The sequence below is a fragment of the Rhinatrema bivittatum genome, chromosome 5, assembly GCF_901001135.1.
Source record: "Rhinatrema bivittatum chromosome 5, aRhiBiv1.1, whole genome shotgun sequence".
Taxonomy (NCBI): Eukaryota; Metazoa; Chordata; class Amphibia; order Gymnophiona; family Rhinatrematidae; genus Rhinatrema; species Rhinatrema bivittatum.
Genome location: NC_042619.1, coordinates 212,655,320 through 212,799,498, shown reverse-complemented (window position 1 = coordinate 212,799,498; position 144,179 = coordinate 212,655,320). Strand labels below are relative to the sequence as shown.

At 44.9% G+C, this 144,179-nt stretch overlaps 1 protein-coding gene across 1 annotated transcript; it reads left to right on the top strand.

Annotated features, from left to right (window-relative positions):
- The first annotated feature begins 41,211 nt into the window (after positions 1 to 41,211).
- LOC115092336 (amine oxidase [flavin-containing] A-like) lies at positions 41,212 to 138,015 on the top strand. Its single transcript, XM_029603126.1, is given in 16 exon segments — positions 41,212 to 41,362; positions 82,152 to 82,246; positions 88,211 to 88,348; positions 102,813 to 102,917; positions 109,406 to 109,420; positions 109,422 to 109,498; positions 113,395 to 113,536; positions 125,634 to 125,783; positions 126,738 to 126,897; positions 128,113 to 128,209; positions 128,598 to 128,651; positions 129,214 to 129,271; positions 130,051 to 130,148; positions 134,385 to 134,496; positions 134,888 to 134,950; positions 137,461 to 138,015. Coding segments are annotated over 16 exon segments (1,566 nt in total). The 5' UTR covers positions 41,212 to 41,316; the 3' UTR covers positions 137,617 to 138,015.
- Positions 138,016 to 144,179: the final 6,164 nt, after the last annotated feature.

The window sequence follows — 144,179 nt, the reverse complement described above, 5'->3', positions numbered from 1 at the left end:
GCGGGTTAAATAGGCGCTAATCCCAGTATTGCATTAGCGGGTGGATTAGCGCCTATTTAACCCGCGTCTGAGTGTGGGTTATACAGTGCACTCGGCTGAGCGCACTGTATTGCATCGGCCCCATAGTGCTCTGCTCTCAGTTTCTGAGGAGGAGGCTCTCTCCAACTCTTTTTCACTTGATGAGATGTTCTGTTTTAGAAAATAATTTAACCAGGGGTTCCCAAGAGCCCCCTCTGGCACATCACTGGAAATAAATGACCTAAATACTGCAGGAATGTTTTCGTTTTGTTACCTCCCTCTGGATTATGAAATAACTACAAGGAATGAACAGCTATCGTCTTGCAATCAGACCGCAGCGCAGGCTGCTGAAACGTGGATAAACTTCCTTTTCTTTTGGTTGCTGGAACATTCTGGGCAGCTCCATGTAAAGCAAAGATTTTCTCTGTCCAGATACCGGCTGTAGAAATAGGGGTGTGTGTGCATGGAATGAACTGGATTTGTATAAGGGTTTCCCTACCTCCCCTTGTCCTGTGCAGAAGTTCCTGGATTAATCAGGTCCTACAATACATGTCTGCTGAGCTGACACCTCCAGCCCCTCCCAAAAAGGTTTTAATTGATGGGGTACTGGATTTCCAAGTTGCTAGAATTGAGTGGCATGTTGCTTTTCAAGCATCTGGTTCTACCTGTCTGTACTACTGCTATATGATGCAGTTGGACTTGCTCAGTTTGATTCACTTTGGTTTTGATGGTGCTCATCTGGGACTTCCGTCTCTCACCACATGTTCGGAAGCTGATCGTTCAACTTTTTGCAGTGGTTCATTTATCTTCTAGTAGCTCATCTTTGTTATCATGGGGACAGAGAAGGTCAAAACAGGGCATTTGATAAGGCAGAGTTGTATAAGTGGATGGAGAAACAGAGCAAGGAGCTAACAAAAAAAAGTGACATTTATGAAAAAATATTAAAATGTTGAAGATCTAAATGAAAGATGATATGTTGGGCCAGATTGTGGTGTTGCAAGGCAAAAGACAAAGATTTTTTTCCCTTATGTACCAAAATAAGTGTTATTAAATTTATTGCTTCTATTTTTTTTAAATTTGCAAATGAAAAAAAACATACAAAAAAAAAAGTGAAAAAATGTGAATTAATGAGACCCATGCTTATGCTATGAGCTTGGTTTGTACTAGGTCTTTGTAGTGAACAACCACTGTTAAGTGAATTCTCATAAGCTCAAACTTTTTTATGATGGTCTCTTACCCAAATAAGAGATAACTGTACATTTTGATATTCCTGTTGATTCTTTATTGTATGTTCATTCTGATATACCACAGCAATGTTTGGGTTTGCTTTGCTTTATTTTTTTTTCTAGTTAATGGCATTTGCTAAATGTAGTAAGAACTTTAATACTAGATTTTCTGAAGTTGGAGTAGCAAATAGGAAGTAATATTTCAAAATAATTTAGATGCAATTCCTCTATTCTTTTAGAACAGTTGCCAAATGCAATTCTCCATTTTTAGTGATTATCACAGTACACAATATAAATGTTATGCTAATCGTATTCAGATTATACTTATGGTAAGTCAAGGTGTCTTGACCTGGCCTTGATCAATACAATTTGCATTTACTTTTCATAATTGATGTGATCTGTATAGTACTAGAAGATTCAGTAAACTGATCAAAACATGAGACCTTAGGAAGAAAGAAAAAAGGAAACTCGGGGTACAAGAGAGGTCATGCCCTCCAGAGAAGTCTCCATCTTGTAGACATGAAGACCACTTTCAACCGAAGAGTATGAAAAATAGATCTGCTCAGTCTATCATTTACATATTGATACAAAATTATTTAATCTCTTCTGCTGTTATTCGCGTTGCCACCCTAAATCCATGGTATCATACAATGTTAGTCCAGTCTGGATATTTTCTAAACATGGGTCTTATGATCTTATTTACAGCAACCAAAATGTATTTTGAATAGTTTTCCTGTTCGATAACGTGTTGATGCTCATTATAGAAAAGCTGAATTATAAGTAGGTAACGCAGTGCGTTATTTCGGTGCTGTTATCCTTGAATGAGATAGACAGAACACTGATGGGATCTGTCAACTGATGATTCATGGCCCATGACTGGCTGCTCCCTACTTTCACGGCCATTTATTTGCCTGGATTTCATGACAAACAGAAGAGGAATTCATCAACGCCAAGTAACAAGATATAAATACACTGTTTAATGATACAAATAATTTAATATTGACCAAGTGTTGACCACATTGTGGGCCTTTGTTATAGATGCTTGGAACTGAGCAGTCCTTCCTAGTATGCTTTTTGGGGTAGGATCTTAATGTGTCTCCTTTCCCTAGATACAAGATATGATACAGTAGGCATAGTCTGCGCTCCTTCTTCTCACAAGGGGTCATGTAATACGCAGGGTTGACCCTACTGCGGGTTTCAACTCCTGTTTTAGCATGGGGTTTCCAGTTCTATCCTAACCCCAATATGTAATGGAGATTTTAGCACGGCAAGGTTAATGCGTCTCATGCTAATTGCAGGGTAATAAGCCTTACTAGCTATTACCCTTCAATGCAAAGAAGTGCACCAGAGGGAGGCTGCCTAGTGCATCTCCTTTTACCATGGGAATTTAACAGCTGGTCAGAGGCTGGAGTTAAGCTTCCCACAGTAGAGAGGAGGGGGGTGAGTGGGTCGGCCCAGCATGTCTTCCCTCACTCCCCAGCATGATGAACCCCCTCCCTCTCACCTTTAAAAAGAAGTCAGGTGGATCTGGCAGGGCAGGCTCAGGTAGGGTAGGATAGAGCGTCTTCTTCTTCCTTCCAGCCCCCCCCCCCCCCCTTTCATCTTAAAAAATTAAATTGGGCCCAGCAGAACTCCCATGTGTAAAACCCCCTCCTACTCATTAAAACAGAGGGAGCCCTCCAAATCCACCCCCCCCCCCCACACACACACACAGAAAACCAAGGTAGAAAAGACCTTACCTTCTCCAGAAGGATTGTTCCCTCACTGGGAACTGAATGGCCCCTCCACTGTCATGTGTCAGTGAAAGGATCAATCCCGTTTCAGAATTCTGAAAGGAAACCTTTTGAAAAGGGACTGGTCCTTTCATTGACACTGACAGTGGGGGGACCAATCAGCCGACTGTGAAGAAGTGAATAAATTAATATTAAGTGCCACTATTAATAACAGAGAAAGAATATATATCTTCTTCTTCTTAGGACAATTTTCATTAAGATAAATGCTGCAAGCTCTTATTATTTGGAATATTTTAGATGCATGGAAAAACTTGCTTGAAAAATTTACTATATTATTGCATCCAAGTTGATATGAGACCAGTGATTAAAATGTTTGAGCGAGGTACAACGCTTGGTGTTCCAGTTTTAAAAAGTTTTGGAACTATATTAAGCAAATGATACTTCTCTGTTATGTGAGGGTCTCATCATAATTTCTCCTATCACTTATACCAGTCCTGTGGTTTGTTATATTTCTTCCTGATTCCTCAAGCATCCCTATCCCTGGTGGCTTCCTTAGCCCTCCAGGAGAAGTGTCTGGAAACTCTCTGGGATCCAAGAGCAGCCCTGCTGGACCCGCAGCGGTGGACAGAAATTGTACCATTTCCCTGGGTTAAGGCAAAGTGGCCTTAACCATGTACAAATAAAAATAAAATATATTGAAAGGAATAAAGTCGTAAAGTCTAGGAAAAAGATCCAAACAAGACATGATAAAGTTCATATTTTTGAAGACTAGCTACTGCCCCTTTAAGGTCTGAAAAGAACAAACAAAAATACAAGACTTCATTTGTAAATTTTAATTTCTGAGATAAGCTGTTATAATTGTTAAACAACTAAAACTTGCATTCATGGAAGCTGTTGACTTGATCTCAGCCAAGGTACAGGAACCTTTGCTGTATTGAGGTGTCCCATTTGTGTGTGTGTGTGTGTGTGGAGGGGTAGGGGTGGGCAGGGGTGGCTCCACTGTAAAATTCAATCCATATTTTAGTTTAAAAAAAGCACCTTTGTTCTTTCTGGCGCAGGAAGGTTAGTGATTCTGTCACCAGGGATCAGGACCTAGGATAAGCTTCCATTCACCCCCTCTCCCTGCAGTGCTGTGCTGTAATCACCACACTGAATGCTGGCATTTTAAGAGCGCTGATGGTGCATGTGGCGTGTACCTGGTGCTATACACATGCAACATGGATTCTGTGTCCTGCCAGATTGGGTATGTGCTGATCTGTGATGTGCTCGTCCCTGGGACTGTAAGCAAGAGCAAACGATCCATGTAGGTTAATAAAAAAAACAATTATTCTGTATCTCTAAGCTTCAGACCCCTAGAATCATTTCTCTTTTATTGCATGTCTCAGAACAGGGAAAGATAAAATGACTTTTCCAGCACCGAGAGGTTTTTTTTTGTAAGCCCATGCTGCCCTCTCTTGGCACTGAAGCAGCAATGCGCCCTGCTGCCTGAGGATTGAAGAGAGAAGCTGCTTGCCTGTGTACGGTCTGCCTTAGTCTCGGCTGGAGTCCTGGCAGGCAGGGTCAGTACAAGCGTATTTGGTGCCCTAGGCACCATTTACCTGCCTCCACCAACTTCACTACTAATGGCGTAGCTCCAGCACAGCGTTCCTTTCTTTGACACCATAGGCTCTGGTGCAGCAACCCTCTAGACCTCACACTGGCAGGATTTAGCAGCCCCAAAAATCTTGGCGCTCTAGGTGACTGTCTAGTTTGCCTAATGGAAGCACCGGCCCTGTTGGTAGGCTGTGATGGCAGAGGAAGCGGGGACTTGGGGGGGGGGGGCCTCAAAAGTTTATGAGCAGATTCACCTTTTGAGAATTCTTTGGTCAATCAAAAGTATCTCAGTCTACAGAGAATCCACTGTCTCTCTGGGAAAGCAGAAAAGAGAAAAAAAAAACATGTTTTTATTTTATTTTTACTGGTAACACAATTATCCCCTGATTGTTTTAAATTTATTTTAGATCTTGACTGAGAAAACTTCAGCTAGGGACACATATCCAGTTTCCAGGTAGGGTTTGCAGTCATGAGTTTTCTGTGCATCTCTGCTGGTTGTAATGGGTGCTCCCATCTACTTTACCAGGAAGAAATGGATCTGTCATTGCTGGCCCAGTGTGCTGAGACTATTCCTCCTGCAGAATGATTGAAATAGATCCTGCCGGTGGAACAGCAGCATTAAACAGTCATCAAGGGTGACAAAGATATGACCCAAGGATAAAAGGAAGATTTGCTTTCCTGCCCACAGGAACTCTGTTCAGTGACAGGGAGGGGAGTAACATGGTACATAATGGCAGATAAAGGCCAAAATTGCTCATCCAGGCTGCACCATTGTGATTCCTCCACTTTTGAAAGGGGCACATAGAAATTCCCAAAAGCAACCCATCACCAGAACCCCCTCACCCATGTCTTCCACTCAACTTCTCATCTCTGTCCTAAGTAAGCCCAGAATCCTTTTAATGATATCCTACTTTTAATGATATCCTAATGATGCTTGCTTGCAGACCTAATGCCATTGTATCGCTGCTGCTCCAGAAAGGTTACCCCAGTGCTTCTTTGGAGGCCCGATGCAAACATGCTACAGCTGTTTTAGGGTCAGGGTTGTAACCGCTGCTCCGCTGCTTCATTACCATCCTCTTGCCACTAGGGATCCTCTATGTTTACCTTATGCTTTTTTGAAAATCCATTACGGGTTTTTGTCTCCACCGCCTCCTCTAAAAGAGCATTCCAGGTATCTACCTTCCTGTCTGTGAAAAAAACAAACAACCAAAAAAAAAAAGCGGTACTTGTTCAGATTGTCACGTATAACATTCATTTTTTTTATTTAAAATATGTACGAATGGCTTGACTTGACAAATCGTACTAAGTAATTTACATATTAAACATAAACATAACATTCTGTCACGTACAACGCAGTACAACATGAAATAAATCTTTATAAGAATGCCTCTTGATAACATATAGATGGTGCGTGGGTGCACATCTGTGCATGTTCGGCAGCCCACACCCAGGGACATGTCACTTTACAACATACGTGCGTATATGCCCACCTGTTATAAAATAGCCTGAACACACATGCATATGCGCTCGATTTTAAATGTGCACGCAAATTCCATATCTTCTGCGTACATGGGGAAATTGTACAAGAGATGAATGCCGATGCCATTCGCCATTTTCCCAGTTTGTTCCCAGTTCTGGATAGGACCTCCAAACCAGCCTATTTTAAGTCTCCCTTCCCCCTCTCTATGTGCTCATCCTTGGCCAGGCCCCGACACGCCCATGCCCAAACCACACCCACTCCCCCCCGCCCCTTTTCTAAACTTTTTATTTGTGCGGGCAATGGGAGATACGCATGTACACGTGTGGCTTATAAAATCTGCTCGCAGGTAGATTTTAGAAAGGTGCACGCGGGAAAAAGGGAGTTATACATGCGGCCGGGCTTATCGCATGCCACACACATTTTAGAAGGGGCCCGGCCAGGCGCATAACCCTCGTTACGAGCACAAGAGTCGGGCCTCAGCAAAGGGGCGGTCCGGGGGGGCAGAGCAGGGCGGGGCTGGAGGTGGCCGGTACAGCTAGTCACTGCAACTTGCTGCAGCTCTGGAAGAGGAGCAAATGGTAAATTAAAAATTTTGGGGGTTAGCTAGGATAGGGATAGGGAATGGGGAGGATAGGGGAAGAGGGAAGGAGATTATGTAGGGGGTAGGGAAGTTCCCTCCCAGTCCTCTCCTTAATTGGGAATAAGGCCGATCGCGTCACCGCATGTATATGGAAAATTTACCCCCCGCGCACGCAAGTCGTAGACTGTGCGCACATGCACGTGCACCCCTTGTATTTTATAACACGCGCGTGCGCGTTATAAAATAGCCACATCCATGTGGGCGCGCCAGGTAGTGCGCACACATGGACGTGTGAGCGTATGTTAGAAAATCTACCCCTCAGCGCGCACTGGCCCGACTTGTGCGCATATTCCGGTTTTGACATGTGACGGGCTTTTAAAATTCACCTAATAAAATATAAATAAGAGACAAGGAAGGAACTAGAAATTTCACATCCATACCATTACATTTTAACACAAAGGCAGCACTGTATATTAATATGATACAAACATTCATATATGGTCCTGCAAGTAATAAAGGTTTTTCAGCAATCCGGTAAATAACATCTGGCCAGCCAATGCAGCTGACACCAGACTTAACCCCAAGAGTCACTTTTTTTGTGGTATGGTATAAACATCACGTACACCCACACCACTCACACACACACACACACACACACACACTGCCCCACCAAGGAACACGTACAGCATAGGCAGCAGTAGTGCAAGCTCTTCCTCTCTCTCCACCCCATAAAGCATACTTCTCAACCCTTTTCCCATCGTGAAACACCTGAAGGACAACGCTCACATGCGTGACACGCTGCTCATTACAATCCATGGTGGAAATTTTTTTAAAAAGGCCCAGTATTACTTTTATTGTTAAAAATGATACAAGGGAAAGATAAGAGTGCTCTCTACTAACAGAAATTACATAAGTAGTAAACCTCCCATACTAGAACAGCACAAACTTCAAGCACTCAAACAGTAACCACTTTACCGAAAAGGCAACACTGAAAATATTGCATCAGGCCTTAAGACACCAATACTCCTCCTGTTAGGAAAATGGACCAAGCCAGGCTGCTATAGAGCCCTACACAGAAACTACTGCCAGCAGAATACCTCCATTCAGTCACATGAGGAGACCCTCCTTTCATAGAATAAAGAGACCATAAAGCATAAATAGAAACAGGCAGATAACCACTTTTACATACACTTTACATATGGAAACCACAACAAGCCAGAGAATATGTATGAAAAAGAGAAACATCATCAGACTTCATAAAACAAATTAAGAAATGTAAAATCAATATCAGTAAAACCATACTAACAAAAAGAACAGATTATTTCAAAACAGCTGATGAATGGAATATCCAATAATTAAAAACTCATATAATGACTTCCAGTTATGGGAGCACTGTGAGCAGACATGTGGAGAGCAAACTTGTGGGTTCCCCCATTTCTATCCTATCTTTGGTAGAAAATTATCATCTTATCTTGGCAAATCAGCTCTTATTATCGATGGAGAACAGCTTAGACGACTCTTTTCTTGTCTAAAAGGGGATGATGAGTGTCAAATCAGTTCGAAACACAAGAGACAATGGCCAACAGCTAGAATCTAAAATGGCGCCAGAATCACCTAAAGAGGGGACAGACTGAGTCATGGTGGTGATGTCTGAAGACATGATTCAAACTTTGTTCAAAAGTGTCTCTGCAGGTTTGGAGGATAGACTGTCAAGAATACAGGCAACAATCGATGAAATAAAGCAGGGTCTGGAGTCGCACAACATCCGTCTGACTGAGGTAGAGTAGAGAGTATCTGACCAAGAAGATTGGATAAATCAGGTCAATTCACAAATTTTAGAGCTGCAAAAGGAGAATGCGGCTTTAATTGAAAAAGTGGATAACTAGGGAACAGAAACAGAATTAACAACCTTAGAGTGATAGGCCTTGTTGCCAGAAGCACTAGGTTTGAATGTTGCAGAGTGGCCCATAATTTGTGAATGTGCGCACCAGGTGGGTCAAGTCCGAGAGTCCACTAACAACTGTCTGAGGCCAGTTGTCGCCTGCATGTTAAATTGGGCAGACAAAACCAAACTCTTTACAAGTTACAGAGCTAAAAGACTGGTCGAATATGAAGGAGCCCGGATTCTGCTTTTCAACGATTTTTCAGCATGAATGGCGGCACAAAGGAAAGGACTTTCATCAGCCTGTACCGAGCTGCAGAAATGCAGAATAAAGTTTTTGGTTCTTTACCCAGCAAAGCTTCAGATCCAGCATGAGGGCCATCCGGGAAGGAGCAAATTCAAGCATATTTACCAATCTTACCCTGCTGTGAGCTTGCCATGCGATTTATACTTTTTATGGATGCTATGGTGGTAATATACTTTACACAATTGGACAACCGTTGACGGGAGGCTTTCCTGAGTTTCCTGGGAACATGAAAATTCTGTTCATATTTTTTTTGCAAATAGTTGACGGATCTACAGCCATGAAGGCTGTTGTGTAATACTGGTAACAGGCGGGATCAATAGCTAGAACTTTAGTTTCTTTAATGAAGCACAAAGTTTTTCACATAACACCTGCTACTTTTTTTTTAGACGAATGCTAAAATGTTTTGATGAAGCAAGGTTTTTTGGTTTTTTTTTGCAGGGTTTAGGGGGAAGTGTGCACTGCGTTATTAGCATATTTATGATAGTCACTGTGGTTCTGTGAAACTCACAAAATGGCGCTGATTAGGGCACTAGAGATGAGTGTTGTGCACTTCCAAATCCAGCCCCAAAATACCTTTGCTTTGATCTGTGGACAACGTGGACTGTTTTCCAGAGGGTGCCAGAAGGAATGACAACTGCAATGGGTCTTAAAATCGACATGTCGTGTTCTGCTTATTTTTGTTTGTTTGTTTTTTTGTATTTGACATGACTTCGTGTTTAAAATATTTATTCTCTGTTGATGATTGTTCCACATTTATTCTGCCATTTTGCTGTGGATTATGCATTTGGGCACAGCATGTAATTGTCGATGGGGGGGGTGGGGTGTAATGGAGTGACCCACACAAGTCCATCTCTTAGCTTGGGTAAGAGGATGTGATGGTTGCTGTGAGATGGCAGTCCTTGGAGTGACGAGGAAGATTTTGTTATCTGGTAAAATGTGGATGGTGTGTGTCTGGGAGTGTGAATGTGGTGGAGTAAGCGAGGGAGGAGGAGCAGAGCATTCAGTAAAACCATTTTCTCTTTTGGGGTAGAACTGTTTCTGTTGGGGGTAGATTGTACCTTCCTTTCTAGAGTGTCATATAGAAAGCAGGGTAAACTGTCTTGTATTATACAGAGATACTTTTGTATTTTGCACTTTCTGAGTCTATGCTGGGGGCACAGAGAATAAATACTGGGGTGGATTGATTCCATATAGGGACGATATGTTGGTCTTATTCTCCTTTGGGAAATGGGGGATAATTTAAAACTGATTATGTTGAAAGTAGATGGAATTCATTCAACTGATAAGAGAACTAAATTGCTCACAATGTTAAAAAGGGACAAAGTTCAAAAAGCTTAATGCAGGAAACCCATCTGTCATTTGTTGAACATTTAAATTAAAAAAGGATTAAACAGGCTCTTGTAACTATGCTTCTTATTCTCGCAGGCAAAAAATATATATTTTTGTTGGGGAGTATCTATGGAGTAAAATACAACTTTGGGAAAATCTTTGCCCTCAATGTCTAGTCTTCTGAATTTTTCTTCTCCTTAATTACATTGTTATTCAATATTCAGACCATAATTTATTGCTGGGGGGGAGGAGGGATTTTAATTTAGTGATAAATGGGGAGGAAGACTGTAGGCCAGCTAGGCATATTTCATCTCAGGATGGTAAGAAAGGGATCAATTAGGTAACTAAAGAGCTGGGAATTCTTGATGTTTGGAGGACAATGCATCCGGAACAGAGGGATTACACATTTTTCTTCATCCTGCATAGATGTTATTCTAGGCTTGATTATATTTTAATATCTGAAAAATTGTTTCCTAAAGTAGGGGGTCTTCCATTGGTATTGCTACCATATCAGATCATGCTCCAGTAAGCCTTAGCCTTTTATTAAAAGTCAGAGATCAAAAATAAGACAGCTCCATGTGGAGAATGAATCTGGGCTTGATCAGAGATGCTATGTTTTGTGACTTACTCCGGAACAAATGGAAGGAGTATTATCAGTTCAATGATCTAACAGACATTACTCCAACACTGTTATGGGAGGCGGATAAAGCCATGATGAGGGATACAATTTTGGCCTATGTGATCATAAGGAAGAGACAGCATGACACAGAAATATTTAGGCTTACTAATTTATTAAAGAATCAAAAAAGACTCCATACCTCTTCCATGTCGGAGAGTCAAGAGAGGGAAACGATGGACACTAAAAGATCCCTAAACCATTTATTATATCTGAAGGTCAGCTGCTCTCTTAATTATTTTAAATTTAAATTTTATAAGTATGGCAATAAAGCCAGTAAGATGATGTCACATCTAATTAAAACTGAATGAAAAAACTGTGGTACTCCTGCTAGTGGGTGTTTTTTCTATAGTATTTAACATCTAATTAAAAGGCATCACCAAAAAATGATTATATCTGATCTATGGGATGATAAAGGTACTCCCTTTACTAATTCTGAGATGATTCTGGAAATATTTAGGCTCTATTACCAACAATTATACAAAGCGAAAGAGCATAACAAGTTACAAAGGGATAATTTCTTTCAAGGAATCCAATTGTCTGCTGTCTCACTAGAGCAATTGGAGAAATTAAATATGCCCATATCTGAACCTGAGATGTTTCGGGTGATCATGCGTCTCAAAGGTGGTAAAGTACCTGGAGCTGATGGCTTTAGACTGGAATTTTACAAGATACTCAAGTTTCCTTTATTAACACCCTTACAATGTATGTATAACTATGCCCTTCATCATGGCTTTGCCTCTTCCTCCATGAATCAGGCCATAATAATAGTTCTACCAAAGAAGAGGAGAGATTTGGGAAAACAGGCAACATATAGACCAATCTCACTCTTAAATGTTGACACCAAATTGTTGGCTGTTATCCTGGCATCACGACTGGGTTTCTGCATTAGTTGCTTCCGATCAAACAAGATTCATGCCTGGCAATTATGGAGTTAATAATGTGCGTAAGGTGCTAGCCATTCTGGGGAAACAGAAAACATCACAGGAGGAAGGAAGGATTTTAAGTCTAGTTGCGGGAAAAGTGATAAAGTTAATTGGCAATTTCTGTTTTGGATACTGAACAAATATGGTATTAAGGGGGCTTTTTCTGACTGGGTTAAATTACTATATACCACCCCTATGGCCCACATTTTGGCTAATGGGATTCTCTCTAAGGATTTCTCTATGGAGGGGGGAACTAGACAGGGATGTCCTCTGTCCTCCTTACTTTTTATGCAATCTATCAAATCTTTGGCTATTCAGAGTCAGCAAAAAGAGGATATTGTTGGGATCAAAGTGGGTGGTAAGGAATTAAAAATGTGTCTTTTTGCTGATGATATCTTATTGTTTTTGAATGATATACTGAGGGCATTAGGATCTATAATGGCTATTTTTTCTCCTTTAAGTTGTTTGCAAGGCTCATTATAAATTTTGACAAGTCTGAGGTAGATAATTGGTTCTTTTCCCTTTAAATTGAATATTCATAAGATTAAGTATCTGGGGGTATATGAAGCCAGTTTTATGGAACTACTGGATGGATTTGCGCAACAGCTAAAAACATGAAAAGATTTACCAGTTTCTCTTTTTGGAAGGAATGCTCTTTTCAAGATGACAATACTCCCGAAATTGCTAAATCGTTTACAGATGCTACCATGTTGGCTATTTATGGCAGTTTTGGTATATCTGAAATCTATGTGTATACATTTTAGCTGGCGGGACAGACTACCAAAACTCAGTTATGACAAATTGACAAAGAGTATAGATAAAGGTGGGACTGATGCTCCAAATTTTTATTATTATAATTTAGCCTGTCAAATTAAATATATTGGAGAATATATTGTGGGTTAACATAAATTGCATGAACTAAAATTGTTGGAGAGGGTGGTATATCCGTATTCTATTTTGGGACTTCTTCATCTACCAGACTCTCATCTGCCTGCAGAACTTAAGGGGAATTTACTATTAAAATTGCTTTTGGCTGCATGGCGATATATGCATAAAAATCGGGGTTGCAGACACAAAAATCAACCTTGTTGCCTATCTGGGGAAATGTTCAGTTTTTGCAAGGGATAGTTAACCAGGTATTTCGGAAGTGGAGGGAATGGGGTTTGCAGAATATCAAGCAGTTGGTGGATAAGGATAATTGTTGTTTTATTAATTTTTTTGCAAATCCAGAATCTACGCCATATCCCCTCTAAGCATCTTTATGGTTTCCTCCAGGTTAGACATTACTTTGATTTGTTGAAATTATCAGAATCTTGCGTATAATCTGATATGCAGTGGATAGATAGGGTTGAATTGATAGCAATGGGAAAGAATTCCTTATCCCTTTAGTATAGATTTTGTAAAACTACATTTGATTCTAATATCCCAGAGAAATTGGTAGATTATTGGAATAAAGAATTTGGGGAACACCACACTATAAAAACTTTTAATGTCTTGTTCAAAGATATGCAAAAGGCCCTGTTAGCAGTAAATTACAAGGAAATGCAATTTAAAATTCTATACCACTGTCAGGCTGATAGAACATGACTATATAAAATGGGAATAATAAATACTGCTCAGTATAAATGTATATCTTTATTTTATTTTCATTTAATACAATAAAATAATGAAATAGAAATTTGCAGAAACAGAAGTGCTTATACAAATAATCATCAATAATAATTGAAAAATGCAAATCATCAAACATATATTATAGGGGGAGCAAGTCAGGAAAATAAACAATTACAATGAAAAATAAACAAAGATGAGATATACCTGACTGCGATTAATTTAGCCTGTTTAACCTCCCCAAATATTTTAAACTTCCAACCCACGCTCAGCATTTTTATTCAAAATAAAAAGTTTCCAAATGCAAAGGATCTGTAAACATAAACTTTTTGGACTGAAAAGTAATAAAACATCTACATGGAATCTTTAAAAAGAGAGATGCTCCAGGGGCATTCACTTTACTTTTCAATGAAAAGAAATGTCTCCTATAAGCTTGAGTAGGTCGGGAGACATCAGGAAATACAGAAATCTTTTGCCCGCAAAAAGAAACATCCTTATTTTTGAAATATTTAAGAAAGACCAACTCTTTATTCTGTTCAGCACAAAATGAAACAATCAAAGTAGCCCTGTTTGAAATTATATTTAAAGATTCTTCCAGAAATGGGCTTACTGGAAGGGAAAACTGTCTACCTTGAACACCATTATCTAAACTTTTCTGTTTGGGTAAATAAAATATTTTAGAAATAGATGGTAAATTATCCTCTTCAAATGCTAAATTCTTCTTCAATTATTTTTTTTAAATTTCAATAGCAGACAATAAATTTGTGTATGGAAAATTAATAAAATGCAAATTTTTAATTCTAGCTAAATTTTCCAAAACCTCAATTTCATTATGGATAGCTAAGCTATCTTTTAATATGAGCTGATTCTGCATTTGATAATAACGAAACCTGCGAGTTCAAAGCAGTAGTGATTTTTCCCAATTCTTGTAATGGCTTCTTTTCTGATTCAGAGGAGAATCTGGACACAACAACAAAAGTATTAAACTGAGAAATGGATTGAGACACATTGTTATCAAGTTTAGCAATTAATTTCCACAAGTCTGACAATGTTACATTGGATGGCACCGGGATATCTTCACCATTATCCAATGTAGCAAATCCTGGTTTTATGTAAACCCTTTCAGGTTCAGATAAGATGGGAATGGACAATGTAGTAGCCAAAATAGGGTTATCTGCCTGATGGCCAGAGCTCCCTAAGTCTTCCACTACTGTCTCACCACCTCGTGGAGAAATGAGGAGGCTACTGATTGGTGAGGAAATTGGCTGGAGCCGGGACTCAAAGACGCACTCAAAGGGTAGCCCCTCTGCAGTCACAAAGAGGCTACTCACCCATCCATTGTAGATTGTCCATAGGGCCTCGAATAACAGCTGGAATGGGTAATTTTCTTTTCCTCCTCGTCGAGACAAAGCCGCACACTCCTTTGGAGCGAGCGAATGGCTGCGCGCCATAGGCTTCAAGATTTTATAGACAGTCAGGCCCTTTCAGAAGACGTCAGCATTCCCGGGTGGGGAGGAGCATTGCTGCGATTCACACTCTCAGTTGATAGATGGACAGAAATTCACCCGATGGACCTTACAGGTACTTCTCACCAGAGAAAGACTCCCCCAGTGTCACAAATGTAAAACGGATGTGGGTTCCTTTTTGCATCTCTTTTTGAAGTGCTCTAAAATTTCTCCCTTCTGGCAAGAAGTTGTTGGGGGTATACAAACCTGTGTTCCGGTGTCCTTACTCTTGGAAGGAGAGATCCTGATCTTGGGAAATGTCAACAGGTTGAAATCTCTGTTCTCCCAGCTGACATGAGCTGGTTGCAGATTTATTGTCATAGAGCGCCTATTAGTCTCAAGTCAGTGCATTTTGAAAGAATGGATTTCTGAAGCTTCTCCCTCTTCTTACTTGGCGTGAGCAAATGTCTTTTATTATGCAAATGGAAGGTATGATGTTGGCTACTTAACAAGGCTCCTTTCTGCTGAATATATAGAGGCCTGGAATTCCTTTTATCTCTCACTCTCACAGAAAAAGAGATTGCAGTGAAAAGAGCTGGGATATTCATCTGAATGTAAGAAACACTCACAACTCTATAAATGAAGGTTCAGACGAGAGGAAGGTGGGTGGCAGGGAAGTATGAATGGTTAGGGACTCAGTGGGATGATTGGAAGGGAGACGACATGTTCTCTGGGAAATTGCTTCTCTTTCTTTTTCTATTGTTAGACTATTAGTTTTCCTCTAACGTTCACAATGCTATGAGCTTTTATTGTTTCCCTCCTCATGTTCTGGGTATGGGGGAGGTGAGGGATTGTTCTATCTAAACTGTAGGACAGGAATGCATACTTCCTATAAAACAGGATTGTAATTGCTGTTGTCTGTTTAAATATGTTTGTTTTATTTGTCGATATTATTATTGTGTTCTCTGTACTGTATCTCCTGACTTGCACAAATAAAAATGATTTTGAAAAAAACTCATATAAAAAACTTTCCAATCGCCTATAAAATATTTCAAAACAGCAGACATAAAGATGCAATCATTAAAAATAATGATTAAAAAATGCTCTGCTCTCCACACCTGGAAACGTTTGATTTCCAGATGTCCTGGCATTGTTGTAAATTTGCGGGGGGGGGGGGGAGAGAGTTTGCTCGCAACTTTCTCTTCTCAGTCACACATATATACACATGCTCTCATCTCTCACTTACATAAGGGCTGATGCATATTTAAATTAGGGGTCGCATTATCAAGGAGGCACTAGGGTCGCTTGCATGCTCCTAGCACCTCCTTGACAACGGGAGCTCGCGAGCAGTCGGCTGTCCACCGGTTAGGAAAACAGACGCCAAATTTATTGGCATTGGTTTTCCTAATTGGCGGACAGGCAGGGGTTCAGGAAACGGACACTTGTTAACTGGACATCCATTTCCTGAACCCAGCTGACGGTGCTTTTTTTTACCTTTTTTTTTTTTTTTTAGTTTTTTAAAGATTTGTTCCTTCTTCTTAATATCGCAGCGATATTACGTAGAAGGATTAACAGAAAAGCTGTTAATTTCTGAGCGCAAAAATGTGCGTCTTAGATGCACATTTTTTTTTTGCATTCGGAGTGAATAGCTAATAGCCTCATTCACATGCATTTGCATGTGATGAGCGCTATTACTTTCGCGCTGTGTTGGACAGTTGTAGAAGCGCTAATCCCCTTATTGCATAAGGGGGATTAGGTAGTGCCTCTACAACCCGTGTCCAACTGCTGATTAAACAGTGCGCACTGTATTGCATTGGCTCCTTAGGCTCTCAATCACACATTTACACACAAGCTTTCTGGTTTTCTCATACTTACACACACAGGCTTTTAATCACACATTTACATACATGCTGTCTCTCTTTATCTCACTTACACACTTAGGCTCTCAATCACACACAGACACACTTGCTTTGTCACACTTATACACACGGGGCAGATTTTCAAAGACCTACGCGCGTAAATCCAGGAGGAATTACGTGCATAGGGGGGTTACACGCGCAGGGCCTATTTTCAAAAGGCCCAGCGGCGCGCATAAATCCCCGGGACGTGCGTATGTCCCGGGGCTTTTCTGAATGGGCGGGCGTGGCGGGGTGTGACCGGGCGGTCTGGGAGGCGTGCCGAGGACTCCGGCACAGGGGGATCGCGCGCCTGCATTCAGCTGGCGTGCACAAGTTATGCCAGCACACGCCAGCCAGGTTTTTTTTTTCTGGCTGGGGGGCGGGACAGATAGGGGAAGGGAGGGGAAGGTGGGGGGCGGGGAAGGAAAGCTCCCTCCGAGGCTGCTCCATTTTCAGAGCGGCCTCGGAGGGAATGGGGAAAGCCAGCTGGTCTCCCCGAGGGCTCGGCGCGTGCAAGGTGCACTAGTGCGCACCCCCTTGTGTGCGCTGACCCCTGATTTTATAACATGCGGGTGGCTGCGCGTGCATGTTATAAAATTGGGTGTACATTTTAAAATCTGCCCCACAGGTTCTTAATCATACATATACATGCTCTTTCTCACTTACACATACAGGCTCTCAATCTCACACTTACATACCTGCTGTGTCTTTCTCTCACACACACAGGCTCTCAGTCATACACACACGTATTCTCTTTCGCACAAACAAGTTTTCAATCACCCACTTACACACATGTGCTCTGTCAGTCTGTCTCACACACACAGGCTCTCAATCACACAGTTACACACATGCTCTCTCTCACACACCATACATGCTCTCAATCACACAGTTACACATACAGACTCTCAATCACACAGTTACATACATGCTGTCTCTCTCACACGCACACAGGGTCTTAAACACACATGCTCGCTCACTCACTCTCTCTCTTCCTCCCACCAAAGAACAACTGGCAGCAGCAGCAGCCTCCTCCTCTTCCAACTCTCGTGGCCTCGAGAAAGAAGTCCCATCGGCCACGGGGACTAACATTGCTCCTCTTTTCACTCTGGGCTGTTGCTGCATGCACGTGTAACTTAGCATGGGCTCTTCATCCCACTTACAAGGCCACTGCACACCACGTCTTCTTCCGGGCCACGGGAGAGGAAAGAAGAGACCACGCTGTGAGTGCCACTGACTGAGTGCTTCTTTCAGCTCTCCTGATGTGTTCCGCCTGGGCTATCAGCATTTCAAGCCTGGGCGGAGGACGTTTGCATCATACTGGGGCAGGGGGAGCAGCTGGGCCAGCGGGGGACACTTTATCAGGCTCATCTAGAGGTACTGCCCTCCCCCAGGAACAATACTCTTCACCAACACTAGGAAAAAGGACCATCCCATAATCTCCCCGACCCTGCGGAGACTCACACAGCGGACTCTCCCCAGACCTCCCATCCTTTAGAAAACTGTAAAGAGCTGGCTCTTCGAAGCAGCTGTCGGCTCCACATGATAATGTGAGCCTGTGGAAAGCTCTGTACATACCCCCTACATCCTTCTGCACTTTAAATAGCCATTAGATACCCTCTTCCTATTAAATCGTATCTCTATTGTATAAATTGTTTTTCTAGAAACTGAATCTAATTACTCTATGTTATTGTAACACGCTTTGAACTCTCCTGGTGGAAAGGTGAGCGATAAATAAACATTGACTAGACTTGACTAAGGAGGCTACATGCAGAACAGAGATCTTTCCTTTCCAGTGACATCCAATGAAGTGGCCTCACGCTTTGGGGTGGGAGAGTATCTGTCCTCTCTAGTTCAGATCTCATCGATAGAACGAAGTCCCTGATGTAATAAGACTTGGTTAAAAAATGGGTGCTGAACGTCAGTGCATATTTTCTTTAATCATGTGCTGAAGAAAAAAAAAAGTTAACCCTGATGCAGTAGTATGCAAATACACTGGGAATTTTTTTTTTTTAAGTGCTAACCCAAAAATGTGTGCAGGAAGACATGTCCAGCATACATAAAACATGATTTATGTGAATAGTACTGATTTATAGGACCCCCACACCACAAATTCCAGGTTCAGCCTCGTAGACTAACACTGGCCCCAGAAATTTTCCTTCAACACTGACCAGGAGTTAAATTTCAGGCCTTAAGAAAAATGAGTTAATCCAGTGCACACACTGCATTGGGGGATGGGGAATAGCTAATGCCTGAACATGAGATTTGCATGGAGGCACGCTAATCAGTGCACACAGTATTACTTATATTTGTGTGCACATTTTTGGGGCACTAAAATCCATGTACAATCATGAGTAAAGCTGTAATCCACAATAGGACGGGCGCAGCCGCATGATAATATACACGCACAGCTAAGTGCACCTTATTGCATTGAGGCCAAAGTGTGATATATAGACAAATCCATGGAGAAACCCAGTGGATTTCTGAGCTGCGACTGATGACTTCTTCCTGTGGTTTATTCATAGAATTTTTTTACCGAGGTGAAATCTTCAGTCATTGGGTCTTAGGTTGCTTTGTGTTCTTGTTTCTCCGTCTGTGCTATTCTCATTAACTTCAGTTTCCTCATTTGCTCTCCTTTCTGATCCAAGCCAGTTACAAACGGCTCATGAACTGCTGCCCATTTCCCCTTTTTTCTTATTTAGAAAAAGGCCAGCCATTGATGTCCTTTTTTTCCCAGCAGCTGTGAATGGTCTCTTAGTGCCTCTGAGCTGCTGATGTGCTGAGCTGCAGCAACACGTCTTACTCTCTAGGACTGGGATCTGGCCAAAACATAGCTCTGTGGTAACACTGTCACCCAGAGGGATAGTGACGGTCTCCAATGCATGTGTGTTGTCTCCCCTGTGCCCTCTCCCTCTCCCCCACCATCCCCCATCAGCGCATCACAACACGGCACCATCTCTTTTCATTGGGGAGGGTGGGAATCCCGCCAGCACATCACCACAGGGCAGCCCTGTGCAAACAACTACTGTGCTGGCCCCTCCTCATTCTGGTTTTTGGGGTTTTTTTTATGTTTAACAAGCCGTTAAGCCCTTTAAAACGGACTACATTACATTTTGTTTTCAGTCCATTTTCTAACACAGCACCCTTCTACACTTTTTCTCCCTCTCTCCCCCTTCCCCTCGTTCACTCCTCCCCTTTCCTCCACTCAGTCTTACTCACCCTCTGTCTCCCACTGCCTTCTTCCCCTCACTCTCACCTCCCTCACCTTCCCTCAGTCACTCCCACCTCTCTCCCCTTCCCTCAGTCACTCCCCACCCTCTCTCAATCCCATCCCCTCCCCCTCAGCCCTCCTCCACTCCCTTTTTCTCTGCTCCACAACTCTTACCCTTCCACTTACTCACATCCCTGTCTCTCACCTCTCCCTCATTCTCCCTCTCCCCCTTCCACTTACTCACATCCCTGTCTCTCACCTCTCCCTCATTCTCCCTCTCCCCCTTCCACTTACTCACATCCCTGTCTCTCACCTTTCCCTCATTCTCCCTCTCCCCTCACTCTTCCCCACTCCCTACCTCCCTCCCACACACTCACCCACTCCTCCCTCACTCTCACTCAGTCCCTCCCTCCCCCTCCCTCCCTCTCAGTCCCTCCCTCCCCTCCCTCCCTCTCACTCAGTCCCTCCCAGTCCCTCCCCCTCACTCAGTCCCTTCCTCCCAGTCCCTCCCCCTCACTCAATCCCTCCCTCCCTCCCACTCAGTCCCTCCCTCGCTCCCTCCCACTCAGTCCCTCCCTCTCACTCAGTCACTCCCTCCCACTCCCTCCCTCCCTCTCTCTCTCTCCTCCCTCCCTCGCTACTGGCCGCCGCCCGCTGCCGCCGCCGCCGCTACCGCTACCGCAGCCCGCCGCCGCTACCGCCACCGCCCGCTGCCGCCCACTACCGCCGCCGCCGCCCGCTGCCGCCGCCACCACCGCCACCCGCTGCTGCCGCCGCTACCGCTGCCGCCCGCTGCTGCCGCCATGTTTTTTTTTCCTGACGCTGCCTAAGACCGACGTGCTCGCCCGCACATGTGCAGTAGAGCTGCTCTCTACTGCGCATTTGCGGCACGTCGGTCAAACTTCATTTATTAGGTTGATTTGTATTCTTTTTCCAATCAGGGTCAGTGCAAGGGTATTGGGCACCCTGAGTGAATCTTACAGCTTTGTGCCCAGCCTTCCCTCACCACGGCCCTCTCCACTCACATGAAAAAGGACACTCAAAATACAGTCTTTTGTGGGAAAAATATCCCAAAGCAGGTATATTACTTGCACTGCTGTGGTGTCAACCAGAAAACCCTGCATAAAAACCAAAAAGACACTTTGAACCCATAAGGTCCATCCAGTCTGCCCAATAAGCTTATGGAAATATCTGCTGCACCTTGTTTGTTTATTTATTTATTTATTTATTTATTTATTTAAAAACTTTTCTATACCGTCGCTACGTTATATACCATCGCAACGGTTTACAAATAGGCACATAGACTAAGGTATGTAATGTAGGTTATCGTACATTCTAACAGGTGCCAATAAAGTTCGGTTACAATTTCATAAATAAAATCAATATTTGAGCAAGGTTGGTCTAGTCCAGGTATATTATTGAGTTACTATCTCTTTGAGATATTACTTCTTAAATGTAGGATTGAATAAAATCATTCTCATCTGCGTTTCCGTGTACGTTCATTCTCTACCCTCCAGACTCTTTAGTGAAGGCTTTTTTAAAGAGCCATGTTTTTAAATTTTTCTTAAAAGTTTTGAGATTATTCTGTAATCTGAGTTCAGGGGGCATCGTGCTCCATAGTATGGGCCCAGCCAATGATAAAGCCCTTTCTCTCACTTGGGTTAGTTTTGCTGACTTTACTGAAGGGATTGTTAGTAGTGCTTTGTTTGCTGAGCGGAGGTTTCTTTGTGGAACGTGTACTCGTAAGGCTGTGTTTAGCCAGTCTGCTTCTTTATCATATATTAGTTTGTGTATGGTACATAAAGCCTTGTGTATGGTACATTAAGCCTTGTATTTTATCCTGTATTCGATGGGCAACCAATATAAGTCTGCTAGAGTTTCAGTTATATGGTCTCTCCTCTTTTTTTCCCGTCAGTATTCTGGCTGCAGTATTTTGAAGTATCTGGAGTGGTCTTATCGATGTGCTTGGGAGTCCTAGTAAGAGTGCATTGCAGTAGTCAGTGCTGGAAAAGATAAGTGTTTGCAATACTGTTCTGAAGTGGGCGGGTGTGAGTAATGGTTTCAGTCTTCTGAGGACCATAAGTTTTGCGTAGCCTTCTCTTACTTTTATAGAGATGTGTTGCTTCAGGTTGATTTCTGGGTCCATTATTACTCCCAGATTCCTTACTTTTTCGGCTAGCTCAATTGTCTGGTTATTTCTTAGAGTTATCGGTGTAGGTTACCACATGCTTATCTGTTTCCCATACTGTAAGTCAGGGCCCTTGTTGGTTGCTGTTTGAATCCAATTCCCCGTTATGTCTTGCCATTGAAGCAGAAGGCAATGTTTGAGTTGCATCAAAGTATGAGTCTTATTGGTTAAGGGTAGTAACCCTCTGCTGTTGAAGCAGGTAATAGGACTATTTTCACTTCATTTAAAAAACCCACTTTTCTTTTCGTTACACAATTTGGACATCCATAGCAAGGGGTGCCTAATATCTGGGAGGTTGCTGAAGTGAATTATAGCAAAAAAAGCAGCAGGATCAAATCGGACTCTCGTATTGCGCTCCCAGTCGGGTGCCCGATGCAGTAAACTATTGAGTGCTATGGATGCTCAATTCTCCGTTAGCGTGCCCTTTTTAACACTGCCTCTCATTTAAATATTGCATTGGGCACCCAGAGGATGCGGCTGCATGTTCATTAGAAAAATAGGCACTCAAAATGAGCACCCGTTTCAGTGCGTGTCTTATTGCATCGGCCCCTATGTAAATAAAGTCTAAGGGGTTACACTACCAACAAGATAGCTGCAGATCAGAGGCCATCGAATATCTAAGTGTGTAGTAGACTCAAATGTTGGGAACCTTCTTTTCAAATTAGTGCTAAATAATTGCATTAAAAAGTGCAACTGGCGGTATCTATTTTATTTGCGGGAAACGTTCTTTTACTGCAGATGTAAACCTATGTAATAGATGTGAGGTTATTTGGATTATAACATTGTGGTAGTAAAAGTTAACAGAATGTAAATATTATGCTAAGTTTGTAAAGGGCTATTCTCAGTCCAGCACAGACCCTGCACACAACAGCAGATCTGTGCTGTGGGCAGTGGAAATCCGATTAGTTTTAAATGTGCCACATGCTAACTTCATGGAGTGCCCCACTAGCTTGCATAGCTCTCTGAGTTCAGAAAAGATGAGCATGTGGGGGGGGGGGACGACTTTCCTCACAGCCATTAGGTCCCTAGTTCTCGTCTGTGCTAGCATCTGGATATGATTTTAAGCTTTTACCTTTTTTTCTCCTTTTTTTGCTTTTTAGACCATCTTAGCACTATTTTTTTTCTCTTTTCTGAATTCCCATCTGTCTCCATCCTCCCTCTTCAAAACAATTATTTTTGTTGTTTCTTCCTTAAAATTAGGGTTTTACTTTACTTCTTTTCATGCCAACTGGCTTTAAATGATGCCCTTATGGGCATAAAATAGCCTCGGACACTCACTGAAGGTGTTACTGCTGCGTGAGACGGAACCATGATGTTCCCACTTGCTTATAATGTGGTAAGATGAAGGGCCTGCAGTATTCCTTTTTAACTCCTCTGAAGAAAAGACAAGGGAGGCTAGCTGAAGCAGGCACCCTTCAAGGAATGATAGCTTCTCCAAAAGAACATAACAGCTAAGCTGGGTCAGACCAATGGTCCATTTAGTGTTTGTATTAGTCCAGCATCCTGTGTACAACCCAACAGACCCAAACTAGCTTTCATCTAAGAATTCCCTTAATTTATTTTTGATTTTACATTCTGCTTTATTTGTTTAAAAATGCCATTTTGGAAGCCCAGACCAGATGTATTCCACTCATTAAAAAAAAGGTGGTAGGAAGGCCAAACAATTGCTGGTATGTTAATGGGGGAGGTGAAAAGAGGCTATTATAACTAACTAAAAACATCTTTCAAAAAATGTCATACTCATAAGACTCCAAATGAAGAAAATAGGAAAAAGCATGAGCACTGACAAGTCGGATGCAAAACATTGATAAAGCAGGCAAAAAGAAAATTTGAAAGGAAGCTTGCCATAGAGGCAAAAAATAAAAACTTTTAAAAATACATCCGAAGCAGGAAGCCTGTGAGGAAGTCAGTTGAACTATTAGTTGTTCAAGGGGTAAAAGAGGGAAAGCAACGCCATAACAGAAAAACTAAATTAAATTTTTTCTTCGATACTTATTTGAGGAGATACACATATCAGAATTGGTATTTAATTGTGATGGTTTAGAGGAAATGAAACAAATAATGGTAAACCTGGAAGATGTAATAGGGAAAATTTACAAATTAAAGAATAGAAAATCACCTGGACTAGGTGGTATACACTCCAGAGTTCTGAGAGAACTCCAAAATAAAATTGCAGACTTATTAATGATTAAAATAATTTATTGTACTTGAACATTGGAGGGTGCCAGTGTAATGCCAATCTTTTTAAAAGGGTTCTAAAGGAAATTATAGACCGGTAAGCCTGACATCTCTACTGGGAAAAATAGTAGAAACTATTCTAAACAACAAGATTACAGAACATTATAGATAGACATAGTTTAATGAGACAGAGCCAGCATTGATATACCCAAGGGAAGTCTTGCCTCATCAATGTGCAATATTTATTTGATTTATTTATTTGAGGTTTTTATATACCGACATTCGTTTGCACATCATATCAGTTTACATTGAATGTATATTAGAGATGTGAATCGTGTCCTCGATCGTCTTAACGATCGATTTCGGCTGGGAGGGGGAGGGAATCGTATTGTTGCCGTTTGGGTGTTTAAAGTATCGTGAAAATCGTTAAAATCATGAGCCGGCACACTAAAACACCGTAAAACCCACCCCGACCCTTTAAATTAAATCCCCCACCCTCCCGAACCCCCCCAAAATGCCTTAAATTACCTGGGGGTCCAGCGGGGGTCCGGAACGGCCTCCTGAAATCGAATCGTGTTGTCTTCAGCCGGCGCCATTTTGCGCCGCCATTTTGCAAAATGCGGCGCAAAATGGCGCCGGCCATAGACCAACACGATTCGACTGCAGGAGGTCGTTCCGGACCCCCGCTGGACTTTTGGCAAGTCTTGTGGGGGTCAGGAGGCCCCCGCAAGCTGGCCAAAAGTGCCTGGGGGTCCAGCGGGGGTCCGGGAGCGATCTCCTGCCGCGAATCGTTTTTCCGTACGGAAAATGGTGCCGGCAGGAGATCGACTGCAGGAGGTCGTTCCGGACCCCCGCTGGACTTTTGGCAAGTCTTGTGGGGGTCAGGAGCCCCCTCCCCAAGCTGGCCAAAAGTCCCTGGGGGTCCGCCCTCCCCCTTCCCCTCCCCCTTCCCCCGATTTACGATTTTTTGACGATAAATCGGGGGAATTCTTATTGTATCGTGGCTCTAACGATTTTTAACGATTTAAAATATATCGGACGATATTTTAAATCGTCAAAAAACGATTCACATCCCTAATGTATATTGTTAGAAGGGTTAATAAACATGTAGATAAAAATATAAATTAAAAAGCACCAGACCTAGTAGAGATTCTTGGGGCACTTCACCATTTGCCTTCCTTTGTTGTGAAAACTGATCATTCAGACCTACTCTGGTTTCCTATCTTTTAAATCACAATCCACAATAGGATATTGCCTCTTATCCCATGACTTTTGCATTTCCTCAAGAGTTTCCTGCGAAGGACTTTGTCAAATTTCTTCTGAAAATTTGATTGCACAGTCTGCAGTGAAACTTAAAGTCTGCAAATAAAGGTTTGCTTTCAATACCCTCAATTACCTCTGCACGACTCACCCTTGTTAGAGAGAGAGCAATTTCACTGGCAGGACCAAAACTATGGAATGCTTTACCAGCAGACTTAAGATTACAAGCAGAACTCAAAACATTTAAAAAGGTGCTTAAAGCCAGGCTATTTGAGCAGGCTTACACGATAGGTAATGGATAATTTTTAGCTTCCAGTTATATTTTTTTAGTACCACAGCTTAATTTTATATGCCTATACTTTTATTTTTTTTATTGGTTATTAACTGTTTTTATGATTAAGAAGCCTTGTATTATTTTCTTTTATTTTTATGTTCTTATTAACTGTTTTATGATTAAAATGACATCTTATGTTTATTTATATTTTTATTGGATGTTTTTTTTTTGTATGAAATGTTGTAAACCGTTGTGATGGCTAGTCTAAACGATGGTATATAAAAACGTAATAAATAAATAAAAATAAATAAATACATTTCCATAAACCACGTTTTTAACTTTTTCCTAAACTCTTTTAGATCAATTTCATCTTTCAAGTCTAGAGGGAGCTCATTCCACAGACCTGGAATATTTCCCATGATTGATCTATTCTGCAATTGTGAACTGCAAAACAATTTTAGAGATGTTAATTGTTATGAACATGCCCGTGAGGAGCACGGGCAGGTCACTTACCTCCCACGGCCAGTTGGGCCACTGGTGCTGTTTCCTTCGCGGCGGGTGTGCCGCCGTCGCTGGGCTCCTCCCTGGCCTACTCCGGCCCTGCGTGGCGGGGTCGGGCTGCCGGGGGCTCTCCCTCGCGGCCAGGACAGCCGCTGCCGCTCCTGTTCCTCCCGACACAGCTAGGACCATCCCTGGGGTCCTCGGATGGCTGGGAGCCATCCTCACCAATTCCGGGGTCTTCAGCCGGCAGGGAGGCTGTCCCTGCGGTGCCTGCTGCTGCCCAGGTCCTTGCCCGGCAGGGAAGCCATCCCTGCCAGTGCCTGCAGCCTGCTTGCCTTCCTTTCTTCTTCAGCCAGCAGGGAAGCTGTCCCTGCCGGTGCCTGCAACCAGTCTGAAGTCCTCTCTTCTTTCTTCGCGGCTGGAGCCGCTCTTGCTTGCTTCAGTGGGCCATCCACGTGGCAGGGGCACCACCAATGTCCCTGCTCTCTTCTCCTCCAGCTTCCTAAGGTGTGGGCGCGCGCCTCTCTCCTGCTCTTCAAGGGCCAGCCAGGTGTGGTCCCCTGCTAGCTCCTCCCTGGGCGTTGTCCTCTTCAGCCCTACAAAAGGGCCCAGCGTTCATTCCAGCTTGCCTTCACAAGGAGTTAGACGCTCCTGGGATCTTCCTGTCCTTCGCTCCAGGAGTTGTCCCTGTTCCAGCTCTTCTTCAAGGCCCTGTGTTTCCTGTTCTTTGTTGGAGCTCTTCGTCTTGTCCAGTTGTCCATGTTCCAGTCCAGATGTCCGCCTGCTGTTCCTGATACCCATGGTCAATCTTGTTGTCTGTCTTCCAGTTCCTGCAATCCATGATCCAGTCCAGATGTTCGTCTCCTGTTCCTGAAGTCCATGTTCCAGTCCAGATGTCCTGAACCCCTGGTGCCTCGTTGCCACCCTTCTTGGCGTGCCACATCGTTGTCCGCGACCAGTCCCACGGGCGGGCTGTGTAGGGCGCCTCGTGGTACAATGGCCTTCTTCACTTCTGCAGCACAAGCCTCTGGGAGACTTCCGCTTATATCCTTGTCCCTGGTCTACGGAGTCCCTTGTGCTCGCTCCGGCCATGCCAAAGACTCTGCTGGTACCTGTGCTGTTCCAGCATGGTCCGTGACCAGTCACTGGCGGCTGTGTAGGGCGCGCCCCGTGGCAGGCCTCTACAGCTTCTGAGACATGCTCCGTTCAGTACTCCACTTCTCATCTAGAGGCTACTTCGAGTCCAGCGTGGTCTGCGACCAGTCCTGCGGGTGGGCTGTGTAGGGTGCACTACGTTGCAGCCTCAACCCAGTACTTTCTTGACTCTCTTGAATACCTTAAAGTTTGTTTGACTCTCCTGAATACCTTGTACCTAGCTTGAGTCTTCTGAATACCTTGTGCATCCAAGTACCTTGATCCTGAGTCTCGTCTGTGCACCCAAGTACCTTGTTTCTGAGTCTTGTCTGTGCATCCAACTACCTCGTTCCTGAGTCTTCGTCTGAATCTCCATGTTCCAGCCTTCGTTGCCCTGGCCTCCATCCGGCCTGCCGCTTCTTGCCATTACCCAGCAGCAGGTCCGAAAGGGCTTGGAATGGTCGGAGGACTGTTCATAAGACCACCATTGCGTTGATGGTCTCCCGAAGCGAGCAGGTCCGGTGGAGGGTCAGTCTCTTCAGTCATCCTTGTCTCCGGTCCAGCCTTGCTCCTGTCCAGCCCATGCTCGGGCATGCCTCACCTGTCGCGGCACCTCTACGGAGTTCCTCTGGGGTCGAGCCATGGTCCAAGAACACACAAACCCCTGGAAAATGGAACCGCTCTCCTAGCATTTCCTAACATTAATTGCAATAAGGATTTCCCCTGCAAGTTTAAGCTCCTATCCACCTCATACCATTTAAATCTTTTCCTCAACTAAAAGGAGTCCATTCCTCGCAATGTTCTAAAGGCCACTGTTAAAGAGTTGTGAGGAATGGGCTCCCCTCAGATAAGGAAAAGATTAAGATATCAGACCCCCAAGCAGTTACACCGCCAGAGATCCAATGACCAGAACATTAGCTCTCATGGTACAGCAAGTCCTCAAACAGATCTCTTTTGGAGAGATCCCCCTACCACCATCATGGCTTATTTTATTTATTTTTATTTATTTAACAACTTTTCTATACCGACATTAAAATACACATCATATCGGTTTACATTGTAACAAAAGGTAGAAAATACAAATAACAGGGGGTGGGGTGGGGGGAAAAACTAAGAACGTGGGGTCAGAGGGGAGACCCCAAACTAAGATAGGGAAGGGGAGAAGGCGATAGGAACAGTAACATGTTAATTAAATGCAAAGGAGCAAAAGATATACTATAAATAATATACATAATATACAAATGGAGCCAGGAATCGAAAGGGTGGAGGCAGTTATACGATTAAATGAGAATACACATATGCAATTATACAAGGGGGGTGGGGAGGGGGTTACCGGGGGTCTGTGGGGGTGAGAATGTTAATCTGGGAAGGCTTGATGAAAGAGCCATGTTTTTAACTGTTTTCTAAATTTGAAGGGGCAGGATTCCATACGGAGGTTGGGCGATAGGTCATTCCAGAGCTTAGGGCCGGCAATGGAGAAGGCGCGATTCCTGGTGGTCGAGAGGCGGGCTTTCTTGAGAGAGGGAACTAGGAGAGTACATTTATGAATTGTTCTGGTCGGGCGTGAGGGTTGTGTGGGTTGGAGGGGTTCATTAAGCCAGGAGGAGTTGTGGTTGTAAATGGCTTAGAGGGGAAGAAAGTCCTCCCCCTGGCAGAACTGCTGAGGAAACCTCTCGCCCCTCTCTCCAATTACTACCAGGTAGCCCGCAGATCTCTGAGTCTTGGGCAGCTGAAGAGGAGTTGGGAGCCCTTTGAGTTAGCATCTGACCAGATTGGGAAGCCAGGTCCAACCCTGGTCATAGACACCAGGGTCGAGATAATCAGTGGGTAGATTTGGCCTCAGGAGAAGTGGAGCCAGAGGAAATGGCTGATGAGGAAGGGGAGGGGGTTACCGGGGGTCTGTGGGGGTGAGAATGTTAATCTGGGAAGGCTTGATGAAAGAGCCATGTTTTTAACTGTTTTCTAAATTTGAAGGGGCAGGATTCCATACAGAGGTTGGGCGGTAGGTCATTCCAGAGCTTAGGGCCAGCAATGGAGAAGGCGCGATTCCTGGTGGTCGAGAGGCGGGCTTTCTTGAGAGAGGGAACTAGGAGAGTACATTTATGAATTGTTCTGGTCGGGCGTGAGGGTTGTGTGGGTTGGAGGGGTTCATTAAGCCAGGAGGAGTTGTGGTTGTAAATGGCTTAGAGGGGAAGAAAGTCCTCCCCCTGGCAGAACTGCTGAGGAAACCTCTCGCCCCTCTCTCCAATTACTACCAGGTAGCCCGCAGATCTCTGAGTCTTGGGCAGCTGAAGAGGAGTTGGGAGCCCTTTGAGTTAGCATCTGACCAGATTGGGAAGCCAGGTCCAACCCTGGTCATAGACACCAGGGTCGAGATAATCAGTGGGTAGATTTGGCCTCTGGAGAAGTGGAGCCAGAGGAAATGGCTGATGAGGAAGGGGACTCTAGAATCTCAGTGACTCCGGAATTGGCCATGGAGACCGGCTCTGCAGAAATATCTGCAAGGCTGGGAGGAGAGGATGCAATATCTGCAATCTCCTAACCAATCAACCTCCTGAGGTGCCAGCAATGATGACTATAACCCCTCCAAATGAGTTTCTAGAGATGGTACCTGACACGCTGTGGAAGCCTTCTCCTCAGTGCCGGAGGCACCATGCCAAGTGCCTTCAGTTTCCACCACTGGGGAGACCGCAGGTCCCTCACAATTAGAGACACAATCTTGGGGCAGTGAGGGACCATTTAGGATAAAGCTTAAGAGGAAGTCTCTCCCTGATTGAAATCCTCAGCAGTGGGGAGGCAAGGGATGGCAAGTAGTCATATGAAGAGTCTGTATAGTGCAGAGCCTGCAGACTCTGAGGATCCCATCATCCCTAAGCAGGAGATCCTTCAGTTCCTGGAGAAGACCCTATACAGAAGGAAGGAGCGATTGGCACTGAAAAAGTGGCCAGATGCAGAGATACTGTGGCGACTGGTCTGGGCCTTTCTCCGAGCCAACCGTCAGGCAAAATAGCATGGAACAGCCGAATGCATCTGTCTCCATAGGTTTTACAACAATCTTAAGATCTTCAAGTAAGGATTTGAGAACAATATCAATAGAGGATGCCTTTTAGCATAGGCACACACAATGTCAACAGCTGTATGATACTCAAACTTCCTACAAGGGGAGAAGTACACTGTGAGCTTTCTCCAAGAGACCAAAGCATTCTGGCAGATGAGGCCAACTGACTGCTGGAGTAGCGCATGTCTTCTTCAACCACCTATTACATCTGAAGCCACCATGTCAGGAAGACTGCAGCACGTCAAGATCCGGCTTGAGTGTGGAATCGTTAATTTCCTTGATGTGTACAGTCCGAGTGCAGGGCCCAGGAGGCAGCAGTTTTTCTGCTGGGTGTCAACCTATTTTGACAAATTGGTGGTCAATGAGGCTATGGTGCTCAGGGGCAATTTACCATAGATGCCCTAGACAGAAACAACCAGGAGCTGCACCAAGGCTCCTTGTTGGCTGCCCTCAGGGAGTTGGTCTGCTGCTTTTCCCTGGTTGACATCTGGCGAGAACACCACCACAAGACATCTGACACCTTCATCTTTGTCAGGGTGAGAGGGGGTGTGGTTGTCCCAATCCTGAATCAACCAGCTCTATATATCTAGTCACCTAATTTCATGAGCCTGGTCCTGTGTCATGGTCACTGCATGGTGCCGTTCACAGATCACCATGCAGTGACCATGATGGTAAGGCTAGAGTCAGCAGTGCCTCAAGCTGCCTATTGGCACTTTAATAACTCCTTACTGGAGGACCTAGGCTTCATGACGTCAGTTTAGGGATTTTGGGATGACTGGTGTGACTACGAGCTGGATTTCTCCTCATTGAGTCAGTGATGAGATGTGGAGAAGCTCCGTCTCTGAATCCTCTGTCAGGAATAAGCCAGAGGCGAGAGCAGGAGGTGTGATAATGGGATCGAGCAGCTTGAGAGAGAAGTCTTGAGAAATGCCTGCTTGTGCTCTGGGACCAAAGCCTGCAGAGTTTACACATCAGGAAGAAGAGCACCCTCTGGAACCTAGCTGAGCATTAGAATCAGGGGGCTTACATCAAGTCATGCAGCCAAATCCTTAGGGACATGAATCATGCCTCACGCTTCTTCCATGGGTTGGAGAAGAAAAGCTGAGCCAAGAAGCAGATAGCTTTATTCGGCTAACTTTAAGACAGCTCTTTGGTGTGACCAGACTTAGTTGGATAAATTATCTGGCTGACTCTGAATATAACAGTTGGATAACTTATCTGGTTAATGTAACTCCTCCCCAAAATGCCCCCAGAACATTTCTGTTATCTGACTAAATGTTAGCAGGATAATAAGATATCCAGCTAAAATTTAGCCAGACACGTGCCCAAATAATCATTTAGCTGGATAACGTCTGAGCTATCCAGCTAAATGCCTCTGAATATGGACCTCTAGATTTCTTCTGGGCTGTGAAGCATTGGGTCTCTGCAGATGTTTTGAACCTTCTCAAGAGAGGATGGGCAGGGCCTAGAGTGCATCCAAACTCCAGTCCATACCTGCTACTTCCAGACCCTGCAGAGCCTTCTCTGTGCAGACGCACCTCCGCAGTGGCACACACTGGTTTGTTACTATCTTTGCCAGGTGTGCTACTTACAATATGACTGGCAACTCTTCTGCATCCACCCAAGAGATTTTGGCAGAGACCTGTTGATGTTACCAGTCTATTATCAAGATCTGATTAGAACCTGAAACTTGATCACCATGTTGAGAGAAGCCCTGGCAACTGTAAGCACAAAATAACCTTGCTTGACTGCAAGCATGCTTGGATCCCCTGAGGTCTGCCATTGACTCATCTCGGCTGGGATCACAGTGATCAGGGATCTCCTGGACCATGATAGACAAGGGTGAGTGAACCCAGAGACTCTGGTCCATCTCTTGGACCTTGCAACCCCTTATGTCACCCATCGCCTGCTCTAGGAGATCAGGAACACCTAACCAACACTCCTTCCTTGAGGATATTCTGCAGACCAGAGTCCTACATGTGCTTATTAGTTTCAAGCCCTGCAACCCTCCTAGGTCTTCCCACATTGACAACCTTTTGAAGTTGAAGTTGTCTGAATTTACCCCACCATATCGAAGTGGAAGATTTACTCGTTTGTGCTATAAACCATGCACTTTCTTACCCTCATCTCCTGCCCAAACACCATGTTGTGGGAAGTTCTGCCACCATCAGAGGGTGAGGACCCCGGTGGGCATCCTTCTATTTCCATCACATCCCAAGGCCCACTGGGGACCTGAACTGGAGAATTCTGCATGATGCTGTCAGCACGGGCAACTTTTTAGCCCACTTCATGGGTTGGGTCCATGTTTCACATGTTTTTCTTTTGTGCCAGACTGCTGCCCCTTTTTATTTTGCTTAAAAACCTACTCCTGCAGTTCTGGTTGCATTTCTTCTCGCACATGATTATTTTTAGGTATGCCACATCCAGGGCCCTGGAATACACAACAAGACTCCTCTTCATCAACCTCCTCCTGGCTCTTGCCAAAATGTCTATCTACAAGTCCAGGAGGCAGCAATTGGATAGGGAGACACCCTTGGACTATGGGGTTCTGATCCATAAGTTGGTGCACTCCCAAGTCCGAGTAGAGCTCCACATTGCAGTGTCTATTGGCTCAGTGGACACCTTCACCAGCTAGTGGGCACTGAATAGTGTGCTTTGCTCACCCTCTATCACTCTTCCCCTCAATTTTGTTCTTCATTGCAACATTTAATCGTTTATCTCTGTGCACTGTTTTTTATTTTTGTTTTACAGGCACATTACACCGGTTTTCTTTCAATTCTAGATTAAATTGGTTCTTTTCTCTTGCTTCCCCTATAAGGGGAACTGAATTCTATGTATTGATTTAGTGCCACCACCAGAGGGCACTAGATCAAAACCGATCTAAAATAGATCTGATTACCACTTTGATTGGCCCCCTAAGAAAATTAGAAATACAAGTCCCTGCTTGCAATGGGACAAAATCAGTTCCTTATGACCTGGGAGCAGATGGCAATTCTATAATGAGCAGATCTGCCAAGTTACCAGGTTCCAGGAGGGAGATTTTAGGCCAGTCCTGGATTTTTTATAGCTCCATCCTGAGGCAAGGATTGCAAACACCACCATAAACTGAGATGTAAGTTCAAAATTAGGACTGTCCCAAAACAAATCTTCCTCTTTGGGGTCTATTTATTTAAAATATTTATATTCTTATTATAGAAATGATGGCAGAAAAGGACAAACTGATCCATCCAGTCTACCTAGCAAGCTTATGCTAGTATCTCCCACGCCATGCAGGTTACCCCCATGCTTTTCAGTTTCCATGACCGTAAATGTCAATTCCCCTTTTACCACTGCTGTTGAAGCAGAGAGCAATGATGGAGTTGCATCAACAGTATCAAGGTTTATTTGTTAAGGGTAGTAACCGCCACACCCAGCAAGATACCTCCATGCACTATTTTCTTCATTTCCATCCTTTAGCCTATAGGGATCCACAATGTTTATCCCATGCCCCTTTGAATTCTTTCACTGTTTTCATCTTCACTACCTCCTCCAGAAGGGCATTCCAGGCATTCACCACACTCTCCTTGAAGAAATATTTCCTGACATTGGTTCTGAGTTGTCCTCCCTGGAGTTTCATTTCATGACCTCTAGTTTTACTGATTTCTTTCTATGGAAAAGGTTTGATGATTGTGCATCATTAAAACCTTTCAGGTATCTGAAGGTCTGTATCATATCTCCTCTGCAATTTATTGTGAGCACAGATGGGCACTCAAGAGCGTGAGCCCCTGTGCCATGAAGCAACCAACAGAACCACGGGGCTGGCTGTGGTCCATGCCACTGGCGGGTGAGCACATCTAGGCATGGGCTGGCTGAAACAGGAACCCTCGACTTGGAACAGGAACACTCAAAGCCTTGGAATAGGAACTAGGAGACCACTCTTTTTGAGATTCGGGCACCAGTACTGAATGCAGTACTCCAGGTGTTGCCTCTCTATATGCAGCCCAGCAATATTCTAGTCTTAGCTATCGCCTTATCACCTTGCTTCACTACGTTCAGATCACCAGACACTATCACACCAAGGTCCCTCTCCCATTCTGTGCACATTAGTCTTTCACCGCCTATCACATACAGCCTTTTTTGGATTATCACACCCCAGATGCATGGCTCTGCCTTTCTTGGCATTGAATTCCAGCTGCCAAATCTTCAACCAGTCTTCAAGCTTTTTAAATCACTTTTTATTTTCTCTATTCTTTTGGGCATGTCCATTCTGTTGCAGATCTTAGTATCATCCGTAAATAGACAAATTTTACTTTCTATCCCTTCCACAATGTCGCTCACAAAAATATTGAACAGAACCCGTCCCAAAACCAAACCCTGTGGCACTCCACTTAACACCGTTCTTTCTTCAGACTAGGTTCCATTTACTACACTGTCTCCTGACAGACAACCAGTTTGCAATCTACATTAATATCTTAGCACCCTCTCCCAAGCTTCTCATTTTGTTCACGAGTCTCCTATGTGGGACAATATCAAAAGCTTTACTAAAATCCAAGTAAATCACATTGAGTGCTCTTCCCTGATCCAATTCTCTAGTCACCCAATCAAAAAAATCAATCAAATTTGCCTGACAGGACCTTCCTCTGGTAAATCCATGCTGCCTCAGGTTGAACAACCCACTGGATTGTACATAGTTCACTTATCTTTCCTTCAGCAGAATCTCCATTACTTTTCCCAGCACCAAGGTGAGGTTAACCAGTCTGTAGTTTCCAGCCTCCTCTCTGCTGCCATTCTTGTGAAGCGGGACCACCACCAGTCTTATCCAATCTTGCGGCACCACTCCCATTTCTGCTTATAATGAAGTACACATGCTAGGCAAATTACATATCTTAGCATAAAAGAATACATAAAAGCAAACAAACCCATACAAATAAAATAAAAGAAGCTAAACATACATAAAATGCAAAGATCAAAAAGATCTAAACATTCACAGAGTAAACAAGATAATAAAACTCCAGCTCATCTAGGATCAGGCACTATCACTAAAACCTTCACCAAACAGAAGAGTCTTTACCTTCTTACAAAATAATTTGAAATCTGTCATGGTACCAAACTCTTTAGATAACTTATTCCGTAAAATTGGACCGATGATCGAAAATACATGGCTCCTCATCTCTTGAAGGTGATCAACTTTCAAATTGGAAGCCTCCAAAAGAGAACCGATGGCTACCCCATGGACTGCTACTCTTACCTCCAGCCCAGCCCGAGTTGCGGCAGAATGCCACCTATGCATACCCTGCCTTGTCCCAAGGATCTACACCCGCAACAGGCTATCCCTGGCATAGCTCAGAAATTACAGGCACTATAGATGGCCTTGGAACTCTTAGTCGCTGATATGAATCGTCTTACTGCTAGATTGGATGCCCTGCCTGTACCTGCTGCCCTGCCTCCACCAGTAGGGATACCAATGCCATTTCCGATAACCAATCAGCCCATACCACAGTTATTGGCTCCAGCACTGTATGCCGTAGTGCTGGAGCCAAAGCGCTGTATGCCGTAGTGCTGTAGACCCTAAGCGGTGCAGTGGTTTCCTGAACCAGTACCACATACACTTCATTTTGAAAGTACCATTGTTCCCAGATGACTTGAACAAGACCACCTACATTCTTTCACTATTGGATGGGAAGGCCCTAGCAAGGCTTCAGACCTCTGGCAGAGTATGCCATTGAATTTAGGACCTACCAACAGAGATGAATTGGCGAGGAGACAGATTGCTCACTATATTCTTGGAAGGCTTTTTACCAAAAATTAAAGATGAGCTTGCCACCTAGGAGCTTCCCACTTCTCTGGAAGCATTCATTGACCTCACTGGGATATTAGACCAGCACCTACAAGTAGAGCCCATAAGACCATAAGAACATGCCATACAGGGTCAGACCATGGGTCCATCAAGCCCAGCATCCTGTTTCCAACAGTGGCCAATCAAGGCCATAACAACCTGGCAAGTACCCAAAAACTAAGTCTATCTGTTGGGAAGTGCTCGGGAGCGGTTCCACTTTCAGGGAGAAAGTGTGTCCTTGGACCACGGCTCGACCGCAGAGGAACTCTGAAGAAGTGCCGAGGCAGGCAAGGCGTGTCCGAGCATGGGTAGGGGAGGAGCAGGGCTGGACTGAAGACAAGCGAGGGAATCCGGAACAGGAACCATGCTGAACCCAGCCTCCGCTGGATCTGCACGCACCAGTGTGATCCAGCCACTCGGAAGCCCTTTCAGACCCGCCGCTTGGGAACGACAAGTGTGTGAGGCCAGATGGAGGCTAAGGGCAGGAACATGAAGACTCAGATGTAGACTCAGGTGAGGACTTGATACGCAGACGAAGACTCAGGTGAGGACTTGGATACGCAGACGAAGACTCAGGCGAGGACTTGATGCACAGACGAAGACTCAGGCGAGGACTTGGATACGCAGACGAAGTCTCAGGCGAGGACTTGGGTTAATCAGGAGTTTCAAGCAAGGATTCAGGTTACACAGGAGTTTCAAGCAAGGATTCAGGAATCAAGCGAAAGTACTGGGTGAGAACTGCACCGCAGCGCGCCCTGCACAGCCGCCCATGGCTGGTCGCAGACCACACTGAACACGAAGCAGACTCCAGACGAGATAATGGAGATTGAGACTGGAACATGGCGAAGATTCAGTAGAGGCCTGCACCGGGGTGCGCCCTACACAGCCGCCTGTGGCTGGTCATGGACCACGCTGAAGCGGAGCAGGTTCTGGCAGAGTCTTAGGCATGGATGGAGCAGGCCCGAGTGGACTCTGTAGAGCGGGAACAAGATACACAGGAACAAAGCTTTAAGACAGACGTCTCCCGGAGGCTTGCGCTGCAGATGAAAGGAAGGCCTTGATCACGAAGCGCCCTGCACAGCCATCCCATGAGCTGGTCACGGACCACGACATGGCACGCCAGGAAAGGTGGGCACAAGGAACCTGGGAACTGGTCGCAGAAGAGAAGGCAAGGGCGTCAGCATCAAGACAACAGGAGCGCGGAGCATCTGGAACATCAGGACGTGGAACAACCGGACTTCCAGGAACGGAACCACAAAACAACAGGACATCTGGGACATCAAGGCTTTCAGGAACAATACCACATAATGACAGGACATGTGGACATGAAACAACAGGATTTCTAGGAACGAAGACTCAGACAAAGACAAAGGAGCTCCAACGAGAAACACAGGACCTTGAAGATGCGATGGAACACAGAAGCCTCCTGGACCGATGGACAGGAACATCCAGGAACGAACTGGCTCCTTGCAAAGGCAACAAAGAACAGAAACAGGGCCCCTTTTACATGGCTGAAGCAGAATAGGCTGATGATGTCATCTCAGAGGGCCACGGGACTTTTCCCGCCACTGGACCGTTAAAAGTCGGGCTGAGGTGCGCGCCCGCGCCTAAGGAGAAGCAGAGCAGGCACGTCAGTGGCGTCCGCCATTTGGGAGACCTGAGATGGAGCGGCTCTCCGCTGCGAAACGGAAAGAGAGGCACAGGCGATGGCAAGGATGGCTTCCTTGCCGCCTGAGGACCCCGGCAGCGGCTCCAGCTGCAAAGATTGATCAGGAGCGGCAGCAGCGGCCCCAGCCACGGAGGAAGGCTCCCAACGACGGCTCAGCCCTGCCATGCAGGGCGAGAGATGGCCACGGCCTCTGGGACACGGAGGACAGCGGTGGCGGACTGCCGCGCTCGAGGCAGCAGCTGGAGGAGAGGTAGGGAGACTTGCCTGCGCCTTTTGCGAGCAGGCTCACAACACTATCCCGTGTTACTGTTGCTAGTAATAGCAATGGCTATTTTCTAAGTCAACTTAATTAATAGCAGGTAATGGACTTCTCCTCCAAGAACTTATCCAATCCTTTTTTAAACACAGCTACACTAACTGCACTAACCACATCCTCTGGCAACAAATTCCAGAGTTTAATTGTGTGTTGAGTAAAAAAGAACTTTCTCTGATTAGTTCTAAATGTGCCCCATGCTAACTTTATGGAGTGCCCCCATCTATTATCTGAAAGAGTAAATAACCGATTCACATCTACCCGTTCTAAACCTCTCATGATTTTAAACACCTCTATCATATCCCCCCTCAGCCGTCTCTTCTCCAAGCTGAACAGAGAACCCCTTGGCAAGGGGAAAGGTGACCTGGGCACCGCTGTTCCAACCATTGCTTCTGGCAGATTCTGTTATGCCAGTGACCCTGCCACCAGAAGAGCCCTTGCAATTGGGTCACTGTCACCTGGCACCTACAGAGAAGACCCGACGCAGGCAACTAGGCCTCTGCCTGTATTGTGTGGCTCCAGGCCACATCTGAGCAGAGGGGAAAGATGCAACACCCAGAGCTAGTTGGGCAGGTGACCCTAGGGCGTATTGCCTAAACATTCCAGTGCCTCCTGCATGTCTTCTTGGAGCAATCTTCCATACGTTGCTCCACCCAGACTTTGGTGGACTCCAGCTCTGGAGGAAACTTCATACAGCAAGAGTTTTTTAAGCAATTCTAAATCCCTACCATTCCCATGACACCTCCCTTAGTACTTTCGTCCATCTATGGAGACCACCTACCGCTACCTGCTCCATGGTGTCCCTTATTTTGCCTATTGGATCCTCACATACAGAAGTGATCAGTTTCCATGTCCTACCCAGAGTTGTGATCCCAATTATACTAAGAATGCTGTAGGTGCATCCTGGTCCCCACTGGAAGGGTTCAGCCTGTATGGAACCCAAGGGGTTGACTCGCCCGATGATCATAGCTTACACCCTTCAGTGACTTTCAACACCATGCAAGATATCCAGAGAATCTCAAACCACTCCACAGCACCTCCACAAAAATACCCTTAAAGTAGTATGTGGACAGCTAAACGAACAGTTGGAACAAGAGAGAAACGCACAAGAAAGCTCAGAAAAGGAGAACCTTCTTGTTAAGCGGAAGCTTGAGGCACTTATCAAAGGCAAAAATGAAGAGATACAAATCCTACACACCCAGCTTTTGGCAGAGAATAAAAGAAAGAGTGAAAGAAATCCAGAAGAGACCATCCCTTCATCTGTAGCTCAGCTTTAGTCCCAAGAATTGCACAAACTATGGGAGAAAACCAATTGTCTGGATGTAGAAGCTACCAACGAGCCAAGAAACCCATAAGGATCCGAGGAAATTTCCTTGCTGTTACCCCCCCCACCCCCGACCTAAGGCCTAAGAAAGGGGGCTTGAGAAGGGGATACTGTTGCTATTGGTGGTCTGTGGGCTGCCAAACGGACTGCTGCTCTTACCGCCAGGCTGGCCTGAGTTGCGATAGAACGCCACAGGTGCATATGGCAGGATGTTGCCGGCGGCTTTCCCCAAACAAGACCGCCATTCTCCGACATGGCGAGATGCACGGGCATCTCTTCTTGGGTCTTAAAGGGACCAAGGTGGGAAAAGCCCTGTGGCCCCTGAAGATGATGTCACCAGTACTGCCCTATAAGACAGCAACTCCCAAACAGCAAAGTGCTTTGGCAACAGGTCTCTACTTCTAGTAAGTTGCTTCCACATTCTTCATTGTCTGTTCCAGTTCCAGTGTCTTCATCCTCTGTTACAGTTGCCTTGTCTTCATCCATCAGTTCTGAGGTCAACCTTCGGTTCTTCACTCTTTGTCTTCTTGTCTGCCCGTTTGTCTTGCCTTCCTACTCTGCCTTTCCCTTTGGACCGATATCCGGTATTGACCTCGGCCTGCTTCCTGGACATTCCTGAGCTCTGACTACCACTGACTACTGCCTGACTTTTAGATATCTCTGAACGCCGCCTGCCACTGATCCCAGTCTCAGGATATGCCTGGTCTCAGTCCGCTCCGACCCTGCTACATCGAAGAATCTCCGCTGTCCACAGAGGTCCCCTTCTAAGACCTGCCGGCCCTAGTACCTGAAGACTCAACCTGAGGGGAAGGAGGGTTGGTAAAGGCGAAGCTCCAGTTGGGCCTCTGATTCATCCCAGTCCGCTTGTCAACAGTAGGGTCCTACAGGGCTCCTCCTTGTAGGTTGTGTCAACTCTGCCTCTGCCCAAGGGTCCAAGCCTGCAACACTAAGTAGAAACATATGGTATAAATAATGTTGTTAAATAGGTTGGGGCGGATGTGTGCAATGATTTGAAAAGCAAATGCAAAACCTTAAATTTAATTATTTGAGCTATAGGGGCCAATAAAGCCATTGCAGAATAAGTGATATATGATCATTTAGAAGTAACACAAGCCAACCGAGCAGCAGAGTTTTGCAATAATTTGCAATGCTTGTAAAGGATTCTTAGGAAGTCCTATATATACAGAGCACTGCAATAATCAAGAGTGGTCAGTATAAAAGCTTGAACTATTGTTCTAATACGTGCTTGAGATGATGCAACATCTTCAGCTTACAATAATGAGTCGATAATACCGATTTAATTTGAGAAGTGTAACACAAGCATGGATCAAAACGAAAACCAAGATTTCGAACACAATCAGTAAAAGCAACAATACAGCCATCAACAGCCCAAACTGGCAAATCTGAAGGCTTCTGTTGCTGGGCGGCAGCTCTTTAACGGAAAGCACCTTTCCCTTGGCGAAGCCGGAGAAAGGTGGAGTCCGAGCAGCTTGTTTGCCCATCCCAAGATGTCCGCCCGGCTGACGTGCTGGGGGCAGGCGGCTCAGGTTGCAGGAGCCGTGCCCGTCCCCCTCTCGCTGTCACTGAAGGACTCCCCCCACCCCCCAGCCAGCTCCATTCCCTTCTCCCTGCTGCCCAAGCGGATCCAGCAGCGGCTGCAAGAGCCAAACCAGCAGGACAGAAAAGAAAAACCATGAGCACCAAACAGGACGTGGTGGTGATCGGGGGAGGCATCTCAGGTCTGTTCAGCTCCTCTCTCTCTCTCTCTGCGAACTGACACTTGTGGAAGAAGTCAGAGTAGGGAGGGAGGGATCGGTCCCCGGTGCTTAATTTGCGACGTTTGGGCTCGTTTGGCTCCTGAGTGATTGGGCTGTGTGTGGAGCATGCATGCAATGCATGTTTAGGCAGGAGTGCCTGGCTTGGGGGGCGGCGAGCGGTTGTGCCACTGGAGAAAAGTGTGCCCAACAAGAAAAGTCACAAACAGAGCCTGGCGTGCCCCTAGGGCACCCAGGAGGGGAACAGGCGGCTTTAGTATAAAGTGTAGCTTTGGCATTTCTTATTGAACTCTTAGCAGCCGAGAGCCAGACTTGTCAACTTCTGTCCTGGGCACTCATTCAGTTCTTCTGCGCTCAACAGTTGCCCATTGACTCTTTAATTTTCAGTGGTGCTGGGGGTGGGGGCGGAGTTGAATCTTGTGGGTTCCCCCCCCCCCCCTGAATGCACCTGCATGTTCAGCGCAGACCTCTGCTTGCTGCCCTCATATTTTCCTCTAGTTGCAGCTTAACAGAAGTCAGCTCCTCTGTCTTATCTGCCCCAGCCCCTCTATTCCAGAAATAATGTTTAAAGCAGATACGGGCGAGTCAGTTTGGGGCAGATCCAAAGTTCACGGCTGCCCTCTCCGCACACTGATGCATGCACGTACTCACATTGACACTCACACACACACACACTTCCAAGACTGGGGGAAGGCAAGATACCAATCTCTGTGACTGATGCAGCAAAGTCCAGATGCAGGCTGGAGCTGTGCCCACGAATAACCAGGTTACAAGTGTCTGCTTCCCAGTCTCTTGCTTGGTTTGTGGGTGGAGTCACCCAGGCTCACGGGGTGTGCCCATGTTTGTGCCCCCTCCCCCCCCCCCCCCCCTTCAGGCTGTCATGAGCAGCAGGGGCTCCAGAGGTGGGCACATGGCGTGGATGCACGCCCCAGTGAAGGTTACACCTGAGGCTCCACTCCACCTCCCATTGTAAAATCCTGGATGGGCTCCTTGTGCTGTGCAGTTGTGTAACCCATGCACCTGCAGCCTAGGACAGGATGGGGTCAGAACTGTTAGTAAGACAGGTGGTGCCAGTTTGTGCCCTGAGGCAATATTTCTTTAGGTGCCTCGCTTAGGGGTAATTTGTGGTGGAATCGGATCTGAATAACAAATTGGGACGTGCTGGTTCATTGCACGGTCGCTTGCTGGCACAGTAGAAAGCAAAGAAAATGGTCATGCTGCAGGGACACCGAGTGCTTTTCTGGTGTCCAGAATAGTCAGAGGCAATTTATTTGCAATGAAATTCCAGCGGCAACGAAGAAGGCATTGATAGTTTGGCCTTAGTAGCAAATTGTGGCACTAGAGCATTAATAGTTAACCAGCAGCTATTTGCAAAGATAACCTTTCTTGGAAGTGGAACCTTGAAATAACTTTAAACCTTTGCCCCATCACTACTTCCTTCTCCCTTCAAACATGGTTATGGGGTCCGCCTGGTCATTATGAGAGGGGTGTCCCCTGGTCATCCCAAGAGGGATGTGTCCCCTGGTCTTCCCAAGGAGATTGTCTTCTCCTGGTCCTGTTGTGGGGCTAGTCCCCAGTTTCTGATGGGAGAGGAGGTAAACATGCATTGGATTGGGTACCACAGGTGGAACTAAAGATGAGGCTGTCACTCAAGGTCAGGTTTCTTGTACTAAACCCACAGTGTGGACTCTGAATTTATTTAAGTTGTGACTGGGGCTTTCCTATTTGGAAACCTCCTACACAGTTATCTGAAAACCTTAAAGTGCAAAACCAATTTGATTGCTCAAAGTATCAACTTATCCATTTCTTGGCATTTTTGGTTACACTTAAGATTATTATATTTATAAACTAAAACTTGCATTTTGTTATTGACACAATAAAAAAAACTCTCCTTCTCTGCATGCCCTTTTAATTTGTCTGTGCTGTATTCATGCTTTACATGTATCAGTGTGAGACTTGCATGGGGCTCAAATGAAGATCTGTCAGCTGTCTGTGCTGTATTTGTGCTCTATGTGTAGCAGTATGACACCTCCATAAAGCTTTGATGATGATCCACTCTTCAGCTGTCTGTGCTGTATTCATGATTAATGTGTATTGCTGTGACACCTGCATAGGGCGGTAATCGAGATCTGCTCTTCAGCTTTCTGTGCTGTATTCATGATTAACGTGTATCGCTGTGACACCTGCATAGGACTCTGATGGAGATCTGCTCTTCAGCACTTTGTGCGATATTCATGCCTTATGTGTTTCAGTATGACACCTTCATGGGGCTCTGATGGAGGTCCACTTTTCAACTGCCCATGCTGTATTCATGCTTTACAGGTATCAGTGTGCCACCTGTATGGAGCTCTAATAAAGATCCAGTCTTCAGCTGTCTGTACTGTAATCATGCCTTACATGTCTACACCTTCATGGAGCTCTGATGATCTGTTCTTCAGCTGTCCATGTTGTATTCATGCCTTATGTGTATCAGTGTGACACTGTCATGGAGCTCTGATGGAGATCCGCTTTTCAGCTATCTATGCTGTAATCATGCTTTACATGCATCAGTGCAATGCCTGCAGGAGGTTGATAGAGATCCACTCTTCAACTGGACGTGCTGTATTCATGCCTTACATGTTTCAGTGTGACACCTTTATGGGGCTCTGATGGAGATCCGTTTTTCAGCTGTCCGTGCTGTAATCATGCATTACATATATCAGTGCAACGCTTGCATGGGGTTTTGATAGAGATCCACTCTTCAGCTGTCGGTGCTGTATTCATGCATTAAGGGGCGGATTTTAAAACCCCTGTGCGCGCCTATTTTGCATAGGCCGCCGGCGCGCGCTTTCGAAACGGGGAGGGAGGGGGCGTGTCCGGGGGTGTTCCTGAAACAACGCGGCTTTTCGGGGGCGGGCCCGGGGGCGTGGCGCCGGCCCGGGGGCGTGGTCGAGGCCTCCGGACCACGCCCCCGGGACCGGAGGACGGAGCGGGGCTGCCGGCGACGCACGCAAGGGGGAGTTTAGATAGGGCTGGGGGGGTGGGTTAGGTAGGGGAAGGGAGGGGAAGGTGGGGGGAGGGCGAAGAAAAGTTCCCTCCAAGGCCGCTCCGAAATCGGAGCGGCCTCGGAGGGAACAGGCAGGCCGCGCTGGGCTCGGTGCGCGTAGGTTGCACAAATGTGCACCCCCTTGCGCGCGCCGACCCCGGATTTTATAAGATACGCGCGGCTATGCGCGTATTGTTTTAAAATCCGCCCCTAAGTGTATCAGTGTGATGCCTGCATGGGCCTCTGATGAAGACCTGTTTTTCAGCTGTCCATGCTGTATTCATGCATTAAGTGTATCAGTGCGATGAATGGGCCTCTGATGAAGACCTGCTTTTCAGCTGTCCATGATGTATCATGCTTTACATGTAGCAGTGCAGCTCCTGAATTTCAGCGCTTTTCAGTGACTTTAAACACTTACACTCTTAAAGAAGAAGAAATGAAAGCTGTTGGTAGTGCTGCCCTAACATTCTTCACTCGGTGAAGGAAGTGAATCAGAGCAGTTTTGCAGACTAGAGGGAGAGACCAGTGCAAGCTTGGAACTGTACTCAGCCAGCACCTTCATGGCACATAACATCTAATATTATCCACAAATCTGCTTTCTTTCAGTAGACATTAGGCTTTGCATTCTGATTACTGCAAGAACTGCCAAGTGGCACGGTTCCCGGAGGGAGATTTCAGGCCAGTCCTGGCTTTCTGCCTCCCATAGGGCTGACTCTGATGAGTGAAGCATGGATGGCAGACACCAGAATGTACTGGGTACTAGCCTGAAGTCTCCTTGCAGAAACTGGATGCATGGGCAGCTTTGCATTCAGGTACACAAAGCTACCACGGAGTGGATGACTACACAAAGCTCTGGTTTTCCCATGACTCTGTCTGGCACTATAGTTAATTTTCCTTGGCTCTGACAGTGAGGCAGCCAGAAATGGTTTCTGTCTAACCTCTATTCCTTTATAATTCATGGGGATTTTTTTTTCATTGACAGTGGCACGCTGCAGGATCAGCAATTTCACTAAATACACCTGAGTGTAGAGATAAGGAAAACACATTTTGTATTCTGTGTCTGTTTTTCCACAAAGCACCCTATTCCAGACTCCTGAAACACTCTTGTGCATCACCTGTATTGTGATTGTGAAGCATAGGTGAGGGCTTCCCAGACCTGTCCTGGGGACTCCCCTTCAGTCAGATTTTCAGGCTATCACAATGAATATGTAGGGCATAAACTGGAGGCTCAATATATGCAAATGTATCTCCTGTATCTCATTGTGGATAGCCTGACAACCCGACTGATTGTGGAGACTTTAGGATAAATTTGGGAAGCCTTGATGTAACACACACAGTAACATATGAATGATTGCAGAAAAAGACCAATGTGGTCCATCCAGTCTGGCCAGCAAGGTGTTCAGGCTTGTAACTGACATTTTCCAGGGTCCTAGTGATCTTGTCTGATGCACATTACTTCTAGATTCTGATATTCTCCAGAGTCCCAGCGATCCCATCTAATGCACATTACTCCTGGGTTCTGATATTCATAAGTGTCCTAGTGACCCTGTCTGATGCATGTTACTCCTCCTGAGTTCTGACATTCTCCAGGGTCCTAGTATTCCCATCTAATGCATGTTATTCCTGGGTTTTGCCATTCTCCAGGATCCTAGTGATCCTATCTGATGCACATTACTCCTGGGTTCTGACATTCTCCGGTGTCCTGGTATTCCTATCTGATGCATGTTACTCCTGGGTTTTGACAATCTCCAGGGTGCTAGTAATCTTGTCTAATGAACATTACACCTGGGCTCTGACATTCTCCAGGGTCCTGGTGATCTTGTCTGATGCATACTATGCCTGGTTTCTGCCATTCTCCAGTATTCTAGGGATTCTATCTTATGCACGTTACTCCTGGTTTCTGATATTCTGCAGGGTCCTAGTGATCCTGTCTGATGCACGTTACTTCTGGGTTCTGACATTTCTCCAGGGTCCAAGTGATCCTGTCTCATGCTTGTTACTCCTGGGTTCTGATAATCTTCAGGGTCCTAGTGATCTTGTCTGATGAGCATTACTTTTGGGTTTTGACATTCTCTAGAGTGCTATTGATCTTTTTCTATGCACATTGCTCCAGGGAAGTGATATTGTGTAGGATTAATTTCACTTTGGTGACTCTCGAAGACTCACCTTGCACCTCTATCCTCAGGCAAAGCAGTGTCTATGGCAGTTCATGGAGCGAGAAGTTATTCCTTTGCTGTAAAAGACAGCCAGATGTTGTCAGTCCATGCTGATATGTCAGTGTTTGGAAATGTAATTTCTAGACTCTAGGGAACGATAGATTTTAAGTTTAGTTTTGTAATGCTCTCTGGATCACTTCCCTGCCTGGAATCTCTCATGTGACACTCGCTTACACCTGGAGCTGACACTTCTGCTGTCGAAGAGATATTTCAGCTTAGTAAACTGCAAAATTTGTCTGGGCTGAAATGCGTCCCAGGTGTATAGGCATTAAACTGTAGCACGATGATCCTCAAATGGAGGAAATAACATTTACATTACATGAGAGTTCCTAGATCATAAGAAATTGCCATTCTGGGTCAGACTGAGGGTCTGTCAAGCCCAGAATCCTGTTTCCAGCAGCGGCCAATTTAGGATACAAGTACCTGGCAAATACCCAAACAGTAAATAAATCCCATGCTACTAATGCTGGTCATAAGCAGTGGTACCCCACTTGCCTCTGACGCCCTGTGGATCCTGGCAGGCCTTCTTCCTCTGCCCAAGACAGAGCATAGGGTGTCTTGGTGTTTGTCAAGCCCCACATCGATGAGAAAATAACATCAGTGAATGTGTAACACTATGGTGTAGCACTATATGCCTTTCAGCCTCAGTAGCTGCTTGATTCAGCTTGGCCATAGCTGAACTATTAGGTCTTCTGTGCCCACTTGGCCAAAGACCGAAGACGATGAGGTGCGGAAAGCAATCACTTGCCAGTTTCAGTTTCTCACTTGTGAGGACAATAATTGGATTTCCCCTCAGTAGCGCAGTAAAGGTAATCACCACAGTGGCTGGATGCTGGGCTGGGGACTTTAATGTAATAACAGGTTTCTTGCTAATTGGGTTTAGCGCCAGCTAATGTGTCTGAGGAGACTGAAAAGTAAAACGAAGGGGAAGCCTGGGGCTGGGGGGGGGGTGGGTGGGCGATTCTGTCATGGCATATCCCCGGAACAAGGCATTGTTCACCAGGGCTTCACTGGAGCAGTGGTCACAGCTGAGTTTCAGGCTGTAAGCGAAAAAGCAAAGGCATTAAACAGTGTCTTAAAATGCAAAGTCACTATTTCAGAATTTATAGATTTTAACACTGCAATTCCCAGGAAATTCATTTATTTACAGGAAGCAAAACACCCTGATTTCCTCTTCAGACAGAGGAAAGATCAATCTTCTGTATAGTCTCTTTCCCTGAGAAGCCAGGTGCAGGACCGGTGCAAGCCTATTTGGCACCCTAGGTGAACCTTTGGTTATTTATCCCCTCATCTTATCTATTGGCAGCAGTTCCAGCCCAGGACTCCCTCCTATCCACAGCAGTGGCTCCAGGACTGCACTCCCTTCTTTGGCAGGATTGACTCTGGTACAGCGCCCACTCTGGCCCTCACACTGCCGGTATTTTGCTGCCCCTAAAATCTTGGCGCTCCAGGCAACTGCCTAGTTTGCCTAATGAAAGCACCGGCCCTGGCCAGATAGCTCCGTGTGCAAAGTGAGTGCAAATCTTGCTGACTTTTAACAAGGGAAATTTTGCTTTTGAATTTAAACCCTCTAAAATATGGTGGAAGTGGCAAATGGCTCCATTTTCTACTTCTTGCCCAGAAATATTTTCATCAGATCTACGGAGAACATTTTTATGAATATTTGCAGAATGAAAACTTGGACTTTTGCCATGTTTGCCCCTGAGATCTCTGACTAATCCACGGAAAGGACACAAATTGGCTACAAACCCCACTCTGGCGGACTCCCAGCAATAACACTGCATCTCATACTTGCTACCCATTTTCTCCTATGTTCTGTTTTTAAATGAAGATTTTTTAAAAAAAATGTCAAAACTGCCAAGTAATTAGGCTGATTAAAAAGAATTATGTCAATCCAGCGGTGTTTCTCATCCAGCCCTCCTTCAGACTTGATCAGGTGTGCCATGGGAAAGTCACCAGTGCCTGATGCTGGGGTCCAGACCAGCACCTGGGCTCTGCTCTCAGCATCTCGCAGCAATAGGAGACACCAGCAGTGGCTCTTAAGCATGTAAGAGCTCCTTTCTGAGAACCTGTGCACTCAGGTGTACCTCCTCTTCCTAGCCACAACAGGAGCCCTGGAGTGTGGGAATTGATAGGCAGCATGTGAGGTATGGATAGCCACGCCCTTCTTTGTGTGGCACACACAGTGCGCACAGGACCTTCTCACTTTCCCCCTCCTATGAGTCCTCCAGCCTCTGTCTTATCGCCAGGCTGAGTGAGACAGGGAGACCATGTACTGAGCCCTGGACGTAACTCACTGAGTGCTGGGAGCAGCAGCAGTGGAGGAGCTCTAGCAGTCACGGGCAGCAGCCAAGGTAACCGTCCGAGCCGGCTGCCCGCGTCACATTGACCTCTCCTTGCTCTTGCACTTGTTTGTAGAGGGAACTGTCCCATTGTGACGGCTGCATGTGTATGTCCGCCTCCCTCTCTCCTTCTGCATAAAATTTGGCAGAGAGACGGGAGGGGCTTTCAGTGCTTCTTTAGCTCTCCTTCTGGCCACCTGAGCCCTCTCCATGATCACACTGCCTGCCCCATGGAGGATGGTGTGTCACGCAAGGTGCCCTAATGGTGAGAAAGTCAATCTGCCACAAGAAGACTTTCAGAAGTCGTGTCTGTGTGTGGCTACTTCGTGACTCCTAGCTCTTATCTGGTCCGTTCACTGCCTGCTCTTCTTTTTGCTATCTGCTTGTAGGCCGATGCAGTAAGGTGCGCCCAGCCTAGTGCATGGGTTTACTCGTGGTTGGGGGTGTGTTTCAGATGCGCAGTAACAGCTTCCGATGCAGCAAGGAGATTAGCACTTCTAAAACGAACACTCTAACCAAAATGTATTGGATGGCGCACATTGCATTTAAATTACATGCAAACGAAGACATTAGCAGGAAAGTGCGCCCAAAGGTTGGGCATCCAACATTTTTATAGACCGGAAAACTGACTCCAGCTCTGGAGGTGGAGTCAAGTTTACTCACAGTCATGAGAAACATAAAAAATGTCGTCTTCTGTGTTCAGATAAATGTGTCTCTTGTAAGGGAGGATTGTTTAGTATAATATTTAGCTGTTTGAGGTTAGAGCAAAAAATAAAAAAATGTATATAGGGATTAGTGGAGAAGGGTATGATGATTAGGTAAAGGACACCTTAAAAACCCATGGTTACAATCCGTACGCACGTCTACCTCTGTTTTCATTATTGATTTATGAGCTAGTGATTTTCACATGGAATGATGGTATATAAAACCATAAATAAATGGGTGATTCCTTTCCTTTTGATAAACAACAGGCATTGCAGAATTCTGTAACGTCTTGTAAGCGATGTATTTTTTATTGGGAATGTACAATTTAGACATCCGTGTGCCCAAAGCAATATACCTTTCGGTGCCAGAAATGCACATTTCTTCCTAGCGCACCCTTTTTGTATGCTGCTTCAATTGCTTTCTCGTTGGGGTATCACAACGGGTGTGTTTTTTGCGCGCATCTTATTGCATCGGCCTGTCAACTCACAGGCCGATGCAATAAGACCCACGCAAAAGTTAGATGATCATCCAGTACTCTCTTTAATCTTTAGACGAATCCCTGATGGGAGGGATCCAAGCTGGAACGAGCAGCTACAAACATCCTTGAAATGAGTAGGAAGAGGAACAGCTAAACCCTTCCTTCCAGATCTCTTTTTAAAACAATCTCTTCTTTCATAAATGATGTAAAACACCAGAAGGTCTTGGCATTGGGTCACCGTCTTCCTCCATCCTTGTTGAGGGTATAGAGGAACAGGTCTTCCCTAACTTGGGCAGTCCCAGACCCAGGGTTCCCCGAGTCTTGAGTCCAGGCGGTGCACAGGGTTTTACCAGGCTTCCTACAAATCAAAGTCTCTCAAAGCCCCAGATATCCCAAGATATAGACCCTACCCAACAGGGAGTGGGAAAGCAGGGCAGATTCCCAACCCAGCTCACAGACCTCCAGGTACAGTTATAAATAAAACAGAATTAAAAACAGCCCCCAGGAAATAAAAAATAACTAGAGTCCCTTCTGAAATGCTCAGCAAAACGACCAGGGTTAAGCCGGTCAACTAAAAGAAAGAGAGTTGGACTCAAGTCTGACTGCAAGATGCAGGTGCAAAGATTAAGCATAGTGACCGAGTTAGTCTTGGGTTGGTGGCACAGAGAGCTTATTTCCACTTTAAGACAGCACGCCAGCTATAGCCTGTGGTATATGCTTTACTTATCTTAGTACAGTGCCCTGAATGTGGTTATACCAAAAGAGTTGTTGCACAATATAGCAGCACGGTTGATTCCTGGGAAATCCAGATTAGATAACATCCCCAATATACTGCAATCTCTTCACTGGGCGCCAGTTGCAGAGAGGGCAAAGTTTAAACTATTGGCTCTTGCTTTCCGCTCTTTGAAGAGTAATGGTCTTAGGTATCTCTGGATGAAAAACTGATCTGGTGTAGGCCTGGCTGGACGTCGAGATCTTCCCAGGGCTGTTTGTTAGTTACCTCCTCAGCTCGAAACCTGTATCTCAAGTGATAAGAACATAAGAACATAAGAAATTGCCATGCTGGGTCAGACCAAGGGTCCATCAAGCCCAGCATCCTGTTTCCAACAGAGGCCAAACCAGGCCACAAGAACCTGGCAATTACCCAAACACCTAGAAGATCCCATGCTACTGATGCAATTAATAGCAGTGACTATTCCCTAAGTAAACTTGATTAATAGCAGTTAATGGACTTCTCTTCCAAGAACTTATCCAAACCTTTTTTGAACTTAGCTACACTAACTGCACTAACCACATCCTCTGGCAACAAATTCCAGAGATTTATTGTGCGTTGAGTGAAAAAGAATTTTCTCCGATTAGTCTTAAATGTGCTACTTGCTAACTTCATGGAATGCCCCCTAGTCCTTCTATTATTCGAAAGTGTAAATAGCCGAGTCACATCTACTCGTTCAAGACCTCTCATGATCTTAAAGACCTCTATGATATCCCCCCTCAGCCGTCTCTTCTCCAAGCTGAACAGCCCTAACCTCTTCAGCCTTTCCTCATAGGGGAGCTGTTCCATCCCCTTTATCATTTTGGTTGCCCTTCTCTGTACCTTCTCCATTGCAACTATATCTTTTTTGAGATACGGCGACCAGAATTGTACACAGTATTCAAGGTGTGGTCTCACCATGGAGCGATATAGAGGCATTATGACATTTTCCGTTTTATTAACCATTCCCTTCCTAATAATTCCTAACATTTTATTTGCTTTTTTGACTGCTGCAGCACACTGAGCTGACGATTTCAATGTATTATCTACTATGACGCCTAGATCTCTTTCTTGGGTGGTAGCTCCTAATATGGAACCTAACATCGTGTAACTACAGCTAGGGTTATTTTTCCCTATATGCAACACCTTGCACTTGTCCACATTAAATTTCATCTGCCATTTGGATGCCCAATCTTCCAGTCTTGCAAGGTCCTCCTGTAATGTATCACAGTCTGCTTGTGATTTAACTACTCTGAATAATTTTGTATCATCTGCAAATTTGATAACGTCACTCATCGTATTCCTTTCCAGATCATTGATATATATATTGAAAAGCACCGGTCCAAGTACAGATCCCTGAGGCACTCCACTGTTTACCCTTTTCCACTGAGAAAATTGACCATTTAGTCCTACTCTCTGTTTCCTGTCTTTTAACCAGTTTGTAATCCACGAAAGGACATCGCCTCCTATCCCATGACTTTTTAGTTTTCGTAGAAGCCTCTCATGAGGGACTTTGTCAAACGCCTTCTGAAAATCCAAATACACTACATCTACCGGTTCACCTTTATCCACATGTTTATTAACCCCTTCAAAAAAATGAAGCAGGTTTGTTAGGCAAGACTTCCCTTGGGTAAATCCATGTTGACTGTGTCCCATTAAATCATGTCTTTCTATATGCTCTACAATTTTGATCTTGAGGATAGTTTCCACTATTTTTCCCGGCACTGAAGTTAGGCTCACTGGTCTATAGTTACCCGGATCACCCCTGGAGCCTTTTTTAAATATTGGGGTTACATTGGCCACCCTCCAGTCTTCAGGTACAATGGATGATTTTAATGATAGGTTACAAATTTTAACTAATAGGTCAGAAATTTCATTTTTGAGTTCCTTTAGTACCCTGGGATGCATACCATCCGGTCCAGGTGACTTGCTACTCTTTAGTTTGTCAATCTGGCCTACTACATCTTCCAGGTTGACAGTGATTTCGTTCAGTTCATCTGACTCATCACCCCTGAAAACCAACTCCGGAACTGGTATCTCCCCAACATCCTCACTAGTAAACACGGAAGCAAAGAATTCATTTAGTCTTTCTGCAATGGCCTTATCTTCCCTAAGAGCCCCTTTAACCCCTCGGTCATCTAATGGTCCAACCGACTCCCTCACAGGTTTCTTGCTTTGGATATATTTAAAAAAGTTTTTATTATGAGTTTTTGCCTCTATGGCCAACTTCATTTCAAATTCTCTCTTCGCTTGTTTTATCAATGTTTTACACTTAACTTGACAATGCTTATGTTTTATCCTATTTTCTTCAGATGGATCTTTCTTCCAATTTTTGAAGGATGATTTTTGGCTAAAATAGCCTCTTTCACCTCACCTTTTAACCATGACGGTAATCGTTTTGCCTTCCTTCCACCTTTCTTAATGCGTGGAATACATATGGACTGCGCCTCTAGGATTGTATTTTTAAACAATGTCCAAGCCTGTTGAACACTTTTAACCTTTGCAGCTGCACCTTTCAGTTTTTTTCTGACTATTTTCCTCATTTTATCAAAGTTTCCCTTTTGAAAGTTTAGTGTTAGAGCTGCAGATTTACTTATTGTCCCCCTACCAGTTATTAGTTTAAATTTGATCATGTTATGATCACTGTTGCCAAGTGGCCCCACCACCGTTACCTCTCTCACCAAATCCTGTGTTCCACTAAGAATTAAATCTAAAATAGCTCCCTCTCTTGTTGGTTCCTGAACCAATTGCTCCATGAAACAATCATTTATTACATCCAGGAACTTTATATCTCTAGCAAGTCCTGATGTTACATTTACCCAGTCAATATTGGGGTAATTGAAATCTCCCATTATTATTGCACTGCCAAATTGGTTTGCTTCCCTGATTTCTCTTAGCATTTCATCATCTGTCTGACCATTTTGTCCAGGTGGACGGTAGTATACTCCTATCACTATACTCTTACCCAACACACATGGGATTTCTACCCATATAGATTCTACTGAGCATTTAGTCTCTTGTATGATCTTTAGCCTGTTGGACTCTATACCCTCCCGGACATAAAGTGCCACACCCCCACCAAGTTGATCCTCCCTATCATTGCGATATAATTTGTACCCTGATATAGCACTGTCCCATTGGTTATCCTCCTTCCACCAAGTTTCTGTGATGCCAATTATGTCAATCTCATCATTTGCTGCTATACACTCTAACTCTCCCATCTTACTTCTTAGACTTCTGGCATTGGCATATAGACATTTCAAAGTGTGTTTTTTGTTTGTTTTAACAACCTGCTTTTCAGTTGTTTGGGATAATTCGGAAATCATTAGTTTTGGTGATTTTTTACATATAGGCATATGGACTATATTTACTTTTAATGGAACCTCTCTGTTGGGATGCCCTAACTCTCCTGTTTCATTAGTATCCTTCAAGGATACATTTCTCCGAACCATGCACTGCTGAGTGACTGTCGGCTTTCCCCTTTGTTCTAGTTTAAAAGCTGCTCTATCTCCTTTTTGAAAGTTAGTGCCAGCAGCTCCTCAGCTCTGGTATGCCCAACAGATAAGAATTGTTTGTTTCCTAAGGTGGCATGAGTTTGTGTCAGGTGCCCTTCTCAGGGTAGTGGCTTCTATACGATGGATTTCAGTGGTATTTGATGGTAGCTTATGTTCTTTTGATTTGTTTGTAATTTTGTTTTTATGATTATGTTCAGTTTGTAAACTGCTTTTATTGATGGCTAACTGATTATGCAGTATATAAATCCATCAAATAAATATTATATAAATCTGTGCTTTCTCCTCACATATGTGTATGTGTAAGGAAGAGCAAGGATGCAGTTGTTCTATAAGGGGTTTCTCCAATTTGTATTTATGGGGGGGGGGGGGGGGGGAAAAGCTTAGAACATCTGGCTCGTAGTATTTGGGCCTTTCCTTCTTCATAATCCAAATAACAGTGAAAGAAGTTTCCTGAATAGCAGTCAGCAGAATAGCCGAGATAATGCATCTTTTGTTATTCTTGGTTGTTGAATCTCCATACATTTTCTTTTACCCCAGGCAACAGTCCAGAGCTGGGGCATGAACTGAACACTTTGCTTCCTAAGGGGAAATGTATTTATTTTTAATGGGTGCTTTTAGCCAGCAATTATACAGATAATAATTACAGCTTTAAAACTTAACTTATGGTTCCTAAGCAACCTTGTACTTAGCTCTTGAGAGTACAGGGCAGATTGTTGTTATCTGTAGATTAAACTGGAGAGAACCTGGCTCCTTAGAAAGGAGAAGAGTGAAATGTCAGAGCAAAAGTCAGGACTCTATTATTGCAATATCATATTTCAGGGACCAGGGACCAAGGGCCAGGCAATTCCTCGAACACCCAGAGCCCTGGATAGATTCAGCGAAGGTCATCCAAGGTCACACAAGACCCGATGGATTAAGCATTTATAATCACTAACCCCCTTTCATCAGGGTTCACCTTTGACAGCTGCAGGGATGATGAGCAACCCTTCTGCAGCCCAGGAACAAACAAATAACAGAGTTCATCCAGTCGGAGACCAGCAAAAGTTGGGATGCCCAAGGGAAGACTTACCCTCTTTCAAAACAAAAAAACAGAGGTCCACACCAGATTTGTTGCTACAAGACAGAAAATGTATTCAAAGTCCACAAGAAAAAAAAAAGTCCAGGCAGAGCAGAATAAGAGCAGGAAAAGAAGAGCTTCAGTAACATAAGTCCAGCACAGACGTCACAGATACTACTCACAGTTTCTCTGTATTTCACAATTTATTAAATACCTGGAAACTTTTGAAGTGGAGTCATCCTGAGATTATCAGCATTTAGTGTGTGTGTGAGGGGGGAGGGGGATGTCCTATGCACTCAAACTTTCTCATCTCATACACACACACACACACACACACACACACTGTAACACACTCATATGTTCACTCATACACATGCATGTTCATTCTTTCACACTTACATACTCTTTCCTCTCATTGTGTCACATACACCCAGTCACCTACACTCCCTCACAAACACATGACCACTCACACACTCTCTCTCTCACACACACACACACACACATGTGCCCTCTCACACACATGGCCACTCATACTCATAAGAACATAAGAAATTTCCATACTGGGTCAGACCAAGGGTCCATCAAGCCCAGCATCCTGTTTCCAAAAGTGGCCAATCCAGGCCATAAGAACCTGGCAAGTACCCAAACACTAAGAAGATCCCATGCTACTGATGCCAGTAGTAGCAGTGGCTATTTTCTAAGTCAACTTGATTAATAGCAGGTAATGGACTTCTCCAAGAACTTATCCAAACCTTTTTTGAACCCAGCTACACTAACTGCACTAACCACATCCTCTGGCAACAAATTCCAGAGTTTAATTGTGCGTTGAGTGAAAAAGAACTTTCTCACACACACTCACATGCTTATTCATACACATGGTCACTCACACTCCCTCACATACATATTGGCACATACACATACTCCCTCACATACACACACACACTCACATGCCCATTCACACTCTCTTTCTCTCACATATACACGCTCATTAATTTCCTCTCTCTCCCTCCAATAGTGGCAGCTCCCTTCTTCAGCTTGCGTGGTGGATAGGACTTCTCCTCCTCCTCCTTCTTTGGCCACATGGGCTGATTCTTCCTCTTCTCCTTCTCCCGGCCGCATGGGGAAATTCTTATTTCTTCCCAGCCATGCAGATGATGCTCTTTCTCCTTTCTGCCTGCACGGGTCCCAGTGATTTCTTCTTCCATTGCTTGAGCAGTTGTATCTCAGGAGGTTTCTGGTGTTGGCCCAGAAACTGGGCTATTTCTTTAAAATTCCAGAGTCTCTGGGCCAGACCCAGAAAGTTATGACAATTTATCATCTTGTCAGGGGTTTCCCCAGTCCATTCCCACCAATATCTTTACTCCTCCGAACCTTTGATGTAGTTCCGGGTTCTCCTCTCCTGACACATCTCTGTCCCAAGCTGTGGGCTCACCAAGGCAGAACAACAAAATCCCAGACAACTGAGGGATTTTCTTTCCCTTTGAATCGTTCTTGAGAATCTTCTCTCTTCCACCAAGGCTGCAGGCCTCAGCCTCAGCACCACAGACCTCTTGACTCTTGGGAGTCTCAGCCCTCTGCTTCTCAGTAAATCCAAAATAGCAACTCCTCCCAAGTGCTTATGTAAACACCTTTTATACCTTCCTCCCAACTCATTCCCATTTGGGGGAAGGAATTTCTTGTCACTCTGCTCCTTGTGTACACCTTTAGAACCTCCCCACTCTGGAAAGTTCCTCATTACATGTTAATATAAGGCCTGAGCTGCCTTACACATTTTTCCTATGGGCACACGGAGTGAATTTCAGATCACCGCCTACAGACAAAGTATGTGAATACGTTTAGATGCTATGCAGGGTGCAGTTTCACTCCAAGGGATCTAGCCAGCTAAGTCGCAGGCCGATACAGTACAGTGTGCTCCAGTGGAGTGCACTGTTAACCGGCATTTGGACGCGCATTTTTGACGCGCTAGCTTTACTCCTTATTCAGTAAGGGGTAATAGCGTATCGAAAACGCGCGTCCAATCCCCCCCAAGACTAATAGCGCCCGCAACATGCAAATGCATGTTGATGGCCCTATTAGTCATTCCCGCGCGATACAGTAAGTAAAATGTGCAGCCAAGCCGCACATTTTATTTTAAGAAATTAGCACCTACCCAAAGGTAGGCGTTAATGTCTGCCGGCGCCGGGGAAGTGCACAGAAAAGCAGTAAAAATTGCTTTTCTGTGCACCCTCCGACTTAATATCATGGCAATATTAAGTTGGAGGTCCCAAAAGTAAAAAAAAAGTTAAAAATAAAAAAAATAATAATTTAAAATGGGCCCATGGCTCACGGGTTGAAAACCGGACGGTCAATTTTGCCGGCGTCCGGTTTCCGAACCCGTGGCTGTCAGCGGGTTTGAGAACCGACGCCGGCAAAATTGAGTGTTGGCTGTCAAACTTGCTGACAGCCGCCGCTGCTGTCCAAAAAGAGGCGCTAGGGACGTGCTAGTGTCCCTAGCACCTCTTTTTACCATGGGCCCTAATTTAAATAAATTAACTTACTGAATCGCGCGCACAGGAGAGTGGCCTGTGCGCGCGCCAGGAGAGCGGACGCTCGCCCGCTTTCCCGCGATTTTTACTGTATCGGCCCGTCGCTAGTTAGCTGATTAAGTCTCTTTGAGAACAGTTCTCAAAATGTGGAGGAATAGTACAACTGGCCCTAGAGCAGTAAGTGTAGCTGAAAGTGCCCCTTTAACCTTGAGTTCACGAAAAGGGCAGAAAATGCTGAATTAAGCAGCAGCACTACTAGCAAGAAGAAGTTTGAGATAAGCCACTTGGCAGTCAGAGGAAACAAAATTATTCAGCCCTGGCTCATAGGCCAATTTCATAACATCCTGCAGGAGGCTGAAGTCCAAATGTAGAAAGCACACACCAAAGCACACACGGACCTCAGGCTCAATTTTCAAAGCAGATTTTCACGCACAAGTCCATACTGGAAATTATCGGGCATACGCAGAGCCCAGCACGGCGTGCGTGGGAGCAGGTTATTTTTGTGCGCATGCTTTTTATTTCATAAGTGCATGTTTAATCAGAGTCAGAAAGGGTTTTAGAAGAGAAAGAAGAGATTTTCTTGGCATTTTAGGTTAAAAATCAATCAAGTTAATGTGCTGTTGAGTAAAAAGACTCCTGCGTCCCTTACCCAGTGCAGGTTGGGTACCTGGCTTGCGAATGGCACGTTAGAGAGACATATTTACAAGTTGCTGAGCAGCATTTTGCCTGTGGGAGTAGTACAAGTTTCAGGAGATTTCAGCTTCATTTTGTTAACATTATCGAACCAGAGCTGTGTTGCTTTTTTTTCCCATCGGCTGTAAGAGACTGATAATGCTCCTACATGTCAGGAGAAAAGCCATCTGCACTGTGAAGTCATACACTAGGTTACAAACCTGCTATGGCATCGAACAGCCTAACAAGTTTACTGAGGCATCAGCTTTCCAGGAGCTTTCATCAGATGCAACCAAAAGCCTTAAAGTTGAAGGTCCGGTTCAATAGCCCTGTTACAAGCACTGTGCATTTCCACGCAGAAGGTTCCCAGATTGGGTCTTCTGCATCGAGGTTAACCCTGGGCAGGGAATGCTGCAGAGGCAGCATTCATGGCCCCGGCGGGTGGGGGGTGAGGGGAGGGAGGCAGTCAGTGTGTAATGGTGACAACTAGTGGCCCATGATACAGGGGTTCAAGAAGGTGCATGGCTCGCAGTCTCAGGACCACTGCAGCAATGGCCCAGGCTAGGAGCAGTGGGGAGTATATTAAAATAGGGAGGAAATCCCCAGGTAGTTACCAGGTTCTGATTGAGCTGGAAGAAGAAGGGGGAAGGGAAGAACCACCAAGCCAATGAAACAAACACAAAACTTTAAGTTGATGTATTCTGTCCACCTTGAAGCCACAGTGTTACTGGAAGAGAGGGAGCAGAGTGGGGCCCACAGATTATCCTGTGCAGGATTTAATTTGTGGAGGAGTGGCCTGGAACGCAGTTCCTGCACTTTTCTACAGGTTTAAGAGGCAGAGCAGCAGGGGGTGTCCTGCTCTAGCCCCTCCACTCCAGGCAGCCCTTGGGGTGGAGAAGGAGAGGAGGTGAGTTTGGAGCACACAGAGAAGAGAACAGCTACTCTGCTTCCTAATCCAGATCCTCTCCCATCTCTCCTCCTGTATTGCTGGGAACAGAAGGGGAAGGGGTATTACTGAAGCAGACACTGCAGAGCAAAAAAAAACCAGAGACAAAAAGGGTTTGAATTAGCACAAATGTGAAACTTGAGAGCAGTAATGCCAATTGTCAAGACTTCAGCCCTGGCCGTAATGAATGGCACCACCACTCACAACTTTCAAATGCATGCTAATTCAATCACTTTTTGCATCCATTACTGGGGGCTTAATTTCTGGCAGAACAACCCAGAATGGCATTCTGCCACCTTTTTTCTGGGACCCAAGGAAGCAGTGCAGAGCCAGCAGTGTATAGCGGTTCTGGCTCCCCTGCAGAAACAGACCAGAGCCAGTGGTTGCATGGATCATTCATGGCCCTGCCCCTCCCCCAGCCCTTGTGGGAAGCAGACCAGAACAGAGAGTGTTGGAGCTGCTTATACATCCAGACAACATAACAAGGCACTGATCTGAGCAGTATGGGTATACAAACATCGGTGTCACTTGCTCGATACGACAGTTACATAAGAAACATAAGAACATAAGAAATTGCCATGCTGGGTCACACCAAGGGTCCATCAAGCCCAGCATCCTGTATCCAAGAGAGGCCAAACCAGGCCACAAGAACCTGGAAATTACCAAAACACTAAGAAGATCCCATGCTACTGATGCAATTAATAGCAGTGGCTATTCCCTAAGTAAACTTGATTAATAGCCGTTAATGGACTTCCCCTCCAAGAACTTATCCAAACCTTTTTTGAACCCCAGCTACACTACTGCACTAACCAGATCCGATTAGTCTTAAATGTGCTACTTGCTAACTTCATAGAATGCCCCCTAGTCCTTCTATTATTCGAAAGTGTAAATAACCGAGTCACATCTACTCGTTCAAGACCTCTCATGATCTTAAAGACCTCTATCATATCCCCCCTCAGCCGTCTCTTCTCTAAGCTGAACAGCCCTAACCTCTTCAGCCTTTCCTCATAGGGAAGCTGTTCCATCCCCTTTATCATTTGGTTGCCCTTCTCTGTACCTTCTCCATCGCAACTATATCTTTTTTGAGATGCGGCGACCAGAATTGTACACAGTATTCAAGGTGTGGTCTCACCATGGAGCGATATAGAGGCATTATGATATTTTCTGTTTTATTAACCATTCCCTTCCTAATATTTGCTAACATTCTGTTTGCTTTTTTGACTGCCGCAGCACACTGAGCCGACGATTTTAAAGTATTATCCACTATGATGCCTAGATCTTTTTCCTGGGTTATTTTTCTCTATATGCAACACCTTGCACTTGTCCACATTAAATTTCATCTGCCATTTGGATGCTGAGTCTTCCAGTCTTGCAAGGTCCTCCTGTAATATATCACAATCTGCTTGTGATTTAGCTACTCTGAATAATTTTGTATCATCTGCAAATTTGATAACCTCACTTGTCGTATTCCTTTCCACATCCCACCCACCCGGGCCCCTCCCCACCCGTCTCACCTCCCTCCATAGATCCACTTCCTTTTTGTCTACAAATTAAACCCTGGGCCTATGGCTGTTTGTATACTCTCCTTGTATAAGAGCAGTGAAACATGGAAGCAGAGGACTACAAGCCCCATCTAGTATGAACAATTTCACTCCTGGTGCAGTGCCCCAGACCTCAGCTGACCTCTGGTGTTCCCTTCACTTCTTTGCTTATATCGTTCTTTCTTAGACAGTTATGGTGTGTATCACCACCTCCTCCACTTCTAGGCACTCATCGGCCTTTCTGTGAATAAACAGTTTGAAATGTTACCTCTGACTCTATCACTTTCCAGTCTTGTACTTTGATCCCTAGGGCATTCTTTCCTCTGAAAAAAGCTTTGTTCTTGTGCATTACTGATACCTTAGAAGTATCTGGATGTCTCTATCATATCCCCCCATCTCTCCTTTCCCCTATATTATACATATAGAGTCTCATCTCCTATGTCTTTTGGAGCAGATTCTGCACCATGTTTGTTGCCTTGCTCAGAACTGCCTCTACCCTGCCCATTTCCTGTCAGAAACAGGCACAATGTTCCAGGTACAGAGGCATGCTCACTTGCTTTTTTTCTCTACTGATTATGCTCCTGCCTGTGCACCCTAGTATCTCTCTGCCTCTGGTCACAGCCTTATTCCACTATTTCACTACCTTGAGATCATCACATACAATCATCCCGAGCTCTCTCCTCTTGCTGGTGGCACATCAGCTTCTCCCCCTCATCCCCACCCGCACCCCCACTGCGTATGTGTACTGCTCTCTCAGAATTCTGCACTTTTGTTGTATTGAATCTTAAATGCCAAGCACTCAGCCACTCCTCCAGCTTTATTAGATCACTTCTCATTCTCTCTCTACTCCCTCAGGGATGTCCACTCAGTTGCAGATCTTAAGGGCCATCTGCAGAAAGGCAAACCTTTCCTCCTAAGCCCTCCGTGATAGCTCTCGCAAGGAGAAAGAATTGCTGCGGAGGGATGGAAGTCTTTCCTTTACTTCTGTGAACAGATAGCAGCAGAGCAGTCTGGTTTAAACGTGCTCTGCTGCTATCTGAAAACCAGCAAAAGTCCCAGTATCTCTTATGCAAGGGCCATGTCTGTCCCTACTAGCACTTTGAACATTTTTAAAATCTCTCTTGTGTAGGAGCTAATCCCCACCCCACAGCTGGCAAGCGTTGGGGCAAGAGTTGCAAACATTATTTCCGCAGTTGCTCTCAGCGTACTGAGAATATGTTTCCGAACAAAATGAAGATGGAACGATGGAATCCATGCACCCAAAATCTTTTAAGTGAATATCAGAGCTACTGTCCTGAAAAGAGGTAGCTGGCCAAAAGAAAAAAGAAAGAGCAGGCAGGAGCAGCCGTTCACTCTGTCTGTAGACAGACACTCCCGGCAAACATCTATTCACCTGATATGTATTGTACACACCTTCTATTCACCTCTGCAGCCTTCCAATTAGAATGCAGTGGCTCCTGCTGGAGGCTGGTATAAGATCAGGCCGTGCCACTCCCGTTACTTCCTTGGTGAGTGATTTTTAGCAGGTTTCAAAACACTGTTACATTACTGGGAAAATAGAAACGTTACTGTAGCGGCAACACCCACTTGACTTTTACTCCTACCAGACAACATCCCAAAACATTTTAATCAACTTTGCCTTATGTTTAAACATTGGGATAAAGTTTCCCCACGCAAAAGCCACTTTTATAAGACCCAGGCTTTCGCCTTTCCTTCAATTTCCCATCTTATCCTATTTTACGCTGTCTTATACCCAATCAAAGCTCCCACACTCACACTTGCACGCCACACACTTTCTGCATGCATACAAATCCTTTTACACATACCCACCTCTCATCTACCCAAACACACAGCCCACTGCCATCAGACTCTGGATTTCCACAGTTGCAGAGATAGTAAAAGAAACTTACAATACCGTTATACTGCATTGCCACATTGATAAGCAGGACTCATTCATAGTGAGTGCTTGCAGCTGTGGTTCCCAGCCCTGCCTGAAGGCAACACCTAACCTGTCTGGTTTTCAGGGTATCCATACTGAATATACATGAGATATATTTGTGTATGCAAATCCAGTGTAAATCTATCTTATCCATATTCATTGTGGAGACCTAAAAAAACAGACTGCTTATGCTAATTTCCCAAACACACAAACAAACGTACACATATATAACTCACAACCCTCCTTCACAGCACATACAGAACAAGAGGTGACAGATGTGGCAAAGAAAAATGCCCTGGTTCCTTTCATGAAGTCATATATTAAGGCAGCACCCCCATAGCAGCAGAAATGTGATTGTGTTCCTTGGGGGTGAAACGTTGTTGGAAGAGATTGGGTCTTTGCGAGTGCTGTTGTGAGGCAACTGTAAAGGGAATGCTGCAAATGATGTGTTCTTGTTGTGAAGGTGTAGATGATAATTCTTGTTCTTGCTGTTCATTCCATTCTTAAAGTCCTCTATTAATCCAAACTAATGCCCATTGATCCAGCAAAATAGTTATTGAGTACATGTACAGGCTTTCTGACCCTGATATCCGCCAAAGTGGTCAGTGTGTGTATAGCCATGTCTTGTTCAGGTCTGATGGCAGCAGTAGACACTTCCACTACTCCTGTGTAGCATTCTTTATTTACTTATTAATATACAATGGGGGTTTTTTTTGCACAATAAATGAAATATTCATAGTTTTCATTTTTTTGACTTTGTTTCCCCAGTGATTACTAAGAAGTTTGGTTATGGAAGTACTTTTCTGCGTGTTTAAATGAGGTAGTGAGGTGTCTGAAGCTTGGCAAGCATTTTCAGCTTCTTGCCCATAGTTCAAGTTGACCTGATGTTTGGAGCATGCTCAGAGCACTGCCTTTGCCCAGGTTGTAACCTACGAGATGTCAGGAGAGGAAGTCTGCACGTCTGAAAATAAATGATGAGGCTTATGCATATTTTAATGAAACTGACTATAACGAAGCTGATAATGTATTCTGCACTTCAGAGCGGCAATCAGTCTAAAAACTAAAGTAAAGAAGGTTGATTTGTTTTTTTCATGGTACCTAGGGCCTGTAAGTCACATTTTGTCTAAAGTAGGATTTAAATAGTTTTACCCAGCAAAGTCAAGAAATGTCTTTCTGTTGGAAGTTTTCCCAGGCCCAGGAAGTCGAGTGAATTGAGTCTATTGTGTCAGTAATGTTGTGCAGCCCATGATTGAGGGATATCTGGAAGCCCCAAAGAGCACCTTATTCTCTGCTAAACACCGGCTGAGCAAAAGTTTAACCTGCAGCTGTCTGCACATACAGGAATTATTGGGATTCAGTGTTTCCCTTCTTTGTAAGGCGATCTGTGTTCTGCTAATTCATCCTGAAGGATTCTTCTTTTATCCTTGTTTCCTACAGGGGAACTGGCCCTCTGAAATCATCAACCAGGCCGATCTGTTTCCCTCTAATAACTTTTGGATAGTGCCTCCAGTTTCATTCACGTTTCTGCCTCAGAGGGCAGAGCCTCCTGCAACCCCCGGTTCCTGCTTTTCATGCGCCCTCGACGTCCCACCCACACTGAGAATCCCTTCTTTTTATTTTTCTAGAGGGAAACTGCCCAGCTCCAAAAGTTGGGATGAAATCTCAGGGAATTCAGAGCTCATCGTGACATCTTGGAGTATTTTAAAAGCTGTTCTATTACAGGTTTAGTACCGGTGATCAGACCCAGCATCATGAAATGTTCACACATCTCCTTAGGTGTAATTTCATTGTAGCTGGGGGGGGGGGGGGCGGAGGGATTTAGATCTGAAATAACTTTTAAAACATCATATTTTGCTCTCCCTTAAATTTAACTTGTCACTGAACAAAAGATGACCTGATAGGTCCAGGTGCATCTTGGGTTCATCATCACCCGGTTTCTCTTCATTCTTCCAGCCCACCCCAGATCAAAGACAACTGAGGGTTTCATTTAAAAAGCCACCTATACGGTTTCCTGTGAATGCAGACGGCTGTGTGAGGACGGTCAGTGATTCAGTGGTTAGAATGAGATTCTGATGCTGCCCGCAGTGGCGTCATAGTGCAAGTCAGGGGTGCTCAAACCGGTCCTATGGGCCCCCAAGCCAGTCGGGTTTTCAGGATATCCTTAATGAATATGCATGAGAAATATTTGCATGCACTGCCGCCTGTGTATGCAAATATTTCTCATGCATATTCAGTAGAGAGATCCTTGAAAGCCGACTGGCTGGGGGGCCTGATGCAGGCGACCGCAAGCTTTTATTTTTTTTCTTTTCTTAAGATTTTTTCTTTTAGTTCTGCAGCAGGTAAAATAACGAGCTCTTTCTTTGCCTCACAACCAATGCTTTGCTGGGTTCATTGGACCGGTAGCAACAAGCTGAATGCATTCATTACAAGGGGAGCTTTGGGCCTGCTCAGAGGCTCCCTTACATTTCAAGATAAGGGATATTTGGCAATTCCACATATCCAGATTTGAAAGTGCTCTCTTGTTTTGGAAAGTCTAAATCATAATAAGAACATAAGAAATTGCCATGCTGGGTCAGACCAAGGGTCCATCAAGCCCAGCATCCTGTTTCCAACAGAGGCCAATCCAGGCCACAAGAGCCTGGCAAGTACCCAAACACTAAGAAGATCCCATGCTACTGATGCAATTAATAGCAGTGGCTATTCCCTAAGTAAACTTGATTAATAGCTATTAATGGACTTCTCCTCCAAGAACTTATCCAAACCTTTTTTAAACCTAGCTACACTAACTGCACTAACCACATCCTCTGGCAATAAATTCCAGAGCTTAATTATGCGTTGAGTGAAAAAGAATTTTCTCCGATTAGTCTTAAATGTGCTACTGAACTCTTAATAAAAAAAATTCAAACTTATGGAAGAATGTAGAAGATTTTATTTTGATGCAGTGGTGGAAGTGAAATCCTAGTTCTGTCTGTATTTCAGGTCGTAGGCTGTTTTGATCTGCACCTTTCCTCCTGCACCTTTGGGGGCAGCTCAGTCGGTAAACCAGCCCCAGGACTGCAGCCACTCGGGAGATTTTTCTCCTGTTTTGTATCCCCTCCAGCTTACTTTCAACCAGTTATCGCGACAAGTCTTCTGCCAGGTGCCGGTGGCAGGGCACCCCAGAGCCATTTCCGTAGCCCCTGCAATCATGGGTTCTAAATTCAGCCACCAGGTGTCGCTGTTGCACAATGACTCACTCCCTCTCTCCTGCCCCTAAAAGCTATGAATGTGCATCTCCAGGTGACCTGGGGAACAGAAGACTAGAACCTGGATGGGAACCCAGATCCGTCTGCACAGCAGTGAGCAAGGGTGCTACGGAGGCACCGGCCTGGCCAGGTTCTTACTTTTTTACAAGAGTAGAGCTCAAAATGGTCAGGAGAAGTATAGGGGGCAGCTGTTCCTTACATCTGAATGCTGTATTGAGCTGTGAATTATTTCTTCTTTTCTGAAATTAAACATTTCAAATTTATTTTAGCACTGCATGTAGACAACTGGACCATACGTTGGCTGGTCATTTCTTTGTGATTAGATTGGTTTGTTTCAGATAAGTTAGTAATTTTACCTTTTGCAAATCATTTTGAGGTTTCTTACTGCACTACAAAGCATATTTTTATGTTTGAGACTGTGGGCTGTCTGACATCACTTCTACAGGTGCTGCGTGCTCTCTGTGACAGCGAGCACTCAGCTGTCACACAGAGCAAAATCAATTGGAAGAAGGCCTTCTCGTGTCAGGCCTCCGATGCAGATGGAAGTTGGTTGGAGGTTGCCATGGCGACCTCAGTGGGGCCTGCTCACATCTTCTTGCCTTGTTTGTTCTGATTTAATAAGAAGCCATGTCAAGGGCCCGAGGCCTGAGAGCAGGCCCGTTTCTTAGGAAGTCTCATTACATTGCATTGCATTAGCAAATTGATTTGTGTAACATTCAAGATCAATTAGGGGTTTCTGAACTGATTATGTCCTTAATGTCTCTGCCTTGTTTTTATATCCCCCCAAGCTGCTGACTACTTATAAGTCCTAGGTGGCCCTTTTGACCAGCCAGGTCTGTGTTATTTTAGTTTTCGCTTTGTAGCATATGTTCTGGCAAAAATAGAAGAAATCCAGAAGCATCTATAAAAGAGAGGATGAAAAATCCCTATCAGGACTGCCTGCAAGTGTCATCCTGAATTTGAAAAATTTTACAGCTCCGCTTCCCTTTCCCTTGCATCACGTCAGTCAGTCCTGATTTAAAATTCTCCTCCCTCTGCACGTACAGTATTGGCTGCCAGCTTTGTCTTTTTCTTTTAGGAGAAAAATTCTCAAACAATGCCCTGCCTGGCGTGACTTCCCAAATCACCAGGAAACTGTTCTGTTGTGGCCCAGAGTGGAAGTTAAGAACATAAGAAATGCCATGCTGAGTCAGGCCAAGGTCCTTCGAGTCCAGCATCCTGTCTCCAACAGAGGCCAGTCCAGGTCACAAGTACCCGTCAGATCCCCAATAGTTGACCTGTTTCTTGTATCTCGCTCCCTAGGATAAGCCCTGACTTTCCCAAGTCTGCCTGGCTAATAACTGTTTATGGACTTTTCCTTCAGGAACTTGCTCAATCCTCTTTTGAACCCCCACCTTGGTGGTTGCCTTGATCAAGTCCTCCAGCAACGGTTTCCTTCACTCGATTGCACGCTGAGTGAAAAAATACTTCCTATGATTTGTTTTAAATCTGCCGGTTGATGTTGCATGGCAGGTCTCCTAGTCCTAGTGTTTGTTTGAAAGGGTAAATAACTGTTCCCTATTTACCCATTCCACCCCACTAGTGATTTTATAAATTTCAATCATGTCTTCTCTCTCTTCCAAGCTAAAGAGCCCTAATCTGTTTAGCCTTTCTCCATAAGAGACCTTTTCCATTCTCTGTATCATTTTTGTCACCCTTATCTGTACTGTTTCTTCGTCTGCCATATCTTTTATGAGACGGGGTGACTAGAATTGCACACAATAGGCATTATGATATTCTCAGTTTTATTCTCTATTCCTTTTCAAATAATTCTGTAGGGAAGTATAATTAATGTAGGGTTATTTTTTGGAACCACAGCTTGTACATGTTGCTTTTACAGACACACAGAAACAAAGCTTCTGCAACAGACACTTAAAGACATACACAGCTTGCTCTCAGATAGAATACACTGGACTGTTACCTCATGACTGCCACCTAGTGACTGCACCTAAGATTACATGCAGGGCTGAATGCGTCAGAGAAGTCACTACAGCTCCTACCTGATCCATCTATTCTCTCCTCTTCTGCAGAGCTGCCTCAAGAGACTCAGTTCAAGAAAAGAGACTTTAGGTTGGTCCTGTGTTTTTAAAGTTCTGCCCTAGTGCATTCTGGTATTACCATTTGAAATCAGTGCTGCAGGTATCACAATACATAAGGAGGCAGGTGTCAGAAAGCTAGGGCTAGCCTAAAGTTTTCATCCTTGGACTGGGTCACTTGGCAGCTCTGCTTCTGCCATTCTCCTGGTCCTCTGACATTTATATTAATCCTGAGAGTAGGATTCATCCACTGGTTCCATTTTTTTTCAGGACAAGTTTTGTGCCGCTGCATGCAGGGATATATATTTCTGATTTCTCTAAGAGAAGAAGAATTACACATACACGCTTGTTATGGGATGAAACCAGAAGTGGATTATCCATTCATGAAAAAAATGGAGCCCCCTTGGTAATTCTGCTTAATAGAACAACAGAGTCACTGGAGCTATCCTTGCTGTCAATTTTGGCTGTTTATTCTCTATGTATGATCACAACTTGCCTAATTTTGTAGTTAATATTTTTTTTAACTTATTTTAAAATCATTCCTAAGGCTCCCTGTTTTCTCTTAAAGAAGATGGAAATATAACTTGCCTTGAGCTACCAGTGAAAAGGCAAGAACTAGATCTAAATATATAAATCTTCTTTGGGATAAGGGGAGGTTTGAGGTTCTCATTTTCTAAACCACTTTCATTTTAGGAACATCTGAGTTACTATGGGCAGTGAGACAAAGTTTGGGACTGGTCTCGGTTCATCTTTCACAGTCGAATGTCACTTCTTCTTCCACACCTGGCATTCAAGTTTGTCCCTCTTCATTTTCCAAGTCAAAGGGAAGCTTGAGATTATTCTTTTCCACGTTTAGGAGCTCCTGCCAGCTTCCTCCCATCAACATTCTGCACAATCGACTTGCTTTGAAAAAACCTGAGTATGGGCGCAGAATTTGTACCTGCTTATTAACTCTCTGTCTAGATTTGCCAAGTGAAAAGAGTGAAAAGTCTCCTCTTCAGTTTGACATCCTTTCACATTAATGTAGTAAATGTATAGTTCAGCTGGAAAAAAAAACATTGGTCCATCAGGGTCAGCTTTCCATAAATACCCTACTATGTGTCCAGCATCCAGTACAAGGCAAAAAAAAAACCAACCCCAAACTGAGTGGAGTTTAAGTTAAGCAGTTCCCCCATAGAAAGAATTTATTCTTGACCCAAAACTGTTGACTGGATCAAGTCCTTGGATTAGAACCAGTTACCACAGAAGAGTATGACTTTCAGAGCTAATGCTACCAAGTAGTAAATCAACCTATAAAAATGATCTTATCTGACTAGTATAATAACATGATCTGCAAGTTATAAAGCAGACACTGGCCTTGTTTCTACAAAATGATTTACAGAAACCAAATAAAATGATTTGACTCTTGCACTCTAGGTCTAAGAACAATTATCCCTAGAAATAAATAAAATGATATAAAACTCTCTTCCATGAAATAATAAGGGTTCTATCATTCCTTTTTTTTTTTTTTAAATTTTGTATTTAAACTTCAAGCAGATAGCATTTAGAAGATAAACACTAACACAGCAGAAACCTTTGCAGAAAACTACACAGAAGAACATCTCTGGAAATGGGGTAAAACATTTCCCAAAGCCTATACAATACAGCATTAAGCTAACCCCTTATTATTCCTTTCCAACTACTTCTAGTATGACGTCCGCAAAGCATATGTCATTTTTTCAATAACTGCAATGTTGTGAATTTGTTTAAACCAGTGTGTAAGGAGTGGTTGAGACTTCCAATGTGAAGCGATAGTAAATCTGGCAGCATGAATGAGATGGTTGCCAAATTTGTGCCAGGCACTCGTTAGGGAAAAATCAGTCCAAAAACCAAGTAAGCACAGTTCAGGACGTAGGCCCATAGAGCAACACAGTATTTCCTCCAAGACTGCCCCAACCCATTTCCAAAAAGATAACACCAGTGGACATGCCCAATACATGTGTAGATAAGACCCCCTCCTCCCCACAATCTCTCCAACACAGCCTAGAGGCCCCAACAGAAAAGCACACGTAGTACAAGGGATATCTATAGGTTCTTCTCACCAATTTATACATCAGCTCCGATCTAAGAATGCAGATCAAGGTTTTGTGTATTTTGCTCCAGATACCTATCCAATCCCTTTCTGACAGTTGTAGCCCCCAGCTCCCCAGTTCACTGAGCTATTAGAGCTGAGTTGGTCTCCAATCTTTCAAGGGTTAATATAATTGCTTGACATAAATGAGAAATAACTCTTTTGTTGGGACCAGACACCATGAGCACCTGTTCCATCTGGGAGGGAATCTGTCTGACCCAAGTCACACCTTCAGATTTAGATAACTGAGCCATTATTCTATCATAGTACTCTCTAGAACCCTTATCCAAATTAAACTCATCCCTTAGGTCCTCAAAGGAAATCCAACCATTTTCGGCCCATAGTTGCTCCAAATATTTTAAACCCTCACTCCTCCAACTAATCAAATCCGGGTGAAAGATAACTATAGATAAGGACGAGTTGTCCTTTAACACCACCAATGGGGCATGATCCCTTGTGTTTAGCCTTAGGGCTTTGCACATCCCTCTCCATACCCTCATAGTATGTGTGATAATGGGACATTCTTGGGTAACCTTGCAAGCCTTTGGAGACATTGGGGATAGGAAAGGCAAAATAGCCAAGTCTAGTGTCCTGGCTCTACCCAACTCAAGGGATGCCCAGGGCTGAGTATAATCTCTGCTAAGCCAAACCTTCAGGCACACCAGCCAGGAAGCCCAGTAATACCTTAATAAATTGGGCAAGGATATCCCATCCCCTTTTTTGGTGCACCATAAAATGCTTAATTTCACCCATTAATTTATTGAAGAACTTTTTAGGTAAGTCACTAGGTAGGTGTTGAAACAAATATATCAACCTAGGCAGTATATTCATCTTCAATATCCCTATACACCCTGCCCAGGTAACCAGGAGACCAGTCCATTTGTTCAGATTCTCAATTATTTTAATGTATACTGGTGCAAAATTAGTCTTGTAAATATCCTCCCATTTTTAGGAACATAAATACCCAGGTACCTAAATCCCTCCCGAACTGCCCGAAAACACCTGATGCAATTCAGCAGTGACTGCACGGGATCCCTCCCAAAGGAAACAATTCAGATTTCTGGACATTGACTCTGTAACCAGACATAGTTCCATAATCCTCTAACACCTGCATAGTCTTGGGCACAGCCACAGAGACATCAATATCTGTTAGGTAGAGTAGGACATCGTCCATGTACAGGGATATTTTATGATTTCAGCCAAACAATTGAAACTCTTTAATCTTCTCATCAGCTGAAATAAGAACATAAGAACATAAGAAAATGCCATACTGGGTCAGACCAAGGGTCCATCAAGCCCAGCATCCTGTTTCCAACAGTGGCCAATCCAGGCCATAAGAACCTGGCAAGTACCCAAAAACTAAGTCTATTCCATGTTACCATTGCTAATGGCAGTGGCTATTCTCTAAGTGAACTTAATAGCAGATAATGGACTTCTCCTCCAAGAACTTATCCAATCCTTTTTTAAACACAGCTATACTAACTTCACTAACCACATCCTCTGGCAACAAATTCCAGAGTTTAATTGTGCGTTGAGTAAAAAAGAACTTTCTCCGATTAGTTTTAAATGTGCCCCATGCTAACTTCATGGAGTGCCCCCTAGTCTTTCTACTATCCGAAAGAGTAAATAACAGATTCACATCTAACCGTTCTAGACCTCTCATGATTTTAAACACCTTTATCATATCCCCCCTCAGTCGTCTCTTCTCCAAGCTGAAAAGTCCTAACCTCTTTAGTCTTTCCTCATAGGGGAGTTGTTCCATTCCCCTTATCATTTTGGTAGCCCTTCTCTGTACCTTCTCCATTGCAATTATATCTTTTTTGAGCTAATACCTCAATTTTGAGCTAATACCTCAATTGCCAGATCAAAAAGGAGAGATGATAGGGGACATCCCTGCCTTGTGCCAAAATTGATCTTAATGGGATCTGAAACGCGACCATTAATCAGGACCCGAGCCATGGGATGCACATATAGAGCCCTTATCCACTCTACAAATAGTCAGTCCAGACTGTAACAGTGCAGTGTCTTGAACAGGAAAGACCACTGGAGCCTATCGAAGGCATTTTCAGCATCTAAAAATAGCAATACACCCTGTATCCCCTGGCATTGAGCCACTGAGAGATAATGAGAAAGACTCTCCTAGTATTTGCCTTGGACATGAGACCTTCAATAAACCACATCTGATCAAGGTGTATCAATTGAGGAAGGATATCCTCCAGTCTTAACTGAAGCACCTTAGCCATGACCTTAATGTCAGCATTCAAAAGGGAGATGGGTCAATAGGAGCCTGGGTCAAGTTCCTCCCATCCTTTTTTGTGAATCAATACTATAGTGGCTTCTGTAAGAGTATGTAAATATTGTGGGCAGTCGCTAATGTGCTCGAATGCCTCGGCCATCAAGACACCCATGTCAGGAAAAATTGTTTTATAGAAATTGAGAGGGAAACCATCAGGCCCCAGACATTTGCCCATTGGAAGCAATTTCACCACCCTCTTGAGCTCCTCCAGTGGGAGCCCTGAGCCATTCATTTTGCTCAGGAGAGACCTTTGGTAAGCACAGTCTACCCAGGTATGCCTGAAGAGTTACCTGGGAGCCAGATTCCACCCCCTCATACAGCCTTTCAGAGTAAGATGTCATTTATAGTTTTAAGACTACCCAACACCTGACCATCTACAGTCCATATAGCCAAAATTAGCGTACTGTGCGACTTTCTTTTGAGCAATCCAGTGAACAACTTGCCCGTTTTGTTGCCATGTTCGTAAAATTTTTATCTCATGAAGCACATCAATTTCTCAGTAAGATCAGTCTGCAAGAGTTCTAATTCACGTTCCATGCCACCAGTTGTTTCCACACCTTTGTGGAACCTCTCTGCTTGTGCGGTATCTCCAACCCTTTTTCTTTGGCTTCCCATACCTTCTTTTGATAACTTGTGTAACCTATAATTCTACCCCTTAGAACTGCCTTCCGTGCTTCCCAAAGTAAAACTGGACTGTATTCCACATTAGAATGAATATCCTGAAACTTTTGATCTCCTTAGAAATCATATCTAAGAAATCTCTCCTTCCTAACACAAACTGATTAAACTGCCAGGAGCGTGTCCTAGGGATGATGGTCCAATAGATGACACGGTAGAATATCCCCACCTGTAAGATTATACAAAAGAGTTTTAGAGCATGGCATGCACCGATGAATAGTGAGTGTAATTGCGCCCACTCGGGAAAGTCAGATCCAAGCCCTGCAATAGAAGATGTAGCCCTTTATTCTGCTCCACCCCACCCTGCCGTGATCTATCCACTGCTGGATTCAAGCAGGCATTCCAAACCCCTGCGGCAACAACTGGGTGTGATGAGAACTCCCCAGTTGTCACCCGTAACTGTGAGAAATACAGATTCTGCTTTTTATTGGATCCATAAACATTTATCACCACTATGGGCTGTTCATAAAGTACCCCCTCAATTAAAATAAACCTGCCCTCAGAATCACTTTGTGTCCTAGTAACTTTCAGGGGTAGATCCTTGTGGACCAAAATACAACCCCCACCCTACTTTTAAGAGATGTAGAAAAACATAATAGACTTGATCCACACACTCTCTCCTCAGTTTTTCGTGTTCCTTGTCAGTCAGATGGTCTCCTTTAGCAGTGTTACCTGTACAGCCCATTTCTTGAGAAATTGAAAAATATGTTTTCCTGTAATTGGAGAAATGATACTTCTGACATTCCATGACACAAAATTGACAATAAAATCAGTCATTCTAAAAAAAAAAAATGTCTCCGCCATCCCAAACGAATATTCTTCACATCTACATCACTGCTGCACCAGTACTTGAAGCAAAAAACAATGCTGTTGCTGCTATATTAAATTTTAAACCACCACCCCAACATACCATAAACAAACCCCAACCTTGACCTCCTAACAAATCGCACACTCTTCCCAAGAAACATACAGGAAGAGGAATACCCCTCCCTCTTAAAACCTTAAGACTACAAACTTTTTCCCTCCATACCCCCGACCAGCCCCCAGTGCCCATGAAGTGACCTACCCCTTCAGTCACCTCTAACCAAATATATCCCACCCCCTCACTGCTGCCCTTCCATATCATCCCCCACTCCCCCCACACATGTCCAACTACAAGCCACTAACTCCCAGAATCTTACCGCAACCCTTCAATAACACCCAACCTACCCCTCAAATGCCCCCACCCAAGACCCTCTCCCAAACCCAGAAATCCCCCCCAGACAACTGTGCCCATTTCCTCACCCAATATAATTTGCAAAAAGAGAGGGGCAATGACCCATGCAACATTTGTAGGGACCATACAATCCATCAACCAGGCATTCCTTTACCAGCAAGAGTATCCAGCTTAGCAATGGAGAGACCCCCCAACAAATTCGCTGCCCAAGTGAATGACATAGCAACTGTCCAGACAGCAGCCGGCTCACCGACTATGTAGTACCATGGTTGTATCTTATGTCCTGTCTTGCAATAGGGTAATGTGCAGGAAATTCTGAGAGCACAGTCCATACTGGGTAATAGTCGCATCGTTGCCCTTGAGTCAGGAGATCTCTCAATGTGCCAAGCCAATCCACCCCCCCCCCCCCAAACACCAACCCCCCATACAGTTGTGGGGCATGTATATTAGAGTAAAATCTCCACCATCTTCCGCCAGCTTCACCCCCTCACTGCCTCCTTCCCTGTAACCTTCCCTCCCCCAACTTGCCCTGCCACAGAGGTCCATCCCCCCACATTCATAAACTCTGAGCCATACCAAGTAAAACAGGAAACATAAAAGAGAATTAAGAATAAAACAAAAAGAAAAATGAGAATAAAGAAAAAAATTAGTTCTGCGGAATCACAGGCAGCTCCACACACCACCACCAATATTGCTGTAGATCTTCGTTGCGCCTCGCTCTGGTCATTCTGCGCACTCATGCCACACTGGTCCCGTGACTAGGTCTTGATGATCCTGCTGAATCTTTTTATTGTCATCTTGGGAGCACCTCCCCCACTTGGTCCAAGTAGCTTTACACCTATGTTGGTGAATCAAAAATCTTTGATTTGCTGTTGATGACTACTTTTAGATAGGCTGCTTAAAGCATGGCATAGGGGAGACCTTTCTGTTGCAGTACTTTTTTGATCGTAGCATATCCAGCTCTCTTTCTTTGGACATTTGCCAAAAAGTCCTGAAAAATCATCAGATTCTGATTCTGAAACCAGATCTCAGCTTTTTCCCTAGGCGCATTCAGGATCTCATTTTATCAGGGTAAGTAGGCACTTGCATAATCACAGTTTGTGGCCTTCCATCTGCGCCTGGCCTTGGAGCAAGTGCCTGACACGCTCTCTCTATCTTGATCTTGTCTCCTTACACTGCAAGGCCAAAAACCTCTGGAAGCCATTGCTCGAAAAAATATACTGGTTCAGGCCCTTCCACACCCTCAGGAAGGCCCATTAGCCGAATGTTACGACTGCGGCCCCTGTTCTCAAGGTCGACAACTTTGTCGGTCAGGTCTTTAAGTTGTTTCTCCATGCCGTCTGTTTTGTGGCTGTTCTCTGTCATGGCCATTTCAACATCCTCCGTGCAAGTCTTCACGGCTTTGATGTGTTCAGTGTTTTCCTGCACCAATACCACCAATTCAGCCACTTTTGTGATGACCACTACCAATTCTTTGTTGATCATCATGGTCAGTTTAGAAGAGAAAGATTCAAACAGGCAGTAAGCTGTTGCTATTGACCCACAGGTGTCCCCAGAGCGGGCCATTGTTCATCTGAATCCTGCTCTTCGTCCTGGTCCTTACCAGCAGAGGTAGTTTTAGAGCTTTTTTTAAGTATCATAGCCACCCAAATGGCCCACATAACTGGCAAGGACTTTGAAGGAACATCACAGTATGTCAGCAGATTTTATACCAAAAGCGCAGGAGCCACAGCACCACACATCTGCATTCTTCTGCACATCTTATGGACCCCCCCCCCCCCCCATCATTCCTTATTTTATTCTCATATTCCTTATTTTCTAAATCAATTTAGCTCATAAAGTTGCTTGTTTCTTGGCCCCTGTTGCCATTTGACAGGGCTCCCATTACTTCCCTTTCTTGTTCTGGTGATGTAGCAGCAGGGCGGCCCACTTTTAATGAAGACTTGGGAATTGGACATGGCACCCCTATTTAAAAATATGTATCTGCTTTAGCTTTGCCAATTCGTTTTGGTAAGTGCAGAATATGCAGGCCCCAGAAGTTAAAACTAATTTTTGGCATAAGAGGTAGCGGCATCCTACAGAGGAAAGGAAGGTTTGCACAAAGGAAATGAAAGTGCATTAGGCCAAACTGTGTTAGCAAGAGGGGATATAAAGCCTGGGAACTTGGGCTGTGCTAATCCTCCGGTTGATGTCATTCGCAGCACCATGTTTATTATCACACTGCTTGCAAACTGCCAGGGAAATAAGCCAGCTGCATTGTCTGCAGACTCTCTACAAAGTGACACACTGAATTTCAGTAAGAGGAAGACAAGAAACACAGGGGAGGGTGATAGATGAAGGAGAGCAGATTCTAGCATACACTGGCTGAGATCATAGATTTCTCAGTGGTATTGCATCTTGGATTTTCTTGCTTATAGCAAATTTCTAGCCAACATGTTTTCAGTTCTTCAGTGCATAGCGTGTGTCTGTAAGACGAAGGATGGAAATTCAGTTTTATTTGTTCTGTTGATCATAGGGGTAGGGGTGTTGTCTGCCCGCATCCCCCCCCCCCCCACACACATATACCTGTGGGGGAGGGGGAAGAATGTATCTCTTTCTAGGCCCACGGGGGGGGGGGGGGGGCACTCTGAGGAAGGAAATGCCATTTTTTGGGGTAATGCTGAAATGCTGCTTTACATACACTTAGATATAAGTAATAAATAGCAACAGCAAGCTATAGGTACAAAAGGACAAATTCAGATGAACCTATATATCCCTTCTTCCTATCCTTGGGTAGGTGCTCTGTCCTGAATTATTTAAATGGACAATTCAACATCTTAGGTTAGAAATATGCCCAATTATTTTTCTCCATCCTGCAAAACTCAACCTCCAATCTGTGTTTCAGGGGAGCTTTTAGTCCTGCCTCTCAATTCTAGCAAACTGCTCCAAGATTCTCTGGAGTGGAGGGTTAGCCTAGTGGGTAGAGCAGCAGGCTATACATCATGGAAATGAGAATTCATATTCCACTGCTGCTCCTTGTGACCTGCGGTAAGACACTTTATCCTTAACTACACACTTGGACTATGAGCCCTCTAGGGACAGAGAAATACCCCCAATACCTGACTATAATTTGGTTTGAAAAGCAGAATATAAATAAATAAATTCAGAAGAGCATTTCAGGGCTGTATGCATTTGCATTATCCACATGTGCTTTGGTGATTCATTCTTACCATATGAATTCAGTATTCATCCTTCATACATAGTGAATCAATTATAAGGCATGTTATCTCCCAATTGGTTAAAATAATTAATATTTTATTTAATTTGTGGATTCCATTTTCAGCTGCTGTGTGGCTATCGTTAGGATAAGTCTATGGCCCAACTGGAGTTAGCCAGATAAGTTATCTGGCTACCACTGAATATCCAGCTAATGTCAGTCCTCCCCAGAATACTTCCTACCCGCCCCTGGAATGCCCCCCATATATCCAGCTAAATTCTAGTTATCCGGCTAGAATTTGGCCAATATGTGGCTGAATATGCCGGTTTTGTCATTTAGACGGATAACTTTTAAGTTATCCGTCTAAATGGCTTCTGAACATCGACCTCTGTATTTTTATTCTGCCTTTCATAGCTGGTCTGCCACTTTAAAGCAGAGTACATAATCAAAACAGCTGAGACATGGAGGGTAGAAAAAAATCTCCCATCTCAGAGAAAAAGAAGAAAAAGTTCTCTGATCAAGGTCCTTAAATGAAGGAAATCCCTCATCTGAACCAGGACTCATTCCCTGAGCCCTCAGAGACTTTACCTCTCAAACAAAAATAAACCAGGTATGGCCATACCATATTGCCCCCAGTAAGGGTAACACAAACTTCCACAAAGTAAAAGGATGGTCATGGGCCACGTAGCCTAGGATCCTACCATTCACCTTCTCTCACTTGGAGAAGTAAACACCCACTCTACCATTCTGTTGCTCCCAAGGCAAAAAAAAAATGGACCAGACAGTTATGGTAGAGAGCCTTCAGGTCCCTGCATTTATAGAGTAGTTTAATTAATTCAGCAATTAGTTATATCAAGTGAGAGCTTGGAGTGTTGCCTGTTTGTATGTACTGTAGCAGAGCGGCCTCGGAGGGAATGGGGAAAGCCATCGGGGCTCCACTAGGGCTCGGCGCGTGCAAGGTGCACTAGTGTGCACTAGTGTGCACCCCCTTGCGCGCGCCGACCCCTGATTTTATAACATGCGCACGGCTGCACGCACATGTTATAAAATCGGGCATACATTTGTGCGCGCTGGGTTGCGCGCAAAAATGTACACCTGTGCATACGTCTTAAAATCTGGCCCTAACTATGTAAGTGGACTTTTCAAAATTGCTACCATATATACCATTGAATTGTCTGTCAATAGGTTTTTCCCGCATTAAATACACTTAATGCAGGTAAAAGGCTTTTGAAAACTGCTACGGTAGTATGGAATATTTATGTGTAACTCATTTGAAAACGTATCTGTTAGGTTTTTGTGAGTTGACAGGAAGACGAGAGTGAGGTGCTGTCCTGCAGGGTGTTAGTTTGCTGGGTAACTAGCCATTTTTTTAGCTGGCGTCAGAAACCCAGGTAGTCATTGATTCCTTGCAGGTGATGTGGAGGAAAGGGGGGGCAGAATGCGTTCCATAGTACTGGTGCTGCTCATGTGAAGGTTCTGGTCCTGGTTTTTTTATTTTTTAGTCTGCGAGTTTTGAGGGGTGGAGTAGCTAGTTGTTGTTTTTGACTTGAGCAGAGAATCCTTTGTGGGTCATATTCTTATCTTTTCCATTCTCAGTGAGATATGGATGGGTCAGTGTTATTAAGTACCCTGATGCAAGAATTTGAATCATAAATTTGATCCGTAGGGACATAGGCAGCCATTGCAGAGAGATTAAGATATTGGGGCGGGGGGGGGGGGGGGGGGGGGGTGGGGTAGGGAGAGGCATGTTCCCATTTCTTGCTACCCGTGATAGTTCTGGCATTTTGGATTATCTGCAGTTTGTTTGTTGTTGTTTTTAGGTAGTCCTGCGTACATGGAGTTGCAATAGTCTTGGTGAGTGACCACCAACGCTTGCATGATTGTTTTGAAGTCACCTGCTTGTAGAAAGGGGCAGAGTCACCAGAATGCCTTTTCAGTCTTTCTTGCTATTTGGCTTTCCGTTGTGACAATGACTCCTAGGCTCTTTAATTAGTGTTGTGGATGTAAGGCGATAATTGTCTAGAAATGCAAAACAACAAGAGTCCAAAAGGAGAAGGATACTCAATCAATACAAAATGCAAGTTTGTCCCAGAATTAATCTTCAATAGAAAATTACCTCATACCTGACTTCATTCAGCAGGCACTAAGTTTGTAGTCCAACTGGTGCTGTTGTTTTCATTATAATCATGTCACTGGTTTTATTTTCATTGTGCCCCAAAAATTTGTGTCCAAAAAGTGAAAAACAAAGTGAAAAAACCTCTTCCAGTCCAGAATTTATCTTAGCAACTCTTATCAATGATCCAAAATGTTTCACACTGTCCAATCACTGACCTCCCCAACACTGGCCGTATTGCGAAAAACATATCTTCTGCACTCCGTCATCTCTTGAAGATTAATTCAGGGACTGACTTGCATTTTGAATTGTCTAGAAGAGAAGTAGGGTAGGGGTGTAACTTGATTAGGGCTTGGTGAGTTGCTGATCTGCAGGATTTCTGTTTTGTCCCTATTTATAAGAAGTCAGCTGTTGGTCATCCAGATTATTTCCTTAAGGCATTTTTGCAGGACTGGTGTTTTTTCCCAGGTGTCTAATGCTGGCATGAGGATTTGAATGTTGCCTGCATAGATATACATTTTGAAGCCGTTTCATCTTATGATAGCTGCGAGCAGCCTGGATAGACTCTTTCAGGGGTAGCTTGAGTTACTGGCTTTGGGTATGAGATTACGCATGGGGCAGTAATGCAGGGTTGTAAAAACAGGAGACCGGCATGTTTGCCATGCGACTGCATGTCGGCTATTGTAGATGCATGAATGCCCTCAGCTTGCCTACTGTGGGAGTGTCCACATGAACAGTGCCTGTAAAGGCCAAGCTTCTCACCCCCAGCCCTCAAGCAGAAGCCAAAATATTTTGGAGATGAGCTATTTCAGCTATGTTCTTTAAAATGAAGGAGGAGATTGTGCTCTTCTGGGATTATTTTCTGTTTATAATGAATCTTGGACGCTGATGTGTTGTGGCTTAGCAATGAAGCCAAAATTCTGCACAGATGCATGTATTGTTTTTATGAGCCGGTTACAATGAAAAACAATTCACTAGTAATTTTTACAATCTTTTATACATATTAAAAAAAAAAAAATTTGCGGCTAAAATGCCTGGCAGCAACCACAATCACCTGTTGCGATTGTGGGCGCCCGATTGTGTAAAGGTTTGAGAGTTATGGACGCCCAATTCTCCCTCAGCACACCCTTTTTAACGCAGCCTCTCATTAAAACTGCATTGGATGCCCAGGGTAGTTGCTAGATGCGCCTTAGGACAATGGGAACTTAATACGAGGACCCGATTTGAGCATGCGTTTCACTGCATTGGCCCCTGAAACTTTAATTCATCCATATCTGAGATGCTGAAAAGGGAAGCATTATTGGAGCTATTTGAATTCTAGAGGTTTTTTTGCAGCAAATATGTTTGGCTTGATTTTCATGATATACAAAAATATTCAGGCCATATAGAGAGATTGACCTGCATAGATTGTCTTTGTATATTTATAATTTGGTCAGAATAAAGCCGACGTTTACTGATGGGGGTAATGCATGCTGCTCATGTGCCTTCCAGTTGAATATATTTACTCCTGCCTAAAAGCATTATGGGACTATTGGGGCCACATGGCTCAGAGTGGCCAAGAAAGCAGGCAGGCTGTGAGGGGAGAGGAAGCAGCGGCACCTTTGGTGGGTGTGGAGGGAAGACGGGTAGGACTGGGGATGATGGGAGAGACAGGATGGGTTGGAAAAGAGAAACAGAGAGGCAGTTTTAGGGTGGAAGGGAGAGAGAGGCTGGGTGAAAAGCAGAGGCAAAAGAGAAAGATATTGAAAAGAATGAAAAGCAAAGAAAACCGAAAAGACAACAAGAAAGAATTGGAAAATGGGAAAATAAATAAATAAACCAGCAAAGCAGAATAAAAGAAATCATTATCCAGACACACATCTCAAAGGTTAGAAAACTGTATTTTAGAAGAAAATATTTAAAAAATGGAAAGACTTTTTCTACATATCAAATGGTAGAAAAGAAGATACAAATACAGGTAAAAGTGCCAGATGCTGTATTGGAGAATTTTCTAACGTGTGTCATGGACTCTACTCAGGGCTGCTGCAGAACACCAGAAACCTTTGTCAGGGTTACCACAATGACACTTGGCCAAGGTTACTCACAGTGGATTATTTTTCATTCTTTGCTCAGGTCTCTCAGCTGCCAAGTTACTGGTGGAGTCAGGACTGAGTGTTGTGGTCTTGGAGGCTCGGGACAGGGTCGGAGGAAGGACCTTCACCATCAGGGTAAGTTTGCTTGTGTATGGATTCCTTAACACAGGAGGCCAATGCCACGGAGAGTTTGGAGGCCACTCCAACATTTACTGTGAGCTTAATTAACTCTATAAAACAAGCAAGAAGCCCTAAGGCTCACTTGTGGAATTAAGACAATGAAAACGGGGACGTCTACATTTCAGATTTCAAGGTGCCGTATTGTCCAGTCACACGAATATATTCTTGTAACTCAGTAACACATGTTAAACCCATGCAGGATCCATGCTAGATAAAGTGATTTAATCATACAAAATGGGGGAGTTACTCCTGGCTTTTGCAATCCTGTTTGAAATATTGTCACGCTGAGAAACTCCTAAGGTACTGTGAAAATGGAGCAGAAAGCAGTGAGGTGTTAAGTAACCCAGGATGGAGACTTCAGGCCAATTTTGGGAGGGGGAGTTTGGCACACACTCTGATGCACTATTGTAATACTGATGACAAACAGAAGAAACAGAGAAAAAAAATCATCTTCATGCCTTACAGAATGTTCAAAATGCTGCTGTCCAATTGATCACTGGGTGCCCATTTAAAGATCACAGAACTCCACAATTTGCAGAATTACATGGGCTAGCAGTGTCTCAGTGAGTGCATTGTAAGCCGATTATAAAGTGTATATGGGGGAAGGTCGTGCATACTTAAAAGATTTAGCAAAGCCATATTGTCCTATGCAAAGCTTATGCCATGAGGAGCAGGGGTTGTTGGCTGTTCCCTGCTTGAAGGATGCTTATTTGCAGGCATTATTCTTTGGACCGCTGTTCTACTCCGAATTCGACAGATCCCTGATTATGGCACATTTAGAAAACAACTCAAGGCATTTTATTTTTTGCTAGCATCTGATTGGCTGAAATGCACTAGCTTTATTAGGTATGCTAAGATTTTAGTTGGTTGCATTTGTCTTATGTGTTATTCTTGAATGTAAAATACTGCGATCTGCCCTGAGCTACATGTTTCGGTAGGGCACAAAATAAATGATTTTACATAAATAAATCAATATAATGACAACAGAAAGACCATTGTGGCCTATTCAGTCTGCCCATCCACACCAACTATTCAGCTTTACAATCCCTCCCACTTCTTCAGTTCATCTACTGAGTTTGCATTTGATAGCAGGGAGCTAGCCTTTCCAGTAATCTGTGTGGAGGTGAGAATCTGAAAATAGTGCACCCCTTCCTCTACTACCTATCTCTTTTTCCTAGCTCAAACGATTTAGGAACTAGGGCCAAGTAGAGGTCATCCCAAAGGGTCTGTTGCGTTACTGCTCGCAGGGAGGTAGGGTGTCCCGAAAGCGGCCTCACTCATCCCGACATCACTTCTGCTTTCCTGTGCGGCCCTGAAACGCCGCCATCCCCTGACCCCACCTGAGCCTGCCTGCCGCCAGCCTTCCATGCTGCTGGACACCATCTCCGTGGTCTTTGTGGCTCTGAAATGCCACCACTCCAGTAATGCCGGCCAATGTTTGCTTCATTGTCTCCCTAGGTGCATGCACCTGCATGAAGTTTAAAGGGACCAAGGCGGGAAAAGCCCTGTGGCCCCTTCTGATGACATCACTGCCTCGGGCCTTTTAAAGGCCACTTCTCTGGTTCCTCATTGCCTTCGGTTCCTCATTGCCTTCGCAAGATCTTCAGGTCCTATGGTCTTCCATCATGTTCCTGGCCTTCAAGGTCCTCCATGTTCCTGTTTCCTGTGGTCAGAGTCTGATCCAAGTATTTAGTGTTTTCAGAGTCCTGTCCAGAGTCTTCACCACTGGTTCAAGTCTTCGGAGCCTCTTCCCGAGTTTCCGAGTTCCTGAGTTTCTGAATTTCTAGTCCAAGTTTCAGAGTTTCCAAGTTCCTTAGTTCCTGAGTCCTGCCCTGGTCTTTGGAGTTCTTGTTCCAGCCTTCAGCCTGTTCCAAGTCCTGAGCCTCCCTTTTGATCTTCATCTAGTTGCAAGTCTTCAGAGCCTTTGTCTTGTCATGAGTGTCTAGAGTCCTCAGCCTTTGTCTGTCCTATGCTCAAGCTGTTCCTAAACAGTGAGTCTAAAAGGGCTTACAGAGTAGCTGGAGACCTTAGAGACCAGCATGGGTTGCTGGTTCTCATCTGAGATCTCCTAGTTCCTGGTTCATCTGTTCCTGTTCCAAGTCTTGAGTGTTCCTGTTCTACGTCTTCAGCTTTCAATCTGTCTCAAATCTCCAGTCTTCAGCTTCAGCCTAGCCTGTGCCTGGATGCGCTCACCTGCCAGCAGCGTGGACCATGGCCAGCCCCAGGGTTGTGTCGGTCGTGTCGCAGCACAGGGGCTCACATGTCCGTTTCACAACAGGGTCCCCACACATGCCTATATGCAGGCTATCAGCCAGGCTGATTTGCATATTTTGCTCATCTTGAAAACCATTATTCGCCCAGGCTTAGCTTGACCTGAAGAGTTCCATTTGTGAAGCAGAAGCAGCAGAGCATCGACCATCCTGCCTCTTGTGGAAAGAGGGAGTCATGCTACCATCCCTGAATGCTCTGCTACCCAGGGTGCAAAATGGCTGCTCCCTGCAGGGGCTGATAACCTGGCAACCCTAGGTAAACTTCTCCTACACATCTATAAGTGCCCTCACTCTGCTGCCCCTCACTGCCTCTCCTCTCATATCTCCCTCACACCACTCTTCATGGCTTCCATTCATCTCTGTTGCATGTGCGCTCCTCTTCCATCACCAGCTCCCAACTTCAGGCTTTCCATCTTGCGTGTGCCTTATGCCTTGATGCTGTATATCCTTCCTGAGCTGCTGCGGTCATGGCCCCTCTCTGCCCATTTTCAAATCTTGCATAAAAACCCAACTTTTTGAGGTTGCTTTTAAATCTTCACGGTCGTAGAGTTCCTTGATTTTAACCGTGTTCATTGGAATAATAAATTTCTGAATCCTCTTGTTTATCTATGTCGTGACTAGATTGTAAGCTCCACTGCAAAGAGATTCACACTTCTGTGTAGTTGTACGGCACTATTGAAATGAGTAGTATCAGTAAAATCTACCGTCCAGCCTTGGGATCACGTACCCTTGCCAGATCTTGAATTTTGAACATGATGGCTCAGTTTGTTAAGAGGAGATGACGGATGGAATGGCTTAAATCAACCTGCGGTGGAACCTTTCATGCATTATTTTGCTGCTCTGTTACTGTGCTAGTGGCAATAGCCTGACTGAACCTGGAAGACTCACAGAAAGTTGAAGGGAAAGGGAAATATAAAAAGTGCACGAAACATACGTTCTCCTGTAGTGGGCTTTTGTAAGCTTGGTATTTAGAAGTTCGTAACACTACTTAACAGACCAACAGGGAGTCTCGGAGAGAGTGTGCATAGGAGAGTTAATCCGGTAAAACAAATAGTTGATTTACAGTAGCTCCCCGGCTCACTCCCCTGCCTGCTCCGTGAACCTGGAGACTGGCTTCAGAACTTTAAAACAACAAGCTCAGGGATTTGGAGAGCGAAGAGGCCTGTAAAAAAGCTGTTTTATCTGGCAAATCCCGCATGTCCGTATCCAGAAATGCTTTCCTTTCACTGTGACAAATGCAGAGAACCACTTTGGTGCTTCTCAGGGAGGGAGTGGAAGAGAACAGAAGGAGGCCCAGTGAAGGTGGCCGGCAGCCTGGATAGCAGGCCAGGCAAACCTTTTCAGAGGGAGAACACATTTCCTGCTGCACTAATACATAGAAACATAGAAACATAGAAATGACGGCAGAAGAAGACCAAATGGCCCATCTAGTCTGCCCAGCAAGCTTCACACATATTTTCTCTCATACTTATCTGTTTCTCTTAGCTCTTGGTTCTATTTCCCTTCCATCCCCACCTTTAATGTAGATGAGGCACACATGGAAATGCAGCGCTACAGAAAATACTTCTTCCAATGGTGCCCTCAGACAGAGACCTCGTCCTGTGCATGGGGGGAAACCTGCCTTTATTAAGAGGCAGCTGCATTAGGGGTGCACTGACATTTTTAAACGAAGGGGGAAATCACGACAGCGTTTGTTGTACTTTCTTGTTTCCCATCTGAAAGAACACAACAAAATTTTGTTTTCTTTCTGCATTGGAGCACATGCCAAATGATTTTCATGAACACTAAAATGCAGAAATGAAACCAAGCGAAAAAAAAAGTAAATGAAAACCAAAACAAATGTGCATGTGATAATGAAGTCCGGTTGTATTGAGGTGGATACCTCCCCTACAGGCCGATACAGTACAGTGCACTTCGACGGAGCACACTGTTAGCCTGCTATTGGACGCGCATTTTCCCTTACCCCTTATTCAGTAAGGGGAGGAAAACGCGCGTCCAACCCGCGGCACCTAATAGCGCCCTCAACATGCAAATACATGTTGAGGGCCCTATTAGGTATGCGCGCGGGATACAGAAAGTAAAATGTGCAGCCAAGCCGCACATTTTACTTTCAGAAATTAGCGCCGACCTTTCCAGCACCGGGAAAGTGCACAGAAAAGCAGTAAAAACTGCTTTCCTGTGCACCCTCCAACTTAATATCATAGTGATATTAAGTTGGAGGTCCCAAAGAGTAAAAAAAGTAAAAAAAAAAAATAATAATTTGAATTCGACCCGCGGCTGTCGGGCCGAAAACCGGACACTCAATTTTGCCGGCGTCCGGTTTCTGAGCCCGTGGCTGTCAGCGGGCTTGAGAACTGACGCCAGCAAAATTGAGCGTTGGCTGTCAAACCCGCTGACAGTCGCCGCTCCTGTCAAAAAGGAGGCGCTAGGGACGCGCTAGTGTCCCTAGCGCCTCCTTTTGCCCGGATCTACCGCCGGACCTAATTTAAATACTGCATCGCGCACACCGGCAAGTGGCCGGTGCGCGTGCCGGGAGAGCGGGCGTTCGCCCTCTCTCCCTCAGACTTTACTGTATCGGCTCGATAGTCGACTGCAAACCCTGAGACTGTGCTTAGTTGTCGCACCCTACCACTCCTGTTGAGTTTGGCCAAGCCACACAGTCTCCGCTGTGCTCAGACTTTAAGACTGTAACCTCCTTGGACCAAGGGATATCTTCATCACCTTTTTTAATTATAACCTGCTTTACCTACAGTGCTCAAAGTGATTCCCAGGAACAAAGATTAAAAGAAAATAACATTCAAGACTTACACATTCACACATTTAGGAACAATTAAGTCAAAGAATGACTGCTGCAAAGCATTACTACTCTTTTGCTGGCATAGGAAACCACTCGGTGCACTTGAGACCATAAGAAAGTGTTTTCAGTTACCTCTTTCTTCTTTCTGGCCCCACATTTCAAGGGCCTTCTTTAGGCTGGTGTGAACAATGTGGCCACCCTGGGCCCCGCTCCGGCCCAAAGACGGCTCTGAAAGGGACTGTGAAAGTAATGAAAAAACGTCTGCACCGCCCCCTGTCTCAAGAGTCGGCAGGAATCATAGAAGCAGGTTTCAGCTTTCCGGAATGGCAGTAAATTGGAAGGGAACGACATTTCAGGACAAGGAATTCAGTCCAGCACCAGTTACCCCATAAGTTACACTATAACATATCTCCAAGATTTCCAGTCACGGAGGCGAGCTTCTTTTCAACAGAAAGGAGGCTCTAGAACGAGGGGTCCTGACATGAGGGTGAAAGGGGGGGAGACTTAGGAGTGATATCAGATAATATTTCTTTACAGAGAGGGTGGTGGACGCATGGAACAGCCTCCCCATGGAGGTGGTGGAGACAGAAACAGTGTCTGAATTCAAGAAAACACGGGACAAGCACAGTGGATCGCTGAGGGAGCGGCAGGAATTGTAACGTTCAGTAATTGATGTGGATGGGCAGATTAGATAGGCCAAATGGTCTTTTTCTGTCATCATGTTGCTCGGTTCTCAGAGAGTGGCAGGGTTCTAATGGATTTCGAGTAGATTACTTACTGGCGTTCTCAGGAGTAGACCTCTCCGACACAGGTGAGATTTCTAATCCTTTTCTTTTACCCCTTTCTGCCCAGAACAAACAGGTTAAATACGTGGATGTTGGTGGAGCCTATGTGGGACCTACCCAAAATCGGATCCTGCGGCTGGCCAAGGAGATGGGAGTGCAGACATACAAGGTGCACATCGCGGACCGCCTCATCCACCATGTGAAGGTGAGAACCTCTTCTGCCCTCAGCTGTCAGCGTTACACAGCTGCCTGTCTTCATCAACCAAAAGCCAACAGCACTCACAGCAAACACAAGACTCCCAAAATATTTTGACATTTTGTGTTATTTATCTGCCTTTCCCCTCATGTTTTCCGTGCTTCTCTCCCCAAGGGCAGCTGTCCGGGTGACTCAGATTTCTCTGCTGGCTCTGGTCTAATGTCAGCTGGGGTCCTCCCTGGGATATGTGTGTCACCTCTGCAAGGTTACAAGTCACAGAGTTAGCACAAAACTGCTTTACTACAAACACAATTTGACATCTTTCAGCTGTTTGCGATAGAGGCATTGGTATACTTTGAAAATACAATTCATTGCAGATTGCTGATTACTTTCCCTGGAAATGAATCCATCAGTGATGAAATGTAGACTAATTGTGGGTAACCCCTGTGCAAATGTCCCATTATAGAACCCCAAAGACCAAACCTCAGTTATGGGCTTAAGTTGTTTAACTTTCCTCTCCTGATGCTAAACCTCTCTGAGAGTCCAAGATTCCCTGTCGGTGGAGAGGGGATGGGGGTGCATCCCTGAGCATTGTTCAATAGTCAGTCCAACATTATAGGCTATTGTACACAGCAGCAATAATCACTCTACAAGCTGATTTCCAACTTAACTTTTACTGATTAAAGATGAAAACTGATGAAAATATGCAGTTACATGAGCTTATTCTTTACAGTCCATTTACAGCTTTAGTTCTCTTAATTATCTGTGACTTTTAGCTTCCAATGAATGTATGCTGTTACTTACGTCAACTGATTTTTTTCATTCCTGATCTTGATCAATTAATGGGGTATTTTTGGAGCTTCCTCCCAGAATTTGGTGGATAGGATAATATCTCCCAATTTAGGTGGTGTAATCCAAAGTCCCATTCCTCAGACCTTTAGTCCAGTTGTTCCTTCATCCTCCTTGCTTGTACCTGGAGGTTACCTCCATGATCCTCCCCTCAGCATCTTGATGACGTAGATGTGGTTAACACCAGAGGAGTTCCACACTGTGGAGAGCATAGTCTCCTCCTCCTTCTCCAGGACGGACAACAATCCACCTGTGCTCTCTGACTGACAGACACCACTCCTCCCACATGAACCAGACTGAGTCCCTGGACCCTAGGGTACACAGGCAAGGTGTCAAATTAAACCTTGAAAAAGAGAACAAAAAGTAGAGGAAGGAAGAGCGGAACAACTCTTAAAGGCAGGCAAGGGAGCTCTTTTTACTTTCCCATACCCAGATCTCATTCTTAGAAGCCACAAGGTCCTTCCCTAGAAAAACAAAACAGGAGCCAGTATAAAGGCCTGTTGTCCCTCCCCGGGGTAACTAAAGAGTCCACACCCTAAAATGGTGGCATGGGTTTACATCATCTGGAGACTCACCATTCCTGTCTCCCACATTAATACTACTTCTGTTCCCCCCTGCTGAAATGATACAGTCCTCTTAGCAGGAACTGCCAAAATGGCAGTTGAAGATGTGAGGAAGGTATATGTTAAATTTAAGGCCTGAGAAAGCAGCTGAAGGCAATATAAGTTGGTCACCCACGATGCCACTGAGCATGTCCTCTTGCTTACATGCTGACCCAGTATTCTGCTTTACAGGTGTTTTTATTCTCAATTGCAGGAACAGTTAAGGGTACCACTTAATTCCCTCCCACCTTACCCTAGTCCCATCCACTTCTATTCCCAGTTTTCTCATACAGATTGTTTTGTGGGACAATAACTTAATTTATTGAGTGTCTAAGCCTCAAGTCCTCACTTATAGACCACCAGGTCACTCCCATCTGTGGCTTCTGAGTCCTTGGTCTCTTCAAAGCATTCCTGGACCTCCTCGGTGTTCCTGGTACACTTTTCCCTTAGGTAACCCAAGCTGGGTCTCTTGGTAGTTCCTGGGGAAAGTTAAGATGCCCCTTCTACATCCCACTTAAGAGTAAAAGCCCCTGCAAGGCCATCTCCTTGTGAACAGAGTGCCCACCAGCCACGCTAGACCAGGATGGATCCCTCCCCTCCCGCCAGAACTGGAACTATAATTTATAGTTCTAAAATGCACCCCCAAAAGAATTTTCTTCCCCACCCTCTTAAAGGAAACATACAGTTGCAACTCAGCAATAAGCTTTCCCCAGAACTTCCCCATTATCTAACATGCTAAGGGGTTTGCAAACATGCCATCTAGTGGGGACTCATAGTTTCTGCACCAGTTACATTTTTCTCTTTTTCCAAATCTCCCTGAGGACACCTTGGGACTCCTCCACCCAAAATCCTGGCCAGTCCAACTGTGTGCATGCAGTTGGGCCACTTTGAAAATCGGTGTAATCTATGCACATAGTTGCTGGTTAACTCGCACCTGATGTTACAGAATTACCCCAATAGAGGGTCATTTTTCAAAGGCATTTCCACTGGTAAAACAGTGCCTTGCCTGTGGAAATTACTGGCCTGATATGCACGCAAGCTTACTCGCATTGAGTGGAGGCCTTCCGGGAGAGGAGCTGCATGCTCATATATTTGCATTCTCAAACTCGTGCACGTAAGTTCCCTTGAAAGATTTCTGCGTGCGTTCTGGTGGGTGTAGCAGTGTATGGGGAGTTTTGCTGGGGTCATTTACAAAGGGAACCTCCATGTGTAAGTCTGTCAGTGAGAAGGATTGCAACAGACGACATGCAATTGATTGCCGACTTTCATGTGTGGGATGTTACAAATGGACCCCATGGACGGCAATTATCAAAGCCATTTCCATGAGCGAAACAGCACTTTACCCGTGGAAATGGGATTTTTTGAGAACTGCCCGCTCCGGGGGAGGAGGGAGGTGAATTTTCAAAAGATTCGGCATGTAAAATTGTAAGTGATGCGTGCAAGTAGCATGTGCATGCACGAGCAGTATTTTGCAAAAACCCAGAAGCTCGCGCATGCCGGCAGTGTCGCATGTAAATGTGAAAGGGGCGTTCCAGTATGCACGTGTTAGTGTTTTGCAAGCAGGACCCTCGCACACATCGCTGAACATAACAAGCACACTTTTACACCTGCTAATCAAATCGAAGCAATAAAACTACCCTTCTCTCTCCTCTGCATTCTTTGGCTGTGAGGTCTGGGTGAACCAGGAGTTGCACACACAAGTCAGTATTTTCAGAAAAAGAATATATGCATACTTTATAAAATACCTGCTTCCGTACATAACCTGAAGTAATTAAATGCCCATGTTGCAGTTCATACGTAAAATATGCACGTATACATTTATAGAGTAAGTGTAGAAAGTAGGTGGCTCACTTCATTAAAATAATGTGCGTGTACTGAAACCTGCGCGCGGAGATATGCGGCGGTATCTCATGATCCATGCAGCTCCTTGCCACGTGCCGCGTAAAATACGGGCAGAGCTTTCCCCCCCTCCTGCTCCTTCGTCTGTCTGCTGATGCATGCACGCTGTTGAAAATGACCCTCCCTGCATAAAGATTTATTTATTACATTTATTTAGACATTTTATATACCGTCGTTCCATGAATGCATCACAACGGTTTACAAAGTGACATTCATATAACTCAACAAAGAAAGATTGGTTATATAGGTGGTAATCTAGTACATCTTAGTAATTGATCTAGTACATAAGGCAAAGTGTATGGGTAATTAAATCAAAATGATAGTTTTCACACTTTAGTCAGTGGGTTGTTTTGAGAATCTTTCATTCTCTTGTTTGATTTATTCTTTGTGATTCGATTATTATCTTTTGTCCTTGTCTTTGTGGCTCTGTATATTCTGATATTTTTAAGTTAAATTATACGCATTTTTGAATAGCCATGTTTTAAATTCGCATTTAAATCTCTTTCTGTCTGGTAAAATTCGTAACGTCCTAGGCAAGGAATTCCAGAGCTTTGGACCAGCTTTGGAAAACACGCGGTCTCATATTTGTGTCAGATGTGTGCTCCGTATTATGGGAATAGTCAATATAGTCCTTTATTTTGAGATCTTGGTGTTTGCTAAGGATTGTAAGGTTGTTGTGTCACTACTAAGAAGCCGGTGTCAGTGGAATGAATGATGTTGAATTTTATCATTAATACTTTATACTAGATTCTGGATTGTATTGGCAACCCGTGCAGTGACATCAGAAACCTTCTCTGAAAGTGCTGTTCACCTTGCATTGCAGGGTTTCCTTCCTTCCCTGCGGATCGCAAATGATTCTGCTCTCTGTCTTTGTCATCTCTTCCCAGCGATATTAACAAACCCCTTAGATACCGACTCTTCTCACAGTAAAGCATTCTCTCTCTGTTCTGTTTGGGATGAGCAGGTTTGGGCTGATCCGTTGCCTGTTTCACTGCAGTTTTAACACAGAAACTTTTTTTTTTTACATGTATTTTTGAGGGAGGAGAAATTGTCTTCCGTAATGACAGTAGTCGTGTTTTAGAGAACTTTGCTCTTCATGGGAGAACTCTGAGCTTTTACAGTAGCTCATTATTCCTAAGAAAAACAGGCACAGACCCCAAAAGAAATATTAAATGGATGACCAAGGAAAACAAGTCTCTGTGGTTTGCTGGGGATGAAAAGCTGACTGCACTGTTGTCTGGCAAACAGTCCTTCAGTATAAACAGAGTTTCTGGCACCGGGGAAGCCTTAAATAAACTTGAAACGCACGCCAGTTAATCAGAGCTCCGAAAGTTTATTGCATGGCGATTGGAAGAGAATAAGAAACATTTCATCTGGAGAACGAGCCAAGAGAATCAGAGGAGGATGAGCGGCAGGCGGTGTGGGTCAATGGGCAGAGGCCAGGACTCAGGAGAAACCCTAGAGCAGCTCTTCTCAAGTTGGTCCTGGAATATCTCCTAGCCTGTCTGGTTTTTCAAGATATCCACAATGAATATGCATGAGAAATGTGCATGCACTGCCTCCATTGCATGCAAATCTATCTCATGCATATTCAATGTGGATATTCTGAAAACCAGACAGGCTAGCGGTGGGGGGCAGAGCTCCTGGACTGGCATGAGAAACACTGTCTTAGATACTGAAGTTCAGACCCCCTTCTCTTTCACCTATAAACAAACCTATGGACTCTTTACCAGGTTCTCTGCTCCGCTCACTGGAGGCCATGTTGGATATGGAAAGAGTAGAGAATGGCTCGAGCCCTTTGCTATGTCCTTCCCTGAAAGCATGGCCTCGGTGGTACAATCCTGGGATTTGTGTAGTGACCCATGAGAAGATTCTAGGGGTCAGTTTCAGGGAAACCTGGAGAGGGTGGAGGTCAGTCTCTCGGCTCGGTGCTGCAGTGGATTGCAAGTGGTGCACTCAGCAGGTCCCTGTTCTGTCTGTTCCTCTGGGAACATCTGGAGTGAAGAGTACGCTCGATTCGAGGGCATAAGCCTCTGACTCCAGGGTTTGTCTTCAAGGGAAGAAAACCCCTGGTCAGAATTCTTTGTGGAACTGAGATTTAAGCAGTGAGCAAGCACTGCTGGAGACATGCTGTTTGATTTGGACAGGAGGAAAAGGATAGCAGCTAACCCAGCTGATACACCAAGAGGCGAAAGGAGAGCACTACCCATCTGATGCCCTGTCTGAGGAGTCAAAGGAGAGAGGAGAAAGGAAAGAAATCAAGCATGGGAAAATAAGGTGTTCAGGAACCCATCGCCAGTCCAAAGGGGAGATTCCAGGAGGGTGAACCGAGGAGATATGGGTGTTACTGTTTGATGTGGGTGCCGCAAGGAGTAAACGTACCATGTGCCAAATAAATTGAACTGAAGAAATTTGCAGTAAAGACTTTATTTTGGAACACTACTATTGTATGAAAAGACTTTATGACTAAGTTACAAGTCTAGTACCTTGGGTCGTGAAGGTAAAACTCTTCCCCCCATCAGAGAGCCCTACCATGACTGGAAAGTGTGAGTCAGGACTCAGTCCCGTATCAGTTAGAATAGCTGGAGGGGGTTTATACACCAATCAGTATCCTGGGTGATTAGCTCTGTTTTCTCATATCCTTGCTCCGCCCTCCCTTTTGGAAGGTGGGCAGCTGCCATGGTCTTTAATCTGCAGTATTGCATTTTTAAGCACATCAGGTTTCTGTTTGCATGAAAAGCGACATGTAAATGCAGATTATTATGTGGAGGAGAGGGGGTGGCCATCTTTTCTCAAATTCCAGATGGCTTATTGCCCAAGGAGGGGAAACATAGAACTACAGAACATGATAGCAGATATGGATAGAGAAAAGGTCTCTCTAGTCTGCCCCTTTTCTCTGTCTTCTGCTCTACCATGCACCCAGTCTAATGGCGCTCCAGCTCTACCCCTGTTTCCTCCTCACCGAGTATCACCCGCTGTTCTGCTGTGGCTCCTCCTGGCGTCAGCGAGGTCCACCACTTCACTTGGCTTTAAAATTAGGAAGGAGAGTCACTGTTGGCTCCTGTTCTAAAGTGGATTGATTTGTGTCTCAGTTTATCAGTATAAAACATCAAAATCAAATCCCCCAACTTCTTAGTTATGTCCTTGTCCTCATGTTAGGTAAACCCCAAATCTGCTTGTGCTTAAAACTTGTTGAGAAGAAGGAAGCACGGAAGAGGGGCACCTTTGTCTGGCACAAAATAAATTACCTTAAATTTTGAGGCTGGCATTCCAGTTTAATGGATTTAGCTCAGCCATGATGTCGGACTGGGCTGCCTAAGAGACAACTTGACTGGCACTAGCCTGCTCCGAGATGGCGTCGACAGCAGCACCTCCTCTGTGCACAGTGACTTAACTTTAGTCAGCAGCAAACAGCCCACTTCTAGGTAAAACGGCGCAGAGTCCACTTGAATCCCAAGCACCATCCAGCATCCTGGGTTAAATCTGAATCTGAACTTGGTGATCCAGTAAGCAGATCTCACTCTAATCACCAGGGCTGACTTTAGGCCCAATGCACCCCTGCAGGCCTACGGATGGATCGACGAGAGGCAGGAGAAGTCGGCTTTGTGCAGGGCCGGCGGCAGCAGCAGGAGGAGGAAGTCCAGGGACGGCTCTTGCATGTGGCCGCCAGTGAGGGGAGAAGGAAGAGGCATTGTCACAAAGAGCAGGTGTGTCCACTCCCCAAAACTTGGCTGCTCTCAGGGTCGTTTTAACCACTTAAGGGGCCTTGTGCAAACTTTCGTGTCTGGGACCCTCTTCCCCCCCTCCCCCCCATAATGATTGCATACAGGATTTGATCATTTGAACGTTGTTGACAGAGCTTGGCAGATAAAGCATTCACATCTGACTTTCCTTAGATATTCAGGGCCGGATTTAGGCTTAAGCAAACAGGGATGTACCTAGGGTGCCAAATTCTGAAGGCACCTAAAAACCGGGACTCTCTTTTCTGATTTCCAGGAAGCAAAGCCACCTTACCTCCAGTCCTCTGCCTATAGGCGCCATAATCTTAAACTCAGCCCTGTAGGTATTGCGTTAGGGGTCTCGCTTTTCTTTGAAGAAGCCCTTGCATTACACTAGCTCACTGCCTGCTGTTACTGTTTGGTCTTTATAAGTCTCACATTGTTCTGCATACTTCGAATACAGCAGTTTGACAACAAACATGGTTTGCCTTAAATCAAGTAACAGTCTTCAGCAAATTTGTCACTGTATTATATTTTGTAAGCCTCCTAGGACTATGGATTGTGAGGCCTAAAAATAAAATAATACCTGGGAATATTTGAATTCTGGCCACTCTGGGATTTGCTGTTGATTAGCAGGGGAGAAATAGTGAGTATCAGCTTTCTCTCCTCCAGCACCCTACCCCCCCCCCCCCCAACACTAATCCCCACTGATTCTTCCTCCCCTACCCACCAACACTACTTTTCCCACCTCCAGGGATGACCCCCAACATCCCTTTCTCTCTCCCTGACCTCAGCATCATCTTTCTCCCAGTCCCTATAAATCACCCTCTTGACTTGTGCACCCTTACTCAAACCTCAGCTGAGACAGAGCCAGGTCCTGGAAATGCAGCTGCAAATTGAGCTGTGTGGGTTGCAGCCTGTCTCCAGTTTCTCATGACATGCTGCCTGCAGAAGCCTGCTCTGTTGCTCCTCCTCTCTGCACAGATGATGAGGTGGGCTGAATTCCATCTTCATTTCTTCAGCTGCCGGTGGGATGAGGGTCCACTAGTGGCCTCATGGGCCTCTCTGTTTTTCAACCACTGGAGGGACGGGGGTCCACTGGTGGCACACACAGCTGATAGCTGTGAATCTCCTCCTCTTCCTGCCCCACCGGCCACCCTGCTCCAGACATCACCGCCGGCCGTCGACACCCAGATTGATATCATCAACAAAGGCCTGCAATGTCAGGCCATTGTTGATGACATTGTTGCAAGGTGCCATGGGCCAGAGACAATGGGGCAAATTGAAGAGGAGGAGGGTTGAAAAAATTCTGCTTGACCAGGTTTGGCTTGCAGTCCATAATTTGCCCACCCCTGCATTAAACATGAGCATTTGAGCTCTACAGCTGTTCCTTCTCCCTCTCCTGGAGTAAGAGCAGCTGAGGAGACAGGGAGTACACACTCACCATGACCTCACCTTTCTGGCCTGCCACTGCTCTGTCTATAGTGCTGTGATCTAAGAAACCTGAAGAAGAGGAGGATATAGAGAGGACTCTGTGGAGGAAGAGGGAGATTGAGAGGAACCTGGGGAGATGGGGTGGGAAGACATGGAGAAGACACAGGGAAGAGGAAGGGGGAGATAGCCTGTAAAGGAGGTTGTGGGGTGCAAGTGACCTGGAAGAAGCAGAATGAGGGTTGGAAAGGGCAGAAGGGAAAATGAGAGTGAGAGGGGGAAGGACAGGGGAATGATGCTACTCTCCCTCTTTTTCTTAAATCATAGTTCTGGCCATGTGTCCCATGTATGAAATTTAGTGGAATTCCTTTTCTGTGTATGGCCCGATTGGAAAAACAGAACATCCTATTCGTGTCTAAGCAGGACACAGGACATTTTCTTAAAAAAAAACAAAACCCATAGGACTGCCTTTTATAAAGCAGGACACCATCTTCAATGAAATGTCGCCAGTACTGAAATCTCTATCATATCTAAAATGAAACCCTCATCTTGAGCTTTTACTCCTTGCTCACAACTGCTCTACTCAAACTTGTCAAAGATGACATTGTGTTACCCATCACCCAAATTGTCAACTTATCCCTAGCCGCTGGTACCTTGCCAGACTCCTTGAAAATCACCGCTGTTACCCCCATCTTAAAGAATCCATCTGCCTCCTCAACTGACTATATCAACTATTGGCCTGTCTCCTCACTTTCTTTCCTCTCTACATCATCAAATCAGTAGTATTGAAACAGCTTACAGACTATCGTGATGAACATTCCCTGTTTGGCAGTGCAATAATAATGGGAGATTTCAATTACCCCAATATTGACTGGATAAATGTAACATCAGGACTTGCAAAAGACATAAAATTCCTGAATGTAATAAATGACTGCTTCATGGAGCAATTGGTTCAGAAACCAAGAGAGGGAGCTATTTTAGATTTAATTCTTAGTGGAACGCAGGATTTGGTGAGAGAGGTAACGGTGGTGGGGCCTCTTGGCAACAGTGATCATAACATGATCAAATTTAAACTAATAACTGGAAGGGGGATAATAAGTAAATCTGCAGCTCTAACACTAAACTTTCAAAAGGGAAACTTTGATAAAATGAGGAAAATAGTTAGAAAAAAACTGAAAGGTGCAGCTGCAAAGGTTAAAAGTGTTCAACAGGCATGGACATTGTTTAAAAATACAATCCTAGAGGTGCAGTCCATATGTATTCCACACATTAAGAAAGGTGGAAGGAAGGCAAAACGATTAGCATCATGGTTAAAAGGTGAGGTGAAAGAGGCTATTTTAGCAAAAAAAAATCCTTCAAAAACTGGAAGGATCCATCTGAAGAAAATAGGATAAAACATAAGCATTGTCAAGTTAAGTGTAAAACATTGATAAGACAGGCAAAGAGAGAATTTGAAATGAAGTTGGCCACAGAGGCAAAAACTCATAATAAAAACTGTTTTTAATATATCCGAAGCAAGAAACCTGTGAGGGAGTTTGTTGGACCATTAGATGAGTGAGGGGTTAAAGGGGCTCTTAGGGAAGATAAGGCCATTGCAGAAAGACTAAATTAATTCTTTGCTTCAGTTCCGGTGATGGTTTTCAGGGGTGATGAGTCAGACGAACTGAACCAAATCACTGTGAACCTGGAAGATGTAGTAGGCCAGATTGACAAACTAAAGAGTAGCAAATCACCTGGACCGGATGGTATGCATCCTAGGGTACTGAAGGAACTCAAAAATGAAATTTCTGATTTATTAGTAAAAATTTGTAACCTATCATTAAAATCATCCATTGTACCTGAAGACTGAAGGGTTGCCAATGTAACCCCAATATTTAAAAAAGGCTCCGGGGGCGATCCGGGTAACTATGGACCAGTGAGCCTGATTTCAGTGCCGGGAAAAATAGTGGAAACTATTCTCAAGATCAAAATCGTAGAGCTTATAGAAAGAAATGGTTTAATGGAACACAGTCAAATCTGCTTCATTTTTTTGAAGAGGTTAATAAACATGTGGATAAAGGTGAACGGGTAGATGTAGTGTATTTGGATTTTCAGAAGGAGTTAGACAAAGTCCCTCATGAGAGGATTCAAAGAAAACTAAAAAGTCATGGGATAGGAGACGATGTCTTTTCGTGGATTTCAAACTGGTTAAAAGACAGGAAACAGAGAGTAGGATTAAATGGTCAATTTTCTCAGTGGAAAAGGGTAAACAGTGGAGTGCCTCAGGGATCTGTACTTGGACCGGTGCTTTTCAATATATATATAAATGATCTAGAAAGGAATACGATGAGTGAGGTTATCAAATTTGCGGATGATACAAAAATATTCAGAGTAGTTAAATCACAAGCGGATTGTGATACATTACAGGAGGACCTTGCAAGACTGGAAGACTGGGCATCCAAATGGCAGATGAAATTTAATCTGGACAAGTGCAAGGTGTTGCATATAGGGAAAAATAACCCTTGCTGTAGTTACATGATGTTAGGTTCCATACTAGGAGCTACCTCCCAGGAAAAAGATCTAGGCATCATAGTGGCTAATACTTTAAAATTGTCGGCTCAGTGTGCTGCAGCAGTCAAAAAAGCAAACAGAATGTTAGGAATTATTAGGAAGGGAATGGTAAATGGAAAATGTCAAAATGCCACTATATCGCTCCATGGTGAGACTGCACCTTGAATACTGTGTACAATTCTGGTCGCCGCATCTCAAAAAGATATAGTTGTGATGGAGCAGGTACAGAGAAGGGCAACCAAAATGATAAAGAGGATGGAACAGTTCCCCTATGAGGAAAGGCTGTTCAGCTTGGAGAAGAGATGGCTGAGGGGGGATATGATAGAGGCCTTTAAGATCATGAGAGGTTTGAACGAGTAGATGTGAATCGGTTATTTACACTTTCGAATAATAGAAGTTAGCAAGTAGCACATTTAAGACTAATCGGAGACTAATCGGAGAAAATTCTTTTTCACTCTACACACAATAAAGCTCTGGAATTTGTTGCCAGAGGATGTGGTTGGTGCAGTTAGTGTAGCTGGGTTCAAAAAAGGTTTGGATAAATTCTTGGAGGAGAAGTCCATTAACGGCTATTAATCAAGTTTTCTTAGGGAATAGCCACTGCTATTAATTGCATCAGTAACATGGGATCTTCTTAGTGTTTGGGTAATTACCAGGTTCTTGTGGCCTGGTTTGGCCTCTGTTGGAAACAGGATGCTGGGCTTGATGGACCCTTGGTTTGACCCAGCATGGCGATTTCTTATGTTCTTATGTTCTAATACCAATTTGGATTTCGCCCCCACCACAGTACTGAAACTCTTCTCTTATCATTACTGATACAATTCATCAAATACTGATACAATTCATCAAGGCTTCGACTCGGGGACATCCTATGTGTCTATCTTCCTTGATTTGCCTGCTGCATTTGACACTATCAATCACAAAATTCTACTATCTCACCTTAAGAACATTGGTCTCTCTGGCTCTGTTATGTCATGGTTTACGTCCTACCTAGACAATTGCTTCCAGCAAATACATTTAAACTTTGCTACTTCCTCCTGGTTTTCCCTTCACACTGGCAAACCTCAAAGTTTGGCTCTTTCTGCTGCTCTATTTAACATCTATATCACCCCCATCTGCAGGCTACTCTCCACTTTAGGGATCTCTTACCACATATATGCCAATGACATTCAATTCTATTTCCCTTCTTGGCATTCCTGGCAATCCATTTTCCAGTTCATCATCTTATGCTTATCTTCTGTAACGTCCTGGTTACTCCATAATGAACTCTCCTTAAACCTCCCTAAAACTGAAATCATGATTGATTGATTTATTTATTTATTTATTTATTTATTTATTTATTTAAATTCTTTTAATATACCGATTCTCAAGACTAGGTCTTATCGTACCGGTTTACAATGAACTAGGGGTAACCAGTTAACAAAGAAAGCAAAAAAGTTACATTAAAACAGGGAAAGTAGAACTAGGTTGTTAGAAGAGGATAGGTTAAACAATTTCTAACTGGAGAGAATGGCATATAAGCAGGAGAGATTGTTTACAAGGTAGTAATTATATACAAAATTTACATTGTGTCTACGAATTAGGCAAATTTGGTAGCCCTCCGTTTGGCATCCCTAGCTTCATATAACACACCCATCAAGATTTCCTTCACTGCCTGTCACCTAGGTATCTTCCTTGATTCTAAGCTGGACATGAGAGCTCATATCAAATCTGTAGTCAAATCTTCTTTTTATGAACTGCGTTTTCTTAGACATGTTAAGCCCTTCTTTGAACCTGCAGCTTTCCGAGCTATACTGCAATCTCTAATCCTCACTGGTCTCGATTGCTGCAACTCTTTATATCTTGGCTTACCTCTATCCTCAACTAAACCTCTTCAACTATCACAAAATACTGTGGCACGCCTTCTGACCAATACCAAACTACATGATCATATCTCCCCTGTCTTGCTAAATTTGCATTGGTTACCAATTTCCTGGAGGATCCAATACAAAATATTAATTATCCTACACAATCACATTCACAATAACAATAGTCCGTGGCTATCTGCAATTCTTCATCTTTACACTCCTTCACGAATCCTCCGATCTCAAAACCAATTTCTTCTTCAAGTCCCTTCCCCTAAAGCCACGAGACAAAACATGACAAGAGAGCATGCCTTTTCCATTGCTGGCCCCATCTTATGGAATTCCATACCCAACTCTATCAGAATACTAAATGGCAAACAAGACTGCAAGAAAACCCTAAAGCAACACCTATTTAAACAGGCTTTTAAAGACCTTTTATGATTTTACCCCTGTCCAATTTTGTTGTCTGTCTACATAGTATTATATTAAGTATGTCTGTAGTCCCCCATTAACCTGTTTATGACTACTTATTTACTGATTTTTTATTTACATTTGATTTGATTTTATATGCGAACGCTGTACTGTAAACAATATTTTATCATGCTTGTTTTATCGTAAACCACCTGAACCTTGGAGGGTGTGTTTAACAAATTTGTTTAAATAAATAAATACCCTCAAGAACAGTAATAATAATAAGGGCCTGTTTCTAATTTACAGGCCCTCATGCCATGCATTAGCATGAAATATAGACTGCTCCAATGCACCATCGTGGCTTTTGGCAGCAGCCCACAGCTGTTACAGACTTTTTCAGTTGACATGGACTGTAATAGTTAAGGGGGGTAGTGTTGTTGCAAAGTGGTACAGGTTACACTAAAGAGATTTCTTGCATAGTGTAGGTGTGTGCATCTTCTCACCCCCCCCCCCCCCTTTCTCTCTGAGGAGTTCTGCAGTGTCTTCCTGCATGGTCCTCTCTCAAAGAGGTGAAGATTTTCCAATGGTGCTTTGGGGCCAGCCTTGTTTTAGTCAGCAGACTCATTCCTGGAAGCTGAAAGAAGTCTAAACTCATGTCTTTTAAATTTGCTTCTCGGCCCCTTTTACCTTTCCTGTTAAGTGAGTCCCTGATAGCATCGAGACAGGCTTTAGTAGGAGAAGATTCCCACGCGTTTTTCAGCTGTGAGGGCTGACGATTAATCATCCATAAGTTTAGAATCTCTCCCTCGGTACAGAAAGTAAAGAAGAGAGAGATTCTCAGTGACGTTTCCTCCTCCCTCATAATGCACATAAGCAAGAGGAGTGATATCTTAATCCTTCTTTTAAAAGTGATAATCTATTATTTGTTGAAGTGGTAAAGAATGTATTAAGGGGGGGGGGGGGGACTGTGTCTGTCAGTCCGACTGTGTCGTAAAGGAGGGTGGCTGGGGAGTGCGCGGAGATTGGCCTTAATGTGAAAAGTGAATCGCACATCATTCCCCCTTCACATCAGGCCAGTGACAAAGAATGCACTCTGGAAAGAAGTGAAGCTTTCCAAACGTATTTTTGTAACCCGACTAAACTGGTTGCCTTCGCCTGTCTGTTTCAGGGGAAATCCTACCTGTTCCAGGGCGCGTTCCCCCCTGTGTGGAATCCACTGGCTTACCTGGATTACAACAACCTATGGAGAACAATTGATGAAATGGGGAAAGAGGTATGGATTGTGATAGCACACCTAAAAAATAAAATAGCTGCGTCAGCACTGTTTTATTTTTCTCTGTATTGCCAGTTCTGACATGGGGTATGACCCAGATAGGTCTGGAACCAGAATACTGGTTGACTAGTATCAGTAGCTGTACTAATTAGCCCCCATAATATAGGTTTTGGCCTAGCAAAGATCTGTTTGTTTTCCTCCGTTGTATTTTTTTTTTTATCCCTTACCACTAGAGGAGGCTCATTAAAGTATGGGCATAAAAGTGGCACAAGTTGTGAGCATTCTCAGCCCAGAGAGGGATGATTAGCTCTCGTTGGTGCTCGCTGGCTCTGCCTCTTGCAATTTCCATAGTTACCAATGGACAGTAGCTAGATCACTGAAAACCTTAATGAGAGAGGGCAGGAGCAAAAATGGTATCGGGATTCGGGAATGTTTGGGACAAACACAGAGGATCCTTGGCAGTGAGATGGGTGAGGGGAAAGCTGCGGAGTTTCAGTAAGAAGGGAAAATGGACAGACAGGATGAGACCATCATACTGCTTGCATTGACAATTCCATGCATCAGACTTGTTGTAATTCAGTCTCCTATTTCTCCATTTTGTGTGTTCCCCTGGGTCGAGTATATTGTAAGTGCTGAGTAACCTTAGTACCCTGGGATTTACCTCATCTGGCCCCATTGCCATATCCATTTTCAGTTCTGCTGTTTCCATACAAATCTTTTCTTCTGTAAATGGTACAGGATCTACTGCATGGTCCTTCTCAGCCCTTCTTTAGTGACCACTGAACAAACTGTTGAGAGCCCAATATGGAGAAGACCTACACATTTAATTCTTACAACTGGGCGTCCAGACTTTTCAATTTAAAAATGTGCCATTCTTGAGCACCTAGATTTCAGCTCCTAAGTTTAGGAACTTAAAATTGGGCAAACAAACACATTTTGGGGCTCAGTGCTGATTTCCATTGCCTAAACCTAGGTGTTCATATTCCTGCCCTAACTTTGGATGCCTCAGCTTAAGGCCCCTAACTACAGAACTTACTTTATGGGCTTGTACTGAGGCAGTTAGAGCGCTTTCAATGTCCAGCTTTCAGTGGTTTTTTTCCTCATCAGTCTTCACACATTCTTTGTTTTCTCCTCACAGTCTCACGATCCCACCCCTGCCCTTCCTCCTTTCACTGTTGTACCTGAAAAACGTCTTCCTTCCTATACTGCCTTAGCTATTTGCTGTCCTGACTGCCTTCCCCGTTTCCTTGTGCTTTTCCAGATACTCTCCCTTTCCTCCTCTTTCTTCATTGTACCTTTGCAAAACTCAGCTTTTTTCCCTTAGTTTTAACAGAACGCGGTGTGGTCTCCCCTGGGGAAGAGGAAATGACCAGCCCCATGTCTTTCTAAGTGACATTGGGGAAGGGTTAGAAAGAAATGTGCACCCTGTTTGCACCTAATATAAAAATCTGCAACAGAGTAGACACAGCAGGAAAGGCTAGATGAGGAGAAAGATCACTTTAAGAGGACAATTTTAAAAGCCATTTATGTGAGTAAATAGCTATTTACCTGTGTGGATATTGACTATCTGAAGATTGCCTTTCCCTCAATATGGCTGAAAGCATGCTTTATGTTCCACATTGCACATATGTTTCATTGCATTTAGGGGAAGTGTTTCCAGTTGCATTTTGTCAGTGGGATCACAAACTAGCACATGCAGATATGTATTTTCAAGTCTATATGCATTACCCTCCCTGTAAAATCTTCCTGCACCAAAAAGCAGAGGCAACAGTCCACAGGTGCTTTATGCCCATGGTGGATTTCAATAGGGAGGGACACAGACTCTCTCACTGAAATTTAACACAAAATCCAGAGGTAAAAATTATGCTCAGATTTTTTCCCAATGTGGACAGTCTGGAGATTGTCCCTGGTAGTACTGGTAGAATGGTCAAAGGTTTGGCAACTCTACTTCTGTAACCCTGGGCTCAGGGTGTGCTGTAATAGTCACAGGGCAAGTCATTCAGTAGCAGGTCTACGTTCCTCTCCTAAATTCCAGGATTTCTTCATGGGGGGGATAACCCTCCTGGGCTCTGGGTGTTATATATCAGTTCCTTTAATGAGTGCCAATAATCAGCCTGGAGCCAGTGATGGTCCTTCCAACACAGCTTTATTGAAGCATGTGGCACTTTGTACAAATCTCTTTTAAACCATTTTCCATAAAGCAAATCTGTAGCTCCGTGATCCCTTGATCAGGGTTCCTTCTTATCCAGAATGTGAAGCCTCCCTGGGTTCCTGTGATTGAGGGGTGCTCTTCCCAGTTTAGTTTCCAGTTCAAATACCTGGCATCCAAATGCTTGATCTCTAAATTCCCACTAAACTGGGAAAAGCACCCCTGATCCACAGGAACCCAGGGAGGCTTCACATTCTGGTCAAGGATTAGAAGGAGCCCCCCTTAGTAGGGATCCCAATGAGGCCTCATGCTTTAATTTTAAAATCCCTGAAATCACATAGTTGGATTGCTGAAATCCAAGGGCTCAAGTATCCTTTTGGAGGGGAAGAGCTAAAAGTCACCAAACAGTGACGGGTTATCCTTTCTGATGACCTTAAGGTAGCAGGTCAGTGTGACAAAGTAGATGGGAAGGCTTATAGCATGCTAGGGTGCATAAAGAGAGATATCGCTGGTAGAAAGAGGGAAGTAATATTACCTCTCTATAGGCGCTACAGTCCCCATCTTGGGTATCTTGCTCAGTCTTGGAGGTCAAGTCTGCAAAAGGACAGTGACAAGGTAAATACAATACAAAGGAGGGGCCACTGAAATGGTGCTGCAAGCCATACAGAGAAAATGTGAAGGAGCTAAAGGCAGACTTTCTAGGAGAACGAGGGGAAAGGGGAGAGATGATGCAGACATTCCACATATCTCGCAGGCTTCCATAAAGTACCAGAAGGAAACATTATCTGTAGAATGAAATGTTCAAAGACAGAATCATCACACAGAGCTGAAAGGAAGGCGAGAAAATACGTCTTCACTTAAGAGGGTGGTGGACATGTGGAACAGATTTCCATCGGAGACTGCAGGAGCGAAAGCAGTGGCAGAATTCACGCGAGCATGGGACAGACGCAAAGGGGCCTTCGCAGCAGAGGGAAGAGAAGACCTTTAAATCGATTGGGACCTGTGACAGCACAGTAGGCGGGCACAAAGGGGCAGACCAGGAGAACCAGGTGGTCCTTTCCTGCCGACGTAGTCGTCTGCATTTCTCTGGTTCTGATTTTCAGCCACCTCCTTTGGAATCAGACCGCTCTCTTTTTCTGCTTACTTTTATTTACTTCCCTAACGTAAAGATTTTTTGCCCTTACTGTAGCTCCTTTAGCCCACTGCTCTTCTGCTCCACAAAGGTCTTCCCGCTCTCCTTAAGGTACATCCCCTTCTTTCCAAAATTGATCCTCTTGGGGATGGATTTTCAAACAGAGCCAGCCGGTTAACGAGGCGTTAGCCAAACAGATCCGTAGTGGTGAAAATGTAGCCGCTCATAAAACGGGTGTTCTGGGAGGCCAGCGATTGGGCCGGTTGTGGTGGTGGCAGTGGGGGGAGAGGGGGCTATGGGAATTAGCTAGCGAGGGCAGAAATTTCAGAACTAGCCAGATTAAGTCACACAGTGATGTGTGGGCATGGGGATAGCTGGCGATGTTACAGCAGCTAGATTGCTGCCTGGCAGCTTTCTGGAAATCCAGCCCTTGAAGTACAGGGACCTTGGCCTAGGGATGTGAATCGTTTTTTGATGATTTAAAACAATAGTCAGATATATTTTAAATCGTCAAAAATCGTTAAGAGTCGCGATACAATAGAAATTTCCCCGATTTATCGTGAAAAATCGTAAATCGGGGGAGGGGGGAGGGCGGGAAAACCGGCACACCAAAAAAAACCCTAAACCCACCCTCAACCCTATAAAATGAATCCCTTACCTTCCCCCGCCCTCCCGAACCCCCCAAAACATTTTAAAATTACCTGGTGGTCTAGTGGTGGTCCCGGGAGCGATCTCCCGTTCGCAGGCTGTCGGCTGCCACTCATAAAGATGGCGCCAATGGCCCTTTGCCCTTACCATGAGACAGGGTATCCGTGCCATTGGCCGGCCCCTGTCATATGGTAGGAGCACTAGCTGGCCAGCGCCATCTTTAAAGATGGCGGCGGCCATCCAGTGCTCCTACCATGTGACAGGAGCCGGCCAATGGCACGGATACCCTGTCACATGGTAAGGGCAAAGGGCCATCGGCGCCATCTTTATGAGTGGCAGCCGACGGCCCGAGAACGGGAGATCGCTCCCGGGACCACCACTAGAGCATCAGGTAATTTTAAAATGTTTTAGGGGGCTCGGGAGGGTGGGGGAAGCTAAGGGGTCGTTTTTAAAGGGTCGGGTGGGGTTTTTTTTATCGGGCCATCGGCGCCATTTTGGAGTGGCAGCCAAAATAGCGCCGATGGCCCGAGAGTGGGAGATCGGTCCCCACGCCCCCACTGGACCACCAGGTAATCGTAAAATGTTTTGGGGGGGTTCGGGAGGGTGGGGGAAGGTAAGGGGTTAATTTTAAAGGGTCGGGCCTCACTAAAAAAAAACCAAAACGATGTGAATCGGAACCAATTCCGATTCACATCACCCACATCACCCACGATCAGATTTTTTCCCCCCTCTAGCCAAGCCCGATCGTTAAGACGATCGGGCACACGATTCACATCTCTACCTTGGCCTTTGATTGACCCATCTCCGCCTTTGCTCTGCTGTTAAGCCACACTGTCTGGTGATCACTGGAGCTCAGGCTGTCACCCAGCTGGACTTTAGAAACACTTTCCCTAATTGTGGGGACCCAGGCGCTGAATGGCCCCCTTCTTCTGTGCGGGCTTTGTTACTGTTTGTCTAAGGAGAGAGCCACGTGAAGGGAGCCCAGGATCTCACAATTGCTTACAGATTGTTTTTTAGATGGGATGCTCCAGTCAGCATCCAGCACATCCCCCTTCAGTGCAGTCTTCTCTGTGTCTTTGATTAGGTCGTTGTCCATAAGCCCAGAGAATCCCACACACAAACTTGCTAAGTGCAGGCAGCTTTAGGGCACTGCAAGCAGTACTGGGGCTAAGAGAGAGGGAGTGGTTGCTGCCACCACGGGTGAGGAGAAAGGGAGAGGTCTGCCACCTCCAGGGAGGAGAGGCTGCTGCAAGCAGGAAATAAGGGAAGCCAAAAGAACAGAGGGAGAGGGAATAGGCGTGTTGGGGAGGGGGGATGGTACCATGAGGGTGAGGGGCTGGCACCTCATGCTGGTAAAGCTTGAGCCTTTGCTGGCTGGATTTTGCTGGAATTCTTGACCCTTGTTTATCCAGCTCATCTGCCTGTGCCAGATGTCAGTAGATCACTCCGGTATACAAGGAAGTGTCACCTCCCCTTTCCAGGATAACTCACAGTGTCTCGTCTGTCCTTTTCCCCCTCCATCTCAGTTACTTTACTATTATTTTTTATATAGAGAGTCACTCCTCTGCCTTCTCTGTCTCCCCTGCCCTTCCTGGGCAGATTCTAGCCTGGGATTGTTATAGTCTCCACCTACAGACAAACGAGGGGACAATGCAGAATCCTGTTTGGATAGGATTATTATAGCCCCGTCACGGGACTCATTGAGCCGCATCTGTGTCACAGCCACAGCATCTAGATCTGCTTCTGCCATTAGGGCTTGCAGTGCTGGAGTTTTATTGTCCAAACTACGAGATTTGTGCTCATGGCCTGCCAGACATTTGCTGCTTTCCTTCTGTTCCCTCTGCACACCCTCACATCTTCCTCTCTCATCCCCTCTCTCGCCGGTGAGACACAGACCTTTGGCTGTTTCTCCGCTGGCCTCATTTGCTTGCTACTCTGTAGGTGTTGGTAAATACTGAGGCTGTTTCAGCACATCCCTCCTGACCTCGCCACGTGTTGACAATCATTTGATCAATTTGCCTTACGATTTTTTATGAGCCGTTTTGCTACATTTATTCACTTTAATGCCAGTGATCCCAGATGTTTTGAATGCATCGCTTGCTGCATTAACTTTCTCTGGCCTGCTGTATGTACATACTCCGAGGCTAGTTTTATAGGGGATTTTTCCCATGAAAAGTTATTGTTTGTAGAGATTATTTTTCCGGTGTGGTCTTGGAGCTGTCTGGCGGTGCGCAGTGGCAGTGCCAGAGCCTCATGCCGAGGACCTGGCCTTGATTCCCTAAGTCAGCTCGTCCCACTCCCTGTGCTGGAGGTGCAGCAGAGGCAGCGTTCATTCACAGGCACTGTGGGGGGGCCGGGAAGTCCCACGGTGACAGTCGCTGGTAAGTTTCCCAGGAAGCTTTGGTCAATGACCATCATTTCAGTGGGTGGGGAGGGGAGGGGGTTATCAAATAGCTGCAAAATCCCAGGTAGCTGTGAATGAACTGTTGGGTTCAAATAAAAAAAAAGGAGAAAATCCGGGTGATTCTTCGATTTTTGGTGTCATGCCCTTGATCATAGATTCCCATCGAGGCTCCCTTGGGAGGCACCGCACGCTGCAGAATGGGACAGAATGACGATGAAGGACTTCATCGATCGAATTTGCTGGACCAGGTAAGAGGAATTTGTTTTCCCCATTCCAGCGAATGGGATTTGTGGGGATCGATTTTCGATGCCATTCCCCGGGTTACATTTTCCTGGCTGCCCTGCTAGAGGTGCGGCTGGGCTTCCGCAGCACATGGACTTTCTGCCGGGTTATAAAGAGCTGCTCCTGTCAGGGGGGGGAATAGAAGAGCGCAGCACGTGCATCAGAAAACCTGCACCGAAGCGTGGAGGGCCCTGCCTCCTGCCTGCTGTGACTCTTGCTGGCGGCCTCACCACAGCTGGAAAATCTGTCTAGATCTCGTGCGCCTGCGATTTTCTATTTTGCATTTGGATTATCTTTGATATCGCTCCTTAATACTGGAACCTCCCTAACTCTGGCGCCTTTCCTTCATGTCTCGGCTGTCTGGGACTTCGTATGCAAAATTATAACAGAATTTTGGGAGGAATTAACAAAAAAAAAAATAGAGAACCATGCTTCCAGTTCCCATCCCGGACAGCACCTGGGCATGGGAGCGCATGGGGAGAGTGCAAGGCCCCTTGACCTCCCGGAGGGGGGAATGGCTTGCTTTTCAAGGTATTTGGGGTTTTATCTCACTCTGGGTCTCCTCTTACACATCAGTCTACCAAAACAATCACAAGAGCAGCAGATGGACTCAAAGGCGATTGTTCTGAAATAGTCCTTTACTGTAAAAACACAAATTAAAAAAATCTGGCACACCAGGGATCAATGCACCAGTACTGCAATACAAGTGCAAAGTAGGGGGAAAACCCCCCCAAATTCAGTCAATCTTCACTCTCCCCACCCTTTCCCAAACGTGTAGGCTTTTAGGGGCGAGTTCCCTTCCTCCCTGGGCTCTCCCACACCTTTTGGTTAAGAAGCTTTTCTTATCTGTTTCTTGACTCAGCCGAGCCTCTGGCTGATGCGTTGGTTCAGCCAGAGGCTCTTGGATTTTCCCAGCCCAGGCTTAGGTCTTCCTTCAACCTCCCTGGTACACTCAGCCAGCAGACTCTGAAGAATCCCCCTCTTCCTTGGGCTCCTCAGCCTTGGCTTTGCTTTCCCACAAAACACTTCTTCTCGGAACACGCTGGCATCCCCGGACTTTGGCCTCCCGGACTTCTCTCGCCTTCCTCCCAAGTAAGACCTGATCAAGCTCCTCCCCCATGTCCCACCCACCTTCCCTGAGCAGGTACACTTCTCCCCCCACCCTCCCCCTTCCCAAACCTTCCCCGTGGAGGGAAAGGCCCACCGGCACCACTATGTGAAGAGATGGCACCCCGGATCCTGGGCTCCATGTCATTGCAGCCCTCTGACTCATAACCCGTCCCGGGGGGGGGGGGGGGGGAGTGGTAATCTACCCTAACACCCCTACACTACAGTGACGTCATGACAGAGGGAAGGGTCTGATGAGAGACCTCTGGCACACACTAAGGGCACTCAGACCCGCTGAAGCCACTGCTGACATTTTTCTAAGGGGCAGAGCTGCTATTCAGGGGCAGATTTAGACTCCCCGACACGTATGTTTTGAGTAAGTTAAGGTGACAGGTTATGTGGAACCATGGAAGACCTCTGTATGAGCAAGCCTCCTCCTTAATCCCAGCAAATGCAGCTGAAACATGCCTGTTACAATAATCATTAGAAATAACCCAGAAGCAAGAATGTAGAAGCTGAATCTGAGGCATAGTGCGTCCAACCAGGAGAGCTTCTCCATGAAAAGGAAGAGGGATCGTGGCACCTGTTCTCCCACGTTAGTTCCATACACCTCATGGTATGTCGAGGCACGGTCACCGTTATACAATTATTTCATAATTCCCAGCAGTCCTTGCTGCTTTTGGGAGCCCTATGTTGAAGCTGATACCCCCAACGGTCTCTTCTGCAGGACACGAAGCCACATAGGGGGCAATTTGCAAAGAGCCCACATAGTCACAAATTATGCAGACGCTTGTAACACACTTAACTTGATGCAAATTTGACCCACGTACTTTCTCATTCAAACTTAGCGAACACAACGGGGTTGATTTTACAAGGTGCACGCGCTACTTGGCATGCTCACATGCACGCCTGATTTTATAACATGTGCGTGCAGGCAAATGGCCGCTGTGTTGGAGGCCTCTGGTCCCTTTAGTAAAGCCCCGGGACTTACACGCGTTCCAGAGCTTTACGCGCGTCGCCGGGCCTTTTGAAAATAGGCCTGGTGTGCGTAAGACCGGTTACGTGCGTAAATCCTCTGGATTTACGCGCGTAACCTTTTTAAAATCTGTGCGCACATTCAAAGCGTGTGTGCTTTGCACCTGCTGTCCACATGAGTGGAGGGAGGACATAAAAGTGAGTGTACATCTGAGCAGGGCCAGTGCAAGGGTATTAGGCGCCCTAGACCTTCTCCCTCCCCCACCCCCTGGTCGAGGCCCCACTCCCCCCGGCTCTGGCCCCGACCCTTATTCACTCAGACAGGTCCCCTCTCTTACACACACTTAGTTTTCCTAATCTCATTCTCACGCGCATCCTTACCCAGGCTCCCTCCCTCTCTCTCACTAACACCATTGCTCTCTCGTACACACACAATTCCTCTGTCACACACACACACACACAAACAGAGGCGCCGCTTGTGGCCCGCCGAGACTCTGCTTCTCTCAGTCACCAACAGGATGGATGTTGTTCATGGCCCGCTGAGTCTCTGCTTTTCTTGGCTGCGAGCAGGATGGATGCTGTTTGCGGCCCGCCGAGTGTCCGCATTTCTTGGCCGTGAGCAGGAAGGGTGCTGCTTGCGGCCTGCTGAGTCTCTACCGCTCTTGGCCCTCCAAGTCTCTACTCCTCTCAGCCGTGAGTGGGATGGGCTCCGCTCACGGCTCCATATGGCTGTTCTTTGCCACCCCTAATGGCTGACGCTCTAGGCGACCGCCTAGTTCGCCTTTTGGGATGCGCCGGCCCTGCATCTGAAAATGAAATGTACGTGCACTGTTTACTTCTCCTCTCCTCCTGAACCTGAAGACAGCCTTTGGGAAGGCCTCTTTTTCCCCACTGCTAAAAGTGGGCACGCTCTGGAACCTGCGCGCAGCTCTAGTTGCATTTGAGGAGGGAATTTTTCAGTTGGGGCAATCTATCCGGGTAAGTGACTTTGAAAATTGCCCTCTTAAAGCAATAACTATGCGCAGGGTATGCGCACTGCTACCAGTGAGCCAGAAGGAGCCGGTGCGTGAACACCTTCCCATCGAGTTAGAGCAGTGGCTCCCAATCCTGTCTTGGGGACCCCCCAGCCAGTCGGGTTTTCAGGATATCCACAATGAATATGCATGAGAGAAAATTAGCATGCACTGCCTCCATAACATGCACATTTTCTCTCATGCATATTCATTGTGGATATCCTAAAACCCCGACTGGTTGGGAGGGGTCCCCAGGACAGGGTTGGGAACCACGGAGTTAGAGGCTCCTCACGCTCTAGCTGGCTCTAGGGTGGCAAAGGAAAGCGAAGTCATTTAATACCCTAGGCCCGAGTGGTGACGGAGAAGCCACCGAGATTATAGGGAGCTCAGGAAACCTTATAAACCTGTTATAAATCTCTCCGAGGCTTGCTGCTATTGTTACTTTAAACTACGGCTGTCTCAGTGGAACATTTCCTTTGATGAAAACCCGCTTCAGCTGCTGAGATGCTTCACGAGCTGGGTTATGAGGCGTGAAGCCTTTGGCCAGCTGCAGCCGCGCTCCCTCGAAACAGCCCGTGCTGCTTTACGGTTCAGAAATCAAAGGCAGCGCGGCCCTAGATATTTCGGAAGCTTTAGAAAGGAAAAGTTTAAGCAGAAGCGCCGGCGAAGGTCCGGGGTATTGCTGCCAGCGCCCTGAGGGGGGGTGGGGAGGTCCTCCGTGGCCAGTCACCATGTTCCCTGACTCCCGTCCTTTCTCCACTGTGCAGCGCGGCCCGGAAGTTTGCCACCCTCTTTGTGAACATTAATGTGACCTCGGAACCCCATCAAGTGTCCGCGCTCTGGTTCCTGTGGTATACGAAGCTCTGCGGGGGAACCACTAGGATGTTCTCGACGACCAACGGAGGGCAGGTAACGCAGGCGCCGCGTGTTGCTGTTTCCACAAAGAAATAGATCCTACGCTAAAGGTGCGTGGCCCGTCATAGTAAAGTCTGTATCTCAGATCAGTTCAGCAGAGCCTGTGTCTCAGAATGATTTGCAAGAGAAAAAAGGTTTCTAAATTCAGAAGACATTTATGAGATAATCCACATAGGTGATGACTTGTTCCCAGAAAAACATCTTGACATTTATAAATAGCATGGCTCCCCACAAAGTGCCCATAGCATGTTAATTACGCTTCAGATGTGGCTTGCAGCACCCCTAGGAGAGGAAACACCTCTGGCTAAATATCAAATAGGACCACTCACCTTTTAAAACTGCAGACAGATATAATTTGAGCATAGATGACAAGAGCAGACACTTTTCACTAATACCTCTTGCTTCAGGTCTGGGGGTTAAGAGAAGAGAGATGTGAATTGTTTTTGCTAGTTTCCTTGCTTTCTCAGAGAGAGGGAGGAGGGAGGAGGGAAGATATCGTTTTATAAGGGGCTTCAGAGAGGTGAGATGTGTATCTTTTGGTGGTTGAATCTTACATCTTGAATATTGAAGGTACAGCATGAAATTACTGTTACACGTGCCGGCCACGGCAGACCCGCGGCTCGGCCCCCTCACCTCTCTCAAGTAAATCCAGTGCCTGGTCCCTCGTCTCTGGCGGCGGTAGGCCACCGGCTCCGTCCTCGGGCTGCCCCTGGTGCCTCCGGCTCAGCTACAGACCCTGGTACCTCAGGTTCAGCTACTGCTCCTGGCGCTCCTCGGAGAGACGCTGCTACTCGGCGCCACGCCCCTCCCTAGCCGCGCACGCATCACTGTGTCTTAAGTAGGGCCCGTGGCGGGAACCGAGCTGTGGCCCCAGATGATGTCAGCGGTGCTCCGGTATATTAGCCCAGGCTTCGCTGTCTAGCGTTGCCTTTGCAACAGGTCTCCTCGCTGGTTGAGTTCTCGTTGCCTCCTGAGAGATTCTCCTCGTTCCTGTGTTTCTGATCCTTGCTGACTCCTGTTCCTGGTTTCCTTGTTCCTGTGTTCCTGTTCTCCAACCTACCCTCGGATTGCCTTCTTGGATTTCGAGTCTATGCTTTGCCTGACCACGCCATTGACTCTCTCCAAGCCTTGACCTCTGCTTTCCCTTACCACGCCGTTGACTCTCTCCAGACCCGGACCTCTGCCTGGCTTGCCACCACTTCCTGATATCCGCCAGCCCTGACTCAAGCTTGCCCTACGACGCTTCATCAGTCTACGTCCTGGACTTGGCCTATTCAGGCTTTGGCCTACTCTTGCTCGGGTGCCCCCTGTCTGAATTTGTTCCTTTGGCGCCTGAGTCTCTGGGACTCTACGTCATCCAGTACAGACTATACTATTTCTCTGTTGCTGTCTCTGGGCTGACCTCAATCCCTCTCCATCGACGACGACATACGGAGGCCCACCTAAGTCCAGCCAGCCCCGGTAGCCAAAGGCTCAACCCACGGGGAATGAGGGCTGGTATTGGTGAAGCACCAGCCGGCCTCCGCCCATCAGCCCATTTCGCCTGCCAATGGTGGGGACCTGTAGGACCCTTCCTACAGGTTGCATCAACCCCACCTCGGCCCAAAGGTCCACCTCCGGCGCAACAATTACCTCCTGGTCAGATTTTGCACCTTTTTGGTTAGAACATTTCCTGAGGTGAATAGAGAACAGTGGGTGATAAATATTAGTCTAGGAAGAGATTTAAAGATTTTAGAAGAAGTTAAAACCATCATTGAGAATTATTTTTAGGAGAATGGTAATGGACAAGTAGTCCTGGAAATCTTATGGGATGCATTTAAAGAAGTCATTGGAGGCAGCTTATTGGCATTGCCACCTACTTGAAAAGATTAATAGTGTCATGAGTGGAGATTTAGAGTAGAACATAGGGAGGATAACATTTTTTCTTTTTTTTTTTTTTTTTTTAAATAATGTGTACATGCACATGCCCATATATGCACAAAGCTATTACTATCCTGGATAAGTCTGAAAAGCGCTATTTAAATGGATAAATCAGATAGCCAGCTAAGCAGAGCTTTTTAAGACTTATCTAGCTGTTGCGTTCGTGGCTGCTCTATGCCCTCACTCCACCCTCTCTACCTCTGTGGCGACTCCCTCCGGGTCTGATGGACGGTTTGCTGCCGCAGCGTCTCTATGCCGCTTCTCTCCGGCGTACCCGGACCGGCTCAACGCTGTGGATCCACCATGTTCCTGATGAGGTAGGATGCGTGCGCTCCGAAGTATGTACCAGCAAGGGCGCGAACCTCAGGGGCATCCCCCTGTATTGACGTCATCTGCTTCCAACATAAAAGGTCTTCACTAACGCTAACAGATTGAGTTAGCAAGGACTACGATTTGGACTCACTACGGATTCGTCCAAGCTACTCTGCCTCTTTGGACTTACCAGAGGTACCCGCTCCTCAGGGTCTTCGCTCTCTTTTCTCTATTTCAGATTGCAGATAGGAACCGGTACTCGCTCTTCGAGGGCCCATGTTCCTGAATACTCTGAAGATTCTCTACTGCCTGGAAGCTATCGCAGATACAGACATTCATGAGTTACCACCGCTTTCTCAGAGCTTTCCCTGGAACAAGGTACTCGCTCCTCGAGGGCCTAACTCTTTCCAGCTACTGAGCCTCCTTAAGAATCTATGTGCGATTGTCATCTACTATTGGCTGTGAATACAGCATACCCTGTCTACTCACTATCTATAGTCTCTCTACAGCTCAGCAACCCTGGGATCGCAGTTCCAGTATCTGAGGGACTTCAGCCCTGCTGGGCCTATCAGCTCACTACTGCCACCTCTGGTGGTTCTACTAACCTGTCTAATAAAAAGAACTATCTGTGTCTGTCTCCATACCAAGCCTAGCTGGTGGTCCCTCGGGATATCCTCCTGGGGGCGCTGTCATCTGCTATCGGTCCAAGGATTCACCTATTTACATTCCTTTCCAGCTGAGTACCCTCTCTAGCACTGTGCTGGTACAGATTGCCAACTCAGCAGTCTATATCATAACAAGATTGCTAGCTCTGCCTACGGAGCACATCAGATTGCTAAACTCCTCCTTCTACGGGAGCCAGTCCCTAACGGATTGCTAACGCCGCACGGTGACTCATAACAGATTGCTGACTCCTTCCCCAACAGGAGTATCCAGCAGCAGATTTACATCAGATTGCTAACTCCTCCCACTTCGGGAGATGAGCACAACAGATTGCTAACTCCTCCCCTCTGGAGGAGCGAAACCTAACAGAACCTAACACTAACTATAAAACTTATCCGTCTAAGTAGCACGTTTTAGACATCTCGCTATCTTACATAACTGGATAAGTCTGAAAAGCATCACTTAGACCAGAGCTTTCCAAACTTTTCATGTTGGTGACACACTTTTTAGACAAACAATTTCGTGACACAGTAATTCAGTCTACTAGCAAACCAGAGGTTAAAGGTTAAATGAATGAAATGTATTTCGAGAATTTATGTGTTTCCTTAAATATATACATAAATAAAATGTTTCACGACACAATCTATCTCATGAAAACCTTTCATTTTTATTAAAAATATATAATATTCCAAGATTAATGTTATTGTTATAATTTATGAGTAACAATAATAAAACAAAGTTATTGTGTTATTCAATTTACCTCTTTAATGAGATGTATGAGGATGGGATGAACACAGCTTTTGAATATTTGGTGTTAATAAAAAAAAGTCCAAAAGGTGTTTTGCGTAATTTTAAAAAGCTGGCCAGTTTCACACTATAAAATTATTTGCTAGCCATATAGAATTAGTTGAATGAGGCTATGAGAGTGAAGTCTGGAATATATAGGAAGGGACAGAATGTCAATATAAATCCTGCACCTCCAGTTCTGTAAGTCTGTGCATCCACTGAAATTCCCCCAAATAATGGAGCTTGGATGTTTCCTTACAGCTCATCATACAAAAAGATATTTTCAAATTCTGGTGTCACCTCAAAGTAACAGCAGCACAAACACCTTCCACTGCCAGGCCCATTGTGAATTAACACAAAATCCCGCAAAAAAAGACACTCAAAATCTATACCGCAATCCCATCGTAACATAACAGTAATAAAACCAAGGATTCAAACAACAATAACCCTACCTGTGAAAAAGCAAGGGTAAATATTACACTGGGTCCTAAAATACCAATACACCACCTACTGAGGAAACAAAACAAACCCGATTTCTATAGATCCCTATGCTAGCAGAATCTCTCATCATGGTCACACACACACACAGAGCAGAGACAGACCCTCACCAAATAAAGGAGCACAAATTAGACAAAAACTGAAATGGAAACCCCAAGAAGCCAGACTCTGTGTTTTAACAAGGAAAAACAGAACCACCATTCCTCATAAAACAAATAAAATCAAGAAACATAAAGCATCAGTTATAATAGTAAAACCATACTAATAAAAAAATATTTTAAAACTACTAATAAATAGAATTTCTATTAATTAAAATCATATACATTTTTTACAATTTCCCAACACCAATAAAATATTTCAAAACAGCACATATATCAAATAACACTCAATAATTACAACTAATAAGGATTTTAAAAAACCCCTGCTATCCATACGTGGGAGCTCTTGATTTACAGTCACCCTGATATTGTCAAGGCTTAGGAGGTTATCCTCTCTCTCTCTCACACATACTCATATGTCCATTCTCTCTCACACATACACTGTCACATACATATGCATTCATAGTACAAGCAATTGGTTCAGGAACTGACGAGAGAGGGAACAATTTTAGATCTAATTCTCAGTGGAGCACAGGATTTGGTAAGAGAAGTAATGGTGGTGGGGCCACTTGGCAATAGTGATCATAATATGATCAAATTTGAATTAATGATTGGAAGGGAGACAGTAAGCAAATCCACAGTCCTAGTGCTAAACTTTCAAAAGGGAAACTTTGATAAAATGAGAAAAATAGAAAAAAACTGAAAGGAGCAGCTACAAAGGTAAAAAGTGTGCAAGAAGTGTGGTCATTGTTAAAAAATACCATCCTAGAAGCACAATCCAAATGTATTCTATACATTAAGAAAGGTGGAAGGAAGGCAGAACGATTACTGGCATGGTTAAAAGGTGAGGTGAAAGAGGCTATTTTAGCCAAAAGATCTTTATTAAAAAATTGGAAGAAGGATTCAACAGAAGAAAATAGGATAAAGCATAAGCATTGGCAAATTAAATGTAAAACACTGATAAGACAGGCTAAGAGAGAATTTGAAAAGAAGTTGGCCGTAGAGGCAAAAACTCACAGTAAAAACTTTTGAAAAGTATCCGAAGCAGAAAGCCTGCGAAGGAGTCAGTTGGACTGTTAGATGATCGAGGGGTTACAGAGGCACTTAGAGAAAATAAGGCCATCGCGGAAAGATTAAAAGATTTCTTTCCTTCGGTGTTTACTGAAGAGGATATTGGGGAGACACCCGTTCCAGAGAAGGTTTTCATGGGTAATGATTCAGATGGACTGAACCAAATCACGGTGAACCTAGAAGATGTGATTGGCCTGATTGACAAACTGAATAGTAGTAAATCACCTGGACCAGATGGTATACACCCCAGGGTTCTGAAGGAACTCAAAAATGAAATTTCAGATCTATTAGTAAAATTATGTAACCTATCATTAAAATCATCCATTGTACCTGAAGACTGGAGGGTGGCTAATGTAACCCCAATATTTAAAAAGGGCTCCAGAGGTGATCCAGGAAACTACAGACCAGTTAGCCTGACTTCAGTGCCAGGAAAAATAGTGGAAAATGTTAAGATTAAAATCACACACCATATAGAAAGGCATGGTTTAATGGAACAAAGTCGGCATGGCTTTACCCAAGGCAAGTCTTGCCTCACAAATCTGCTTCACTTTTTTGAAGGGGTTAATAAATATGTAGATAAAGGTGAACCGGTAGATGTAGTATATTTGGATTTTCATAAGGCATTTGACAAAGTTCCTCATGAGAGAGGAAAAGTAAACAGTCATGAGATAGGGGACGATGTCCTTTCGTGGATTACAAACTGGTTAAAAGACAGGAAACAGAGAGTAGGATTAAATGGACAATTTTGTCAGTGGAGTGGGGTGGACAGTGGAGTGCCTCAGGGATCTGTACTGGGACCTGGGCTTTTCAATAAATTTATAAATGATCTGGAAAGGAATACGACGAGTCAGGTAATCAGATTTTCAGATGATACAAAATTATTAAGAACATAAGAAATTCCCATGCTGGTTCAGATCAAGCCACAAGAACCTGGCAATTACCCAAACACCAAGAAGATCCCATGCTACTGAAGCAATTAATAGCAGTGGCTATTCCCTAAGTAAACTTGATTAATAGCAGTTAATGGACTTCTCCTCCAAGAACTTATCCAAACCTTTTTTGAACCCAAGTACACTAACTGCACTAACCACATCCTCTGGCAACAAATTCCAGAGTTTAATTGTGCGTTGAGTGAAAAATAATTTTCTCTGATTAGTCTTAAATTTGTTACTTGCTAACTTCATGGAATGCCCCCTAGTCCTTCTATTATCCGAAAGTGTAAATAACCGATATACATCTACTCGTTCAAGACCTCTCAAGATCTTAAAGACCTCTATCATATACCCACTCAGCCATCTCTTCTCTAAGCTGAACAGCACTAACCTATTCAGCCTTTCCTCATAGGGGAGCTGTTCCATCCCCTTTATCATTTTGGTTGCCCTTCTCTGTACCTTCTCTATCGCAACTATATCTTTTTTGAGATGCGGTGACCAGAATTGTACACAGTATTCAAGGTGCGGTCTCACCATGAAGTGATACAGAAGCATTATGACATTTTCCGTTTTATTAACCATTTCCTTCCTAATAATTCCTAACATTCTGTTTGCTTTTTTGACTGCTGCAGCACACTGAGCCAACAATTTTAAAGTATTATCTACTATGATGCCTAGATCTTTTTCCTGGGTGGTAGCTCCTAATATGGAAGCTAACATTGTGTAACTACAGCAAGGGTTATTTTTCCCTATATGTAACACCTTGCACTTGTCCACATTAAATTTCATCTGCCATTTGGATGCCCACATTTCCAGTCTTGCAAGGTCTTCCTGTAATGTATCACAATCCGCTTGTGATTTAACTACTCTGAATAATTTTGTATCGTCCGCAAATTTGATGACCTTACTCGTCGTATTCCTTTCCAAATCATTTATATATATATTGAAAAGCACTAGTCCAAGTACAGATCCCTGAGGCACTCCACTGTTTACCCTTTTCCACTGAGAAAATTGTCCATTTAATCCTACTCTTTGTTTTCCGTCTTTTAACCAGTTTATAATCCATGAAAGGACATCGTCTCCTATCCCATGACATTTTAGTTTTCTTAGAAGCCTCTCATGAGGGACTTTGTCAAACACCTTCTGAAAATCCAAATACACTACATCTACCGGTTCACCTTTATCCATATGTTTATTAACCCCTTCAAAAAAATGTAGCAGATAAGTTAGGCAAGACTTCCCTTGGGTAAATCCATGTTGACTGTGTTCCATTAAACCATGTCTTTCGATATGCTCTACGATTTTGATCTTTAGAATAGTTTCCACTATTTTTCCCGGCACTGAAGTCAGGCTCACTGGTCTATAGTTACCCGGATCGCCCCTGGAGCCTTTTTTAAATATTGGGGTTACATTGGCCACCCTCCAGTCTTCAGGTACAATGGATGATTTTAATGATAGGTGACACATTTTAACTAATAGATTAGAAATTTCATTTTTGAGTTCCTTCAGTACCTTAGGATACATACCATCCGGTCCAGGTGATTTGCTACTCTTTAGTTTGTCAATCTGGCCTACTACATATTCCAGATTCACAGTGATTTGGTTCAGTTCGTCTGACTCATCACCCTTAAAAACCATCTCCGGAACTGATATCGCCCCAACATCCTCATTAGAAAAACGGAAGCAAAGAATTAATTTAGTCTTTCTGCAATGGCATTATCTTCCCTAAGAGCCCCTTTAACCCCTCGGTCATCTAATGGTCCAACTGACTCCCTCACTGGTTTCTTGCTTTGGATATATTTAAAAAAGCTTTTATTATGAGTTTTTGCCTCTATGGCCAACTTAATTTCAAATTCTCTCTTCACATGTCTTATCAATGTTTTACACTTAACTTGACAATGCTTATGTTTTATCCTATTTTCTTCAAATGGATCCTTCTTCCAATTCAGATTGCAATTATAGCGTTTCTACAGTCGGGCCGATACTGAACTCCCACTGCTGTTGCATGCATACTATTTTGTGTTGCCCTTTGGAGCCGCTCTGATTGAAAGAATTTTAGCATTCACACTTCATGTGCCCAAGAGCCTGTTTATGAACGTCTATGGAATAAGCATACCAACAAGACAGTGCAAAACCTGCTACTAATGTTTTGGATTTCATTTTGAATGAGGCTTGAGAGATTGAAAAATGCAGCTTAAATGTGACATTCTGTTGTTTACAGCCCCTGAAGAAGCCCTTCACGGATTATTATTTCCTAATAAAAAATTTTTGAGGACCTTCGGCTATTCCTTGTTTTTATTCCTCACGGCTTTGTTAGACGACTTCCTTCTTGTTTTTTGGGTTTATCTCCTTTTTGAAAGTTAGTGCCAGCAGCTTGGTTCCACTCTGGTTAAGGTGGAGTCCATCTTTTCGGAAAAGTCTCCCCCTTCCCCAAACATTTCCCCAGTTCCTTACAAAACTGAATCCTTCTTCCCTGCACTATCGTCTCATCCATGCATTGAGACTCCGGAGCTCTGCCTGCCTCTGGGGACCTGCACGTGGAACAGGAAGCATTTCAGAGAATGCCACCCTGGAGGTTCTGGATTTCAGCTTTCTACCTAAAATCCTAAATTTGGCTTCCAGAACCTCTCTCCCACATTTTCCTATGTCGTTGGTGCCCACATGTACCACGACAGCCGGCTCCTCCCCAGCACTGTCTATAATCCTATCTAGGTGATGCGTGAGGTCTGCCATTTTCGCTGTAGACAGGCAAGTCACCAGGCGATCCTCACTTTAACCAGCCACCCTACTATCTATATTTCTAATAATTGAATCACCAACTATGATGGCCGGCCTAACCCTTCACTCCTGGGCAGGAGACCTGGGAGACTTGTCCTCAGTGCGAGAGGACAATACATTACCTGGAGAGCAGGTCCTTGCTACAGGATCACTTCCTGCTACCCCAGGGTGATGTTCTCCTACTGGGAGACCTTTCTGATCCAAGGCAGCACTGGGGCTGCCAGAATGGATTTGGGTCTTGGCTACTATGTCTCTGAAGGTCTCATCAATGTACCTCTCTGCCTGCCTCTGCTCCTCCAAGTCTGCTCCTCTAGCCTCCAGAGATCGGACTTGTACACTGAGAGCCAGGAGCTCTTTGCACTGAGTGCACACATACAATCTCTTACTGGCGGGTAAAAAAATCATACATGTGACACTCAATGCAAAAGACTGGAAAGCCCCTCCTCTTGCTGCTGGACTGCTGGAGAAGAAATGGCTGAGGGGGGATATGATAGAGGTGTTTAAAATCATGAGAGGTCTAGAACGGGTAGATGTGAATCGGTTATTTACTCTTTCAGATAATAGAAAGACTAGGGGGCACTCCATGAAGTTAACATATGGCACATTTAAAACTAATCGGAGAAAGTTCTTTTTCACTCAACGCACAATTAAACTCTGGAATTTGTTGCCAGAGGATGTGGTTAGTGCAGTTAGTATAGCTGTGTTTAAAAAAGGATTGGATAAGTTCTTGGAGGAAAAGTCCAATTAAGTTGACTTAGAAAATAGCCACTGCTATTAATAGCAACAGTAACATGGAATAGACTTAGTTTACTTGCCAGGTTCTTATGGCCTGGATTGGCCATTGTTGGAAACACGATGCTGGGCTTGATGGACTCTTGGTCTGACCCAGTATGGCTTGTTCTTATGTTCTTATCTTAATTTTATTGAGTTCCTAGTTAAGTTTAGGATACTAAGGGAGTTGTAATTAGAGTACTTTAATTAGCAAATTCACTTTTAAATTTAATCAGCTAGTGTCCTACAAGGGGAGGATTAAACTTTCAATAAGGGCTGGTCCAATAGTATGATTTAGATAAGACCCTGATTGATTTTTAATGAGAAAATGTCTCTTGCCTAAAGATCAAGGGTTGAGTGGGTAGGGAAAGACAGACACTAGAATTAACTATCTCTGGCTTGCTTATTACCTGAGACACACACAAACTCTAAAGAATATATCCCTCTATTTCACCTTTCACCAAACTTATATAAGTCCAAAGATTTCCCAAAGCTATACTTACCAATCCTCTTTACCCACCATTAAATTGATCTTCACTCAGTTAATTGAAGGGTTTGAGATTCACACGCAGTTAGGCACGCGCTTCCGGTCCTCTTCTACTGCAAGTGGTGCGGGGCCTCTGGAAGCTGGGGCTGTGGAATTCAGTTTCTGGATCACTTGCGGTGACCTCTGGACTCCTCTCCCAGGGGATGCTGGGAGCAGTAAGCAGATGAGCCTTCCGGTCCTCTTCTACTTCAGATTAATTAAATCACAAGTGGATTGTGATAAATTGCAGGAGGATCTTGTGACACTGGAAAATTGGGCATCCAAATGGCAGATGAAATTTAATGTGGATAAGTGCAAGGTGATGCATATAGGGAAAAATAATCCATGCTGTAGTTACACAATGTTAGGTTCCATATTAGGGGCTAGCACCCAGGAAAGAGTTCTAGGCGTCATGGTGGATAATACATTGAAATCGTCAGCTCAGTGTGCTGCAGCAGTCAAAAAAGCAAACAGAATGTTAGCAATTATTAGGAAAGGAATGGTGAATAAAGTGGAAAATGTCATAATGCCTATGTATCGCTCCATGGTGAGACCGCACCTTGAATACTGTGTACAATTCTGGTCACCGCATGTCAAATAAGATATAGTTGCGATGGAGAAAGTACAGAGAAGGGCAACCAAAATGATAAAGGGGATGGAACAGCTCCCCTATGAGGAAAGACTAAAGAGGTTAGGACTGTTCAGCTTGGAGAAGAGACAGCTGAGGGGGGATATGATAGTGGTGTTTAAAATCATGAGAGATCTAGAATGGGTAAATGTGAAACTTTCGGATAATAGAAGGACAAGGGGGCACTCCATGAAGTTAGCATGTAGCACATTTAAAACTAATCAGAGAAAGTTCTTTTTCACTCAATGCACAAACTCTGGAATTTGTTGCCAGGGAATGTGGTTAGTGCAGTTAGTGTAGCTGGGTTTAAAAAAGGATTGGATAAGTTCTTGCTGGAGAAGTACATTACCTGCTATTAATTAAGTTGACTTAGAAAATAGCCACTGCTATTACTAGCATCAGTAGCATGGGATAGACTTAGTTTTTGGGTAGTTGCCAGGTTCTTATGGCCTGGATTGGCCACTGTTGGAAACAGGATGCTGGGCTTCATGAACCCTTGGTCTGACCCAGTATGGCATGTTCTTATGTTCTTAGTAAATATACACGAATAAGCTGTCACATTTACAAGTGTAAATTCTTACAAAATTGCAGCTTCCTCGTGTAACTGTTGGCCCTACCCCGAAATGCCCCTGTTTTACACACATAAATTTACTCGCAGACCCTGATTTACATGTGTATTTTGAGGTTTCTAAAATAGCATGCACTCCTCTATATAATCTTGATTTCCTGCATTTTTTGTTGGTATGTAAACCGATGTGATATGTAAAATCGAACACCGGTATATAAAAATAAATAAATAATTAATTAAATGCTATTTTTTTTGTGTGCACAACTTTTGAAAAGTCACCTGAAAGATTTTAGAAAATAAACATAAACCTGCAGGCTCGAAGCCATAGAAAAGATTATTGGCCTAAAGGGAGCAACTTAATGTAGTCTTAAGTGATAAGATAGAATTTGGGTTCAGGAAGTCTGTGGTATTTTTAATTATTTGATCCAAAGAAACTGATGGTGATGCGTTTTAGTTTTCTTTCCATTCTTAGTCTTTTGTCACCTATTATCACTATTGGTTTTCTTCCCTTCCTCTCTTCCACTTTGCCGCTGATTCCAGGAGAGGAAGTTTGTGGGAGGTGCTGGTCAGATCAGCGAGAGGATGATGGAGCTCCTGGAAGGCCGCGTGAAGCTGCAGAGGCCCGTGATCCGCATCGAGCAGTCTGGAGACAGTGTTGTGGTGGAGACTCTGAACCACGAGCTGTATGAGGTAATTCAGTCAAGCCGCAGCCATGCCGGCTCCACTGGGGAGGGTAAGAAGGGATCATGGGCTGCAGCTCTCAGGAAGGTACAGCTGACTGTGCCAGGGTGCGGCTTCTCTTTGCTTCGCACAGTATCTGAACCATGGACAAAATGGGCGTCTATCACATTCCTGTCCATTATGCATGCTTTTATTTGTAAGCCGCCTAGAGCTGTGTATAGGCGGCATATAAATTTCTCTTAAATAAATAAGGGTTGGGGGGGGGGGGGCATTTCCTTAGGGGAGAATTCAGGTTTTGTTTTTAAGAGTCGCACCCACCTCTGAAATGCAGAAGAAATCACCGTCTGCCATGGTGACTCCCGTTTATTAATATCTCCTATGATATTATTCTCCTCTGCTGTCATCAATTGAGAATATTCAAGATGTTTCAAAGTGTTGCTCTTTTTATATATCTGATTTATCTTCCACCTTTAGGCATTTCAAAGCAGATTACATTCAGGTACTGTAGGTGCAGTTTCATCCTGTTCTTTGGGCTTCTAGCTCAATTGAAATCACTTCTACTAGGCTGTGGTACCAAGTTTCTTCATTCCCAACAATAGGGGGGGGGTGGTTTCCCTTATTTTATAACTTTCTCTGCTACCCCTGCCATTACAGTAATGGTCTTTGGCTAAGGGGCCACAGGCGGTAGCTTTCTCTGGGACCTAGTACATGTACGCTCTAAGTCCAGTCAATAGATACCACTGTTGACCAATGGTTGAGAATCCCTCTCGCCACAGAGGCTGTGAATGCGGCCTCTGCAGCTTTCTGAGCATCAGGTATACATAGGAAAAGCGGCTTGGCCTGTGAATGGAAAACCTCATGGTACATGAAATATAGTAATTGCACCTTCCTCTGCACTCTGGAGCTGGCTGCAGTCGCTTGCAGTGCACTAGGCAAGAAAGGCATCCTCTCTTTTTCCTACAGGCCAAGTTCCTAATCTGTGCCATCCCTCCCGGCCTGACAACAAAGATTCATTTTAACCCAGAGCTGCCAGCTTTGAGGAACCAGCTGATCCAGCGACTTCCAATGGGATCTGTCATTAAGTGTATGGTGTACTACAAGGAAGCCTTTTGGAGGAAGATGGGTATGTATATGGAAAAGAAGGATCGGATGTGTTCTTGCTTACTTTCTGAGTCATGTCACACTCTTATGCTGTTATTCTGACAGTATGTACAGATTTATGAAGGTCAAAGCAAACTATGAATGAAAAAAGGACAAACCATAACGTTTCTTTGAGAGGAGAAATGCATCTGCTGCAGCTCCCGTCACCAAAGGATGTCACATTCTTGTAACATGGAGAAGTCTTTAAATCACTGCAGTGCCAGCTGCATGCTTATAGGAACCCTGGTGCCAGCTTACGCTAATAGCAATGCTGCGGTACCATGTGCATTTGTGTGCTTTGAAGTTTAAACTTCGCCACATCTTTTGCTGTAAATATTGAAATGAAAGGTTTTAGAAGTGAGGTTGTGTGCTTGCAGTTCTACATCACATGCCACATCACATGCCAGGTGTGGGCACAGGTCTGGCTGAGTGCTTGCCCTGGTGTTGTACGTTGTTCCTGTCTCAGCACATGCCTTTTATGCACTGAGCCTGTGACCACGACTCAGGTACTGCCCCCAAATTCATTACTGGCCAGCCTGTCCTGTTCTACTGCAATCAGAAAATGTCCTGCCCACAGGACTCAGATTTTGAGTTTAAAATAAAAAAAACCTGCTACTTTAAATTATTTTTTAATCTTATGTTCAACTGTCTTCACTGAAAATCCAGTAATGCCCAAGCATTTTGTGACATTAATGTTGAAACTGACTTATTTGCCTTCTGGTAATGAAGCCCATCCTGATGCTGTGTAACAAATTATAATGCTTCATTTTTCTCAACCATCTTATAATGAAAGTCAGCGCAGAGCCTCTGAGGCAGTGCAAACTCACAAGTCCTGCAACATCTCCAGTCCCTCTTCATGCACGGCTTCCTTGTACTTCAGAAACTCGTGCAAGGGCAGGGCCACTGCAGGGTCTGTGAGCGTGTGCCGGATCTCAGGCCCCATGCTCCCTTCCACTATTAATGCTGCTGCTGCTTATACCTGAAAGGCACTGCCTTTTGAGGCACTTGTGACCCCAGCTGAAGGTTTTGTGACCCCCAGTTTGGGAAGCCCTGTTTTAGAGGGACACCAGCATGTCTCAGGTGCCTGAATGCAGAAATCATCACCCCCTCCATGGGTGTACTGCATGCTCGGTTCTGTGTTATGACTTAAAACAACCTTTATCCTGAAGACTTCCATCTATGTTCCAACCTTTCACAGGCTACTCTGGTTCTATGATCATAGAGGATGAAGAGGCACCAATCGGGATTACGCTGGATGACACGAAGCCGGATGGTTCTGTTCCTGCTATCATGGGGTAATGGGTGATACAGACTGCAATGCATATGACATAAGAACACACACACACACACTGCAGACTTGAAGCAAATGTGGTGCCAATTGTGCTGTGTCACTAGCTGGCTCGCTCAGAATAGCAAGTTACCCCATTTTTTTTTGGTTCTTTTGCACCCTCCTGAGATCTTATTCCTAGCTTTACAAAGATGATCGATGTCGTCGTCTCTTCCCGAGCGTTCAGGCATGCAAGCCGTCGGGAAGCAGATGCCTGCCCTCTGATCTCAGCGCCCTAGCTCTTTTAAATTTTCAGCAAATGCAGAATTTAAAAAAAAAAAAAATCGAAATACATGCCAGATTCAAAGTACCATCATGAGCTTGTTTCCCCATTAACTGAAATATGTTTTCTTCAGTTTCATCCTGACAAGAAAGGCCTCGGCTCTGACACATCTGAGCACAGAGGAGAGGTAAGTCTCTCCGAGAGAGGACCCGCTGGCATGGGCTTCAATAACAATGGTTTTTTTCCCCCTTAACACTGTTTTATTGCTTCTGTATCTCCAAGAGTTGAACCCAAGTTTTAGTTATGCCAGACAGCCAAAATGTGTTGTTTTTTTTTGTTTGGGTTGTTGCACATTGAAGGTTGACAGAGGACATGTCACTGCTCACTCAGCACACCCTAGGCATTCAGCTCCTTTAGCATTTGAAGCAGGAGGGAACAAACCATAGCAAGCGAAGGCGCACGCTACCTTGCAACCGCGACTACAATCTTCCTGAAACCGCGGTGCCCTCCTGCAGGACCCAACAGTACTAGGGGGTGAACTGCTACCCCCAGGGGAGTTTGAAGTCCCTCTTAGTAGAGTGAAAAAAAAAAAAAAGGTATCAGAATTCAACAAGGCTTGGGACAGGCCTGGGGGATCCTTAATGTTGGGAAAGGGAAAGTGAAAGTGAAACTGCAGATCAGTGAGGCAGGGAGTCGGGCAGAAGGAATGGCTTTTGTTTGTTTTCTGAAGACGTTTCTCTCCCTGCTAGGAAGAAGAGACTCTGTCAGCTGTACGCAAAGGTTATGGGAACAGAAAAAGCACTGCACGTAAGAGAGAACTCTTCCTGATGCTGTAAATTGGAATAAGAATGTGGAAACAGGAGGGAGGGTCAATAAATAAGATCTCTTTAAGCATAGCATCAAAGCAGCTTACCTTCACCTTTTTTATGGCCTCCTCCTGATCTCTACAGTAGAGATGTGAATCGGAACCAGAATCGGTTCGGATTCCAGTTCCGATTCACATGTGAGTTTTTTTCCATCGGGCCCAATCGCAGTTTTGTTTATCGGCAGCGCCCGAGCCGATAAACAAAAAACCCACCCCGACCCTTTAAAACTAATCCCTTTGCTTCCCCCACCCTCCCGACCCCCCCAAAAACATTTTACAGGTACCTGGTGGTCCAGTGGGGGTCCCGGGAGCGATCTCCCGCTCTCGGGCCGTCAGCTGCCACTAATAAAAATGGCGCCGATGGCCTTTGCCCTTACCATGTGACAGGGTATCCGTGCCATTGGCCGGCCCCTGTCACATGGAGGGAGCACTGGATGGCCGGCGCCATCTTTAAAAATGGGATTAGTTTTAAAGATTCGGGGTGGGTTTAGGGGTTATTTTTGTGTGCCGTTTTTCCCACCCTCCCCCAAAATGATAAGAGAACCCCCACGATCAATATCGTGGGGTTTTCCTATCATTTCGGGGGAGCCCCGATTTCTGACGATTTCGAAAATATCGACGATATTTTCAGTCGTCCGAAGCCCGATTCACATCCCTACTCTACAGTATACATTTGGTGGATGGGGTATTTTGTAATGGAGTTCTGGGGCTTGTCTTGCAGCCGGTGCATTACGAAGAGAAGAACTGGTGTGAGGAGCAATACTCGGGCGGGTGCTACACAGCTTACTTTCCCCCGGGGATCATGACTCAGTTTGGAAGGTATGATAAGGTTCAATTATTCATTTCTAAAGAATCCACTGCAGGAACGTTAGAATATCTGTTTGATGGGCTAGTTCTCCTGATTGTGTTAACTGTTCTGAGTAAATAGCCTGGATGCTTTGAGAAGTGGAGCGTTATCGCAGACGCCCTGACCGCGGCCAGTAAGTTGCAGGCGCCTTTCGAAGAATATTGAAGAATTACAACCAAACACCATGCGCCATATTTTAAAAAGGCCCGGCGAAGCGCATAAAGCCCCGGGACCGTGTAAGTCCTGGGGCTTTAATAAAGGGGCGGGGCGGTCTGGGGGTGGGGCCAGAGGCCTCCGACAGAGCAGCCATTGCCACTGTGTCGGAGGATTGAGTGACGGCAGGCTGCCGGCTTGCCCAACTTGTGCCTGTCCGGAGGCAGGCGCAAAAGGTAAGATACAAATTTTGGTGGGGGTTCGACTAGGGCTAGGGGGGAAAAGATTAGGGGAAGGGGTGGGAAGGTCAGGTTAGGGGGAGGGAACGGGGGAAAGCAGCGCAGCTCAGCAAGTTCAAGGTGCACAATTATGCACCCCCTTGCGCGCGCCGACCCCCGATTTTATAACTTGCGCGCGCATGTTATAAAATCGGGCGTGCATGTGCGCGCGCCGGGTAGCACACGCACATGTACGCCCATGCACAACCTTTTAAGATCTACCCGTGTGCAGCCCCTGTGCTGCCGGCTAACTGAGATCAGGAGTTCATTGGGGAGTGCTGGGTCCACTTTCTGACCCATACTCTCTGGGGGTAGGAGGGGAAGAAAAATCTTTCAAGGCCCTTAGGCTTTTTGTACAGGTCCAGCACAAAACAGTGGCTGCTGTTGAAAAATGAAATCCTTGTGCTGAAAGCGTGCTTACAAGATTAAAATCACAAGCGGTGCACTGTTGCTTAGTGCACATCAATACAGAAAAAAATAAAGTTCCAGAATTAAAACCTCAGCCTCGGCCAGTATTAAATCTGCACTTTTTGGCAGCAGGCGCTTTTAACAAGGGCCCCTCCGTGGGCACTGCCCCACTGGTGCCTGCAAACGTGGATGCAGTTCAAGGCGTCCGAGCAGTCACTGGGAACTCCTGCTGATACTCAGCAGAAAGTCCTGCCTGTAGGCGGCACTTCTGCGGGACCTTTTCCCTGTAAGGCAGCCTTCCCTCTGACTCCCCACAAAGAGTAATCCGCCTGCTCCAACAGTCTGCAGAAATCCCCCTCAGATGGAACAGGAGCGGGAGCGTAACGCCCTTCTTAAAGGCTTCTTCCTTGCATCTTCAGGATATCTCTGTTCTTGGACTCCAGGACAAAAGCTCCCAAATCTTGAAGGCCTGGAAACCCTGACCTTGGGCCCCAATCACCTTCTCAGCACAGGAGACACGGCGGGCAGTCCTGCCCCTTGGAGAGACCTCCCCCGAAGAGCCTCTCCCTTAGAAGGGGCCTGAAGAATCGAGAGCCAAGTGGGTTCCTGACCTTTGCTAAATCATCCAAAGCAGAGAGGCACCTCCTGAACTCCCACTCTCCTGCCTCACTGTCCAATGTCCTTGGAGACACTGAAGTCACTACTAAGGGCCTATTTTGGCGACCCTTTAATACGTGTCTGAAGAAACAGACCCAGAGTGCAGCACTTACAAAGCACTAGAAGTTTATGGAGAATGGCAAGAAGTTGTGGAAATAGGGCCCAGCAACATGAGTTTGGGTAAAACAAATGAAATGCATCGCCTTGCGTTCATGGACACACACAGGATAACCATTCGGGAATAGGAACCCCAGGCCTACTTTCCCTGTCTCTCCTGCGTGGGGTTTTTTGGGGGTTTTCTTTGCTTGCTTCTTTCTTCTGTTGTTTCTTTAAAGTCCTAAAACATTTCATAAAACCCAAAACATTTTGTACACCTCCAGTAGCTCTTCAGAATGCTTTGGAGGGTTTGTAGAAGCCCAAATGTCTCTCGTTTCTCCTATCCCCAGTAACCTCATGCAGAGATTCCCAAGAGCCCTATGGGGTGGCTGTGATCTCATGGTAACGCACTGACACTGCAGGAATAGTTCTGAGATTTGCCACAGAAGCGTGGACAAAGGCTTTATTTTAAAGGTGTTCAGCACTGCAGCAGGTCTTGCGAAGGGCTCTTCTTGTCCTGATTACAGTCGGAATCGTCATTGGTGCCCAAGAAAGAAGAGAATAGCCAGATTTACCTTTCACTCTCCCCCCACCCACCGTTGCCACCTGGGTCGGATTCTGCTTTTAATTCCCACCTCAGAGCATTCCAGAGGCTCGCCACATAGTCCAACCTTCAGTAGCAAGAGCGAAAATGGCCTGCTGGTTTCCCTCGAATAAGTTTGAAATATTGCTAATTTCCAGCGCAGTAGAGGGAGCGTCACACGAGGACAGATCTACTCCAGAGGAGCTGGAGTCAGCAGGTAGACTTTTTCCCATTTTGCTGGCAGAGATCCTATAACAGCTCAATAACAAGGCAGCTATGGAAAGGAGAAGAACCCATTTCCCTGTGGCCCAGTGCCAGCCACCAAAAAAGCAGGGCCACTAGGTGGCGTACAACGTGTGGTTTCCATCGGACTCCACAATGTGTCTCCTGTTGTTTCTGTACTGCTTCAGTTCCACGCCTCCCACTCGCCCCCTTCTCGTAATCGGAGACGTGGAACTGAAGACTTTTCCTAATTTGGGATATTTAATGGCTCTGCAGCTGGCCCCTGACTTGTGCTGTGATTAACATTCAGGGGTGCCACGGGTTTGGATTGGGGGGGGGGGGGGGAGAAAATAATCTCCAGGGTCCCTAGTGCAGTCACCAAAAATAAAGCGAGGACACCAAAGTGGTATTCAAAATAGTCTTTACTGCCAATCAAATAAACGTATCTGAGCCAAAAGTACAAAAATAAGGATCTGCCTCAACCAGTAATCTCACTGATAGACTGGTTTCCTTGTCCATGTCACTTGCACCATTATCTATAGCAAAACTCCCAAACCATGGGTCAAAAACTCTCAACTTGTAATCCAAATCCAACTCTGTTCAGATGTCTCTAATAAGAGTCCAAAATATAAATCCCTTCACCCTTGCTTTTCTGATTGCTTTGCTAAAAAGAAACTTGATCCAGTATGTTGAGATATGGGTGTGTGTGTGTGGGGGGGAGGGGGGGTGCCTTCCCTCCCCTCCCTTCAGAACTGATTAATCTTCAGAAACCTCAGAATCTTCTCAAAGCTCCAAAATCACTTGCTTTGGGAGATCCTGAGGGGATCTCCAGCTTCTCTCCTCATTTCCATTTCTCCAGTCACTTCTTGCTTGAGATTCTGAGGGAATCTCTATCTCCAACCCTCTGCGGGTCTCTCCTTCCTTCTTGCTCGTGCCTAACCCTACAAAGAACTGAGCATGCTCCAAGGGATTATATACCCACAGAAACCTATCCCTTAAAAAGGTGGGAGTTTTGCAAGGGGAGGATTCACGAATGCAACGCCCCTCTCCCCAATGCCTAATGATGGAAAAATAGTGGTGATTGTATTAGTGACGGGCAAAGCCCCCATCACAGTTCTATGGATGGGCAATGGCTTGGGTCTGGGAACAAATGTAACAGGAGCTGGTGGCCTCTGACCTAAGAGCACTCTCTCTCCCCCCTCCCCCCCACCACCCATTTCAGCCTGTGAGCTCCAGGATAAAGGGCAGTTGGATTTCAGTATCTCCATGCCAGAGGCTTTCCTCTTACTGCATTTATTTATTTATTTATTTGTTGAGTTTTATATACCGTCATTCGGTAGAGCCATCATAACGGTTTACAACATATACATTTTCTTAACATATGTGCCAAAGTAGAACAATGTGAATATTAAACAGTAAATAAACATTTCAAGTCCAGAAAGTATTATTAAGTTGGATGAGGAGAGTATGTAGGTTCTGGTTGGAGAGAAGTTATTATGATATTTATAGATGAAAGTTCAGTTGTGAGTTGGGATGATCAGAAGTATGAAGGTCAGTGTAGAATTTGTGAAACATTAGTGTTTTTGGGTCTTTTTTGAACATTTTTAGGTTCTTAGATCTTTAGGTAGGGTGTTCCAAAGTTTAGGTGAGGCAATGGAAAAGGCTCTTTCTCTTATTGCTGCCAGATGCGCATCTCTGATGGGGGGGATGTTTAAGTAACCTGAGTTGTTTGATCGTAGGTTTCTTGGAGGATTCTGGGGAATTATGTTTAAGGTATTTTAACATTTGAATGTTTAACATTTGTCTTAAAGGGCCATTCGCCAACCTGTTGGCAGGATCTACTTTGCGGGCACGGAGACGGCGACCCAGTGGAGCGGGTACATGGAAGGAGCGGTACAGGCTGGAGAGAGAGCAGCCAGAGAGGTAATGAGAGAGAGAGATGAGGGGGCAAAATGGTGGTGAACGAGGACTTTGAGGAAGGAGACCTCTACGTTGATTTCCATGCAGTATTTTACATGATGTTGTTCAAAACCAAAGTCTCTGCTGAGGAAGAGATCTTGATACATTAAAACTGAGACAAGAGATATGAAGCAGAGGAACTTCAAAGCACTCTGTACTGCATGCTGGATAATTGCTAGGAAAGACTGGTACAGGTGGCTCAGATTTTCCAGTGCTTCCTTTTTTTACTAACACAACTTCATCTACTCTTCGAAGAATCTCTCCCTCCTAAATGTTTCTTTCCATGGCATTAGTGAGAACAAATACAAAGAGCTGAAGTTCACCTGCTGGAACCGCTTTTTTTCTCCTCGTGCAGGTGCTGTGCAGCATGGGCAAGATCTCCGAGAAGGATGTCTGGATGCCAGAGCCCGAGTCTGTGGTAGGTTTCATCTGATTTCCTCGCACTGGAAGAAAAACCCCATCGATAAACTACAGAGTGCAGCCAGCAGATCCTCTCCTGTTAGAGGGGCAATAAAATCTCCTTTCTCCAACAGAATACATTAACAGTCTGCAGAAAGAAGTTTTTATTGCGTTCTTTCTGTAGTTTATCCTTCAAGGAGGAGAGGCGGCCATCAGCTTAAGGAGATTAGGGGAGTGTGGGCCATAGCTGGAGTAAGAGAAGGGTCAACGAGGCAACATCCTGGGGCTATGAGCCATGGGACAGAAAAGAGGGGGTAGTCCTAGCTTTAAGCAGACAGAGAGAGGTCAGTAACACCCCCTTAGGGGCCTAAACCTCAGATTTTACCAAGGGCTGGATGAATCCATTTCTGCAAGGGTTGTGAAGAGCAGTTGGCTGGGATCCCTGGTGGTGTGGCTGTACTGTGCCTTATTATCACACATCACTCAGCACAAGGAGTTTCCAGAGATGGTTGATTTCATTCACATAGCAATGGCAACTCTTCAATGTACTTTACTTCAGGAACCCCTTCAGCTGAGTCTTTATTAAACTATGTACCTGAGATGCTTTGTAGCATCGTCTGAGGTCCCCTTCTCGTGCCACACTGATAGCAAACTTTAATCCCGGTCTCCTTGCCTCTGTCAGGCTTTTCACAGTTCCTGCCACTTATCCCTGAGCCACCAGCAGTCTGTCTCCCCCCTTCCACCCCACCATTACTGTGGGGACCCCCTAACTCCCTGCTTCCACAAGGTCCCATAATCCCTTTTCCTTACATGGGGCTTACAGTTTCTCTCTCTCACCCACTTCTGCTCTCACAGACTCCTCTTTCTGAGCTCTCAGATTATTCTGAAAGGGGGCATCTCTCCCCTCCTCTCCTTTTCTGAACTGGGGCACCTCTCCCCCTCCTTGCCTTTTCTGAAAGGGCACACATTTCTTTTCCTCTCTCCTTTGACCCCCTCTGTTTTCAATCTCCAACCATCCTTTCTTCAGAGACTCCTAGAATCTTGACCCTCTCTTCTCTGGATGCCTGGCCAGGTCTTCAGTAAGACTGTCGTCCTCTTGTCAGGGCAGCCAGAGTGATCCCAGCAGGCTGGGGGTGGGGAGGGGCACACGGCAGTATCTGTTAGATGTTTTTTCTGTAACTGAACAAGCAAGGAGAATAAAGTGCTGTGCTTGGAGTCAAAGGAGACTCCCCGTTGGGGGTGTTCTGGGCACGTTCCAGGTGCCAGGCAGGCCTGAAACTGCCAGCCCCAATTCCACTAGTGTGCCTCTCTCACACAGAGAGAGATCCTGTCAGCAGCTGGGAAATGACTGTCAAAGTCCAGAGAATCATCATTGTCTAAATGTCTTTGATCTTAGAATTTTAAGCCCAGCTCTTGAGTTAGAATGCGGTGATGCAATCTGCCGTCCCTTTGTGATGTCATAGAGCCATCTGCTTTCACAGTGACTGATGACATCACAAAGGCCCTAATCAATCCCAGAAGCCCTGAACAGGGCTGCCTTAGGCATTGACCAGTTAGCTAAAGAGTTTCTTCTTAGCCTGCAGCTTCTTGGTTCACATGTTCCAGACACATCTCTCACTGACAACTCTGAAGAAGATACTGACAGACCATCTTGGTGGATTCCTTAGGCGTGTTCTAGGTCCGATTTTATTCTTCCCCCACCCTGAGCAAATACTCAGGACTCCATTCACCCTCCCTTACCCATTCCTGGTATGAGATCCTGCATACCGCCTCCTTTGAACATGAACATTAAGGTGCTATTCTGGCTTCCCTGTACATGAGAGCACTCCCAGCCATGGATATGCTGAATTTTTTGTTTCCAAAATTTAGGAATTACAGCAGCAGTACAGCCAACGTGTTTTTATAGATAACAGTCATTAGGTGGACTGAAATGCTGAATATTTAGCTTTTTTTTTTCTCTTTCTGAGTCTCTTTTTACTCCTGTTGCTGTTTTTTGAAAGTGTCCCCGACTATGTCACTCCTACCATTAAGTATCCAAGAACTGCTGTGAGTGCAGAAACGCCATCAAGCATTCACTTTCCAAATGTGCCTAGGGTTTTTGTAAAGGGTCAGGAGATATCTACTTTTCATGTTGAAAATCATCAATTAAGCATCTAAATTTTCAAAGTGTTGAGGATTTTTTTTTTTTTTTGGAAGTCTGAACACAAGAAGTAGAATGACTTCAGGGAAAATGATACTTCAAATCAGGGCCTTGTCCCTAGCAAAAGGTACAGACCTTGTTTCCTAAGCTAAAAAAAACGAATGGGGAATGGGGATAAGATCCAAAGCCGGAGGAACTGAGCCAAGACTGATAATTAGATATTTGGAGTCTCGTAGGTAAGCAGCATGGAATCTGCCAGGCACTTGTGGAAACAGGATACTGGGCTTGATGGACCCTCGGTCTGACCCGGCATGACAAGTCTTACGTTCTTATGAGTTCTACTTCTGCCTTCCCACTGCTAACGCTGAATTATTCCCTCCCCCATCTAGGATGTCCCAGCCTTGCCGATCACTACAACGTTTTGGGAGAGGAACTTGCCGTCCGTGCAGGGACTGTTGAAGCTGTTTGAAATTTCTGTTTTCTTCACCTCGGCGGCTGCTGTTGGGCTCCATGTCTATAGAAAGGGATTTCTCGTTCGGAGTTGAAGAGAGCCCCATCGAGAAGCTGATCTTTGATCTGCCTTTTTTTTTTTTTTTTTTAAACAGCCTAGGCTATGACCTTGGGCTTTGACGCCAGCACCTTACTGACGCCAAACCATAATCATTTGACTAGAAATGGGAGGGGTCTTTGCAAATCATTTTCACTCCTTGTTAAATAAAAATATGCAAAGGCTGCGATGAAGAAGAAGATCCAGGTGATGACGTAGCCTGCATTCCCTTTCCGTCAGAGTCACTTGCCATAATGTCTTTGTTGCTGTGTTAGCGTCTGTGTGGAAACTCCAGGGCAGAAATCTACTGCGGTCCAGGAAAAACTTCATGGTTTTCTGTGGTTTTCTTCCTTTTAACATGCACTCCATACAATAAAAACAATTTTGCACACCTTCAGGTTTACTCAGGTGCCTTTTTGCTTGATTTTTCCCTCTCTCTTTTCATGGGTGAGCTAGTTCTTGATCCTGTCACATCTGCTGTACTGGAGGCCGCTATTTTATTAAGAGCTGTAAATTTAAAAAAAAAAAAAAAGCGAACCCGCACGCTGGAACACATCAGGATAAAGAAACCAAACCAGTTATTCAGACCTAAGGCTTGGGAACCAGGAGACTGAAAAGTTCACCTGCATCCATCTGCTTGCACTAGGGGAGTGCAGTAATATAGTGCCATGCGGTGGGACGCCGTAAAATTCAGCCTGTCGCGGGACAGAGTCTTCAGCAGCCCCTGTGAAATAAATCTGCAGGGGGGAGGGAGTAAGGAGGGAATGCATTCCCAACACCCATTTCAGTATTTTAATTTTTAAAAAAGAAGGTATTTTACTTTGCTTTCCTTCTGTTTGTGCTGTCTCTCTCCTAGCTCCCCTTTGCTCCTTTAGATGACCTTAAATGCTTGATCCTAACCACTGGGAGTCAGCACAGCTCAGCGCATGCATCCGGAGTTCATCGGTAAAGTTGGCACATTTTAGATGAGCCTGGGTGGAGACCGGGGGGGTGTGGGGGGCTGTGGGGAGTCTCCAGTGTGGCTAGTGTTTACCAGAGCCCTGGGCCACTTGTGCAAGGCTTATATACCTGTGGGAAAAGGCAACCTGGCACTCGCACCTTATTAGACTGAGAGCTTTAGGGTTCAGTTTGAGCACATCCAGTGCTGTAGCCCTTGAGAGAAGAGGCAGCCCAAAGGGGACCAGTGCTCCCTTGTCCTTTCTTCAGTGCTCCCTTCCGGCCCTCTGCAGACCCTGTGCAGGGCTGTGGGTTTAAGCCTCTCTATTTTCCTCTCCTCTGCCTTGAACCAAGCGTACTTCATTGTAGGCCCTTAAAAGAGCCATTCACCTCCCACGTCATCCACTTAAGAAAAAATGTACTCTTCATGTTAGAGGCCAGCACCAATAGAGGTTTCCAAACAATAACGAGTTTGTTTCTCCAGGCACAAAAGACAGTCCACATGTAAGTTCCTCAATCTTCCCTTCTTTCTGAGGGCCTTGCATTTCCTCCCCAAGGCAGGAATCACCGTTCCCTTGGTTAGCCATTACAATAAACCAAAGCAAACCCAACATGCCACTTTTTTTTTCAGCTCTTCAGGGTTAGTGCAGTAATTGCTCATTCCATTGCTGAATGTGACATTCGCCTGGCTCACCGGGAACTCCAGCATTCGTTTCAGTCTTCTGCCTGGCTTCTTGGAGACACTCCTGGCTCAGGCCTTCTATCAGTACCGGCTGCTGGCACAACTCCCCAAAATTTCAGTCATCATAAAGCAGCAAACACAATGCAGTGGGACAATGATTCCTCTATTCCACTACTGTAGCCAGAGGAGAATCAGAAATCCTAGCACTTCTGTGGTGAAACTTGGGCTTCCCTGTAACTGCTCTCTCCCTTAGCTTATAGGCAGGCCAATGCAATAAAGGTTTACATGTGGTTGGATGCGGGTTTTGGATGCACTAGAATAGCACCTGATGCAATGAGATTAGTGTGTCCAAAACGCGCACCCAAACAAATGCGTAGCCGGTAGTGCTCATCACCTGTAAATTACATGTAGATGAGGCTATTAGCAATTACCCCCATGCAGAATACCGCTGGGCGCCCAATGCACACTTTTTAACGCAGCAAAATTAACTCAGCCCCGGAGGATACATTAAGTCAATCCATGTGTCAAGGGCTCATTCCAAATTAAAATGACTGTCCTCTGTGATTCCTCCTACTTAGTATCAATGCAATATTTAAATCTATTGCTTACAGTGTTTAAAAATAAAGGTGTGATGTAAAAAAAAAAATTCTGGACACGCAATATACACGCACAACATACAGGTGCCAGGCCGATTTCTCCCCTTGCTATTGTGCTATATATTCTGCATGTATATTGGGCGAAATCGGCCTGAAGAGGGATACAATGGACGCTCGTATTGAGCGCCTGTTGCAATTATGGGAGCACAGCCACATCTCCTGGGCACCTGATGTATTTGAGCACCAGGGACGCATAACTCTTCCCTAGTGCGTCGCCCATTTTAACACCCATCTTAGTGCATCGGCCCAAGGGAGTGCACAATTCAGTTTCTTGTATGACTCAGGTCAGCCCTTCACAGCCAGTTTTAAATCGATCAAAATACAGAACAACTTTTAGTTGTTTTCTGGCTTCCCTACAGCCTCTCTCTTACTAGATTGGCTTATAGAGGAGCATGCAGCTGAGTACCTGCACAGGTCAAGTCAGTCCTTTAAGCCAGTTTTGAATCCCACAAGGTAAGAACAGTTTGTACTAATGCTCTGGCTTTTTCTGCAGCTTGCTTCTCTCCCTCTTACTTACCTATTCGATTCCCCATTGAGCATGTAGCCTGGCACAATCACAGTTCAGGGCATTCTCTTAAGCCAGGGTTTAAGCAAACATTCTTTGAAACATCTCTGGCTTTCCTGCAGTTTCCTGTTCTCTCTCTCTCCTAATTGGCCTGCAGATGAGTATGTAACGCAGCATAAGCACCGTTCCTTGGAGACACAGTCTTTTTTCCCTCAAGCAGGGGTTTCAACAAAAGAAAAGCTTCCCAAAAGTTGCAGCCTCTATGCTTCCCTTCTTGGTATTTTAGATTCAAGCAGGCAATCCTTTTCCTGAACAGGAGCGGATTGGCCTCTCGGGGCTTCGGGCATGCCCTGGTGGGCCGGTAGGCCCAATCACGTAGTTGGTGTTGATCGCAGCTGCCCCATGCCTGTGGAGCCACTGTGTCCAACATCCGCCCGTATCAGACTGAGCTGCTGGCTGCTGCTGGAGGCCAGGCTGGCAGGGCTGAAGACAAGTGCCACTGGCTACCACCAAAGACCAGGCCAGCAGGACCAAAGACTGGAACTGCTCAGCTGGAGGCCGTGTGTGTGTGTGTATGAATTTGAGATTGGAAGGGTGCTTCTGTGTGTGTGTGTGTGTGTTTATATGTATGTGAGAAGGAGGGTGTTTCTGTGTGTAGGTATGTCAGAGGAGGGTACTTCTGTGTGTGTGTGTGTGTGTGTGTGTGTTAGAGTGTATGCGGGTGGGTGGGAGGGAGGGAGGAGAAAGATTGTGCATCCACTCTCTCTTGTTAATGTATGATAATCATAGGATGACTGGAAATCGAACATTCCCAGGTATGGAGAGCATAAGATTTTTTTATCCTTATTATTTTTAACTATTGGACATTATTTGATCTGTCTTCCAAACACCAAAAACATATTTCAAAACAGTACATTTTTTAAAACTTTTAAATTATTGGATCTTCTGTTTATCAACCGTTTTGAAATATTTGTTCATTATTTTAGTATGGTTTTACTATTGTATTTTATATTTCTTAGTTTTATTGTTTGATGTTTTATGAGTTATGGTAATGTTTTTGTTTTTCATATACAGTGTCTGGCTTGTTGCTGTTCCCAGCTCAGTTTTTGTCTGCACATTTATTTAGATTTTTGAGTGACTAGAATAAAAAATTCTCAGGTATGGAGGGTGATACATTTTTTTTTATTTTTATTAGTTGTTTGATGTGTCTGCTGTTTTGAAATATTTAATTGGTGTTTGGGAAATATTTTAAACATTTCCCAATTAGTTTTTATTTATTAGATTTTCTGTTTATCAGCTGTTTTGAAATATTAATTCATTTGTTTAGTATGGTTTACTAATATATTTTATATTTCTTGATTTTATTGTTTAATGTTTTATGTGGAATGATTACTTTTTATCCATTGTTGGACTGCATACAGAATCTGGCTTGTTGCAGTTTCCAGTTCAGTTTTTGTCTACACATTTCTGTTTATACTTTATAGTGTCTTTATTCTGTATTTGATGAGGGCCTGGTATCAGACTGAGGTGAGGTAAGCATATGAGTGAGTCAGATACCCCATGGACTGGTTTTGGAAAAAAGCCCTTGGGCTGATATTTTCCTGCAATCCGCCCTGTTCCTTAATTACCCCCTAACAACATATCATGACTTCCTTGTAATACAGTTCAAAGAAAAAGAAACACTTAAGCTTAATCTTTTGGGCTAGAGTTGTCCCTGGTTCCATGTTGGCTCTCCCTCATCATCAGTAGCCTCCTCCATGCTGAAGAGTCCCCATCTGCTTCCTGGTCTCCAGCCTGATTGTCTCTCCTCTCCTCTCTGCTCTCCCCCCTGCTGCGTTCTGCCAGTCCCCTCTCTTTATACAGAGGCTAGCCTACTACTTACAAGCAGGAGATGCTCCAACCCCTTCCTTCCCAGTTGCCAGCACTTTCAAGGGATGACCGCTAGGACTTCTGGGTGATGTAGTTTCAGTTGTTGGCAGCCTTCTTCTCTGTTTTTTTCCCCTTTGTCTCACCCTAAAGAGCTTTCATAAACAAAAAATAAAAATCCCAAAGCTTCACTTTTATTACTTAAAGCGCAGGGATCCGCAACTATGTAAATCACTACAGTGAGGATAGGGGAAGGGGGCATAGGGTAAGAGTGGTGTCCAGCTCACTGTTAAATGCCACCGGTCTCCATAAGAAGAATAAAAATCTAGAAATTGGGAGGTCTATTTGGGGGAATGAAGGAAGAAAAGGGGAGATTAAAATGCAAAGGCATGTTATGAATTTTTAAACTACTAGAATTACTACATTGATGTGGGAAGACCTTGTAGAAACAGAGAATATGATGGCAGAATTGGACTGTAAGGCCCATCGATTCATTTCCTGTTGTAAGACCATACACTAGTGTTTCTCAGCCACCAGTCCCTGGCAACATTTCTGCCTGGTCTGCAGAGTGAGGGTGATTGCAGGAGGATGGGGAGGAAGCAAGACCTGCCCTGCACCCTGCACTACAGCCAGCAGAGATGTTTTCCTGTCCTTTCCCCCACCCTGGTCCTAAGGCCCCCCTCTCTGGGAGGGGGAGCAGCTGCAGCTGAATGAGACTGAGTCAGTGTCTGCTCCCCTTTCAGGCCCCGCCTCCTGTATAGAAGCCAGAAGTGGATGGAGTCTGTGAGCAGAGTAGATGCTCATCTAGGCTCATTAACATTCAGATGTAGTTGTTCCCCTCCTAGAGATCAATCCTTGGGACTGGCCCTGACTAGTAAAAAACAAAACAAAACAAAAAACCAGTCCACAGGGTTGGGGATATTAATTGTAGTAGAGGGCTGGCTGGCGGGGGAGGGGGAGGGATTTCTGATTTTTTTTAATAATGAGTTGGTAACTGACATGAGGGAGGCAGATATTATGAGGACAATACAGGTGCCTGGCTGTGAGAGGGAAGGGGTGGGTGTGCAGAGAGAGAGAGAAGCAGGGGATATTTTGCTTTTTAATTAGAGCAACTTATTTTAGAAAACAATTTTCTTAAACTTAAACAGAGCCCAGCTGCAGGACTGACCCATGAGATTAAAGACCAGGTGGGGAGGGCGAGTATATCTTTCCTCCCCCCCCCCCCCCCCCCCCTCTTACATTTTCTGTGGGAGCCCCTTTGTCCTTCCCCCCCCCCCCCCCAACTCAACACTGCAACTGGTCCACATAATTTAAGGAAGGTAGCTAGCCGGCCCCGAAATACCAAAGGCTGAGAAACGCTGCCATAGACCCCAGCTGATGTCTAACTTCCAGCCCAATCCAATCCCGCCAATCTATAAGTGTCCGAAGTGCCATATGTAGCAAACAACACTAGCATCCAACTCCACTTCTTCATAACCAAGTCTCCTCTGGGTTTATGCCAGGCTTTCTTGAATTCTGTCACTGTTTTTGTCTCCACCACCTTCCCTGGGAGGCTTTCAGTGAATAAATATGTACTGATGTTACTCTTCACCCTGCACCCTTTCAGCTTCATATTATGACTGCTTGTTCGAAAACTTCCTTTTCACTGCACAGTTTTTTTCTTTCTGGAGCATTTTCTTTGAGGCATTTCAATGTCTTTGTCATGTCTTCCCTCTCCTAGGGCAGAGGTGGGCAACTCTGGTCCTCGAGTGCTGCAAACAGGGGCTAGTTTTCAGAATATCCTTCTTGAATATGTCCGGGATAGATTTGCACACAGTGGAGAGGCAGTGCATGCATGTCTCTCTCAGGCCTATTCCTGGTGGATCCTCTGAAATCCTGAACTCGAGGACGGGTGTTGCCTCTACCCCCTGCCCGAG